Source organism: Chaetodon auriga, chromosome 22 (assembly GCF_051107435.1).
Source record: "Chaetodon auriga isolate fChaAug3 chromosome 22, fChaAug3.hap1, whole genome shotgun sequence".
Taxonomy (NCBI): Eukaryota; Metazoa; Chordata; class Actinopteri; order Chaetodontiformes; family Chaetodontidae; genus Chaetodon; species Chaetodon auriga.
The window spans coordinates 1,165,505-1,292,680 of NC_135095.1; the positions used below are offsets into that span (position 1 = coordinate 1,165,505).

The window sequence follows — 127,176 nt, forward strand, 5'->3', positions numbered from 1 at the left end:
AAGAGCCGTTTCGTTCGCGACCGACACATCACTAGTCCACATGCTGAATATCCTTGGGCAAGATACTGAACCCCAAAACTGTGTGAATTCATATGTACGTCGCTTTGGATAAAAGCATCTGCCAAATGACTAATTGCAATTGTAATTATTAACCATGTCTCACTCACTAAATCCACAGATTAATGATAAAACCCAATCCAAATGTCTCAAACTCACTCAGCAGCTCCACACACTGTTCAAACTCAAACACTCAAACCCCCATCATGCATTGAGGAGGAGGAGCTTAGGCAAGTTATATTTTCAAACTCAGGCCTCCTTCTCTTAAAAGTAGAATCTAGAACAGGGGTGGGCAATTAATTTTTACAAGGGGCCACATGAGAAACCTGAGCTGTGTTGGAGGGCCGAACCAACAATAACTTGAACTTAATTCTGCTCAATATTAATTTTCTCCAATTGCAAAAAGCAGTAAATTATATATTTCGATTAGCTGCTACTGGTAATCAGAAGAAAAAGGATATTCTGTAAATATTTCTATAAATATATGAAATTGTGGTGTCAAATAGGAAAATACTCATATAGAAGTAATTAACAGTAAAAACAAAATCAATAATTACATCAGTGTTTCGTTATATTTTTAACATATTCATCTTCACAAATACTGAAAATGTGTTTTGCAGTATGTTAAAGATCAGCAGTTGGTCAACTTTATACAAAAAGCAATATGTGCTTGAATGTCTGAGAATGTCTGCATTCTCTTCAAAAATAGTTCAGTTTTTTTTTTAGCCATTTTGTGGGATATGACATAACTTGTCTTGACAGCTGCATCTCTGGATGTGCAAAGTTTAGCAAGAAGTCCCTGTCGACTTTGCAGCTTAGCTGGCAAAGCATCCGACTCCCTTGCACGCTCTTAATCAGACAACTCCTCGTAGTTCTCCTTGTGACAGTGACCCGTGTACCGCAAACTAAGCACACGGCTTTACCTTTGAGTTCTGTACATTTAGCAGTCCATGTCTTGTTGAAAACGCGGCATTCAGCTGGCCAGCATCACTTCTAGCTGTTCACCCACGCATGTGCGTCCTTATGTCAATTTAAAAAAAAACGGCAGGCTTTTCAAAATAAAAGCAACACAGTCATATTGCATGCACAGCCTAAATACTTTTTCATTTATGTTCAAATTTACGATTGACCTCACGGGGGCCGGACAGGGATGCCCTAAGGACCGGATGTGGCCCGCGAGCCGTAAAATGCCCAGGTCTGGATCTAGTCAGTCATCTTTATGGCTAAGATGAAGTTTGTTATATGAATGAGGATTTTCAACAGATGAATGCTGAGACGACAAGACAAGAAAATGCCTATGAGCCATAAAATGACAACAATTTTTTAAATATGGAGACATGAAAAAGTTTGGAACAAATCTAAAATAAAATTAGTCACAATTTCTGTCTCTGTGAATAGTCAAGTTAAAAACAACCCATTTCTTTAATGTTTTAAACAAGATGACTTTTTACAGTTTCAAAATAACTACTAGGTGGTACACAACAACTAGTCTTGGAATTTGGTGCAGTGTAAACTTGATTTGTAATTTAAAAGACATGAGACATACTCAGCTTGTTTGCTAAGACCTGCATTATAGATGCAGAACAGAATGCAGTGCTGTTCACTTCTTATTGCTAATGACTGCCACTCTGCTGTTGATGAAAATATTGGCAATCAGCGGGTGTTTTTTGTGAGATGCCGGTCAGTGAGATTTAGAATGAGCTCGGTTTGTTCAACTACTGTGCCCCCATAGAGACAGTAGGTGATTGCATCCGATACTTAAATACCTAATGACACAATGATCTACTATCAAAATTTCTGGATTGCTGCTTACTCCACAGCAATTGCAGGCAGTTCGTTTCAGTGGAAGCTAGAGTTGCTGCACAGAGATCTATGCCTTTTGAAACAAATGTAACTTTACAATTTCCTCCAGTACAACGTCTACTCAGCAGCGGCAAAGACGACATTGGTTGAGCAGCCAAAGGAGAAAAGAAGTTAAGTGCCAAATCAGTGGCAGCATCCTGGGAATCATAGAGGGGGGAGAGAACATTTCATCTTGCCCTTAACTACTGAGGCCTGGGTGGGAGAGCCAGGAGAAGGGTCAACTGTATCAGGGTGTTTTACCTTCGCTGTTAGACTGGTGGATTCAGGATTGCTCCAGTGAGCCTAGCTTGGAACTGAGGTTCATTTGCCACTGGAGAAAGACTGAGTTGATCTGCTCAATGGAAGCTAACTTATACCTTGATCTCGGAGATAAATGAGGAAGTGACCATACTTGGAGATGGGGTGGCTGTGGCTCAGGAGGTAGTGCAGTCATCCACCGATCAGGAGGTCAGTGATTCGAAAGCCTCCACAAAAATAATCAGCTTTGCCATCGGGCTATCAACAAATCTAGCTAAGGCTAGCAGCAGCAGCCCAGTCCGCTAGGCTGTAACAAGCTGACAATTTAAAATCCAGATCTGATTTTACCTTGTTAAAACATAGAGGTAAAATAATCATGATCAAAGTGTAGCATAAAATTGTGGCTTAAAACTGGATAAATATCAAATATCAAAATGTCCACCCAAGCGCCTTTGTTGATAAACAAATAAAATAAACAAAGGAACTCTAAGAAGGAAAAGAAGAAACACTCAACCCATCACATAACCTGCAGGGGTGCCTGCATGCAGAGAGACAGAGAGAAAGAGACGAAAGTGCCAAAAGGCACAACCTGTAAACCAGTAAACCAAACAGTGAGTGAATTAGGCATCAGTAAACTCTAGAACATCACAACTATCAGCTAGATGAGTGCTATATGTGACATGACAAAATGATAATGTGTATGGACAGTTTTCTTTTGTCTTGTAGTTTGTCTGTCATGTTACATTCGTACCAAGGTTTGCACATTGGCCTGAACTCCAGTCAGTGTGTTACTGCAGGATGAAAAGACCTGTGGCTCTGTGCAGTGGCTCTGGATGAGAAGGCAGGTAGACTGCAGATACACAGCTCTCACAGGCGATGGTGCTGCAGACTAACTGTAACAGGCAGAAACATGGATGCTGCAGTTCCAGCTCCACTTGTTTATTAGTAATTATAGGATATAGGATATAATTATAGGAAGTTATTGTATGTCTATTCAGGGCCTGGCATATATTTACCAGAGCACAAAATGTGGATTAATTCACTGAAACTATTTCCAACAAATGCACTTTCCTCCTGTATGAGTAATATTTGCTAAAAACTACAGCCACCAGTTGTTTTAAGGACTTACTGAGGTTTTTTTTTTTTTTTTTTTAAAAAAAACAAACATCTATATATTTATCTGTGAGGTTGTTCTTACAATGATGTCTTCTGTGGGCTCAGAAGTGAGAGCTACAAACATGAAGTCAGGAAGTATAAAAAAAAAAAAAAGTATAAGCCAAAATAGAATAAACATAGATGTATGCTTTAATGTCCTGATTTGATTCAAACATATTGTTAGAAATATATTGCCCTATAAATCCTCACATACAGGTGACTGTCCCTCACAGTAACAAATGTAAGTAAAAGAAACATATTTGCACTATTTATAAAAAAAATAAATAAATTAATTAAAAAATTAAAAAATCTTATTTCTCAGGGCCTTCTTTTTAGTCTTTGCTTATTCCCTGTGACTGACCTGACAATTTTACCTCTTCAGGCCTGAAAATGACTCAAACAAAATGAGGGAAAACCAAACTTAAAAACCCAGAGACAGCATAGAATTAAAGTGTCTACACAGACCTTCATTTTGATTGACTTTTTATTTCAATAAATTCACAGAATGCTGTCCATAATATTTGCATAAATGTATCTAACAGCACAAAATTATTTCATTTAAAATAAAACACAACAAATGTAACCTATGCTTTATTTATGAAATGTTTTGTCATGCATAAAGAGAGCATTTCTGGTTATATGGATGTTGTTGAAGTGTTCTCAGTGTGATGTTTTACAATTTTTTTTTAAACTTAATAACAATTGACCCAAATTTTCTGGTCCCCTTTCAGGACAATTCAATATCCATGAAATCATTCTTTCTTTTTTGTATACCTGATAACAGTTGTTTAGATTGCCATTTAACATTTTTAAACTTAATTGTATTGTCCGATGTTGCATGATGTTTTTATTTGTATTCTCTTTATCTGCTGTTCTTGCTATATAATTAAAAGTTTATTATTTTTCTTTGAAAATTACCCAAATACAGAAATAGGTACAAAACTGTCAGCTGAAACCTTTAGATAGATAGATAGATAAATAAATAAATAAATAAATAAAAACATAACAGATGTAATGTATGTCAAAATATCTATTTTATTTTTACATAATAGCCAACAGAAAAAAAGAGAATATAGTATTTTTCCAAATAATAATTCTTTTTGCAACCATAAAATGAACCAAAATTAAAATAAACAATGTGACAGTTAATTGTCACTGAATTCCCAGAAGGGAAACTTCTTGAATAAACAGAGAGAAACTCATTACAGAAAAACATCAGATAAGGCTCGGCACAAAGTTTTAACTCAAACCCTAACCCTTACATCTGAATTCTACTTTTTGTCTACACTTCAAACCTCTGATGCAATGTGAGGGGTTTAAAGATTTTGCCAACAGTGTATAGTCAATGTAACTGAAGAAATCCACATCCAACCTTAACAATCATTCTTCACAGGTTGATTAAACACACTAACTCTTACAAATCTGGAAATAATAAATAATATACAAAGGCATGTTGTCTTCCTGGCAGCTCTGATGTTGTTCTTCAGCAACTGGCACGTCACAAAATTTGGTATGAGGACCTAATCTACACATGAAAAAGGCCTCAAGGACAGTATACAATCATTCATTTGTGCTTCAGTTTTTTGCAATGTGCAACTGTAATCACAATTACTTGTTCTTTAGTCATCTTTTTATCATCATCGTTTTTAGTCAAAACTAATTTTCAAATCAAAGCGATTCTCAAACTTTTTTTATACCAAAAAAGAAGGAAAAAGGCTTAATGAGGAAATATTAGAAATGTTCCTTTACTCTCTGATCAGGGGTGGGCTGTGTTTAACAGCTGAGCCAGCATGGTCACAACTAGCAAAAAAAACTTTAATTGTACCTTATGAGCCAAGGAAGACTTTTGTTAGCTGTCATATTGTAGAATAAGGAGCACACTATTAGCATCTCAACTGATGGATGCTGGCTAACTTGCCCACAAACTAGTGTTAGCAGTGCATTTTTGGCAGTGGATGTTTGGCAAGTAGCTCTTAGTGACTTAAAGTCACCAAATTTAAAATGAAATAATTTGATTGGGCTGCATAAAAAGAAGTTTGCCATCTAATTTGGCAGAAAACAGCAGCATTTATGGTTGATGTAGGCTGAGATGTCATTATGAAACTATAACATATAGGTTCATTCCTTTTGGGTTCTGATTTCCTCCAACAACAACACAGGACATGTAATTTACAGATCTGTGTGTGGTAGCAGGAAAAAAAAAAAGGCCAATTAATTTTAGTTTCAGACTTTAAATGTACTGGTTTCTCAATAATTGCACTGCATGTATGTGAACTCATCCCAACTCCTTTAAATGGCCAAAATCGATCTAATCAAAATCCTTCCCCTTTTAGACTTTCAATTATTTAGTTTGTCAGTGGATTTTGTTAACAAAGACAACAGAAAAAAGAAGTATCACTTTAAATCTAGGTGCAGAACCTCATATTATAATTATTACGACATTCTTCGAATAACAGCAGCTGAGGTATGAAACACTGAACTTGGCTATCAGCCTATGAAGGGCATTTAAAGCCACTTTGTGTAGACTGTTTTTTTTTTTATTTTCTATCAAATCATAGTTTAAATTATTCTCAAAGCATTTGTTTTTGTCTGTACAAAAATATGACAATCACATGCTGCTTTCAGTCCATTCATCAAAGTTCCCCAGGTCAGATTTGTGGGGTGATAGGCAGCCAGCAGGACATTTTTTAAATCCTACACATATTGGCTTCTTAACTTTGACAGCAGATAAAATATTTGTGATTCCAACAGCAGCTGCAAATGTTTTGTGATAATACATCCTCGAAACACCACATCTAACTGCTGACTGAATTTCTGTGATGTCACCTGTGAACCAGCTTGTTCCGGCCGCTGACTCGTGTCCACAGACTGCGGGCCGTCTGGGCAATGGTTTCCCTGCGGGGCAGACGGAGGCTCCTCAGAGGCTCCCTGATACATGCCAGAACTCCTGGCTCTGTGGGCTGCCCCAGGTATTCATGGGAAACATAGTTTATTCTCTTCAGCTGTTTGCTGTAGTAGTTCCTCAGGTTACACAGTTCTTCGACCGCAGTCTCAGAGATGATTGAGGCGTGGGATGGAGAGCTGGGCACAGTGTTGGTGGAGGTGTGACCACGTGGGGATGGAGATGGAACACCTGCAGCTGCTACATTAGCACAGGGTTTCCTCCTCATTCTGTGAGGGGTGGTGGATTTGTGTTTGGAACAAGGCTTAACTGGATATGATGGTGTTGCATCATCACTGTTATCTATAATGTTAATTTCAACTTCAATTGCATGTTGAGGCCTCCTTTTATCCTCCACTTCCTCTCCTTGTCTGTCTGCCAGCCATTTTCTTTCTCTCTCTTTCTGTTCGTCTGTCTGGCTGGTTGTTCTCACATCTAGTTTCCTGGACAGATTTCTCTGTTCTTTAAATAGTTTCTGTTTGGGTTGTGGTGGATAGCTATTGTCCATGACTGTGGGGTCAAAGGTCACATCCATATCCTCCTCATTGGCTTTAATGGCAGTGGCAGTTGTGTCCTATAACCATGAAAACTAGTGTGAGTGAACAGTAAATCATCATCCTGATGTAACCCAGAGGAAGTGCTTATAAAGAGAAATTGGCTAGTTTAGTCACTATCTATCTTTTTAGAGTAATATGCAGCTAAATTACATACAGTAACAGAATAGATGATGTACAGTTTAGCTTACTTCTCCAGTGAAAATAAATCAACCATATTCGCAGAGTCAATGTGATGAAATGTTGATGACAATAGCAGCATGCTTGTTAGTATGGACACTAGCACCAGTGATAATGAGTACTAAGTTTGGGCAAGGCTCAAATTTTACAAGTGTCAGCATTGTCAGAGTCAGATGGTAGGGCTGCCATTTAAAATTCTACTTTAAAAAAATGTTTTGGAATGTGCGAAAAAAGTATGAAGTAATGTATTTTTATTTTTTGAAACAATGACAGCCTTAATTTCACTGTCAACAATGATTTATATTAAGTCTGTCATTGTTTATTCGAAATCCGAACTACTGTTTGCACATCAAAACAAGTATTTGATTTATGATTTGTTAAAGTTTAAAATTCATTGTGTATAAGTGTTGCCTTGCACTCCTTAACTGAACTGTCCATCTGACCCACTGTTCCTGTTACTCAAGTGAGGCAGCAGAGACCACATGAATGAATGAACAACATTAACTTTACTATGTAGATCAGGATTAGATAACGTGTAAATTCTTCTTCAATGTTGATTGATCTTTTTGAAAGTGACAGCACCAGTTTAAACGGCTTCACTGAAGAATCTAAAGTCCACATAAGGAAAGAGATGCTGCTGAGTCACATTCAAATTTAGCTACGTATATACAGTTCTAATGTGCAGTGGACATTTGCAATCATAATACTGTGAATCCATTTTTGAACAGGCAGCATCTTTGGACAATTGGTGACTAGCATGCTATAAGCGAAGACTTTTGAAGATGTTTTCTAAACAAAACCGGGCATTTGAAGATCAAGATTTCTGGATCTGTTTCCCATGTCCACAGAGCAACACAACATATCTGTTCATTTTAATTTTAAGCAGCCACATACAGCTGCACAACATTTCGTCAAGTCCTGAATCTTAAAAAAGACCACAGCAATAATTATAGCAGCAGCAAGCTAGGTGGCTAGTAAGTATTGACCTCCTTGCATTCATTAGCAGAGTGAAGTAGATTATTTGATCTTATATTTTCTTCCAATCAGTGTCACCATGAAACTAATTAGGCCATACAACAGCAACAGAGGTTGCAGTGCAAATCATTCAAATAATTAAAAAAAAAATCTGAAGAAAAAAAAAAGCCGTCTGATTGAAATGTGAAACATGAAGTAAAAGTCTGGACAGTGCCATGCCAACAGAAGCAGTTATAAACAGAATAAAGAATGATGGACTGTACTTTGTCAGCTTGTCCTCTGGACAGGGTGGGGGTTTAGGGGAGGTCTGTCTTGACTTTCTTGGACACAGGGGCATCTCCACCACTTTGAACTGATCTCTTTCCCTCTTGGCCTTTGCCCTGGCTTCTCACAGCTTTTACCTGTGAGGGTCAAAGACCTACATGGTTTGGACAAGTGAACACTAGAGGGGAGGACATGGGACACTCAAGTCTAGACATGGACATAAACCACAGAATCCTCCATTCATCACCACAACAGCTAAGGCTCGGGATCCCAAGGGCCTCTCTGTATTCAGATCACCAGGTTCCTTGCTCAAACTTAACAAATCTACACAGAACAGTTTTAGGACCTGTGCAGATGATTTTGAGTTTTCCACTTGTAAAACAAAAATGACTCCAATCACCTTTCTGAGGATGTCTGCAGTACCAGCCAGTTGGGTGGGAAATTAACTTTTTAAAGTGTGAACATCTACCAGCTACTGATAGATAAACGTTCAAATTCACCAGCCACTCAATGGTAAAGAATTATTTTGTATCTGATATCCGATATGTCACTTTCATATTTATCAACATTTGGCTGACAGCTGGTGCTCATTTTCCACCCTCCCAGCCAGTATTTAATGCAATGAATACAAGGCCAGGGCTGACAACGTCAACTAACAATGGCATTATTGTTTTTTTTTTTTTTTATTAGTTTCAAATGGAATGATGATTCATTCTATAAAATGATTATTAAAAAAACATTCTTAACAGTTGAGCACTTGTGCTTTTTTTAATCAAATGAATAATTATTTTTTTCAATTAATTCATGACTTCAAGTTTACAATATGTACTTGAACAATTTTAACTTAAGGCCAATTTACAAGCTTTTCCCATGCCATTTCATGATCTTCATCATCATTATGGCACACTTTGATCATATGACGACAACAACTGAGCCAAATTCAAGTTGCTGATGAGGACCATGATAAGTGGTTAAAAGTCTGAAAACAAAGTTAAGAGTGTTGTGTCAAACTACTATTAACAAGAATGAATCTTCCCATTTTCAAAAATGGATCCTTTTAAATATGACTATGATACTATGATATGAGTCATACCTGTCAAATTACTGAACTGATAATTTAGGTCATGTTAAGTAAGGGACATACAGTTGCATTATAACAGCACATTTGTTAACCACAGGTCACACCTGATATTTTTCTTCATAAACGTGCAGCATTCTAATGCCAGTATGGTTGTTCAGCTTCATACGTTTTTAACAGCGGTGCCAATCACAGTGGTAAAAATTAAACGACAAAGCAGAAAGACAAAATGAGCTATTTTATCATGTGTTAATGGAATTTACATCAGCTACAACAATTTAATCTATGTTTTGATCATATTAGGGTACTAATGATCATTATGAGCAGCTGTGTGGTAGTGGTGTAAAGGTTATTTTCTTACAGAGATCAGATAACTGAAAATAAAAACCTAAAAATCCTTGAATCACTACGTGGACGAAAAGACTTTTGTAGAGACCTAATTATTGACCTAATAATTGACCTAATAAGTCCCAAACATTTAGCTTCAATTCAATTATGACTTACCTTTATGAATTTTTCAAAACAATTACAAAGTGTGTGCGAACATTTCAAAAGGACATAGAGGAAAGACACATCAGCCTCACATTGGAAAAAGAGACTGATTAGAGAGACTTAACAAAGAGAACAGAGCAGATTGGAAGAAAAATCACATTAATACACATTAATACACAAACACAGGAGGAAATGTTTATCACTAAAGTTAGAGCACTAAAGAGAAGAGCCCAACATCTACTGCAGGCAAAATATTTTTGTCCATGATTTGCATGTCACAGATAAACTCTTCTTGCAGTATATGGAGGCCAATATGACAGCATGTAAGGTGGCAGAGAAGACCAATGCATTTACTTGTGTGCCATTATCAGACCAATTTTGCACCCAAAAAATAGTGTTTGTTTTACACCTTCAGTATAAGCTGGACTCTTCTAAAGCCATATCACTTCGCTAAATAACTCGTGAACAACCAAGCTGGCTCAAACATTCTACTCAACTATGAGTCCTTGCTTTTCAGCTGCTAAATCATGTCAGTTGTTATGATATAGTGGGTTAAATGCAAAAGATGCAAAAGCTATTTGAACCAGGTCAGATGTTCACTTTATATAATTCGTTGAAGTCAGAACTTTACATACACCTCAGCAAACTACATTTAAACTCAGTTTTTCACAATTCCTCACATTTAATCTCAGTAAACATTCCCCATCCTAGGTCAAGATCACAATTTTATTTTAAGAATGTGAAATGTTAGGATAATGGCAGAAAGAATGATTTATTTCAGTTTTGTCTTTCTGTCATCACATCCCCAGTGGGTCAGAAGTTTACATACAGGTTTAGTGAGTAGTTGGCAGCATTGCCTTTAAATTGTTTAACTTTGTGATGGCCATTATATAAGCTGACTTTGTTGTCTTTAAGCCATTTTTGCCACATGTTTGGAAGCAGGCTTGGGGTCACTGGAAGTCCCGTTTGTTGAGGTCCACAAGGAAGAGGAGGGCGCAAATTTTCAATTGTCAAGCAAAGAAGCACTGAGTTTGAGATGGGCCATAAAGCACCTCAATAAGAACACCTCCAACTGAGTCAAATGGTTAATTAGATCAGAAGCTTCTAAAGCTAAACTTATGTCCCACTGGAATTGTGATATCTTGAATTATCTCTGAAATAACCTGTCTGGGATCAATAGTTGGAAAATGTACTTGTGTCATGCACAAAGTAGATGTCCTAACCAACTTTCCAAAATTATAGTTAGTTAAAATAAAAACTGTGGAGTGGTTAAATCATGAGTTATAATGACTTCAACTTCAAATGCACGCAAACTTCTGATTTCAACTGTATATAGAGTGGGGTTGGGCAATATTATGACATAATACTGACACTATTCAATAGCATTTTCTCAAATCTGGATCCAGTGTTAAATCTGCTTTTTGAATCCAAGTTCTTACAAACTTCTTGTCAAATATGGATTCCATTTTCCACAATTACAAGTAACTGTACATTTTCAAACAACTAAAATTCACTCAGTCACACTAACTTGGACGTTTCATGCCTTGCTGTTTGCTAAAGAGCATGAAGAGAAAAATGGTTCAATAAAAGAGCTGGAGCTTAGACAGTTTTGCCAAGGTGGAAGCAGGGACTCAATTCATCATGTGTTTCAGAATACGAAATCACCGCTCACTGCTGAGTGACACATTTTTGATCCTAGATTTAGGACTAGGAGTAACTAGGAGTAGTGTAAAATTAGTAAATCACTCCTTTTTTGCTCAATATTTCGGAGTTCCAGTGATGTCCTAAGGTGGCGCTACTGTTCAGACAGAGATGATCTGTGAAAGGAAAGATGTTTCAGGGGCAATCATGCTTATGAAATTAGTAATTTGTGAGACTGATTTTGTGTGGGTTGCATGGGAGAGCACTTGAGGTTTCCTCAGAAACCGATGCTCTCACAATGTGACACTTTTTTTTGAAAGGGAAAAATACAGCCGTGCAACAGTGATGATTCAGAGCTTATCATTTCATGGGGTCATAAATTAAATTTGGGATTGCATTCATTTGCCATGAGCACAAAGAGGGTTCCCAGTGAGAACAGACCATGTCACCTGCATAATGAAGGATATCTAAATTTAATTACAATAGATACAATTTAATATAGCTTTTATGACTAGCTGAATATTTTGTAAACACATTTCAAGTAATCGTGGAAATATAATATTCAAGAGATATGTTCATATTGTTATTTTCCCAAGACTATGTGACATGACAGAAACAACCAATTTTGGGGATGGGCCGTCAGAGTGTTAAGAGTTATGTGAGTGGCTTGCCAATGTTTCCTTGTAGTCTGCTGTGTAAACGGCATATCTATAAATGGGGTTGGGTGGCATGATGGTATATATTTTGTGATGTCATCTGCACGGCTAACCTGCTACACACTGAGCATGTTGATAACACTGCACGGAGTGTAGTTGCTTCATACTCTTTTCTGCTTCTCTGTATGTTGCTTTCCACTCTTTCACACTGCGGATATGTCCACATACATGTAGTATTGATATCAACACAGAAACAGTCATCGTTATAGATGAGTCGTCTTCCTCTTTCTGCACGTTCTACCCAGGCATCACCACTCCTCTAAACCAAATGTTGTATTTCCCATAAGTGAGAATGTATGTATGATATATGTATGATTTGGGCACTGCAGTCCTGCTCTGATGGAGTGTTTCCAGTCCTTGATTAACTTTCAATGTTAGGTTGGATCCAGTTACTAGACTCCAACCCTACACCTTAAAAATTCAACTGTTCAGTCAACTGTCAATAACACTATTTGAAGAAAGTCACATGCTCATCTTTTTTCATATTGCCCAACCCTACCTGAGGAGAGGCTTTTTAAAACTCACCTCATACCATGTTGAAATGTAATATTACAATATAGTCTGTTGATTATATTTTGACAAGAAGCAAAGTTGAGTTTTAAAAAAACCTCCTTAATTACAGAAAACAATGCATACATACATATGATGCCATATACTGTGAAACATCTGTTTGAGATATATCACAGTAGGCAGCATTCACTTACCACAGCAGATCCAGTCCCTGTTGTCCTCATTTTCATGCTGAGTGTGTGAGTCTGGTTCTTTAGCAGAGGAGCTTTGCGGCCTAGCTTCATGTAAACATAGGTGGTGTATGGAGTGAAGCTGAAATCCTCTCTGAAGGCAACAGACAGAAGCCAATAGTGCAGATAGGGAAGAATTACATACCTGAGGCAAAACTGTTCTAAAGTGTGTTCAGCATCAATCAACATGTTACTGTCTTTACATACAATGCATCTACTAAGAGTAGCCCAATTACCAGTTAGCTAATAATTTCTGTTCAATATTAACAGATATAACTGTATGGGCAAACTCTTTACAGGCTAGCCACACATAAGTCCTGTATAAATGGCAGCATGGGTCCTGAATGTCTGGAATCCAGAGGAATGCTTTGTTGGCCAAACACCATGCCAAACCCAAACCACCAGCTTCCATGTGATTCAAAGTACAAACTACAAAGCCTGACTGTCTGTCACAGTAAAGACAAACTATGGTTTCCTGACATATGAAAGAGCTAGGAAGAAAAGAGTAAAAAAGTAAGAATATGTCTGACTTTGCTCTGGTTGCCTAGTTCTAGTTATCTATATTGGACACAGCTCAGCATTGTTGACATTCTAACTGAGGTCCAGGGTTTCCCCCAGTGCTTTATAGGCCTGGCGGGCTGCCAGGCTTTTCTTGCCCCCCCCGCCAGGCTAAGCGTCGCTTGTTTATTTATTTGAAAAAGTTTCTTTTATGCACCAGAAACAGTGATACCAAAGATGGTTTATAGAGCTTTTAACCACATCTGGTGATACGGTTGAAAGCGCAATGGCGACATCTTATGGTCGATACATGAACACATAGGGGGTGAGCGGTCAGGTGTATTTTCCATCACCTGAACCCCCAAAACCACTGCCTGTCTCTACCTGTCTACACGCTGACAACTTTTACGCGACATGTCACGGAGAAAGGGTCAAAAAACGTTGGACAGTTTCTTTTTCTGAAGTCGGAGGAGCACTGGAGGAGACGATGAGCCCACTTGTTTACCCCGAGGCCAAGGGGAATGCATCCCAGGCGAGCCAACAGCGCCGCAGCTCGATGATGAGGCAGAGCCAGTGCGAGTTAGCATGGATGTTAGCACGTCGTCAGAGCAGCCTTCTGCGAGTGGCGATGGTAAACATCAAACTAGCGGATTTAATCCAAAATGGTTAGCTGACCCTTAATTTACCGGATGGCTCCACAAGACCGAGTATAGTAAGCATGTTTTGTACTATATTAAAATATTAACAATATTATGCTCACTAATTTCATGTTGGTTTAGCAAATTTTGCTATTAAATTCAGCATTAGATATGCTTCGTTTTATCGCTGTGGCTTTTTTTTGTGATGTTCTAAGGTGTGTTTTGCCAGGTGTGTCGCAACCACCGCCAGCGGGCAATGCAAGGATCCTCAACCAGAGTCTTCATTGAAGCTCCTTGTACAACTTATAGGCAAGATGTGCTAAACGCACATGTTGGGTCTCTATACCATCGCACTAGCATTGAGATGGCAGCAAGCAAAAGGGGAAAAGCCTAACTGCCTGCCTCCGCATCAAAATAAATGGTCCCTCTGTGGCTGAGCTTGAGATTAAGATTCACTAGGATTTAACTTAAGTGAAAACAATTGATATTTTTTATTTTAATTGTATTTTTTTTGTGTTTGTTAAAACCATATTTCAAGATTGTGCCTTTTTGTACGACTCTACGTTTAAGTATTGTTAATAAATGGCTTACAATAACACATAATAGTCATAATTTCAAACTTTTTTTTTTTTTTTTTTTTACAAAAACACGGTGGGCCGCCAGTGGGCTTCTCTAGCGGCCCTACCACCAGGCTTAGCAAGTTTTCTGGGGGACACCCTGGAGGTCATAGTGAATACATTTTTGTTTATGGACCCGAAGATCTGCATTCAACCCCCTCACCACAAAACTATCACACTGACATTAAACAGAGTGGAGGAGTCATCCACTCCCAGGAAAAGATCAGCTTTTCTCACAGCAGAGAGATTTACAGAGGCCTGGTGGAATTAACAGAGACCACAGGGAACAAGGCATGGTAAATTAAAATCCCCACAGACTGAAAATGAGTTTCAGTCTGCAATGACAGAGCAATAATGCCTCACCTCTGATTAATATTCACTGTTTGCTTCCCCAGAGAAGGTAACATTAAAACAACTGGAAGTATCATCAAAGTAACTTTGCCTATAACACACAATTTTTGTTTTCTTTATTTCTAAAAGCCAAGTCACTGTAAGACTGAACTAGAAAAGCCTGTACCTTAGAATATTGTTAGAATGTTTTAATATTTTGTCATTACTGCAGTTTCGCTTGAAGATCTTTGAAAGTTTTGTCATCTGTCCAAACCCCAGTCTTTCCAAAGTGACTTAACAAAGGTCAAGAACAGTACAATTGTAAGTGACTTCAACATCAACCAGGAAGAGATTCATGCAGACTGTATGTCTGCCCACAGCTGCCTATATGAACAACTGTCCATCTCCTAAAAAAGTATGCTGGCAATTTTACTAAGCAAACAGTAGAGAGGTAATAACAACAGGGCATGTTGCTGGGCAACCACACAGTCACTTCAGGGAAAGCAACCCCAGAGTCTGCCATGATTATTTTCCCAGCTGACACATCCACTGCTATTAGCTCCAACCAAGAAAGTATCCAGCGTCATTATTATTACTACACTCAGGTAATCGTGTCCTCTCTTCATCCACAGATATTGCTTGTTTGTAGTGATGTGTCAGTCGCGAATTAAATAACTCTCAGAGCCGGCTCTTTGAAGTGAACGATCGGAGCCGGCTCCTGCCTGGGAGCCAGAGCCGCTTTGTTTTTTTTTGTTTTTTTTCTGTTTAAGCCACACGTGATTGGTCAACTACATGTGTGGTGGCTTCTGTGTGTCTGCACTGAGCAGGAGGGGGAGGGGCAGGGGTCAAAGAGATAGAGAGAGAGAGAGAGAGAAAAAGGTGAGAAAATGAGTGACCTCAGAAAATGCGGAAAAAATTTGATGCATTTCAATTATATCAATAATACAAAAGTGGTGTGATTCTCTAAGCTTTTCTATGTTGTTTCAATGTAAATAGTTAAAAGTTTGTAAATCTTATACATACAATCAGTGATTGAATATTTTTGTCAAATTGAGATGAGTATTTGTTTTTGTACTTTAAAATGTATCTTTTGCAGCACAGTATAATAAGCCATATGAATAATAAACATTTGATATAATGGAGGGCGGCACGGCAAGAAGGTCACCGGGTCAGGCAGGGGCCTTTCTGTGTGAAGTTTGCATGTTCTTCCCGTGCACGCGTGGGTTCTCTCCGTATACTCTGGCTCCCTCCCACAGACCAAAAACATGTTCCCTGCATGTGTCCCTGCAATCGACTGGCGACCGGTGACAGCTAGGATACGCTCCAGCCCCCCGCAACCCCGAAAAGGACAGGCGGGTATAGAAGATGAATGAATGAATGAATGAATGATGAGTGCCTCTTCATCTTGACCTGTCAAAGACAGCTCCTTGTCATCCCAGCCAGTCCCTCTATACAACAACAGATCAGTATCCAGCTTGACTCACTCCCGCAAAATCTGCCAGAAACTTGGGTGTCACGATGGATGACCAACGAGCTTTTGAAGAGCGTGTGGCCTCTGTTGCTCGGTCATGACTATTTGCCCTGTACAACATAAGGATGATCAGACCCTACCTGTCTGAGCATGCAACACAACTCCTAGTTCAAGCACTGGTACTATCACGCCTCGACTACTGTAATTCCTTAATGGCAGGGCTCCTAGCATGCTCCTTAAAACCCTTGCAGATGATCCAGAATGTGGCGGCTCGCCTGGTCTTCAACCAGCCCAAACGAGCACATGTCACTCCGTGTTTATATCCCTCCACTGGCTCCCAGTTGCTGCCCGCATCAGGCATAAGTCCTTGATGCTCACCTACAAAATTGCCACCAAAACCACCTACCTGAACTCCCTCATTCAGGGTTATGCTCCCTCCCGCTCACTACGCTCTGCCCAGGAAAAACATACATTGAACAATACATAAAAAAATTAAAAAAAAAACGAAAACACACGTTCATTTTTTTTCTGCTACTACTCTGCAGCAGGGTTCATGCTAAATCACTTCCTTCATCAGGGTTGATGTGTGTATGAGTGTGTGTCGATGGATGAGCTTGTGAAGGAAAATGTAGGGGAAAAAAATGGGATGAAGTGTACACTGATCAAGCAAAACATTATGACCACCAGCCTAATATTGTGTTGGTCCCTCTTTTGCTGCCAAAACAGCCCTGACCTTTCTTGCCACACTTTTTTTCTGCTGTGAACTTGTCAGTGTTTTACAAAACGGACCGTATTGGACGTACAAAACTACCTGGAAAGGATTAATTCTGTGGCTTTACTGTTAAATCACCCTTCTGAAATGGGGGTAGGGCTGGGCGATATGGCTGAAAACTGTATCACGATATAAGTGTTTTATATTGGTCGATATCGATAATTATTGATATTTTTAAAATATATATTTATTTTTATTTAAAATAAGGACCATGAGAAAAATATATTAAATTTAAACATTTTTATTTTAAATTTAACCCCCTCAGCTATCAAGGCAGAAAGGAAAGGAAATGTCAACACGACCATGGAAAACACTCAAATAATAAATGTAAATAAAAGTGTAAAAATGTAAACATAGAGAAACCTGAGAACTTTTTTTCTGCAGGTTTAGTGCCAGGAAGTTCACAAGCTGATTCACCTTCTGGTGAATAAAATGTTTTCAAATATGTGCATACAAACAAACATACATACAACATACAAAAAAACAAACATGATAGACAGTAACACTGATTGAACTATAAAACCAGCCTAGACATATGAATAACTTTAGTAACTCTTAACGTACGTGAACTATTCAATTATATTTTTATTGCAAGTGTGCTAAAAAAAAAAAACGTGTAAGAGATTTTTATAACCTGTCTTCTCCACAGTGCTCAGGAGCATGTCTTTAGCTATATGACATGTCACTGTCTCCATTATGTCTTTGTGCCTTTTAGATGATTTGTCTTAAGGCACTGAAGCAGAGCACCTCTGCATGGTGGTCTGCTGCTTGTGCGGTGGTGCTGCAGTACGGATGTTGTTGGACGTTGGTGAATATGGCTGCGCTCCAAAGGGTGAACGCGGCTAAGGTGATAAAACAAGTTTGTGGTATTAAACGGTCTTGGTGGGGACGACGGTCTTGCATACTTTTCAGACCACATTGGTCTGACTACGGTCCGACCTACAAAATCCAAAAAACTGCCATACTGACGAGCTGACGTTTCCTGTTTTATCGACAATTTCTTCACTCGCTGCAGTGCTCCCTTTCTCCTTATCTCACTCCTCGCGAAGAATCAAATACGAGATAACGAGATGGCACAACCAAACTTGACACTGTTACATGATTGGTTGTTAGCGTGTCACTCCCAGTTATCAGTGATTACTCCCTACGTTGCTCGGTTACCTGAGAGCGAGTGCCTTTGTTCATGCAACCAACCTTGCTTCGCAACTTCTGGTTTCTTCTGACGAAAAAAAAAAATTATCGAATGTTCTATTGAACGCATTTTTTATTGATATTGATTATGTGTCTATCGCGAGACATATCGTTATCGTTTTATCGCCCAGCCCTGAATGTGGGTGCTGTAACAATTCTCTGAAAGTCAAACTTTTTTGGCACAATATGGGATAAACAGAAACAGATAATGATATAACACAATAGTGCAGTTTGCCTGTTATTGAGGTTTTCCCAGGGTTGAAACGAGCCAGAGAAAAGTCAACTTCTTAGCAAACTTGACTAGTCTTCTCTTCACATTTATTAAGCTATTACACAAATGGTATACCAGTTTTTACTAAATAATATTCAAATATAATCATGACAGTCATGAGTGCCATTTTAGTTATATACCACAGCCACTGGACATTCTCAATTCTGATTGGTTACTAAAAGCTGTGAGGCACTTGCAGTTCTAAATTAGTATCTTGGTAGAAAACTGCAATTATATCATGGACTGGGTGAATTCTGATTGGTTGCAGAGTGTCCATTATTCCTGATAATGAAAACACCTACTAAGTAGTTTCAGTGAAACAGTATGTTCACCATTCTTAATGTGCAGTCTGTATCCATAGAAAAAGGGACACAGTCAAAGCCTCTGTTTCCATTCTATTGCAACACATTAACCAGCAAACATCTAATTAGAACAATGACATCAGATGTCGTGACACTCTGAGGTACAGGATATTCGCAAGATTTTGGAAGCACTGGGGTGTTTCCGTGTTGATAATGTGCCAAAGGCAGTTCAATAAATGCTGCTCAGTGTTCAGAATTTTCCGAGTTGGCTTCGAGGGACTGAGGTCAGTGACAAGATGTCAGTGACAAAAACAAACATTTTTTGTGGACGTATGGTGTGCAAACGCCTGCAGGGATTACATTCCAGCCTGTGATGTGTCCATTAGTAATTTGAATACAAAAACATGCAAAAAAAATACCATCCATTATCAGATAATATAAGGCCAGAATCTCTCCCATTTGTCTAGGAAATTAAAATCTTCCAGGACATGTAGGCTGGCACTAAGAAAATGGGAAATTCTACACACGTCCCTCTCATTGATTGGAAATGAAAAGTGTATTGTGAATTGTAAATTATAAGAACAACAACAATAATAATAAAGCCACCGTGTATTATCCTGCTGCGCTGCAGCTGGCAAGCTTCCAACTCCACCGCAGGGACAGAGACACGGAACTTTCCAGCAAAACTAAAGGTGGAGGAATCAGTTTCTACATCAACAGTGGTTGGTGCAACGACATGACAGTGATCCAGCAGCACTGTTCTCCTGACCTGGAATCTCTCATCATTATCTGTAAGCCTATTTATTCACCCTGTGAGTTTGTTTCATTCATTCTGGTCGGCGTTTACATCCCGCTGCAGGCCAATGCGCAGGACGCACAGTGTATGCTCGCCGACCAGATACACTGTGTGGAGCGGACTAACCCGGACTCTTTAGTTATTGTCCTTGGCGACTTTAACAAAGGTAACCTCACTCACGAACTCCCTAAATACAGACAGTTTATTAAATGCCTGACCAAAGAGATATTCTGGATCACTGTTACACCACAGTCAGGGATGCTTATCACACCATCTCCCGTGCTGCACTGGGCCACTCTGACCACATCATGGTCCACCTGATTCCTGCGTACAGGCAGAAACTAAAGCTCTGCAAATCTGTAGTGAGGACATCAAGGAAATGGACTACCGAGGCTGTGGAGGATCTCTAGGCGTGTTCGGACTCTACTGTCTGGGATGTGTTCAAGACTGCTACCAACAGTCTGGAAGAGTACACGGAGACTGTGACGTCCTACATCACCTTCTGTGAGGACTGCTGTGTTCCATCATGCACCAGGGTGAGTTACAACAATGACAAACCCTGGTTCACAGCCAAACTCAGACAGCTAAGGTTGGCAAAGGAAGAAGCCTTCAGGAGTGGGGACAAAACAGATTCAAAGAGTCAAAGTACAAGTTTAGCAAGGTGGAAGGCTAAAGGCTAAACAACTGTACTCTGAGAAGCTCCAACACCAGTTCTCAGCTGACGACTCTGCTTCTGTATGGAAAGGGCTCAGGCAGATCACCAACTACAAGCCTAAAGCCCCCCACTCCATCAACGACCAACGCCTTGCCAACGACCTGAACAAGTTCTACTGCCGTTTTGAAAGACAAAGGGACAGCCCAGCAACCATCCCCCACGACACCTCCCAACAGCTCCAACTCCAGTCACCTCAACCAATGCCCACCTTAAAAGGTCCCCCCTCCCCCTCCCCACCCACCTCAGTGACGACTCTTTCCATCCATGAGAGAGACGTCAACAAACCCTTCGGGAGACAGAACCCCCGGAAAGCAGCTGGACCGGATTCTGTCTCCCCATCCGCCTTGACGCACTGCGCTGATCAGCTGTCTCAGTGTTCACAGACATTTTTAACACCTCACTGGAAACATGTCATGTGCCAGCCTGCTTCAAGTCTTCAACCATCATCCCTGTTCCCAAGAAGCCAAGGACCACAGGACCTAATGACTTCAGACCCATCACCCTCTCCTCAACCCCCTGCAATTTGCCTACAGAGCTAACAGGTCTGTAGACCATGCAGTCAACTTGGTCCTCCACTTCACCCTCCAGCACCTGGACTCCGCAGGAACCTACACTAGGATCCTGTTTGTGGATTTCAGCTCTGCTTTTAACACCATCATCCCAACTCCATTTCAGGAGAAGCTCTCCCAGCTGAGCGTGCCTGACTCCACCTGCAGGTGGATTACTGACTTCCTGTCTGACAGGAAATAGTTCGTGAAGCTGGGGAAACACATCTCCAACTCAAAGACCATCAGCACTGGAACCCCCCAGGGCTGCGTTCTTTCTCCTCTGCTCTTCTCCCTGTATACGAACAGCTGCACCACAAACTCTTCGAGTCACTCCCCTCTGGCAGGAGGCTGCAGTCCATCAGGACCAAAACCTCACGCCACAAGAACAGTTTTTTCCCCATCTGCTGTCAGCCTTATCAACAAGGCCCGGAACCCCCCTGACACTCTTCACACTCCATCTCTGCCTCTACTTGTCACATTGACCTTGCCATAACTCTGTGTGTTACATTAATGTTCAGCTTGGATTTCTTTCTGAAAAAACAGACTGTGTTTCTGGAAAAACAGATTTGTGTATATATATTTCTATTGTTATATCTTTTACTTTTTCAATAGCTTATTTTCACTGTATGCGTCAAGCACCAACTTCACCAAAGCAAATTCCTCGTATGTGCAGATTCGTACTTGGCAATAAAGCTTTTTCTGATTCTGATTCTGATTCTGATTAAAGAAACAATAATGTACAAATCTAACATAATTAATACAACAACAGAACATGAGATGTGTCACCTGAGATATCCCTGAAGCAGCATCTGCACAATCACAGCTTCAGCCTGCAGCTGAGACAGTGTGGTGGTCTGGATCATTTTCCTGCGCTTGACTGGGCCTTTCCCCATCCACATCGTCACCAACTTCAGAGGAGTCAGCTTTTCATCCACGGCAGCTGCTAGTTCCACAATCTCCACCACCTGCCTGGCATGCTGGGTAATGTCCACAGTAGTGAAGTCTGGGGTGGGAGGGGTAGAAGTCAGATGATCACCAAGAGAAATTTAGCAAAGACAGATTTTCCCATCCCTAAAGAATACTTCATACGTGCAATCATGGATTTTGTTGAAACCCATGACATGCACGTAACACACCTTTCACATGGCGGCAAGTGTCACACATCTGGTTGCATCCTTCATCATCCCACACTTCATCAAAATGAACAGCCATAAGAGAGCGCCGACACCTTCACATGGCAAACATGAGACTCAACAGGCATTCAAGTCATGCAGTGTAAGGCATTCTCTGTTACACTGTGTGAAGTACTGGGAATGTGTGTGTCCAGGATACCTGTCAATATTCTGGCAGTAGGCAACTATCTGCCTCAGTTTCTGCTGACCAACATTCTCCATCACCACCATGGTGCTGATTCTGAAGATGTCAGAGAAGCCAAAATAGACGATGCAGTCTGCTGGACTGTCGTCTCTACCTGGAGACACACAAAAGGGATTGCATGATGCATACTTGCAAAATTACTACAGCAGTGTGAACCTGTATTCTGTCCTGATCGTAGAGAAAAAGTGTCTACCTGCGCGCCCACTCTCTTGATAGTAGTTCTCAATAGACTTGCTGATAGTGTGGTGGATGACAAACCTTACATCAGGTTTGTCGATGCCCATGCCAAATGCCACTGTAGCTACCACCACCTAGGACAACACATTCATGTACTGTAACATGTTCAAACAGGACAGGACATTTTTTTTTTTTTTTTATTGCAAGGCAGCCGCATGTATAGCCCCCATCATCCCTTAGTTTTTAGCTCCATTTTGTAGTTACTTACTGTCATTTACACAGAAATGATACCACTGTTTAGAACTGAACTGATTAGTTAATAGAAAGAAAAATAACCATTTGTTAATGAAAGCATAAAGGGTGAATGGGGTTTGGACTGGTGGTCAGAGAAAACAGAACTTATACGCAGATTTTTCATAGGTTAAATGACAAATCGATTATTTGATTGAAAGGTAATACGTTGCAACCCAATTTCTATGACATTATCATTTTTTATTTGGTTAATCAACTGTCAAAGTCAGATTTTGGTAACAATCCAGTTTGGACCAAACATTTAGTTACTGTGTTTTGACTGCGGAGTGATTCTTACACTTTGTGCTCAACCATTCACTGGCATAAGAGGATGAAGATATAATTTTCCTTTCCTTCCTTTCCTTTCCTTTTTCCTTGCATTGTCCATGGCAAAGAACAAAGCAAACCTTGGTGTGTCACATCCAAATACCTGGATTTTGTTGGAAGTCCATTTACGGTGAACGCGGGACTTATCACCAGGGTCCATGTTAGCATGGTAGGGATAGGCCAGGATGTCTCTTTTCTGGAGTTCAGACGACACAGTCTCTGCATCTTTCTGAGAGAACACGTACACGATTCCTGTGGCACACACATCAGAGTATGACTTCTCAGAATGTGAATATATGCAGCTCAAACCAGTCATCTATCTAGGAATGACTTCTGCGCATAAGGTGATGCATTATATAAAATTTAGTCTTGTCAGTCTTGTTTGTTGCAGTACCTGACTGGTCCTTGTATCTGCTCTTGATCAGAGATGCGATGTCATTTGTTGTCGCATCACTGTCAGAATATTTAACACGAACCTGAGAAACAAGCAGACTCTTGGTGTGTCTTGGCAGTGTCACTGTAGCATTTTCTATCGAGGTGTGAGACTGAGTTGTTAAATCTGACAGGTATCCACAGTGGTAGTATTTACAGATAATAGTATTTTTTAGTAATAGGTTAAACATAAAATAACGGAATGATTTTTCATGTTTTTAAGCAAATGCAAGGGTGATTTTGAAATGTCACATGGGTGCATTAGCAGGTGTGTGCAGAGCAGGTGGGAACATGTGCTTGACTGAGAAGCATTGTGTGTGTTTGCATATGGAGCAGGTGGCTGAAAGGTGTGTAGTTGCCAGGGTTACCACCTCATAGTAGAGGTTGATTCGGTTGAAGGATGCGGTGAGTGTGATCGGCTGTTTCACACACAGGATCTTCTCACAGTCCTTGAGGACACTGCTGGTTGCTGTGGCTGTGAGGCCAAGAAGCGGGACTTTAGGGAACTGCCTTTTCAGGATGCCCAGTAGTTTATAATCTGCACAGGGACACACACAATTATATCAACTTTGAAGATAAACCTAGAATTTGATCAGAGGGGGGTTAGTTAGGTTGTCCTATACGTTCCCACCCCTTCATCCTCATGAGGGGGCCTCTTACCTTGTCTAAAGTCATGTCCCCACTGGCTGCAGCAGTGTACCTCATCCACAGCAATTAGACTCAGCAGGTTTGTGTTGTAGGCTTTCTCCAGACGAGACATGAGCAGTTTGCTCTTGGCGATTTTCTCTGGAGTCACATACACCAGCTTGAAAGGGGCCTTGGGATCCGTCATTCCAGCCATGACTGTCTTGGTGTGCTCCTAGGTCAATTTTCCAGTAACAAGTTACTCGGTGTTAGGAGGGAAAAATTTTTTCCCTTAATATGTGCCTGTGTTTCCTTACAGTTACAACACAAAATGTCACATATGTGAAATGATTCAACTGTGGCAGATATAAGAGACTGTGGACCCTTCTGAGTCACTTTTTGTTGGTCACCACCACTCTGCCATGCTGGTAAAAAGAGACAACCCAGTGATTCACTGACACAGCTTATTGTAAGGTACTTGATCAGTAGCTTACAGTAAATACGACACAGCACCTACATGTGTGAAGGAAGTACACACCTAAAAACAAACACATAAACACATAACAGACATGCATAAACACTTACAACAGCCTGTAATATAAATGCAGTAATGCCTGAGAAATATAGGCTTAGACTCACCTCACAATGCATATTACATATAGCATAGTTACTGGGTGTATATGTAAATGTGGAAAAATATATTTTGAATCCTCTGAGGCATTTTTGCCTTTCACATTTAATACACACTATGTCAGCGTCAGCGTCTCCAAGTCCAAATTGACAGTCGGGTACAAAGTAAAGTGAGTACGAGACCCACAGTCTGACATCAGCACACTAGTGATGAAGGCAAAAACAAAATGCCACAGTGGTCCTAAAACATCAGGATACGTGAGGAATTCATTGCAAACCCTCCTAAAATAACACTGATGTTTGAAAATGACAACTCCATCAACTACAAAGATATTGATAGAAATCCTAAACATCAGCATGACCCACAAGTAACACCACATCACCCGCACATATCAGGTACACACATACACAGAAATGCCTAATTAGGCATTATTAGGTAATTAGGTAAAAAGTTTGCCAGTGAAGCTTTTACATTCCAGCAAATGGCAGAAAAGTTTAGTTCTTAAATGGGTCAATTCACCCAAATTACAAAACATTCTCTCCCTTAATTGTAGTTGTTTATTTAAAAAGACATCAGCTGCAGCATATCTTTCCAGAAAAAGTATCCCTACCTACAAAGGGGAACATAAATATTGAAATATTGAAATGAATTTTTCCATCAGATGTCAGTAACAACTCAAGTAATCCACAAATACAAACAAATCAAAATAAGTCCATAAATTAAGTAATGTGAAATAAAGTGGAAAGACACAGGCAAAAAGTATTGAACACGCTACATGAAAATGATTTAATACTTGGTAGGAAAGCCTACGTTGGTAATGACAGCTTCAAGAGGCCTCCTGTATGAAGAAACTAGTCACATGCATTGTTCAGGTGTTATTTTGGCCCATTCTTCCACACAAACTCTCGCCAAACTTGAAGGTTCCGGTGGCCTCTTCTATGAACTCTGCCGTCAGTTCGTTCCATAGATTTTCAATCGGATTTAAGTCAGGTGATTGACTGGGCCACTCCAGCAGCTTTCTTTCTCTGAAATCAACTGAGAGTTTCCTTGGCTGTTTGTTTGGGATCATTGTCTTTCTAAAATGTCCACTTTCGCTTCAGCTTCAGCATCCTGGTGGATGGTAGTAGATTATCAAGAATGTCTCCATACATTTCTCCATTCTGCAGTGCCATTTCTCCCCCAAACATGGTGTGTGCTGTGACATCCAAAATGTTCAACTTTGGTCTCATCTGACCAGACTATATTCTCCCGGTATTTCATCGGCTTCATCGTCCAAATGTTGTGCAGCAAACTTCAAACAAGCTTCAACATGTCTTTTCTTCAGTAGTGGAGTCTTGCGTGGTGAGCATGCATAGAGGCCATGGCGGTTGAATGCATTACTTATTGTGTTCTTTGAAACAAGTATAGCTGCTGATCCACTCTTCGGATTATTCTTTTGACTCCTCTGTCAGAAATCGCACAAGGAGCACCTGATCGTGGCCGGTTTGAACTGAAATGATGGGCTTTCCACTTCTGGATAATGGCCCCAACGGTGCTCACTGGAACATTCAGAAGTTTAGAAATTCATCTGTAACCAATGGCATCACTACATTTTGCAACAATGAGGTTGCGAAGATCTTGCGAGAGCTCGTTGCTTTTACCCATCATGTTTCTTGTGTGACACCTTGGTAATGAGAAACCTTTTTATAGGCTGTCAATGAGGACTAAACCAGATGATATTCATTTGCACTGATAGAGGGCAGGATTGCATTCTTAATACTGACAGATTTCAGCTGGTTTCTTGGCTTTCCATGCCTTTTTGCACCTCCTCGTCTTCATGTGTTCAATACTTTTTGCCTGTGTCATTCCACTTTATTTCACATAACTTAATTTACGGACTTATTTGTTTTGATTTGTTTGTATTTGCAGATTACTTGGGTTGTTACTGACATCTGGTGAAAAATTCATTTCAATAGCCCTGTTTGAAATATATTTATTGACAAAAATGTTGACACATTTAATATTTATTAGCTGAATTGAAACAAATAAGCACAATATGGCTACCAGTTGTTACCTTGCTATTGGATGCATTCAGCATGGCTGCTGGCACATTGATAGACTTCAGGTACATGATCTGGTCTTCCATCAGAGACACCAGGGGAGTGACTACCAACGTAAAACCTGATAAACATAAACACACACACACACACACACGCGTGCATGCATGCACGCACGTGCATGAGGACATACATGTGATGCGATTACATGTGATGTCATGCCAGTAAGACAAAAACAGAATTATCTTATAAATTGTTAGGTGCTGCGTGAGCATAAGCAGAGTAAGGACAAACTTGGATCCAACACTACCCTTGGAGCAGACTGCAGGAAGCTGGAAGCAGAGGCTTTTTCCTCTTCCTGTGGGCATAACCAAGAATAGATCTCTGCCTGACAGGGTCAGGTTGATGACCCTCAGCTGCAGTGGTCTGAACTTGGACAGATGAAACGAATCCTTCAGGTGCTTCTCCACTTCTTTGGACCATGGAAAATCTACCGAACACAAAAAGATTAACACAGCTCAATACACAATCCCACTGACTAATTGTACAGCCACATGTGTACAGTACCTGTGTTATCATAGCGCTGCATCTCCTGCCTGCTCATTACTGGACAAGCTAAATATGACTTTGAGGAAGATGAGGTTGAGGAGGATGATGGCTGTGCAGCATCAACAGCCTCCTCCAGCTGCAGCAGCAGAGCATTCTTACGAGCAGTCAGCTCGGCCTGCTTCTCCAGGAGCTCTGTGATCTGCAGCTCTAACAAATTCAGCTCTGCCTCCACTGAGTCCAGCTCTGCCTGCACATCTGAACAAGGATAACACACCAGGAATATGGTTAGGAACAATAGCTTCAAGCTGATATGAATGTTGACATGGGTATGTGAATGGAGGTAATACAGACAGAGCATATTTGACTTGACTGTTCTTCACTTCACTGAATATGGCCAGGGTTTAGAAATGAGTGAGGTCCAGGTTTTTCTATTCTGCTGTGGCTGCTTTGACTTATATATTGGTGCTCAAGTTTGCTTATCCTGGTCATTCAAATGAAGGCGAAAGCCATCAGTATCGCCTAACATTTAGTATGAGTTGAGGTTGTTAGACTGACATTCTCTCAGCAACCCCAATCCTGATTAACTTCACACTTCCCTTCAAGCTTGGCAAAATTTGTAAAATGTGGTTAAGAGGAAACACATAAAAAAAGTATTGTTTTGGTACTGTTATTGAAACTCAAGTTTCACACTGGCACTGCAATTTTCAAACTACAATTAACCCTTGTATTAACTGTAAAATTAGGACACAGGGATAGGTGTGATAGTTCATGGAGTAACATGTGTAGCAGTTCTCTCAGAGGAGTTATCCTGATGGTGTGAACAGGGAGGAGACTGTCACACCCACACATGTAATGATCCTCTGAGGATCACACCTCCACAGCTAAGGAGGCAGTGTTATCTGCCATCAGTTCACATGAAATCAACCTCCTCTCATTTAAAAGCAATTGCAGGACAACAACCCTGATTCCAAAAATATTGCAACACTTTGTGAAACATAAATAAAACAGTATGTGATCATTTGCAAATTCTTTTTGACAAATACTCAATTGAAAACAGTACAAAGACAATATATTTAATGTGTGACCTCATCACCTTAATTGTTTTTTGTAAACATATGCTACACATTGCCATTCCAAGTTGAGATAGGAGCAACTAAAGACTGGGAAAGTTGTGGAATGCTACAAAGAAACCTGTTTGGAACATGGGTTGTACAACAGAGGATCCTGTGACTGTGTCTATGGCTCAGTTTTCATGCAAACAAAACTGATATAAAGTAGTCCAGTGATTAAATGTCTCAACAGTATGCTTCACGGTTTGAAGAAAACCGACCTACCGCCATTATCCATATTTCTCAGACTCATTTGCTCAGAAAGGAGACAACCTTCAGACTGTCAGAGATGATGGGTGATTCCCTGGAAGACAGAAAAACATAGTCAATAAATTTGGTTTTGGAGTGCTACTACCTTTTAACCTAAATTCATATTTCACTAAGATATACAGAGATCAGAGGCATAAAATAGAACTACTACGGTTATCTGACTGTACATTTTTAAACTGATGCTCATATAATGTAGCCATTGTTTGTTTGCTTGAGTGGATACCCGCTTTCTCCTTACACCATGTGCTCCAGTGGAACGTGTATACTCAGCCTTCATTTTCAATATTCACCTGCAAAGGACCAGTGTAAAACGAGCAAAGGTGACAAATTATGATAAGTCAGGCTAACACTTACTCTATATTAATTGTGAATACAAAGTTAAGTTAAATACCACATTTTATAAAACAGAAAGGTGAAATCCGGCAATCTGATTGGCTGTTAACTGTGATATCATAAGCGTGTACCACAGCTACTATTCTAAAAAGCCTTATCACAGCATATCACTCCGCTTCAGGGAAGCAACAATGTTTCCATGACAACAACCAACTTTTAATGTACGCAGCAAAAAGTAGCCGGTTTTGATGTCTATTTTTTTAAGGCGTTAACAACATTCAAACATGTTCACGGTCAGTCACAGGATCAGCACCTTGACAGCGACTATGACACTTCGGGCTCTATAGGGTGATCTGTCACTGTCTGATTGAACAGCCTCATGGAAATGATATTTTACAATTCTTCACATTATTTACTAACGAAATTCGTTAAGGCAAGTAATTTGGTGCTTTTAAAGTCATGATATTCAGATGCCGCTGCTGCGTCTCCAGGTGCCTGCCGCGATGTCACATATAGTCGGCATAATAATGTCAGTGATCACTCAAAGCTAAAACTAATATATATATTAAAAAAAAAAAAAAAGAAAAAAAAAAAAAACAAAAAAAAAACACACCTCTCATTCATTGAGGTTTTGGTTGGATTCTTCCGGACCACTCACTCATAGTTAACTGCGGGGGGGCTCGCATGTTTACGTTACGGGGCTGATTGTCAGAGAAGTAACAACGTATCCATGACAACAAACTGTTACTATAGGTAGCAAAAAGTTGCTGCGGTGTTTTGACAACGTTAACAAATAGACTAAATTAGTTGAATTCACATGTTTAAGGTTAACTTTCACCTCCAGATAGGGGTAATAATGGTCGAGTTTACTGAGCAGTGACTTTCTCCCGAAAAAAAGGCGAGGAATAGACGACGCGACTATTTCTCGCGTCGGACCGAAGAACGCCCCTTGGCAGTGGTATAATGAGCGCTTATCACTGCCTGTCGTGATGTATTGCTTAATTGCTCCATTACCATCCAGCCACTTCACTGGCCGTAATCAATGTATCTTAAAGTAAGCTAACTTAGCTTCGATTCGACAGTGTCGCACCTGCTTCATCACAGAGCTCCTTGTTCACTTTAATCAACAGTAGATAACTAGAGACGCTACTTGAAACACTTTGCCTGTCTGCTGTACGTTACATTAGCTTACAAGTCTAGGACGAGGCTTAGAAAAAGCATACAACACAAATAACTAACCATTCGGTCCAGTCCCTTCCTTGTTGCTGGATCTACGTTGCCGCTGCGCCGGTGGAGAGCGTTCTTCTTCTTCTGCAGGTTTAACGGCGGTTGGCATCTAGCTTATTGGTGCATTACCGCCACCTTCTGTTCCGGAGTGTGGACCAGACAGTAGACTTACAGTACACACATAATAAAAATAAAAATCTTACTTTAAACTCTCCACACCCATGTCAGCTATAACCCCCTATTCTTATATCCCCGCTTATCCATCAGATTCTATCATAGACGCCTGTCCCCCTTAAGAATTCTATCAGTGCCCTAACCTGTGCCCTCTCTCCCATACTTAGCAATCCTTTTAATGTAATTTCCTGTATCCCTAAGTCCTTCATCTTATTCATCATCTCCTCTCTCTGCACCTCATACCTCCTACACCTCAGAACTACATGCTCCACTGACTTTTCCTCCTCCTGACATCCCTCACACAGGCCTGTCTGGTGCTTCCCTGTCAGTTTCAATGTTTTATTTAGTGCACTATGCCCCAACCTTAACCTTGTCAACACAATCTCCTCTCTCCTGTTTCCACTGCTCATCCTCCCACTTCTAACATTCTTTTGAATTTGATAAAGATGCCTCCCTTTCTCCTCTCCATCCCACCTTTCTTGCCACATTACATTGGTCTTTTCCCAAACTACACTTTTAACTTCTGCTCTGCTGATACTGAGCTGCATATCTACACTTCCTTTCATTAAAGCTCTCTTAGCCAACTCATCCGCCCTCTCATTCCCCCTCACTCCTACATGCGTTGGAACCCACAGAAACTTTACCTGACTTCCCTGATGAACTATTCTTGTAATTGACTGAATACAGTATGTCTTGTCAGCTGTTTGAATGGAATGACCTTAAGCTTGCTAGCACTGAAGATGAATCTGAACATATCAATGCCTTATCCAGACCAGCTTTCTCCACCCACCGTAGTGCTACCAGCACTGCCACCATTTCCACTGTGTACACTTATCAGATGTTCTTCTATTAATCCCAATTCCTTTTGCTGGAACTGCCATCCCAAATCCTGTCACTCCTGTATCAGGTTGTTTAGCACCATCTGTGTACATATGTGTAAAATCACTATACTCTGTCATTACATGACATCTAAATGCACTCACCAAATCAATCATACCTTTTTCTTTCCTTTTAGCTTCTAACAAATACCAGTCAACCTCAGGCCACACATGCATCCATGGAGCCACCTCTGGATAAACTACCGTTGGACTTACATTCAAATTGAATACTCCAAATTTTTTTGCGATATTCGCTTCTCTAGCAAAGTTTTGTCTCTGGCTCCTCCCATCCTCCCAGCACTTCTGCAAGATTCCCTTCATGTGATGAGAATCATTGTGCCCCTGCAAATTAGCCCAGTAGTTCGCCATCAATTGCCTTCTCCTGATTTCTAGAGGCATTTCACCCAATTCTACCTGTAGGACAGGAACTGGTGAAGTCTTAGTTGCCCCACTACATACTCTCAGAGCCTGTGCCTGGATAACATCCAATTTGTTTAATAGAGACTTAGCTGCTGACCCATAGACCACACTGCCATAATCAACCACAGACCTTATCAATGCAAAACATAGCCTCTTCAGTGCTGAGCAGCTTGCACCCCATTCCCTTCCAGTCATACATCTCATAACATTTATTACCTTTTTGCACTTTTCTTCAATTCTCCTGATATGATCTGCCCATGTTAGCCGTGAATCAAAAAGAACGTTTTAAAGTTTCCCCATACATCTTCAACTTCATCCCTTCCTCAATTCTTTTCCTGGTGAAAAATACTGTTTGTGTTTTTTCCACTGAGAACCTGCACCCCCAATCATACCCCCACTCCACCACTTCATCAATTGCACCTTGAACTTTCCTTATAGCATGCTTCATGTTCCTTCCTCTTTTCCACAAGGCCCCATCATCCGCAAAGACTGATCTGGCACTTTTGAAAATACATCATTGATCATGATGATAAAGAGTAGAAGGCTTATCACACTCCCTTGAGGTGTACCATTTCCAACTGTATACTGACTTGACGTTTCTGACCCAAAGCGTACTTGGATTTTTCTTCCAAATAGAAAATCCTTTATCCAATTGAAAACTCTCCCACCAACACCCATCTTGTGTATTTTTATTAACAATCCCTCCTTCCACATCATGTCATAGGCTTTCTCAATATCAAAAAATACTGCAATAATGGATTCTTTATTTGTCTGAGCCTTCCTTATTTCAGATTCTAACCTTACCACTGAATCCATGGTATTCCTGCCTTTCCTGAAACCACTCTAATAGCCTGCCAAAAGTCCCTTCTTTTCAAGTTCATATGACACCCTTTCCGTTATCATCCTTTCCATTACCTTGCACATATTTGAAGTCAATGCTATTGGCCTGTAACTAGTGGGATTGGATGGATCCTTGCCAGGTTTTCTTATTGGAATCACTACTGCTTCTTTCCAGACTCCTGGTAACCTTCCCTCCTCCCACACTCTGTTATAAAGCTGCAGCACCTTCACTAATGCTCCTTTCCCCAAATGCTTTAACATGCTGTAACACACCTGATCTTTCCCTGGAGAAGTTGGTCGTGATCTCTTCATAGCCCTCGTCATCTCTGCCAAGGTAAATGGCTCATCGATCATGCCAGCTGTGTTTTCCCTCCTGTTTAAAACCCCTGGATACTGAGTCATAGTTCTTTTTCTTCTCTGTTTCCCTTCCTCTGACAAATTTTCTGAGCTATGCACCTTTATAAAAGCCTTAGCCATGATCTCTGCCTTTTCCCTGTTGGAAACTGCTGTCTCCTCGTCAGATATTATGACCGGATAGTCCCATTCCCTTCTGTCCCCTCCCATCTTCTTTATCATTCCCCATACTTCTCCCACTGGTGTAGTTCTTCCTATCTCATCACAGAAATTCCTCCATCTTGCCCTCTTAGCTTGACGTATTGTTCTTCTCACCACTGCCTGTGCCTTTTTGTACTGAATCAAATTCTGCATGTTATGGGTTCTTTTTACTTGTCTGAATGCTCTGTTCCTATTTCTTACAGCCTTATGACATTCTTCTGTCCACCATGGTACCATCTTCCTGTTCCTCTTACCTTTACTCTTGGGTATAGCGCCATCTGCTGCCTTTACAATTGCTGAGGTTGCCTGTTTATTTATTTCATCAATAGCTGTGTCCCAATTCAGGGGCTGCATCCTTCGGAGGATGGATTTGAAGGCCGCTTACGTCATAACGCTGTGCGAAGGCTGTCCCAATTCGTCCAAATTCGAAGGATCCTCCAAATGCAGCCGACAAATGCGTCCTCCTTTTCCCTGTATTTGGAGGATGCGTCGCTACTATCCTTCACGGCCTCTCATATCCCAAGATGCTTTGCGCACAGATTTTTTTTTTTTTTTTAATAATGGCGACCTGTTGGTATGAGGAGCTCAGTTAACAGTTAGCCTTATTAAAACTCTTCACTTACAAATGTTACAAGCTCGCATGTCAACTAATATCTTATTTTGGGTGAATACTCGATTGTGATTGGCTGCAGGGTCTCCGTTAAAAAGTATTGTAGGACAACTATAAAAAAGTTCCGGTCAAATAGCCTGATTGTTCTAAATTATTGCGGTGGCTCAAACGCTAGTTGGTAACCGTGGCAACAGAAACTCAAAACATACATTATTTCACAGTTTATTTATCACAACAGCAAGACAGTAGACAACATGAGTGATTTTATAGTTTCCTTTAACCACATTTAATGATCAGAGTGAATGGTGGATAATATTTCTTGCAATAAAAATGATTTAGGAAGCTATCTGTGGACTTTGAGTCTTTGAAACAAAATTTGGCATCATCCTCTGGACACACACAAGCGGTGAGAGGTGCACTTGCCCTCTGAAACGATATTTTGTATCACGTAACATAACGTTAAGCAATCATGTCACTTCCCTCCACTGATTAGGTCTAATATAACAGTTGCGCCGACCGAGCTGCAGGTTCTGTGGCCAGAGCCGGTTACCTTGGCAACGCGTCACAACGAGCGATATTAAATAGTCCACTCAGCCGCCTCTTGTTAAAAACTCACGATGTTAACGGTAAAAAAAAAACAACATTAACGTATTGATAATTGATTTAATATTTATTTCTTTCGTAAGTGACCACGGTAAAAGCGGGATAATGCCCTTCGAGGTGTCCATTATCAGAAATGAATGGACGACGCGGAGGCGTGAACCGTCCGACGCGAAGCTGTGAAGATATTCACATCAGGTGAATTTGTAAGTTGTATAATAGGCTACATTTCGCGCCTCTTACAAGCGATAGGAGCTGTACGGGCGCATCTCTGCACCCCATACGTGTGTTTTTCCCGGGTTAGGAGGGAAGAAGTTATGACGTCGTGACGCAATCAGGACACGCTCCGAAGGCTAGACCGATCCTCCGCAGGACCCAGCCTCCAGAGACCGCGTAGGCTGGGTCCTCCGAAGGATGCAGCCCCTGAATTAGGACACACCTCTAGTATCCTCTTCTTCTTCTTCTTCTTCTTCCAGTGTATTATCTAGACCAGTGTGACCAAATCTCATTCTGGATATCATATCCTCCTCCTGTGTTGTCCTATATGTACTTCTAGCATTGCCCACATACCTTTGGATGTTATAATAGCCTCTCCCTGTGCTTGCTCTATCTATTTCTTCAGCTTGGACTTAACTATGCTTTTTATTTCTGATTTACTATAGGTAATATTTAGACTGACTTCAGGCAAGGTCATAGCTTCTTTAGCATTCTTGTCTGCCAGTTCATTTCCTGATACTCCTCTATGAGCTGGCACCCACAAAAAGGCAACATTAACCCCAGAGCATTGCAATCTATGCACCAACTGCAAAATATCCACTATAATGTCTTTTCTGGACTTTGAAGACCCATTCTGAATACTTAGCAGTGCAGAGGAGGAATCTGATGCAACTACAACCCTCTTTGGCCAATTATTCTCTACCCATGAAAGTGCAGTGAGAATTGCTACTAACTCTCCTGTATATACAGCTAGATTGTCATTTAACCTTTCCCTTCTGCTTATCAGAGCTATTGATTTCCCCAGTGTTTTTGAGTTCTATAAGGTCTAAATCAACTACAGGGCTTTCCATCATCCACAATGGGACCTCTGGGAAGTTGACTGCAGGACTCACTTCAATGTTATGCAGATGCATTTCTTCAACTTTTTGAGCTATGATCCATCCAAAGCTTCTGGTCAGTTTGTTGTCTCTCTCTTGACATTTAAGAAGGACAGAATGGTATATATGATCTTCCTTATGCCCCTTTAGGTTTGCCCAGTACACTAATGAAAACTGATCCCTTCTCTTATAAAGAGGCATCTCCCCCATCTCAACCTGTAATGCATTTACAGGGGTCGTCCTCCTAGCTCCACAACACAATCTCAATGCTTGATTCTGAATGACATTCAATTTCTTTAAAAGTGTATTGGCTGCAGACCTATACACTAGTCAAACACTGATCTTATAAGTCCTATGTATATAGTCCCCATTCCACTCTTCACAAGCAACGCATAACATTCAATACTTTTTTACATTTGGCTATCATTTTCTGGATATGCACAGACCATGTTAACCTCTTATCAAACCATAAACCTAGGTATTTGACACTGTTAACTCTTTCTAGAGCTTTACCTGCACAAAGGTGAAATTTGTCTTCCGCATTTCACCCATCCTGGTCGTCCTTCCTCCGCAGCAGACCAGGAGCGGTGGGCAGCCAGACTGCTGCCAGAGTGGCAGCCAGACCGGGCGCCGGGTGTGTAACACACCCTCCACCACTTCCCTCTCCCCTGTCCCTTCTAAGGCTTGAATACCCTTTAATAACAAATTCTAAAGACTGCTTTAGCCAAGACTCCTGAACACTAATTACATCTGGCTTGCTTTCCAAGCCTTGTACAAACCCTTTAAATTCTTGCCCATTAGCAATAAGGCTTCTAGCATTCCATTGCACTATCGTTAAGAATGATTTATCGATGGTGAAGGTGATGGTGATACAGGCTCAGCTGACTCTCCCTGCATAAGATCTGTCTGAATCTTTTCTAACCCTCTAACCCTAACTGGGGGTGGAATGTATGTTCGCACATAGAAACTCAAGTACCCTATCTTTACTTTCTCTGGTAGGACCTTCTCTTTAAACTCTAATAGTACTGATGTACTCTCCATCTTTTCCCCTTCTCGTGTTGTCATCAATCTTTTTATGTTCATCACTGTACCTCCTTTTATATTCTTTTTCATGTCCTCCAACTTTTCTTTAATTGGAACACCTGAAATGACTCCTCTCACTCCCTGCTCTCCAAACATTCTCACTTCGCTTATATCCGTCTTGCACACAGATTGAGCCTTCATAACCTTACCCCTTTGCTCTTCATTTTTGCATTTTATCAACAGTCTCCCATCCCGCAGTACCCTAGCCATTTCTACATCCCCAAACGCTTTCTTTAATCCTGTCGTCAATGCCGCCAAACCGACTGTAGCAATGTCTTTACCTTCCTTGAACTTTATGACCACCTTTAAATCTGCCCATTCCTCTACTCTGCTACGCACCTCTCTGTTTGCTACACCCGGTTCCTCTTCAAATTTTCTTTTATTATCCTCATTACTACTTATTCTCCCTCTCCCTCTCCCTAACCCTTGCCTACAGAATCTCTGACTACCTCTAAGATCAGGATTACTGTATTCCATACTACTCCATTCCTCCATTACTGTATTCCATACTACTCCATTCCTCCTCATCCTCATCAGAATCCATTCTAACATCCAGACCCAGTCACAAATCTGATTATGCCAATTTATCGCAAATAGTTATTTAATGAAAATTTAGAATCGCTGGATTTCAAACAAACCGCCTCTCCGTATCCAAACTTCCACGTCTGCACTCAGCATACTCTGCCAGGGTCGAGGGTGCTAGTAAAGGTGATGTTTGCCCTGGGTTTATCCTGACAGGGTACCGACAAATTTTTCCCTCCTGCTGCTGCAGCACTGACACACTGGAGCAACCATGGCAATTTTTTTTTTATGTGTTTCATGAATAGAACATAAGTAATCTATGTTTTATACATTAACCTCTGAGGCCTGGTTAAAAGCAAAAATAAATAAATAAATAAATCCTGTTTTCTCACGTCCACATTACCGATGCCTGACAGTGTATACAGAGGACAACAATATCCCAAAACTTACGTGTGATGCATTCAAGAAGCATGTTCAAGAAACAACAGTGAAAATGTCAAAACCGCTGGAGAGTTAAAATGTTTCTCCTTTTCAATAAATATGCTTGACATATGCAATCCAGTCAGTGTGTAATATAACAGCAGAGCAGATTTACTATATGCGCTCTACCTTAGTTACCTTAAAGAGTATTGAAGTGGGAGCAGTCACTGGTTCCATTTCAATGTTTTCTTTAAACTAGATCCTCAATGTTACGCAACACATACATGCCAGACTCTTATGGATGATTTAACAATCTTATGGATTTATCTTGTGGCCAGTTTTTAAATATTTTATCATTGTTTCTGACAAATAATATTTTGTCCATAATTCTGTTGTGGGGGGATAGGTCTCATTACTACAACACCCAAGATCCTCAGGCCTTTGTTGCCATGGAGAAGATGGGGGGCCTCCACACTGGGATGTATGCCCGGTCTGCCCATGGGGGGCGTTGCCCTGGAGGCCTCCTGGGCCCGGGGGACTGGGGCGGCTCTGCATTAAGTGTGGAGTCTGTCCCTGTCCATCGGCGTCGGGGTGGTCTCTGTGGCAGCGCTCCCTATGGCCGTAGGCTGTGGCGCTTCTCGGTGTGGATGGCCCCCATAGGTGTTTCCTCACATGGTTCCTCAGTGCCCTGCCATGTCTCAGCACCGGGCGTGGGTATGTGTGTGTGTGTGTGTGTGTGTGTGTGTGTGTGTGTGTGTGTGTGTGTGTGTGAACACATATGTATATATATATCTATATTGTCTGTCATAATATGCTTTTATTCTTTCTGTTCTTGTATTCTTTTATTCTGTGAAGCACTTTGGGATGCATTTTAAATGGATGAAAAGTGCTATACAAATAAAGTTTATTATTATTATTATTATTATTAGTTGTAGACGCTATTCAGAGCTGTAAGGAATTCAAAACTTCTGAGAACAAAGCAGCAGAACTAATGACACAACTTCAAAAAAATTGACACTGGGGAATACTAACATTATATGTTGAAGGATTGAGGCAGTGACGCAACATCATTGAAACCAACTACCTTAAAACCGCACTGAAAACCTTAGAAGACGTGGACGAATTTGAGAGCAATACATGGCGCCTTAATGCTGAATTCATCTTGACTTAAAGTGAATGATTAAAGGACCAGTGTCTAAGATTTATGGTGATCTATCAGCAGAATATGGCAGAAATGGTATATAATGTTGATAAGTATATTTTCATTAGTGCATAATCACCTGAAAATATGAATTATTTTCATTACCTTAGAATGAGCTCTTTGTATTGACGGAGGAAGCGGGTCTTCTTCCATGGAGTCTGCGATACTGCACTGCCATGTTTCTGCACTTGGCCAGATCAGATGAAAATCTGCTCGCTCCAAAGAGCACCTGTCACATTTGACATGAATTTTGTGGCCTCTGTAGGTTCTCCTACATGCTTTGAAGGGGAGGGGTGACAGGAGGGGCATTCAGTTTGTTGCAGTCTGCAACCTCACCACTACATGTCACTAAATTTTACATGCCAATTCCTTAAAGTAGACCGTGTTTTCAGCATTCTCAACATCTTCCATCCAGCAGATTAATAAAAGAATGTTAGGATCGAAGATTGGACATCTTGCACCTTTGGAGTCTTAGTAAAACTTCTACCTCGAAGTTTTTATGTACACAATGTTGACTTTATATCAAAAACCAAGATTTTTTTAAATAGAGTTTTTAATCTTATGTGCTGTTGATTTTAATGGGAGAGCATAATCAACTAAGAGAATTAAGTGCTCCAACTGTGGGTCGCATTCAAGATTAGCCATGCCTGCCCAAAATCAATTACCAGCGATCACTTAGATCTGTCAGACTTGATCCAGAGACAGCTCAGAAATTTCCTGTATCTATGTCACATGGGCATGGCCACTGAAAGAGAGCACATACATCACAGAGCATCATAGAAAGAGAACTGTAAATGACCCAAATAACGTTGTTTTTGAAAGGTTTTAATTCATTTCATTGTAAAAGGTCAGTGCTTTTATTTTGAAATCTAAAAAGCCAGAAGTAAAAAAGAAACATAAACGGGAAGGAAACTATACAAAGTACATATGACAAAACAAAGTTAAAAGTAATATTTCTGTCTAATATAGCACCTGGCTGACAAGGGCACAAGGTTTGTCTATGTTTTATTTCACATTGTGTGCATTTTGAGTCACTTTATTATGTGTCTTTTAGTAGTTTTGCAGAGTCTGAGAAATGTGCGAGTTACAGTAGTATATTGCCATATTAGCCCTGTTGTTAGCATGACATGACTTTATAAAGGGTTTTGTCTATATGAATTGCTTCTGTTTAAGAAATATGTAATTTCCAGTGACAGAAATGGATTTCAGAATCAGAAGAATCAGAATCAGAATCAGAATCATTACGAAGAAGTAGTAATTCATGCATAGCAATGCTGTTTCCTACATTTTAAGTTAACGTTTGTTAAAATGTGAATAAATATGTTGAGGTAAAAATGTATAGGATATTAAAGCACTTCATGGTTGAAAGAGTTAAAAAGGGATTTTAAGAAGACATTTCATTGTTATGTGTAATTAAAATATTTTGTTTTATTTTGCTTTCTCACCAGCTCTTACGCTGTGTTCACGTTGTGTTCATGGTATGCAAGGACAAGTTGTGGAACAATCTAATGATTATTAAAGCACCTTTGAACCATCAGTCAGAGAGCCAGACCATTATTCAGCCGGGGATGCTACAGTAAGAGCTTCGCCTCATGCTCGCCACTATGCTCCTGATGAAACCCACCATGACACCAAGGGACTTGATGTGATGGTCTAAGGCTGTGACACTCACTCACAAAATGGAAGCATCTGAGGACCTACTTCTGGACAATATAGTTCAGACCAGGCAATGGATACGTCAGTGAAGAAGAGGAACTTCACCACTCTGGTTGCTTAAGGACTCCTATGGAAAAGATGCTTGCATTTCAGAGAGAGGAGGCTCACAAAAAGGAGAAAAGACTCAACAGCAGCTATGGTCAGCCATTCATTATACAGAGGGCATTCAGAGAAAAACTGGCAAACTGGCCAAAGATCCAGCCCAAAGATGCTGAGGGATTAAGATCATTTGCTGATTTTCTCCATGCATGCCAGGAAGCCATCAGAAATTGACTCAAAGGTAACCAGACTGGGCAGCTGGAACTGCCTTGTCACTCAAGCTACGAAGAACAAGCAAGAATTTCCAGGCTTCAAGGATTTTGTTGACTTCATATTAATGGAAACAGAAATTGCCTGTAATCCCATAACCTCCTTCCAGGCTCTTTGCTCATCAGAGTCACCTACAGATAAACGGCATACTAAAGAAAGGAAAGCCAAATCTAACATACTCCATACACAAGCAGTTGCTGAGACAGAAAACCAGACGCAATCAAAGACTAGTTTGAAGTCACCATGTATGTTCTGTCAAGACAGTAAACATTGCCTTCACATCTGTCCTGAGTTTAAAGGGAAGTCTTTGGATGAAAGACAAAAAAATGTAAAGGAAAAGAAACTTTGTTATGGTTGCTTGAAACCCAGCCATAGTGCAAAAGACTGCCCTGCTTGACACCCAGATTGATACAATCTTTGTTGACCAAGATGTCAGCCAAAGTTTACAAACCAAGGCTCACCCTGTGAGACTGAAGCTAACTACCATGATCGGAAAGGATGACATAGTGCACAGTGAAAGGGTTACAGGTCTCAGGGTAAGTGGTTACACCTGAACAATGCTCATCACTCTCCCTCCAGCCTACACCAAAGATTGCATACCAGTGAATCGAAAGCACATTCCTACCTGTGAAACAGCAAAGCACTGGAATCATCTGAGCATAATAGCAGATGAAATTCCACCACAGCTAGACTGTGAAGTTGGTCTTCTGATAGGATACAGCTGTTCAAAGGCACTGGCACCACAGCAAGTAATCTTGGGAGAAGACAGTGAACCCAGTCCTCACAGACCTAGGGTGGAGTCTTGTTGGTTCTTCACCACCTCATCCTGATCCACCCAGCACCACCAACATCTGCCAGAGAGTTGTTGTCAAAAACTTCCTCCAGTGGCTCCATCAGATGCTATAAAGGTTCTTGAGTCTGACTTTAAGGATACCAGGGAAGATGGAAAGACTGTGTCTCAGGATGACATCCTCTTCCTGAACATGTTAAAGGAGAGTATTCACATGAATACTCATGGCCATTATGAAATGCCACTCACCTTTAAGGAGATACCCCACCTCCCTGACAATAAGCAACTAGCCATTGTCCGGCTCAGTCATCTCAAGAGAAAGTTGCAGAGAGACCTACAAGGAGCACTATGTAAAGTTCATGAATGAAGTCATTGAAAGGGGTGATGCTGAAGAGGTTCATGACAAAGGAAAAGAAGGAGAAAAGTGGTACATCCCTCATCACAGAGTTTATCACTCCAAAAAGCCAGAGAAGCTCCGTGTTGTGTTTGATTGTTCCGCCAAGCACAAGGGAACAAGCCTAAACAACCACTTGCTGTCAGGTCCAGATCTGATTAATAATCTAACTTGTGTACTCATGAGATTCAGGTAGCACACTATTACACTGATGTGTGATATTGAGAAGATGTATCATCAGTTCCACTGGCATGAACCTGACAGAGACTTTCTGCATTTCCTCTGGTGGAAAGATGGTAACTTCAGCACTGAGCCCCGAGAATATTGCATGAAGGTTCATCTTTTCGGCGCTGCATCATCGCCTGGACGTGCCAATTATGGCCTAAACCATCTTGCTAAGGAGAATGAAAGCCTGTTTCCCTTTGGCTCACAGTTCATTATGAAAGATTTCTATGTTGATGATGGTGTTACAAGCACAGCAACGGTGGATGAAGCTATTCAGCTCACAGAGGAAGCTCAGAAAATCTGTGCTACGGGTGGGCTGAGACTACACAAATACATGTGTAACAACAAATCATTGTTAGAGACTATATCTGCATCTGAGCGCACCATTGAGGCAAAGGCTCTTGACCTCACCTTCAGTGATTCTTCATTGGAGAGAGCATTAGGGATTCATTGGCACATTGAGTCTGACACTTTCAGATTTCACATCTCTCTGAAAGATCAGCCAGCAACACGTTGAGGCGTACTGTCCACAGTTGCTTCAGTTTATGACCCACTTGGCTTTATTGCTCCCTTCCTGCTTGTTGGAAAAAGGATTCCACAAGAAATGTGTCGGCAGGGCACAAGTTGGGATGAGCCCCTCTTCAGTGGGCTGCAGCCAGTGTGAGAGAGCTGGAAGAGTGATTTTGCAAATTTGGAGGAAATCAACATACCTCAGTGCTATGTGCCAGCTGACTTTGGACTTGTCTTGAGAAAAGAGCTACACCATTTCTCTGATGCAAGCACATATGGCTATGGTCAGTTCTCCTACTTAAGACATGTAAATGAAGATGAGTGTGTTCACTATACCCTGCTCATAGGAAAGTCCAGAGTTGCTCCTTTTAAAAGTCACAACTATCCCCAGGTTAGTGTTGACAGCTGCTGTTGTCTCAGCTGCAGCTAGCAACACCCTCAAGGAGGAGCTTGGGCTCACGGAAATTGAAGAGTGCTTTTGGACTGACTCTAGTGTAGTTTTGGGGTACATCAACAATGAGACACATCGTTTCCATACGTTTGTGTTAAACAGGATACAGAAGATCTGTAACAGCGCAACTCCTGAGCAGTGGAGATATGTCTCAACTGACAAAAATCCTGCTGACCTTGCCTTAAGAGGCTCAAGTGCAAACAAGCTTCTCACATCAAACTGGTTTACAGTGCCCCAGTTCCTATGGGAGAAAAAGCTATCTCCAGCCACAGATATCATCACAGAAATCCAGATTGGCGACCCTGAAGTCAAAAAGGTCCAGACTCTAAATGTACAAACAAGGAAGCAAGTAAGTCTCTCAGATTGCTTGTCAAAGTTTTCTTCAAGGTATAAGGCCACCCAAGCTGTTGCACGTCTCCTACGTTGTGTCAAAGGTAACAAGTCAACCAGTCACAGCACTGTACAGGAGCGAAAAGATGCTCAGTGCATCATCATGAAAGACTTACAGAGACAAGCCTATCCAGAGGAGATTACATTGATCAACAAAGTGTAGTATAATTTTTCTCAATAAGACATGTGAAGATATGTGAGAATTGAGTCAAACACTGTAACCAATGGTAGTTTGTAGCAGAAGTGTGATAGTAGAGAAGTAGCAGAAGTGTGATAGTAGAGAAGTAGAAAAGGCACACAGAGGAGTCAGGAGGGTGATGCTATGTAAGGCTGACACTGCGCAGCTAACACTGCGCAGCAGAAGTCAGATATCAAGAGATCATATGAGCCCATATCTGCTTCATGAGCCTTTGGTACTTTCCATGGTTCTGCAGGTGTCTCTACAGCCGGTGTTGGTTGGTTTTAACCGGTTTTGACCAGTATTGTCTGTGACCTTGCATAGCCCTGTGTGTCCTCATATAACCTTACTGTATTCAAACTATACTACGTATTTACCATGAGAAACAATAATGATTACCAATCATACTGTGATGATGATTATCAAGCATACTGTGATCAATGAATGCTGATATTTGATGATTATTGTGATTATACATATTTTTAAAAAAGAGAATGCACGACAAGCAAAAGCTAATGGTGTAATTGTAAGAAATAAATACTTTTTAAAAAATAGAACCCAAGACGACCAGAAGCTAATGGTGTAATTTGGAAGAATAGAGAAGAAAAGAAAAGGAAAGCATCCTCAAGATGCACTGTTGATGTATCAATACAAGTTTTGATAAGATAGGGAAAATCCGGGCAGGAAAACTGCCAAATGATAACGTAATGGTGTATAACAAATAGAAGAATCAGAAAAAGAGAAGATACCCCAAGGGCGGGGGTGACCTTGAACAAACTGTATAAAAGACAGACACAGACCCTTGTAAGTTGGAGAGACTTGGAGAGCTTCATTGGAGCTACACCTTGTGTTTCCCCTTTGTTGTCGACAATAAAGTTGCTTCTCGGACTTCGACTCCTGCAGCCTTTTTGAGCATTTTTCTTGGACAGCTGAATCTGATTTACAACAAAAGGAGCTGAACTTTCATCTCAGAGTAAACTGTGTCATCTGGATGTTTTTCTTGACCAAGATGGACTCCTCAAGGTGGGAGGAAGGTTGAAAAATGCATTGCTTCCTACATCACAGAAACATCCAGTGATGATTCCCGAGGATCATTGTCATGAGCAGGTCAGACATCAAGGAAAAGGTATCACCATAAACGAGATAAGATCAAATGGATTTTGGATTCCAGGAATCAACAGAACCATTGCTGCATATGTGCGTCAATGTGTCAAATATCAGAAACTCAGAAGAGTCACTGAAGAGCAGAGAATGGTACAACAGAGCGTGCGGATCCATCACCACCTTTTACCTGTTGCAGATTGGACTGCTTTGGTCCCTTTCACACCAAACAAGGATGCAAGGTGCATAAGCGATATGGCCTCCTTTTTACATGCCTTTGCTGTCAAGCTATCCACATTGAAATGTTGGACGACATGTCAACAGATGCATTTATTAACGGCCTCCTCTGTTTTATTGCTATAAGAGGAGCAGTAAGCCAGATTCGGTGTGACCAGGGAAGTAATTTTGTTGGAGCTAAAAAAAAAATGAATGATGCTCTCATGCAGGAGGTGCATGCGAGTGGCAAATTTGAACAGTAAGAAATGTGCTTCATTCCACCATCTTACTCTCTTCAGGCAGGCTTGATGATGCCTCTCTGCGGACCTTCTTCTACAAGGTTATTCTGAATAGTCGTCCTCTCACAGCTGACAATCTGAGTGATCCAAACAGTCCTGAACCACTAACGCCAAAACCCCTCCACACTATGAAATCTCTTGCTGCATTACCACCTCCTGGGAGATTCATAAGAGGACATGTATGCTCGTAAGAGGTGGCGTCATGTTCAGTATCTTGCAGAGCAATTCTGGAGTCGTTGGAAAAGAGAGTACCTCTCTAATATCGCCATCAGACAACACTGGCATACTCCTAGAAGAAGCCTGAAAGTTGGTGACATTGTCATGGAGAAAGCAGAGGATCTGCCATGGAACGAGTGGAGATTGGCCAAAGTTGTACAGACAGCGACTGATAAAGAGGGCCTTCATTTATCAACTGTGCGTAGAAAAGGTTCTAAATTCGTGCTTAGGACTGAAATTTAGAATGTGCCTAAGTACAAAAAAAACCTGATTTATCAAATGTGTGTACTCAGCTGTACGTACTCTCTGATGATAAATCCCACCTGTTCTAAACTACCGTGCTCGTGCGTATGTAGGATCATTTGCATTCACAAACGCCTCCAATTGACAATATCTGGTAGCAGGAATCCCTTCAAAAATGCATGAATGGACTTTTCTCCTGTTGTAAATCAAATTCAGCTGTCCGAGAAAAAATGCTCAAAAAGAGGCTGCAGGAGTCGAAGTCCGAGAAGCAACTTTATTATCGATAACAAAGGGGAAACACTCAGAGACACACAAGGTGTAACTCCAATAAGTTCTCCAAGTCTCTCCAACTTACAAGAGTCAGTGCCCGTCTTTTATACAGTTTGCTCAAGGTCACCCCCACCCTTGGGGCATCTTCTCTTTTTCTGACCCTTCTATTTTTTATACACCATTACGTTATCTTTTGACCGCTAGTCTGGGCTTGTAGGTACTTTTACTCTTCTTATTCCCTTGAAATTTCACCATTAGCTTCTGATTGTCACAGGCTTTGTTTTTTTTAAAAAGTATTTACCTCTTACAATTACACTATTAACTTCTGATTGTCATAGGCTCTATTTTTTAAAAAGTAAGTATAATCACAATAATCACCAGAAATCAGTATGCATTAAGACATAACAAATCATAGTGTGATTGATAACATTGTTATCCTTTCATAGAGTGATGATAGATACGTACGAACATAGATTGAACACAGTAAGGTTATATAAGGACACACAGGGCTATGCAAGGTTACAGACAATAACACTGGCTGCAGAAACACCTGCAGAGCCATGGAAAGTACCAAGATTCATGCTGCAGACATTTGCTCATATGATCTCTTGATTTTTGATATTTGCTGCACAGTGTCAGCCTTGCACACTTGCTCATATGATCTCTTGCACAGTGTCAGCCTTGCACAGCATCACCAACTCAACTCCTCTATGTGCCTCTTCTCCATTTCTCCATTGCTCTTGTATTATTGAGCACATAAACTATCACACTTCTGCTACAATACTTGCTGCTGAAAACTACCATTGATTACAGTGTTTGACTCAATTCTTCACATATCAGTTGAGAAAAATTATACTACACTCCTCTCCGAAATCATGGCAAAGAGGGCGAAGAAAAGGAATTTTATCGACACCAAGATAGAAGTACTGGTTGGAGAAGTGGAGGCACATCAGAAAATACTATTTGGATCACTCAATGCAGGCGCTACCAAGAAAAGAAAAACTTCATCCTGTCATCTGCGGAAAAGATGACTGTTGCCCCGGCTGAGGCTCCTCATATCACGGCTGACTCTACTCCACCTGTGGCCTGCGCTGGTTGGGAATCTTGCCACTCCTCCTCGAGGAACAACCGCTGCAGGCTGCTGAAGGAAGCCGTCATGAGGCGCTCAGGCGCTGTTCCCCGGGCTGAGGCTCCTCATCGCTGCACACCTGTGCAGACTCTCCAGCATGAATCACTGTCCTCGATGAGTAGGGAGACAGATGATCATCACCAAACCTGCTCTGGTGGCCCTCACACTCCTTCGCCCCGCCCTCTTTTCCCTCCCAACACATTAATTATTGGAGATTCTATAATCAGGAATGTCCGCTTTTTTAATGCCATTACACACTGTCTCCCCGGTGCCACAGTTCCCATTATTCTGGATAAACTCCTCGTCCTTCTGCCCACTCTCCCCACTTCTATTGAGAGAATTGTGGTCCATGTTGGAGTAAATAACACATCACAGCGTGAATCTGAATGCGGCAAAAATCATTTTAACCTTCTTTTTAACGTCCTGAAAGAGTGTGGGAAATCCATTTTTGTTTCTGGCCCGATTCCCTTGATCGGCCTCAGATCAGATCGTTTTAGTCGTGTCCTCTGTCCTCCTGCACACCTGGCTACAGTCTGCGTGCAGAGCCTTAAACCTGGTTTTTACTGACAACTTCAACCTGTTCTGGGATCGTTCCTCACTCTTTAAAAGAGATGGGATTCACCCAAATAAGCATGGTAGCCAAATGCTTTCATCTAACATTCAGTATGTGGTCCGGTATGGATCACAAGCATGACTGTTTCACAAGTACTCTCCCACTCTAGACTTTATGCTATCAAATACAATACAATACAATATGTATAAGACAGTGTGTGTGTGTGTGTGTGGGTGTGTGTGTGTGTGTGTGTGTGCGTGTGTGTGCGTGTGTGTGTGCGTGCGTATGCGTGTGTGTGGGCAGCACGGTGGCGCAGCAGGTAGTGCGCGTGCCTCACAGCAAGAAGGTCACCGGTTTGATCCCCTTTATTTGTTAAGTTTGCATGTTCTTCCTGTGCATGCGTGGGTTCTCTCCAGGAACTCCCACAGACCAAAAACATGCTCGTTAGGTTAATTCGTGACTCTAATAATTGTCCTTAGGTGTGAGTGTGAGCGTGAATGGTTGTCTGACTCTATATGTTGCCCTGCAATCGACTGGCGACCGGTTCAGGGTATACCCCGCCTCTCGCCCGTTGACAGCTGGGATAGGCTCCAGCCCCCCCGCAACCCCGAAAGGGATAGTCAGTATAGACGATGAATGAATGAATGCATATGTATATACAATATGTCCCCGCATTACTAATTCAAAAGCACCACAACATTTTACACACTTGATGATCTTAGATAAAATATTATGGTTTTTATCTACCTCTTCATTGTGCCTTCTTACATCAATGTGGTGCCCATCATCTAGCTGCGTTGCTATGCTAATCTTTCTGAACACAGCTAGCTTTACGTAGTTTTCCATGTGAACTTTGGGTCTCTCATGCTCCTTGTTCGGAGAGGTGCTTTAAGTCAGTTAGTCCAGTCTTTGTCCAAGTCGAATCACATTTGTCACTTCTGAAGAGGATACAGGGGAAACAGAAAAGTGCATAGGCTGCACCACAACCTGCCAGCCACGTCTTACGGTTGAACCAGCTCCGACAAAAACTCAATTTGTACAAATTATCTTTCTCCTTGGTTTGCTGGGAAATGTTGATTTCATGCTTGTTGGGTCCCAGCTCCTTAACAAGAAGTTTTTCCTCCGTCGTCCGTCTCGCAAAAGGGTACGTTAATAATGATTTCACCGAATTTGGTGGAAGCTGCTCTTGAACTCCAGTTGTTACAGCCATTGCCATTGCCATCTCTTCCTCGTCGCTGTATTTTTTTTCCCCCTTAGGACAGAGTCTGGGAGTTGCACTACGAAAAAAAACCTATCGCTGGCTCCTCACGTAGCTCTAGCAATCCTAAACCTTCACACATTTTACGTAGCAGTTGGGGCTACATTTCCAGCGCCCCACAGGCGTTAAATTTGGCGATGCTGATAGGCCAATTATTCATCATTTTTCCCTAGCAACCATAACCGGATTGGCTATTTAGCTGTAAGTCAGGGGCGCTTTGCCAAGCACCCCACGAGACAATGACACACTGTCTGTCAGTGGAAATTCACTGTTTAATGAGTGTCAGTTGGTGGAAATGTTGTTTAAATGATTTAAATTGCATGTAGGCACACACACACACACACACACACACACACAATTAAGTAAAACTGACATTGATTAAAAAAAACGCAAAAAATATTTTTCCCCTCCACAGCTGGTTGGGCAGAGCCCCAGCGCCCCCTATGGGCCAGCCGCTGCTGATCCTGGTGATAATCAATCATACTCTCAATACACAGCAAGCATACAGGGGCAGGTATCGTCAGGGACTGAACACCTGTCACTGGCAACTACTGCCACTGGCTTCTATTGGACCTCCCCCTACTGAGCTTTTTGTAAAAATGGCTCTGTTAAATGCACGCTCCATTAACAACAAAACTTTTCTTCTTCAGGACCTTTTCATTAGGGAAAACTTGAACTCTGCTCCTCAGACTGTAGCTCCATCAGCACACCGAGGCTGTCAGGCCACGGTGGACGTCTTGCTGTGATTTTTTAAAAAGCATTTTGACTGCCAGTCAGTCAGCACTGAGACATTTCCGTCTTTTGAACATACTGTGACTAAAGCCGGCCATCTAAATCCATTTTACTGTATTGTAATCTACTGACCTCCTGGCCCCCCTGGCCCCTTCCTATCTGATTTTAGTGAGTTTTTATCCTCAGTTATAAAGCTGGAAAAGGTTTTAATTGTTGAGGATTTAAATTTTCATGTTGATGACGTTACCTGAGTTGAGTAAATTGTTTAACTTTAGACAACATGTCTCTGGGCCCACACATAAAGCTGGACATACTTGGTTTTTACGCATGGACTAACAATTGACAACTTTTGCCTTGAGGATTTCCTGGTCAGTGATCATAAATGTGTCCTATTTGAGGTCTCCTGTACTCTTGATCTGCTGCCACGTAAGTCCATGTCTCATTCTAGGCGCATCATTAACGAACACACAGCTGAAAAATTTACTGCTTTATTTGACCCACATGGTCTGTCAGACTGTGATGATGTGCAAACCCTGGTGCAGCTTTTTCACAGCAAGTGCTCCTCTGTTTTAGACATAGTTGCTCCTCTCAAATCTAAAAAACATGCTACTATGAAATTTTCACCTTGGATTAACGAGTCAGTTCACTGTTTCAGCCGTAAGTGTAGGAAGAGCGTTTATGTTAATCCACTGAACTACAAGTCCACCGGCTGCATCTTAAAGACTTGTTATTAGAACTCAATGAAAGGATTAGGGTTGCAAGAACAGCATACTTTGCCAAACTCATTTCAGCCAACAAAAGAAATTCAAAATTTCTCTTTGATACCATAAATGCTATAGTCTCCCCTATCACTCCACAAGTGCTTGCTTTCTCTCACACCGACTGTAATAATTTTCTAAAATGTTTTGTTGATAAAGTCAGCGGAATCAGAGCCAAGTTCTCCCCATCATCTCACCATCCTTCTGCTTGTGCTCCTACTGTCACAGTTTTAAACTCCTTTTTCCCTGTCTCCTTACAGGAGTTTACAGCTTTGTTGCACAAAGTTAAGCCCTCACATGGCCCTTTTGATTTTCTCCCTCCATCCTTGGTTTTTAATGTTTTTAAAACAATTGGTCCCTCCATTGTCGACATGATAAATCTCTCCCTTTTAACAGGCTTTGTCCCTACTCTTTTTAAGCATGCTATAATCGAGCCTCTGCTGAAAAAAACAAATCTTGACCCCACCCTTCCAATTAATTATAGGCCTATCTCGAAACTGCCCTTTGTTTGTAAAATTCTGGAAAAGGTAGTTGCCATGCAGCTAACAGCTGCTTAGATGCACATGGCATGTATGATCCGTTCCAATCTGGCTTTCGTAAACTGCATTCAACAGAATCAGCTCGTACTGAAGTCACTAATGACCTTCTGAGTGTGGCAGATGATGGGAAATGCTCAGTATTGGTACTTTTTGACCTCAGCTCTGCTTTTGACACTGTGGATCATGGTATTCTGCTAAATAGGCTAAAGCATTTGGTGGGTATCTCAGGATCTGCCTTGGACTGGTTCTCATCCTACCTCTCTCACAAGAGGTTGTCTGTTTCGTTGGGCCAGTTTATGTCTGACACAGCCCCTCTGTCTTGTGGTGTCCCACAGGGTTCTGTCCTGGGTCCAATACTGTTTTCAATATATTTGTTGCCTCTGGGTCAGATAATTAGCCGTTTTACTGGGATGTCATATCATTTGTATGCTGATGACATTCAATTATATTACTCATTCAAACCTGATGAGAGCAACAAACTATCAATTTTAAATGACTGTTTGCAGGCCATTAACATCTGGATGTCCGAAAACTGCCTTCAATTAAATACGAGCAAAACAGAAGCTCTTGCTCCCCCAAAATGGATACCTTCCATTAAGCAGCATACTGGGCCTTTAAGTGATTGTGTTAAACCCTGCCTTCGAAATCTAGGTATGTCTTTTGACCAGTCTCTATCACTAGACAGCCACATCAGGCAGTTAACGCGCTCTTTTTTTTTCCATTTGTGCAATATTGCTAGACTAAAATGTATGGTATCTAAGGTGGAACTAGTGATGATTTTACATGCTTTTATCTCATCTCGTTTAGATTATTGTAATGCCCTTTTTACTTGTTTAAGCCAATCCTCTCTAAACCATATTCAGATAGTCCAAAATGCAGCTGCTCACCTTTTAACAGGAACCATCCGGAGATCCCACATCACCGCTGTCCTATCCTCTTTCCACTGGCTCCTGATCACTTAGCGTGTTCACTTTAAAATATTGGTGCTGACTTTTAAGGCTTTGCGCGGTCAAACACCCAGGTATATTGCTGATCTCCTTCACCCGTATGCCCCAAGCAGAGCTCTTAGGTCTGGCCAACTAAAACTACTTGTGAACCCCAATCCAAGTAAAAAAAACATGGTGATCATGCTTTTCAAGTTCTCGCACCGAAGCTGTGGAATGCGCTTCCTCTAACACTGAGATCGGTCGACTCTAGTGAAATTCTTATGAGGCAGCTGAAAACACTTTTAGTCAGACAGGCCATCGGTTGACCAGTAGCTGCTCTATTCTATTTTATTTATTGTTTGTTCATGTATTTTTTATTTATTTATTTATTTATTTTTTTGCTGTTCTGTTCTTAGCTGTTACTCCCCTGTTTTATCAGTATTACTACTTATACTTATATTCTTACTGACATCATTTCTGTTTTTATCCTTCTGCTTTTATTGCTGTAAAGCACTTTGTGATTTTTATCTGTGAAAGGTGCTATATAAATAAACTTTACTTACTTACTTACTTACTTACTTACCAATCAGCCAACCATCCTCAACTGCTCCTGCTTGGAGGAGCACACCCACAGAGCTGTTTTGCAGAATGAATGAGTCGTGCGTTCCTCCGGACCACCGGGCAACAACGTTTAACAGAGACATATGTGCATCACAGATTAGTTGTGTATTGATTGAATGAAATCCTTTCCTGTTCACGTAGCTGAATTCATTGTGCGATGGTGCTTTTATTGAGATGTGGGTGCAATCAATGGCTCCAATTATGTTTGGGAATGTTTGTTTAATTTCGGCTTCTTGGTGAGGTCTGTATGGGAACTGGATGGAAGTTGGGGCCAGAGAAATGATTGCTTTCAACACTGCCGGCATAATTCTGCTCCGTGTTGGCTGCAAAATGCCACATATTTCTCCAATCTCCTGCTGAAAAGTTCTGGTGGCCAAAAATCCCAGGGTAAACAGGAGCTGTTTGTGCACCGGGATGGCTTTGGTGCGTTTTGTCTCACACTCCAACATCGGTTGCAAATCACGGCATAGATCCATAAGAACATTTTTTTGGAAGCGGTATCTGCTGACAAGCCACTCTGTGCTCTCACTGAATAGATCAGCACGCTCTTTGAAAATGCATTCCCTACAGTTCTGCAAATCTTCCAATAGTGCAAGATAGGCCGTGGCACTTGCATTTCAAGTTTTCTTTTCAGGTTGTCCTATCACAGTTGTCTTTTATAACCTGTTACTACGGTGGCCCTGAGGTGCAAATCACAACGGCAAATCAGAAAACGCAACGGCAAAAGAGAAAACACAACGGCAAAAGAGAAAACACGACAGCAAAAGAGAAAACACAACGGCAAAAGAGAAAACACGACAGCAAATCAGAAAACACAACGGCAAAAGAGAAAACACAACGGCAAAAGAGAAAACACAACCGCAAATCAGAAAACACAACGGCAAAAGAGAAAACACAACCGCAAATCAGAAAATACAACGGCAAATCAGAAAACACAACGGCAAAAGAGAAAACACAATGGCAAATCACAAAACACAACGGCAAAAGAGAAAACACAACGGCAAATCACAAAACACAACGGCAAAAGAGAAAACACAACGGCAAATCACAAAACACAACGGCAAATCACAAAACACAACGGCAAAAGAGAAAACACAACGGCAAATCACAAAACACACCGGCAAAAGAGAAAACACAACGACATTAACCAAAACGGAAAAGGTAGGTACCCTCAGGGGACAAGAATCGTCGCTGATTGGACGAAACAACTGGTCCGTCCTTTGAACTGGAGAGACAACACCGACAGACAGTTCTTTCGTCCAATCAGCGACGATTCTTGTCCACCGAGGGTGCCTACCTTTTCCGTTTTGGTTAATGTCGTTGTGTTTTCTCTTTTGCCATTGTGTTTTCTCTTTTGCCGTTGTGTTTTCTCTTTTGCCGTTGTGTTTTGTGATTTGCCGTTGTGTTTTGTGATTTGCCGTTGTGTTTTCTCTTTTGCCGTTGTGTTTTGTGATTTGCCGTTGTATTTTCTCTTTTGCCGTTGTGTTTTGCACTTCAGGGCCACCATATGTTACACCAATATTCACAGTGTCTACTAATTACTAATTGAAATATTTTATTGATTAGAGGAAACAGGGAACATGTGTGATGTTTGAGATTGCTGAACACTGTGACTCTTAGTGCGTTCTAGGCTTGTTCGGTATACCGGTACTAAATTGGTACCGGGGTACTGAGGCATTTAAAACGGTACTATACTGCGCTTAGATGGGACCGGTACCTTTTTTTTTTCTTTTTTTATGTTGCCGCGTGACGTCACCGCATTGTAATTTGAGCCGAGGCGAGCGATCCGGCGAGTGAGCGAGCGACCAAGTGAGCAGCGTGAAGCTGCAAACGGAGCAGGAGTCTGAAGACAGAGAGAGATTAAGGAGAGAAAGAGAGAGAGATAGGAGCAGGGAGAGAATGGCAGCTGCTGCAACCTTCACCACGCCGCAGCTCGTTAATAAACCAGGTGCGCGAAGTGCCATATGGACTTACGTCGGGTTCAAAACAAATGAGCACGGCGAAGCAATGAACACCGAAGCACCACTGTGCAAACGGTGTTTGAAAACATGTCTGGCCAAGGGTGGAAACACTTCCAACTTGGCAAAACACCTTAAGGACAAGCACCCAGACCTCCACAAGGAGTTCAGAGAACGACAAGTAATAACTTATATACCCGTGAAAAAAGCCACATCCAGTGCTAAAAGCAAGCAACACCAGCCCCCTTCACTCTCCACAAAAGTAGCTCTGGAAAAAAATTAAAGCTGCATTGCTATTAGCTACCACTTTCTCTGGTTTAAATAGCCTATTTATATTGTTTTATTATATTATATTGATATTCTCACAGTGATTTTTAAACTTTTTGCCATACATGTAGATGCTGATTTATGATAAATTTGAAGTGGTCCCTTCATTTTTTTTTCCACAGCTGTAAATGCACACATGCATGATCTTTATGAAGTAACAAACTTTTACATACACATGTAGCCATTTAATATGTTATAAAGACTACAGCATAGTAACATACAATTTAAAGACATTGGTCCTACTTAAGACAGGCTGTATCTAATGAAAATATTTTTTTAGGTTATCTATCTCAGAGGAAATCACTTCGCACATCTATTGAAACAGGACAGGTGCAGTGACGTTTATTGTGTTTTCTTTTTATTTGGAAAAGTATCGAAAGTATCGAAAAGTATCGAAATACATTTTGGTACCGGTATCGATACCAAAATGTTGGTATCGTGACAACACTAGTGCATTCTATTTGTAGTTTCATTGTTCTACTACCAGGTTTTGTGCATATGCATGGTAAGAATCGTTCTTACATTTATGCATTTTTCTATGCACAAGCACAAGTTGATAAATCCCATACTTTGCGTGGGAATGTTCGTACGCACACATTATGCACACTTCTGTGTGTACGCATTGTGATGTTATGAGTATTCTAAGATAAGAACTGCATTACCCAGCATGCCACAGTAGTGAGGAGCAAACGCAGCCCCGCCGGTTGGGAGTTGTACATGACCATGCAGGTAGCACTGGACTGTTTTATGTGCAAAGCTGATAAGTAAATATCTAAGACCAACTATCATACCTCGTTTGCTTATTATAAATTTAAGCAAGACAACACATGCATAGTTGATAAATGAGGCCCCAGAAGATTGGAAAGGAGGGACAGCATCCTAGTGTAATGGAGTTACTATGTGGTGAGATTCCACTTGCCATAAAAACTCATCACACAACACGGAGAAACTTATTTGTCCCATGGCAATTAAATACAGCACCCCTGTGGATTAGGGTTGTGCATCCTGGGGGGCAGCAGCAGTCGGACCTTGCTGCCTTCCTGGAAAGGTGCACGAGTTATGAGCTCTGGCATGTGTCATATTAATTACTTTAATTTTAAGGGGTGATTTAAGTTGTCTTATATAAACATATAGCTCCTGTAAGGTTGAGCACATCCTTTTTTCATAAAAAGTTGACAGTGTTTTTCTCTTTTTTCGTGTTCACAAATTGGCTAGTGTTACACGTGTAGCTAACCTGCACTTTCTTTTTATTTTACATTTTATAGACGTGTATGTGTGTGAGAGGAAACCCAGGCTGACTGTATGTCGATCTTTCTGCCAGAGGTCCGAAATAAATGGCGAGTTGCCAACAGTGATGGTCTTCGTTCTATAAGTTACACAACGCAACAAGAGAGAGTACAACACCGCTACACTAGCAAGCCATCCATTGTTGAATCTCCAGTTCAGAAGCTGATTCTGCTCCAAGAGACTGGCTAAGAACTCTCAGCATTCTACAGTCATATCCTTTTTGGTTTTAAGAGTCTTACGTTCAGACATTCTGATACAGGTTGATAAATAGACTAATGATATGAAGTAATTCCTTGAGTAAGAGGTAATTTTTTGAGAAATTATTTGTGTCCCATATTGTTCTGTAAAACACTCATAATTTGGTGGGAGTGTAAATGACCCAAATAACATGTTGTTTTTGGAGTGTTTTAATTCATTTCATTTTACAAGGTCGGTGCTTTTATTTCGAAATCTAACTACATATGACAAGACAAAGTTAAAAGTAATATTTCTGTCCAATATAGCACCTGGCTGACAAGGGCACAAGGTTTTTCTATGTTTTATTTCATATTGTGTGCATTTTGAGTCACTTCATTATGCGTCCTTTAGTAGTTTTGCAGAGTCTGAGAAATGTGCGAGTTAAACTAGTATATCGCCATATTAGCCCTGTTGTTAGCATGACATGGCTTTATAAAGGGTTTTGTCTATATGAAATGCTTCTGTTTAAGAAATATGTAATTTCCAGTGACAGAAATGGATTTGATATGAAAGAAGAATTACGAAGAAGTAGTAATTCATGCATAGCAATCCTGTTTCCTGCATTTAAAGTTAGCATTTGTTAAAATGTGAATAAATATGTTGAGGTAAAAATGTATAGGACATTAAAGCATAGAGAGATTGTCAGTAGTGATTTAGGTTAAAACAGATAAAAAGGGATTTTAAGAAGACATTTCATTGTTATTCATTCATTCATTCATCTTCTATACCCGCGTATCCCTTTTGGGGTTGCGGGGGGCTAGAGCCTATCCCAGCTGGCAATGGGCGAGGGGCGGGGTACACCCTGAGCCGGTCGCCAGCCGATTGTAGGGCAATATAGACAGACGAACAACCATTCACACTCACACTCACACCTATGGACAATTTAGAGTCACCAGTTAACCAGTTAAGCATGTTTTTGGTCTGTGGGAGTGCCCGGAGAGAACCCACGCATGCACGGGAAGAACATGCAAACTTCACACAGATCCGGGGATCGAACCAGCGAACTTCTTGCTGTGAGGCACGTGAACTACCTGCTGCGCCACCGTGCCGCCTACATTTCATTGTTATGTGTAATTAAAATATTTTGTTTTATTTTGCTTTCTCACCAGCTCTTACTGTGTGTTCAAGGTGTGTTCATGGTATGCAAGGAAAAGTTGTGGAACAATCAAATGATTATTAAAGCACCTTTGAACCATCAGCCAGAGAGCCAGACCATTATTCACCCGGGGATGCACGAGGCTGAAGTTGGCATCCGATTCACAGCTTCTGATTGGAATTTTCCGGTCCACCTTAAAAGTGTCATAACGCCTGTAGATGGCGGTATTCAGTTGTTTTCCTAATTCATGAACTGAGAGTATGAAACATTGTAGGACGATGAAAGGAGAATCAACCCTAGATTGCAACGGTATTTAATTCATCTAAAAACCAAGATTTTATTTATTTTAATTCTAGATCTACTCTCTAATATGTGTAACTCACAGTAAAATGTAAATGATATATTTCTATGTCTTTTTCTGATCTACATCACATTAGACCTGTTCCTGATATAAAACCACAAGACTCATACTACTCAAATCTGGACTAGATTATTAAACAGAGCCTAAACATTCATAAAAACACAGTCTCTGGTTTGTGAAACCTTTATTCTATTTGTGAAAATGCAAAAAAGGCGCATTTCACCACTTTTTTCTCATCCAGACCACATTAGACCAGGTCCAGGTCTACAACCACTACACTTAGACTCCTCAAATTTGGACTGAATTAATCTACAGGGTCTATACATTCATAAAAACACAGTCTCTGATTTGTGAAACCTTTATTCTATTTGTGAAAATGCAAAAAAGGCGCATTTCACCACTTTTTTCTCATCTAGACCACATTAGACCAGGTCCAGGTCTAGAATATGCCTATAGAGTAAGAGAGATCTGTATATTTCAAAGCCAGGCTCTATTACAGACAGATAAATATTAGGCTACCTATAGGCCTACTAATCAGGGTTTTTTTTTCTTATTCTACTTTATCTTTATTTTATCATTATTATTATTGTTATTATATTAATAATTTTGTTTACACGTTCAAAATGAATATATCAAGCAAAAAAAGTCTATGTAGCCTTGAAGATTGTGCGCATTTATTAATGGTAAAAATATATTGTTTTGATAAATTGCTTTGAAATGCCATGGTGTCGCAGGGTTCATTATAACATTGTTGACACATATTGTGACTATCATTATTATAGATTGTCCAAAAAAGTTTTATTCTTCAAAATATTTAGTACACTGTTAACTTAAAGAAGATAGTAAGTAGTCTGGAAGCCTGTGATCTCATGCAGCCAAAACCAAGGCACCTGTAATCAGATATCAAATGAAGAAGCATGAGCAAACAGAAAAAACACTGTAACACCCCTGAAATCAAAGGCTAGAGTTATTGTCTACTGCTGCTGGATGCTTAAACATGTTCTCATATTATCGTTACATTATCTGTAGAGATGATTTACTCTTGCTAAATTGTACAGATAAGTGATGCAACCCCAACTAAGTGTAGTGGTTGTAGACCTGGACCTGGTCTAATGTGGTCTAGATGAGAAAAAAGTGGTGAAATGCGCCTTTTTTGCATTTTCACAAATAGAATAAAGGTTTCACAAACCAGAGACTGTGTTTTTATGAATGTTTAGGCTCTGTTTAATAATCTAGTCCAGATTTGAGTAGTATGAGTCTTGTGGTTTTATATCAGGAACAGGTCTAATGTGATGTAGATCAGAAAAAGACATATATATCATTTACATTTTACTGTGAGTTACACATATTAGAGAGTAGATCTAGAATTAAAATAAATAAAATCCTTGGTTTTTAGATGAATTAAATACCGTTGCAATCTAGGGTTGATTCTCCTTTCATCGTCTTACACTGTTTCATACTCTCAGTTCATGAATTAGGAAAACGACTGAATACCGCCATCTACAGGCGTTATGACACTTTTAAGGTGGACCGGAAAATTCCAATCAGAAGCTGTGAATCGGATGCCAACTTCAGGCTCGTCGGGGATGCTACAAGAACACTTACACTATTTCTTCAGCCGCAGCTGTCTAACATGGTCTGCAAACTACAAAAGCCAAAAGACGGATCTAATAGGATACAAATATTTCTGTGACATGACTGTAACTTTAACTTTTTTAACCAGGGGCGTCCGAAATAGCTCCTCCCGCTTCGCAACTCTAAGGAACGATGATAAAATTGTCACGTTGAATGCGACACGGCGATGTTCCGGAAGATGACATCGCGAGAAGGTGTGTTTCCGGAAGACGTGGCTGTTGCTGCAGTGGCAGCTGTCATCCAGATTATTCCTAGAGGAGTGCTTGATTAGCTACCTCTGTGTATTTTTTGTTTTATCTTCACCCGTTTATTCGGCATCAAAATGATTTCGCTAACGGACTCCCAAAGTAAGACCCTCCTTCTTCCCTTCTTCTTAGGTTTCTGCTCTCTTTATTACACCGGCTTCATCTGCAGCAGTTGGCTAACTAGCAATTAGCCATTAGTGCTAGTACAGGAAACTATGGCCCAAATAGATAACAACTAAGTTTACCATTATCACAGTTGTGTAGCTGCAAACAAGCGCTTGACTTGAAAGCAATATACATTCATGTTATATCTCCGTGTTTCAAAATCTGTGATTTGCCTTAAAATAGAGAGTGAACAACGGAGCTCTGATAGACGCTCCAGTGAAATGACTCAGTTTCACTGTGGTTCTTCTGAGAGATATTGATGTATTTGTGTACTTAATAATGTATTGATGGGTTACTGATAAGGGTACTTTAAATGGAAAAGACCGAACCCATTACGTGGAATTTGAATATATTCATTAACAAGTATGGCATGCAGGACAAAACTACTGTCCTATATTATCAACAATTTATCCAGATGAAAAACAGAGTGGCCTTGCCCGCGAAACACATGGTAAAACAGTTAAACATCACTTGTCTGCCTCCAAAGCACCTCTCTCTGTCTTGACGTTTTGTTTTACATGACCACTCACAAAACAATGCAAATCTCACTTTGATTTTGATTTCAACGTGTGCTCCAGAGTTCATAGTCAATTACATACAAGAACATTTAAGGTGGCATTAAATTGATGCCAAATTTCAACTCAGGGTATCCAGTTCTAAATATTATCATAAGAGCTAAATGAGGAACTCAGATGGAATAATTTAAGATTTCTGTTCTCTCTCTCTCTCTCTCTGTGTGTGTGTGTGTGTGTGTGTGTGTGTGTCCTGCAGAGATTGGTATGGGATTAACAGGCTTTGGCGTGTTTTTCCTTTTCTTCGGGATGATCCTGTTCTTTGACAAAGCACTCCTGGCTATTGGAAATGTGAGTGTTTCTGTTTCATTGAACTGATGTTATCTGGGATCCTGAGAAACAAAGATGTGAAACTTATTCAGAGAAACTTACTTCCATATTATCTGGTGCTGACACTGACATGCATTTTAGTTCAAATTCAGGTGTGAAAATGTGTTTCAGTCTTACATGTTCTAAAATATATGCAATGTTTTCATGCAATATATTATTAACATATCTAACATAAGAAGTATCATATAACACACAAACTAGAAAATTTGGCATAATTGGGGATCCACCCACTGCTTTTGACAAATGATGAGCAAATCAAGTCAGTTGAAGACAGACTCAGCACACTAGAAACTGCTGTCACAAAATGTTTGTTGTGCATTAAAACCACCAGCATGAGCCCTCTGTAGTGTCGGATAGGGTTGCCCCGATGTTACTATTTTAGTCTGAGTCAGTACCAATACCTGCCTTTGGGTGTCACTTTATACCAAGTACAGATCTTGGTCTGTGAGCAGACATTACTTATTGAAAGGACTCATCTATCTAAGGGTCATTTCCTTGAATCTTTTCTGGAGCCTCCCTGCACCAGCAGCAGAACAAGAGCTGTGGTTCCTCATCTGAAGTTTATCTAAAGGGAAATCGTTTTTCCACTCAGTGTTATTTTGATACATTTTCCCTCTCATTTCGCCCTTATTTTCATTTGGTGATTCATTCATTTATTATCACAATAAGTTATCCTTATTTTAATGCTAATATTAGGAAGTTAAATGACTGTCCTGAAACTAAGTTAAGCTAACTTATGCCTGGTGAGGAAAAAAATGCTTAAAAAAACATTTTTATTGAAGTTCTGTATCAGTAAGATGCTGAACATTGTATCGAGCAATCTTTTTCTACTTTCATAAGAGATTAGAGCTAAACTTTGTATTGGTCATCTCTCTTGTATAAACACCCCTTATTCATTTATTTTCACTTGTACAATACTGTAAGATTATTTTAGCAATACATGTAGCTGTTGCACTGCAACTCTGCACAACCCTGCTGATCCACTGGATATATACCTTTTGTACATAATGTCTGACATAAAATGGAAACTAGCAAAATGTGAATATTTCACTCTAAATATAATGCAAAACACAATAGTGAAACCGAGCAGAAAAGGTATCTGCGATCCTGTAATTTAAAGAAACAATAATTGGACCGCTCCCTTTTTTTTTTCTTTTTTTTTTTTTTTGGCTGTAGATCCTATTTGTTGCTGGACTTGCCTTTGTCATCGGGCTGGAGAGGACATTCCGCTTCTTCTTCCAGAAGCACAAGATGAAGGCCACCAGTTTCTTCCTGGGAGGTGTGCTTGTGGTGCTGATTGGTTGGCCCATCATTGGAGTTGTGCTGGAGATCTACGGCTTTTTCCTCTTGTTCAGGTAAGAGGAAACAGCGGGGGCACGAGGCGAGAAACAGAGAGAGCAGACTGACAATGCTGGTGCACCTAAAGGTCCCTGAAAACAAATGTGACACATTGCCATCTTGTTTCCACATGAATCCACAAGGCTTGTCCCATTTTGAGGTCTAGACAAACCTATTTGACCACCTAAAGCAGCAGCACCTGATTGAAGAGATTTATTTTGTCATGTTGTCAAGATTATCATTATTCCAGAGAAACCCTGTGAAATAATGTCATGTTATCATAGGGCCATATTGCCAACAGCAACTAGGGACAGCTAGCCAGAGTTGGGCAGTAGTGGCACTTTAAATCACGGCATTACTATTTTAACCACATTTCTCAGCTGCGTGGTGGTGCATCACTGTTTCTTGAGTTTACCTGATGGAAATATGGCAGAGGGTGAGGAATGAGAGGAACTGATTCCAATGGACTCAGGATTTTGAATCCTTTTCTATTCTATTTTAAATTAAGTTATTCCATTTTGAGTTAACAGTTTGTCCTGTAAATGTGTCCAAGTCTAAATTCTTCATACTCATGCAAGCACAGGTGCACATGCACACACACACACACACACACACACACACAAACATGACTGATAGTTTTATTGATCACTGAGAGAGTAATGACTTGTTGGTTCAATGTCCAAAAAAAAAAGCAGCTTTGATGTAAACTACGTTTGCCATGTTGCTGCAGATATAGAACAACTGGCAGCTTACCTCATTACACTTTCCAAGTAGCTCGTCCAACACTGCTGCCAGCATGGCTTAAGACTTGAAGTCATGTTTGACATCCAGTTTGACTTGTACGTATGGCTTTTGAGAGGAGAACATCCTGAACATAAGGTTAACAACAAAGAAGGCATTTTTATTTAATGAGACCTTTTTAATGTTAACAGCTAATCACTTGTGATTGTATTTGTTTACAGTTTATTATTTGTCTGTGATATTTCTTCGTTCTTTGCAGTTATCTGTATTAGGACTGACTAGCTTCACTCTCTCTGTGTCTTTGTCTCCTCCCCTCCCTTGCTCTCACTTTCACTCTCATCACATCAAGGGGTTTCTTCCCTGTTGTAGTAGGCTTTATCAGAAGAATACCTGTCCTTGGCTCAATCCTGAACTTGCCCTTCATCAGTGCAGTAAGTCTTACCCTGCCCTGCAGCAACCCTGCAGTTCTACTTTGTTTACATGAGCATGTTGCTTTTTCTTATTGATTAATCACCCTGTTAAAACACCAAAACCACAACAAATTATCCAAACTGCTGGGATCAAATTCCTCCTGCACATCACAGCCGGTTTAATAAAACCATGCTTTCAGGTTTGCCAGGTTTAGCAGTTCACTTGGAGGCTGCCTATAAACATAGATGAGCTCAAATCACTCAAAATCTAGGTGTGCATGGCAAGAATGTTGTAGAATTTTAACAACGAATAGGCAGTTTCAAAGATGAAATGAAGTCAGGGTCATGTGGGCTCCAGCTTTACAGTGTGTTACGTCTCCAGTGGGCACTGTTACTGTTGAATTAAGAACTACAAGTTAGCAGACACATGGTTACCTTTGTGGTTAATGAACATGCTCCTACCATGCTGTTGTCAGGGAAGCTTTGTTTTGAGGTGAATGTCATTCTTTCTTTGTTTTTTATTAAAGCCTTCGTAAGGCTCTGAGGACAGTCAGCAATTGTGGTCAGTCACTGCCGATTTTCCCTTGCATGCTAACATATTTAAAATACAATTAATAATATTCAGAAAAACAAGTATCTCATGATAGAAGGGAAAGTATGTTTTGTATATTTTGTTTAGGGAGCTGGACATTTTTTTATCTTAATTGTAAATTGTTTAATTGGCTTTGAAGGCACACACTACTGGTAAATATGGTGATTTGTCAATTAGTCAGTTTTGAGACATCATAATATTTTTTCAACTATAAAATAACACACTATTCCTTAAACTTCACGTTCAAGGTTATTTATTTATTTATATATTTTGCAAATTTGTACATGGAAAATTGGAATGTTTGTGTAAATAGTAGTGTAGTGTAGTGTAAATAGTGCTAGGTATAGGTAGTGGATTACACAGTGACTACTTGCAGGGCCAGTGATCTACTGTAGCTGGCAAGGTAACTGCTAATATGCTAGTTCGTCATAACATACCACTGATAAACTGTCACAATATCTTATCACACTAATGCTCGCTAACTGCCTGTTAGCGAGCAAGATAGCTTGGTACAGTAGCTAACCAGGCAAACATCTAAAATACTTTTTTCAAGATTCAAGTCATAATAGTTCTAGTCTTACAGTATGAATTCTTGTCTCACAATTGACAGTAAGTCTTGTATATTTGTGAAGCAGTTTATCCTCTGGCATTGCGGAGTTGCTATATATTAAAGTGGATGATGCAACAAAGCTAACATAGAGGAGCAAAGAGGGGTTTGACTTCACTTTGACTTATCTTGTTAAATGAAAAGATATGACAGCTTCCACTGTTATGAGAGGCTCTTAAGAGACCGCTACAACCACTATGTGGATCTATCACACAACACAACACAAAAGACTTATCTCTATTAACTCAGAACTTCAGAATGTATGGCTGAAGGAAGATAATGAAGAAGACACAGCTCAGTCACTGACAAATGTCAACAGCAAATTGACTAAATGGTAAATGGTCTGCATTTTTATAGTGCTTTTTTTATTCTACCAACCACTCGAAGTGCTTTACAACACATTCCACATACACACACACTCACTCACACTCACATCTTGGGGTTCAGTGTCTTGCCCAAGGACACTTGGACATGCAGATTGGAAAAGACAGGGATCAAACTACCAACCTTCTGATAAGTGGACAACGTGCTCTACCTCCTGAGCCCTAGCTGCCACATGTGATCTTCAACCCACAACAGCGGCTGTGGGTTTGAGGAACAGTAGTGCTAGCTTGGCTACCTCTGTCACTGCCATAGCCTTACCTTGAAGGTTATAGCGGTCCCTCCAGAGTCTCCCATTTTTGACTCTTCGGAGTCCCATTCCTTGAAGGTCAGAACTGTCAGGATGGTTTGTAATTGGTCAACAGTGCAGTGTGGTTCACCAAGAAAGCCCTGTGCATCGTCGCTTCACCTCTGCCGGTGAATCCATTGATCACTGCTTTTCCTTTCAAATGAATTGGCTTCACTCTGAAAAAATCAATCATAAGTGTGACCAGGCCCTTAATTTGAAGGCACAGTCATTAAAGGTTTTGTTTGTAGTTCTGTTAGATATGAAAATTGAGATGCCCAGTGTCAAAATGGAAAATTTTAAAACACAAATCTGCACTCTGATACAAGTGACAGAACGATTTCAATGCACCAATTTACCATTTTTCAATGAAGTCCTGTCTTAATTTCTAAATGATAATTACAAAACAACCAAAAGTAAGAGGAAGTAATTCCTCTTGTTTGTTTGTCCTGTTCACCTGTGGTGTGTCGCCTTGAGTCACGCATGCTCTCCATTTTAAAATGCTTCAGCATAGCGGGCAAATGGTGCAGTCCAGGCATCGGTTTAATTTACACTAACACTTCACATCTCATTGACAGCTGACATGTCTGTGTCAATCATGAATGAAAAAAGCTGAAAATCAACCAGATAACACTTAACACAGTTTCTTTCTTTTCTTTCAGTATGTCGACAAAGTGGGCGAGAGCAACACCATGGTATAACAGAGACTTTTTCTACCCAGAGACGGCTGTTTGAGCACAGTGGCTTTTATAAGCAACACAATGTCCTATCGGGCTGATTTTAAAGTTATACATTCAGATTCCTTCCCCCTCCAGCAGACAAAGACTGCTCTCTGACTGTAATTTCACTGGTCAGCACGACCAATCAAAGATTCAGCAGAGCGTTGCACCACCAGTCTGTTAAAGGGTGGAGTTACTAACGTCACTACAATAATTATTTCACATTCTATTAGTCCCCTCACTGTTGAGTGCATCTGGCATGAAAATGGAGGATGGAAGACTCCGTCAAAGCACCATCAGCTCTGTTTACATGACTGTCTCCCTCTGTGGAACAAACAGACAAAACTACCGACCCTCCGCAAGGATGAGAAGCGGACCGACAGCTTGCCATATTGTCACATTTCTGTGCCTGTGCTTTAACTTAATTTGGATGAAAGCTTTGAAGTCCAACATTTTGTCTCTTTGCACTTATTCTGTGACACTTTGTTTCTTTTTGTGTTGAAGCTATTTCAATACCAAGTGTGGCTATTGTAATATTTTCTCTTTGTTCCTTGTAATTTCTGTTTATGGTTGGCGAATGAGTACTTCAATATAAATTATTTTCCAAAAAGATCAGTGCTTCACTTCATGTAAAGTGAGGTGCTATGGGACCATACTTGTATTTGTTACTGTTCTTATTACTACAACTATAAAAGTCTGGTCACACCAGAAAATGGCAACACCTCATTCACAATGACACATGGATGGTGAAGGTGTAGTTTGTACTGACAAGGCTAGCCACTGCTTTATCTGGCTATTTGCTGACACATGAGCCACCCAGGAATATGCTGGTGTTAATCTACCACAAGCTCGCCACTAGCTTGTTTTCTGTCAGTAGCAAGCTAGGTAGCTCAGTCATGAACCAAAAAATACTGTAAGTCCTCACAGTTTATTCAAGAAACTTATTTGTGTCATTGTCTCCTGTCTCATAACTGCCTACACACCATTTCTTTCATAACAGACAATGATAGCTTCTGCTGATTTGGACTGTCCAGCTCTCAGTTGCTTTGAAGTTCAGCATTGTTAAGATGGTTTTCTGCCTTGTAAACTTTGACAACAAAGTTGAACTCTGTGCAAACTTCAGCTGTGTTAAACGCTGGTTTGTCCAGGCCTGTGTGTCTGTTTTCCAAAACATATCAGTGGTTTTTGGACTTCCAAGCAGATATTTGCAACTTTCAGCTAGTCTGTCACAAATAACATTTTGTCATTTTTATTATCAAAGTCGGTTTATTTCATGGTAAGTAGTACCCTATGTGATGCAAGAAGTTTCCCACAAAAGCACTTAAACATAACAAGGACACAATTTCAAAACACAATGTTGATTGTCATGGATTATATCAGTAATGTGGTCTACCTCTCTGCAAGTTGATTTTCATAGCTTACTGAAATGAACTGCAGCCAGTTGCCTGAAAGGAAGAAACCTAATCTGAAAATGTATAGTAAGCTTTGGAAAATGGTCACAGATATAAAGTAAACACCACTGGCTTTTAAAGCATATTTCTGGTTTATTTCAACCTGCGTCCTCAAGCCAAAACTACAAAACTAAGATTACACTTTGTAATCCTGTCAAACTGTAAAATGTGAGGCAGTACATATTTGTGGGCCTACAGACCTTTTCCATCTAAATGACCGTTACTTTTTTCAGACCTATGTTGGGGTGCCCAAGCATTTTACCTTTGAGGGGTAAAACTGAAGTTCAGTGGTGGGCCATGGGACAAAATCAAACATATCATATTATAAAATGGTACTAGTATCCCAAATTCCCTTAAGTGACTGACTTGTAGATCAGATTCAACTTTATTGTCATGATCAGAGTGTAACACAGAGACAAAGAAATGCAATTTAGCATCTCGTCAGAAGTGCAAATAATAATCATCATATATATATATATATATGAGAGAGGTGGTAAAGTCATTGTCAATGGTAGGGTGGTGGGGGTTGGAAGGGGGACTGTTGGTGGACAGAGTTCAGCAGGGTAACCGCTCTGGGGAAGAAGCTGTTCCTGTGCCTGCTGGTACAGGAACAGAGGCTCCTGAACCTCCTACCAAATGGCAGGGGGGCAAACAGTCCATGGTTGGGTTGGGGGCTGTCACTGCTGATGCTGCTTGCGCTGGAGGTCCTCGATCGCAGTTAGCTGGGCACCAGTGATGTACTGGGCGGTTTCTACCACCTGTTGCAGGGCCTTCCGCTCGGAGACTGTGCAGCTGCCATTCCATACTGAGATGCAGTTGGTCAGGATGCTCTCAACGGTTTAGCGGTAGAAGTTGACCAGGATCTGACAAGCCAGGTTAACTTTCCTCACTCCTCAGGAAGTAGAGGTGCTGTTGAGCTTTCTTTATCAAGGTGGAGGAGTTGAGGTACAGGAGAGGTCCTCTGAGATGTGGACGCCCAGGAACTTGAAGCTGGAGACAGGTTCAACCTCAGCCCCGTCAATGTGAATGGGGGTGTGACTGCAGCTTTTGGTTTTCCTGTAGTCCACGATGAGCTCCTTGGTCTTCTTGGTGTTGAGGGTCAGGTTGTTGTCGGCGCACCACATCACCAGCTGCTGAATCTCATCCCTGTAGAACTGACTCGTCGTTGCTGGTGATCAGGCCTATCACTGTGGTGTTGTCTGCGAACTTGATGATGGAGTTGGAGCCACAGGTACACAGTCGTGGGTGAAGAGGGAGTACAGGAGAGGGCTCAGCATGCAGCCCTGTGGGATGCCAGTGTTCAGGGTCAGGGTGGCGGAGGTGTGGTTGTGTAACCTGACAGACTGGGGTCTGTTGGTTAGGAAGTCCAGGTTCCAGTTGCAGAGGGAGGTGCTGATGCCGAGGTCACTAAGTTTGTTGACCAGCTTGGAGGGGATGACTGTGTTGAATGCTGAGCTGAAGTCAATGAACAGCATCCTCGTGTAGGTGTTGTTTTCCAGATGCGTCAGGGTGGCGCTGCGTCGCCAGATCTGAAGGTAGCGTCACGTTCCTTTAGTCCCTTTAGGAAAGTTCTTATCTGTTTGTGGTGGTCAACACATGTGTTAATGTAGTCCAGAACGAAGGAGGCATATGAGTCCAAGTCAATGGATCCTGAGTCCAGTGTGGCCTGGATAGCGAACAAACTCCAATCTCTGTGTTCGAACCGGTGCTGGAGTGTGGCGTCCACTCCCTCTGGCCATACTGTAGCAGTCCTCACTGACGGCTTAACAGGTTTGATGAGTGGTCTGTACTTGGGGAGTGAGAACAATGAGAGGTGATCAGACTGGCCCAGGTGGGGGAGGGGGGTGGCTTTGTAAGCCTCAGGAATGTTTGTATAGACATGGTCCAGGGTTTTGTCTCCTCTGATGGAGCAGGAGACATTCTGGTGAAATTTGGGGAGAACAGTCCCCAGGTTGGAGTGGTTGAAGTCTCCAGCAACAAGAAGAGCTCCATCAGGGTGTGCATTTTGTTGTTTGTGGATAGCAGCATACAGTTCTTTCATTGCTAGTTTAGCATTAGCATCCAGGGGAATAAAAGCTGCAGTTATTACAGTGGATGTGAACTCTCCAGGCAGATAAAAAGGCCTGCGCTTGATCATCAGAGATTCCAGATTAGCAGAACAGTGGCTGCCAATGATAACAGAGTCTGTACACCAAGTTTTGTTCACATAAATACACAGTCCTCCGCCCCTGGTCTTATCTTACTAAGATTTCTTGAAAAATTTTTTAAATTGTTTTCAGTAGAAATATCGGGTGGGCCAAATTGAGCCTTATGGTGGGCTAACTTTGACCTGTGGGAGTAGTAATGGGTTGGATGTTGATTGGATTGGATGTGCATGACTAATGGTTAAAGTGCTGTTTTAAGTCCCTCTCCACATTGCTAGGGATATAATTCTGGTAAGTCTTCAGGTAATAAAACCCATCCAAAGTCCCAAACACAATCATGAGTAGATCCACTCCTGACCAGACCATCACTGACCCAACGCCAAACCAGTCATGCTGGATGATGTTATAGGCAGCATAACGTTCACCACAGCATCTCCAGACTCTTTTTTCTGGAGTTTTAAACCCAAACTTTGGTCTTCCTCTGTGGACGGATTTGGCTCAGTTGTCATTTTGGAATGGAATGAGGTGAGAAGCAAGGGGATATTGGACGCATGACCTCAGTATTTCTCCAAATCCTGGGTGTCTTCTTGCCTCAGTGATCAGTAGCCATCCTGCAATTAATGAGATTAATGTAATCCATTCATTATTGTAAGTGTGGCCTTTTGATTCATAAAATCCAACTCCCATCTCTACAGTTCTGCTCTAGTGAGCAAGGTGTAAACATATTAATATTCCCACAAAGGGGGAAATATTGCTGCTCGTATCGACAGTGAACGTACAGCCAATCCACATTTTACAATAACGGCCTGCAGCTGCAACATAAGTAATTTGGAAAAACTACACTGAACTGAAAGTGCTTATGGCAGCTGTTTTCATTCAGCAATATTTACAGTAGGCTATACTACGACTCTCAATAAAAGGAGCAGAATTGATCGGCGACTCCATTCATTCGCTCTCCAAACCGCCTCCGTTTCATCAAACTGGCGTGACCTATTGCTGCTGGCGTCATGAAGGAGCGCGGAGTACAGATGCTACCCCGCCACAGAGTGCATAAATACAACGAGAAGGATCATCGCCAGAAATTAACTCGGACGCTTCAACTCTCTGATCCTCTTGACTGGACAACAGGCTGACGGAATCTCTGACACCATGAAAGTAAGTACAATGCAGGAAAAGTTTGGGTTTAGTTTGTTGGGGGGCGGGGGATGACTGACGGAGCTTTTCCCATTTTACGGTTTAGTTTCACATTTTCTAGAGACTGTATCCTGACAACTGTGTATGCAGTCTCGGAGTGTCCATCGAGGGGAAGGAGTATATATCGTAGCCACGTTTTTCCACATGGAGCGCTCGAAATGTTATTGCGTGCACAGGAGATAGAATTCGTTCCCACGTTTTCTTTCATTCCTGCGCACGAGATAAGAACACATACTCCGTTCAATGCATAGGTTGGCTATCAACACGCACCAACGGTTCGCCTTATTCCAAGTATTCGCCATGCGTTAAGACGCACACGACTCATTCAGCAAGACCGTTAACTATCCCCTAAATAAAAAGGAACCATATACCAACCGTTTCTAAAATCAAACTAACGTAATAATCTTCAGCAAAATGAAGACACCTTGAACACACAGGCTATCAATATAGCGTGCCCACCGTGCGTAACGAGGCACACCTAACAGTGCACCGACTCAAATTCGATGTTTCGAGCAACCTGGCAAACAATCATATATTTTAGCACCCTTCTGCCCTGAGGGCATATTACTGCTAGATAAAAAACAATACAAATATTACAGTAAGGATCCAAGGTTAACGCATGTACATGATTAACTTAGAACGTAACAGAGCAAACCCAGAGACAAAGGCTAAGAGCCACTGAATGTCTTGGAGAAGTTTTGATAAAATATTTAGCTGTTAATACGTAACTCTTTTTTTAACAAGGGATTTTGCTAACGGTGTTGTTGAATGAGATGTGTGCGTCTTTACACACGGCGAGTGTACTTGGATCAAGTTCCGTGTAGCCTATGTGAACAACGTTGTATTGGCACTTTTCTCGTGCGCACGAATTATTTAAACTTTGGAAACGATTGTTTCTCTTGCGCGCACAAATAACATTTCGAGTGCGTGATGTAGTGAAACGTGGTCGTGATTTATTTTTTTCCTCTCTGTGCCCACCCCGGGGATAGTTAAATTGCAATGTAAAATTGTTTCACTCCAAACTTAACTTCTGGACTGTATTAAAAGAAATACGATTTTTGGAAAGGAAAAAAAAAAAAAAAGAAAAAAAGAAAAAGAAAAGAAAGAAAGAAAAAAATAATAATAAAAGCTCTATTCATAATATGCTGCTGTCAACTTAACTTGCAAAGTTACTCCATGAATTTAAGGCTTAGTGAAATGATTTCTAATGAGCGCACCCGACGCATAATGGGATTATTACACACATATTAGATTAAGTGTTTTTCTAAAAAGTATGTTACTGTGCTAAAAAAAAAAAAAAAAGAGAGAGACAGAGACAGAGAGAGAACTAAGACGTTTGCTACCATTCACTGTTATCCCCACAGGCTGTGAGGACCATCACATTAACTTACGTACTCACCCTTTTACTACTGGTGTCGTTTATCTCACAGACCTGGAGTGCACCGAAGGTAAAGCTGGTTTATATTCCCATCTCGAACTGAACTTGACTTAACTATTTTCGTTGCATAAGTGAGAAAAAAGAGCTATAATTCTGAAACGACTGATTGTTAGCCAACAAAGTGCAGGATTACTAAGCAGAACCATATAATATAAGCAGTTTCTTTGTTTCTTCATTGAAGGGCTCTTTCCAACGGAGAAACTGGACCCCGCAGGCTATGCTGTACCTCAAGGGAACTCGTATGTAGTCTTATTTATCCTTTGATCCTGTATTTAGTCACAAAGTGTTCAGTATTAAATAAATGCATGCAACATTTTGAATTTAGTTGTATTTCATAATGCGAGTCTTTGTCGTGACTGTCGATTAAAGACAAACTAGGACAGTTTATGATTATGTGACTTTGTGATGAAAAATGTCAGTATAGAAACAACGGGCATAGCCATCGTGGAATAACTCTTTTATTATAAAAAGAATGAAGTAGGTTTGAAAAATATATTGGAATGTTTCATAGTGTCATGAGTAAATTACATATTGTGTGTATATTTACTGATATTATTATTTACTTCGTAATGTAATATCCATTTATTAAAGAATTGAACACTTTTGGTCTTCATATGGCTCTTACTTCAAGGAGACAATCTGTCGTACAAACTGTATTGATTTAAAAACATAAGTCCTTTCATATCTGTTTGTAGACATGCATTCTAAAAAAACAAACAAAAAAACAAAACTGAGCGGTGATGCAAGTTTTTCTTTTTTTTCCTAGAGGGGCGCAGATTCATCTCAGAAGACCGAAAAGAAGGCGATGTCTATGACACATTACACTTAGGTACAACTCATTTTACAAACAAAATTGTTAGTGTAGTTCAAAACACATTTAGTTAAGTTTCTTTATTTTATGGGAAAATTTTATTAAAAAAAAAAAAAAAAGTTTCCCTCAAAGCTCCCCAAAACAGTCTTGGAGCTGGAATCACCTTTGCCTCATGAGGCGAACAGATAATGTGTGTTTTCCCCCCTCAGAGACCCGTAGTCAAAACACAGAGAAGCTGAGTGTGGATCAGGCAGCCACCGTCCTCCTCAACTTCCTGCAGCAAGCCAGAGAGGGAGGTGAGAGCAGCATCTGTATCAGCTGGCATATGACAGCTAGACCAGATATGCAGGTCAGGGCTGAAGTTTGGTTGGAGTGGGGGTAAGGCAGTGAAGTGAATACAGTACTAGCAAATAAAACAAAATGATCAGAAGAGGCAGCAGTGTTTGTTTCATTCCTCAGTAGTTCAGTCTCAGCAACTTCCACCAATCAGAAGGTTAAGGCAGCGTGTGTGTAGCCTGTGAGGTGAAACCTGCATGCTCATGGCAATGTAATGTCTTTGCCAGTTTAATGGTTATAGATACAAAAAGAGAACGCTTTTAAGTGGAGTGGAAATTGCACAGGATTCCCAACCCCACTTAGACATCACATTTAAGGATCTTTTCATAGTCTTTTATTGATGAAACTCAAGCCAACTTGCATGGTGTGGTAAAAATAATAATATGATGAAGTTGTAAATTCAAGTCAAAAAGGGACTCAAGTGCTACACTCTATCAGCACAAATTCCTGTACTTATTCTTATTTCTACAGGCCAAAGAGATCGAGAAATAGCTGCTGAAAAATCTCTTGAAATCATCTCTTAATTTCACTTTTAAAGTGACACATTTCTCCTCTAATATACAAACTTGTTAGGACTCAAAGGGATTCTTACAAAAAGATTGTGTCTTTTACTCTGTCTGTGACTCAAGACTTATATTTTAATTCCATAATTTAATGTTCTTTTTCTCTCATGCAGCTGATGAAAATCCAGATGAGGTGTATTTACAGGAGCTGCCGGTGTGGAAGAGAGAATATTTCTGGTAGTCTTTCATGCATTTGTAAATCTGCCAGACGGCGTCATCTTTGTTTTTGAATGCAAATTGTTCAGTTCTGTGTGAGGGAGAAGAGCAGCTGTTTTGTAAATATGAACTCTCTGTCTATGTTCAAAATGTGATGTTTTAATAAAAGAAGGTAGAATTCATAGCACATCTTGTCTGAGAATGTCTGAGTTTTTTAAACTTCCGTAAGGCAGACAAGATCAGTTAGGCTACTAGCATTCTTGGATTGCATCATCAGCTTATATCTGTGTGTCATATGGAGCCTTGGGAAACACCATAGTTAAACTGAGCTTCAGAACAAGAGTCTGGATTGTGTGTTGGGCCACTGGTACCAATCTACCCAGCATCAGTGATATCTGTCAGGTGAGGTTCCTGTGCAGAGTCCTAAGAATTCTAAAAGACAATACCCACATCAGCAACAGCCTGCCCTGCTGCTGCCGTGTGTTCAGCGATACAGAACTATCCACTACTGTAATACCTTACTGTACGGAAGTTTCTTTACTGAGGCTGTGAGGCTCCTCAATTCATCCTCCACACTCCACCATAAATATAATGTTGTTGGTTTTGTGAGTTGCATTTTGTTGGGAAACTCTGTCTTGTAGATGATGAATAAATGAATGTTGAACCTTGATCTCCCTCATTAGTGTATTTCTGGCAGTGCATTTCTGGCAATGCTAATCCTGTTCCTCCACAAATGTGTTGTCAGGAATAATGGAAACCCTATGTGTTTTGGAGACAAAGGAGCCCCAGTTTTCTCACTGCTTAACAGTTTATAAGACCAATGCTCTTGTGGCTGAATGGGAGCAAATCCCTGCAGCCAGGTACCAACAACTGATGGAAAGCCTGAAACCAGAAGAATGTAGGCTGTAACTGCACATTAATGAACGTGGTTTTTTGAATCGTGGGATATTCAGCGGTCAATAAACTTTTAGCCATGCAGTGTATTTTGTCCAGCATATCTCTAACATAATATCTCTCTAGCAACAGAAATTGAATCTCAATAATTCATTTGTAATAAGACTTCTGTGTCTTATGAAAACCTATAAATTCAATTTTGGGGAATTTTTAATTTTGGCTGAAAAATACCCTCATTATGGTTAACAGCCTTACTATAAGTTTACAGAGGTTTAGCTAAACATTCCAAGATGTAAAGCATTTCATCTAACTATAGCCATATGTTAAAAATGTGCCACACAGAGTAATAGCAAATACAGAGGTTGTTGCATGTCAAATTAATTCTTTTGACCTTTGGTGAAAATCAATAGGAAGAACTTCTAGAGACTTCAGGCCATTATTGTCTCGTGTTCAGCAAAACCTCAAAATTCATCTGAGAGTGTTTTTTCTCACAAGATTCACAAGTTTCCAGACTCATATGGACATAAAATTCACTGACTTCCCAAACTAAAGATAAACAGTAGCTTTAATCCAGGAACCCAGACTTGGGGTGACAATGACACAGCACAAAGGGTTAGAACTTGTAAAATTTATTTTTGATTTCACTGGCATTAGGGCAGAGCAGATTAGTAATCCTGCTAGAAATATTGAATTGCATTAGAACATACTGTATAACTGTCTCATCTGCATAGGCATTGACAAAATTCTGTTGCCAAAACTAAAGAAGCATGTACATTGAACACAATAAGAACGGACATCGAGGACCCCACAATTAAACTGAGCTTCTGACCAGGAGCCTGGGATTTGTGGTGGACCGAGATCAGGAGTAGGATATAACATTCAGAACTTTTGGAAATGGTGTCTTTAAGTATGGAGACTTTATTTCAGCAGGAATGTGATCTACTTCACCAGTGTATTTCTGGGAATATGATTACTCTCTACAGATTGAGCAGAAACACTGCGTGGCTATGACTGTAAACCTGTGTACAGGCTGCAGATACTTATGGTAAATTTCAGTTTCCTGACTCTCCTGGTTGCTTCTTTTTGCCCTCCGGCACAGCACCCAGCACAAAGGGAGCCTTGATGTTCAGCCGGTCCCTCTCAGCCTCCTCGTCTTCATCATAGGGCTCGTCATCATCATCGTCCTCCACATCACTGTGGTGGGGGGTGGAGTGGAGGGAGGCAGAAGGAGACGGGGGCACCGAGTAGGGCCGGGGGTAACGGAAACCCTCTGTCTGTGGAGACAAAAGATTTCAGTTTCACTTCTATGAAAACCTCCTAGCAGAGACTTCAGATTTGCCGCAAATAGACTGTCCATCACAATCAGCCACATCAGTGATCTCTGACTTACCCTCCCCTTGTAACAGTGTTTGTCTTTCTTCTCATCTTCCCTTTTTACCTCCTTTTCTCTTTTATTTACTCCTTCCTGCATTCCCACTTTCTTTCTGTCCTCTTTCATTTTTCCCTTTTCCTTCCTTCCCTTTCTTTCCATTTTCTTTTTCCTTTTTTTGCTTAACCCACTTTCTCTCCCTCCTTCGCTTTCTTTCATTTCCCCATTTATTTTCAACTAGATTAGTATAACTCTCCCATACATTAACAATGAAGTAAAAATTAATTTGTATCAATCCATACAATTATATTTAGAATGTTGTCAGTCACAGCCATTGAATCAAATAAGGAAGAACAAAAGGAGAAAGGTGGAATCTTATTTTATGTAAAATGGCAGGGATTGGCATCAGCACACTCCACAATTATGTCGTGTCATTCACCCAAATGTTAGGCTGTCAATTAAATCCTGACAAACGGGTAACATCCAACAATATCCACTGTGTGTCAGTCAGTACATGAGGGGTATTCTCATGTACACGCATGTGCAGTTGAAGACTTTGTTCGAGGTTCTCAGTCAGCATTTCACTGGGAACAAACTAAAGATGATTTTCAGTTTGTAGTACCATTGAATAATTGTGCTTAACAACGCAATGGCATGTAAAGTTGTTGCTTTCTATTTCCAGTAAAAACTCTGTCATACACAAGAAGAATTAGTCTGGAAGATATTATAGCAGAAGTTTAAATGTCATTTCAATTTAAGCTTTGAGTAAAGATTGAAGAAGAAATTGTTTTTTCTTTCTCCTTTTGAATGTCATTATTTGCTAAAATTCTTAGAGGTCATTGGCAATAAAATAGTATATGTGATCACAGGTTGAATGATAAACCTATAGGAATTTCATGAATGATATCAGATTTATCTGGACCCCCTCTTGTGTTTTGGGGGAGAGAATTAGAATTATATGCACTTCTAATTAATTGGAAGCACTGAGGATGGAAGCTCCATGTTTCCAGCACCACATGGAGGACTTTATTTTCTTTTGTTCTTTTCCTTCTTTTTTTTCTCTGACCTATTATGAACAAGGTAGATGAATGGTTGTGGATTATAAGACCCCATTTTGCGTGGGTTGATCTTTTTTATATGTGTGTGTGTTATCTTTTTTCTTTGATTTTATTTGTATGTGCCTTAAAGTCAAGATGAAATGAAAAATGCCCTTTTAACCCTTTTACATCCCATGGTATTGTACTGTATTTGACAATATTTGCCAATAAATAAAAGAAATCAATTTCTTTGATTTCTGTTATCAAAAGTCAATCAATCATATTTTCTTCCACACAGAAAAAAACCACAGAAAAAACAAAAACAAAAACACATGACATGTATTCTTTAACCAACCAAATTCAACCAATAATATGAATGCAAGATGGCGCTTCTTAACTGCGTTTTTGGTAAATGTGTTGTGATGTTTGCGAGCAGTTTACACTCCAACATGCAACACACTGTTTCCAAACAAGGAATCCTCCCTTAGTGGTCTTTTTTAGAGTCTTTGTGGCTGTTTTCCATCTCGTGGTTCTTTTACATCACATTATGGTTGTTTTGCATCTTTTCGTAGTTAGTTTATGTCTGTTTGTAGTGGCTTTTGCATCTCTCTGTGGTTGTTTTGTGCCTCTTTGTTGTCATTTTGAATGTCTTGGTGGGGGTTTTGTGGTCATCTTGTGTCACTTGTCACCAGTGAAAATCTGCTCAAAGATTGGAGGCCAACCCCTTGAGAAACACTATGAATCAGCCTACCACAATGACATATTAAGCCTGGCCAAAAACATTGTCTGTGACCCCAACTATATGCTGAACAGTGAGAACAACCTGTTACCATTTTGTACACCAGTCACTCCAAAAATTAAATATGAAGCTTAATCCAGGATCAAACGTACATAGAAGGACCTTGAATATTGTTGTCTGTAATTAATCACTGTTCAATCACTCATTCAACTCCCTCATTTCCTTGTACATTATTCCAGTGTTCCTCACCTTCAGAGGGGCCATAAGGTCCAACTTGAACTTGTCTGGGAAAGCCCTGCTAAGTGCAAGATGCCGTGCATGTATGTAGAACTGCAAATCAGAGGTCAGGAATGTACATCAAACACCAAACAACATTTAAATGAATGAAATGAACCTTGCTAAGTTTTTCTCCTTGGTTTTGAGATTTGTGGTTTTCAGTTTTGGAAGTTGTCTTGTTATCTTGATACAGCTCAGTTTCAAAACTAATGTGTATCTCAGTTATGGTTTTAAATGAGAATTTCCTTCTAACTGTATTCATGCATGCAAAAAAAATAAAAAATTGTATTGACTATTATGATTCCTGTCATGTGAACTGTGTGTGCAGACATGAATACAGTATTCTGTCTGATAGAGATCATTGTGCAACAGACCCGTCCAAGGTATCTCCAGTCCAGCAGGTCAGAGAGCCTCTCAGTCCTGTTCCGCTGGATGATGCGCTGGCGCCGAGACTGCTGGCAGAAACTAAACATGAACTGGGTCAGCTGGGTACAGGACTCCTCGGCCGACTTAAACCGCCGGTCCACGATGTAAATACCTGAGGGACAAAAGGTGGCGTGGAGGAGAGTAGAGACGGAAAAACATAGACCGTACCCAACGATCAATGTCAGCATGTGGACGTTCATATAATTCCTCAAAATGAAAGTACTGCTTTGACATGAAGCAGCAATAGCATTGATGATATGACAATTGTGTGTGTGTGTGTGTGTGTGTGTGTGTGTCCACACCATAGGCAGCAGGGTCTGAGACATGCTCCTCCATGAAGCAGCCGAAACCTGACAAGTTGGTGGTCACACTGGGAATGCCCATTACAGTACATTCACCTGAGGAAGTAGAGCACAGCTCAGAAAAGGTACAGTATGTTTGTTATCATGTGTATTGATATCAAGTGACAAAATCCACCATCTGGGAGCCATTTTGAAGGTCCTCAGCTCTTCAGGCCACTAGTGGCTGGTAAGAACTGATTGCATTTTTACATAACTTTATTGCAATGATCTGTGGAGAGAGCTACTTAGTTAAGCTGACATAAACTACTCTATTGAAAATGGTGCTTTGGGTATAAGGAATAATGAAGTATCAGTTTAATTAATCTGCCTTAGTGTAAAGGGTGCTTTGAATATAAAGAGCAATAAAGTCTAGGTGAGATTTCACATGCTGCTTTAGTGCAAAGGTACGGTGGCCGGGAGGTGCAAACCAACATTACAAAATCTGAGACAATTTAACATTTTGGAAAACAAATTAACAAGACGTGAAACACATTTACAAGTGCCGAGACAAATTTACAAGTGGCGAAACAAATTTACATTTTGGAAAACAAATTAACAAGACGTGAAATACATTTACAAGTGCCGAGACAAATTTACAAGTGGCGAAACAAATTTACATTTCAGAAAACAAATTAACAAATACAATCTACCGGAAAGGGAACGTCCCAAATACGGGGTTGACCCGGGAGCGGGTCAGTTCGATTTGTTGATGTTTTCAATAGACGGAGATGGACAGAGACCGAGTCATGTTTTGCCTGTTTTGTGGCAAACACATGAGCCAATTAACACGGTTTTGTTTTTCGTGTACTGTATGCACTGCTCTAACATATCTGGTCCGCCGGTCTGGTCCATGCCTCTTAAACACTGTAACGACCGACCACACGAAAAACAAAACCGCGTTAATCGGCTCATATGTTGTCCACAAAACGGGCAAAACATGACTCGGTCTCTGTCCATCTCCGTCCATTGAAAATGTCAACAACTCGAATTGACCCGCTTCCGTTATCACTTCCGGGTCAACCCGGTATTTGGGACGTTCCCTTTCCGGTAGATTGTATTTGTTAATTTGTTTTCTGAAATGTAAATTGGTTTCGTCACTTGTAAATTTGTCTCGGCACTTGTAAAAGTGTTTCGTGTCTTGTTAATTTGTTTTCTGAAATGTAAATTTGTTTTGGGAATCGTAAATGTGCTATGGTAATGTAATGTTGTTTTATGATATGTAAAAATGTTTTCCAAAACGTAATTTTGTCTCACAGTTTGTAATGTTGGTTTGCACTTCCCGGCCACCGTACAAAGGGCTTCCTGTTAAAGCCAATTTCATCTTAGACAGATTGCCTTATTACAAAGGGTGCTTGAAATGTTGAAGTCTAAATCCACTCACACTGGCTGCCTTTTGCAAAGGGTGCACTGAGTATACTGGTTTCTGCAGAAAGTACATGTCTCACATAAGTAATGCAGTACAGTTTGCATTGTAAGCCTGGACCGGCTTGCAGACTTCATTGTTTTACATAGGTTGTCTCATTACAAAGTGTACATTGGGTATACAGGATATTGAAGTCTAGTTCAGCTTATATAGGCTGCCATATTGCAAAGGTGCAAGGTCCAGTATAAGTCAGCTTGCATAGAATTCCTTACGGCAGTGTTGAAGAACTAATCCATCACTATTTCATGCATTAAATGGGAAGCAGTTGTGTGTGTAGATGCATGCACACTTGCATATTATAGGTTACAATATCATGGTAAAATGTTACCAGGTGTGTATCCCCATGGTTCATAGTAGGAGGGGAACACTCCAAGGTTACAGCCACGAACAAAATCCTCATAGTCCATTGGCAGCAGAGGACTGGTGGAGGACAGGAACTCAGGGTGAAAGATAACCTTAGAGGGCAAACAGGGAGACATGTTCAGAGAGAAACTGAGTTGAAAAAGGAGGTTGTAGATATATATCAAAAATATTATTAACTATTAATGCGTCTCCACTGGGAATTGTTTGCTATTTATTAATTGTACAGATTAGACTCATCATTAGCTGCAGTATACAATAAATAAATAAATATCTTATGACTTTAAATTTTCTGTTGTTATTCAGGGTTCCCAGAGGATGAATCTTAATGTTTTGGTGGTCCCTTTACCTTTCAGCTATTACCATTCCGTCAGTCTTATGCCTCTTGTCCACATGAAATAACAAATGATAAAAATAGACATATTCCCCGAGAATTTACCAAGAACATCCATGCTCCCAAGAGAAACATTATTATTCTGGATTTCTAGAAAATTTGTTGTAGATATTTGTAGTCAACAGAGCATGAACCCTCAACTGACATTCTGTCCTTTCCATTATCACCTCTCTTAAGCATTTTCATTTTGAGATACTTTTCAACTGTATCTCAAAATGTAGTGGGCAGATTGTGTTACTACCTGCTGAATGGTAAACAAATCTATAACCCATTATATAAGCTTTCTTGTTTTGCGTACTTTGACGTAATGAATAGCTGGCCTCTGACCTGAAAGAATTCCCAGAATAAAGTGTAGTTGCAGTGCCTGCAGCAACATTTAGTTTGTTTAAATGTAGTAATCTTACTGTACAAACAATTAAAAACACTTTCATTACATTGATAAATGTTGAGTTTGATATTTCATTTTGCACTCGATGACAATCTGATTAATTCTGCCAACAGACTTATCAACAACAACAACAACAACAACAACAACAACAACAACAACAAAACATTACACGTAATGAAGTTATAGTATATAACAGTAAAATGTGTTTGATTCCCTGCTACACTTTCTAGCCATGCTAGTGGCAGCGCTGGTCCCTCAGTCAGATGGTCAGTCCACCACTTTGGTCTAGACTAAAATATCTCAACAGCTCTTGGATGGATAACCATGAAATTTTGAACAGACATTCAGTCTTACTGACTTTGGAGAGCCCTTGATTCTTCCACACAAGAGGTTGATGTTAATTCTCTCTGCAAAGTACTCTTGTTCACATGAAGTCCTTCTGGTTTGACCAAATTATTGTCAAACATTGCACATCATCATCACCAAGCAACTCATAACTAAGAAATTTCAACAAACTGACTCCTGAAGAGAACACAAACTGATAAACACTAAAGGAAGCATAAAGGATATGTTGCCTACCTTGACACGGTCATTCCTGGAGTTGAAGAGGCCGATGCGTCTGATGTTGGAAAGAATGGGATCTGTTGAGTCATCCAGCATGTTGTGAGTGGTCACTGGAGGGAGGCTGTGTCTCTGCATATCATTTTTGGTGAAAAGAGGAGAAAGGTCAGTTGTGTCTCTGTTTTGTGTTTGTGAGGTGGAATTTTCAAACCTTTTCCAAACTATTAGCTAGATTAGACTTCTATCATTATAATGTCACTTTTTGAAAGGATGATATCCTGATAGAGTTTTTAAAGTCACTGGCTACGATTCTAAGTGCTTCCAAAGGCAACTGGACTTGTTTGTGGTTCTAGAAGACATTTCGCCTCTTATCCAAAAGGCTTCTTCAGTTCTAACTGACTGGTTAGGAGTCTCAGGTATTTATCCTCTTACAGGATCATACCTCCACCCAGCATCAACGAGTCGTTAGAGTCACATGAGTCAGGGTGTGGATGACGAAACGTCTTCTAGGAACACAAACAAGTCTAGTTGCCTTTGGAAGCACTTAGAATTACCATGACCTGAATGAATGAGAATCTTCACAGATGTATTACTGATTATGACTGTTTTAAATTGATGTTTAATTTGATATTGCTTTGCAGTAAATCAATTTTTCCTCAGGGATAACAATGTTAATCAGTTAATCAGTCAATAAAGTATCTTAGGCTCATTGCATCAAGTAAAAGACTGAAACATGCTTAAGTCTAGTGTGACCACCACTGGACAGAGAATTAAATACAGTCTAGCTTGTCCTGAATGCTGGTATGTGGGTATCTGTGGAGTGTCAGCTGAATTTCCAGAAATGTAAATATTTACACGGCTGCATTCACATACTGTATCTCGCACACACACGAACACACATACCGAAAGCAGTACAGTGACGAGTAATGACATATTGAGAGTTTGATTCACTGGTCCACAACTTGTAACCTTTCAGACTGTGATTATGAGAAGTATTGATCATTGCAGGCATTATGAGCTGATGATATGTGGTTTCTGTCTCCCACTAGATCATGACAAAACAGAAGCAGCCATGCTTTATTTTACAGGTCTCATAGTTTCTTGTTTTTCTTTCTTTTCTTTTTTCTTTTCTTTTTTTTCTTCTTGAAGGGAACTGTGCTAGGAATGTTCCTGAGAGGGACTAAACCTCCAAAATACTAATAACATCAATCAGTCAGTAAATTACAAATTAGTAGCTATCATTACCCAGGCATTCTTCCATTCAGGTTTATTAAATTTGCAAAAAAAAATTACAATTCAGATGGTTAAACAAGTTGGCTCAGACATACAGACCTCCATGGTCCAGTAAGAGCAATACGTCTGATGGCAGAGGGTGTTAAATGCATGAAATTTGAATGACTACAACCTGAAGTGTGACAATCTTATCAGTTGTTTGAGGTATTAAGCCTTGAGATGTGTTCCTTTTTCGAAGAGAAAACAGCAAGAGAGATTACTATACTGGGCATCCAACTCTGTGAATTTAACAAGCCTGCAACTGAAAAGTGGGGGTGGATGGAAAATGTAAAGGGCTGAACATGAAAACTGACAAAGAGAGAAATAATCACAAGCGCACTTCAACCAATCACCATTCAGGATGGGTCTCCAGTCCATCACTCTCCACACACTTGCAGTCAATACCACTCTCATTCCATTTCCAATCACTGAAATACTGACACTGGCATAAATTCTTTTAATTGAGAAAAAGCTTTTTGTAAGCGCTTGTAACACTGTGCTGTAACATACATCAGCTCAATACAGCAATACAGCAATATTGACCGATGGTCTGGGGTAGAGAAAAGTAATTAACCCACACTCAGCTTTGTTACAGCTCTGATGGTCATTCACGCTTTTCACTCAAGGGAAACCCCCTCATGTCATAATGTAATTCATCTCTAGCAGGGGCCATTGCTCACATTGATCATTCGGGGGAAATGCCTTATCCATTCATAAAAATAGAGCTAAGGATGAGAGTGTGCTGGTTGAGATTTATCTTTTACAGCGTTTGCTTTTTTTTCTCACTGTTGGCTATTTTGGCTACTGTATAATGATGGAGCAGGTTCAAACCTTACTGCCACAGGAAACCTGATGTAGAATTGTTGATTATTTTATATTGTGCAAACCATCTGAAGTCTCACAAAACATCAACTTAATCAGGTTCTGCTTGATTGCTAGAAAGTAGTTCAAATGAAAACTGTTTATACCCCATTGAAAAGAAACACACTAATATATACTGGATATTAGTATACTGAGCATACTAAATTGTCCTTGCATCTACACTATTAAATAATGTACATGCTAAAAAAAAAACTAATTGCGCTAAAACAACATTAGTTTGGAACAACTAATTTTGTTAAGTTTTTAAGTTGTACAAAAGTCCATCTTAAGTTGTATTAAGTATACATGACAGTGCTAACATGGGATTTTTTGAAGTATACTTATTATACTGGAAATATACTATTATATATAATATTTTATATTCACTCATGCTATTGTTCATTTCAAAGCGCAACTGAAATACATTTGTTAGAGCCATATATTCTATTGTGTTCTTCTCTCTGTGTGTTATCAGTGGTATTTATCCCTATTGCCCAGTAGGTGATATGTGGAGTATGGGAATGGTCAAATAGGTGATGCACTAATCACACTCAGGTGTGTTGGTAGCCGGCAGAGACGAACAGTTTTTTGGCCGTCATCTGTGTAAGTGTCGTCTTCATAATAATGTTTGTTTTTATGCAAATTATTACAGATATAAGTGCATGATCACCGTCTGTGAACAGGTCTTTGATGTGTAAATAAATATACTTTAAGTATGGCTGTATGCACGTTTGGACAGTGAATTATTCACTTTACATGCGATAAAAGAAGATGCATCAATCAAGGCAAGTACCGGTATATCAGTCCCTCAGTAATCTGTAGGTTTCTTGTTTTGTCAGTCAAGTCACAACAACATTTATAATGTAAGTTGTATTTTGAGTGTACATAACATCTAATATTAATTGATTCTACATCTGCTTTGGAATACTAATGTATTTTTACGTACTTCTTGAGCATTTTCAATACACTCTAAGTGCACTTTAAAACAAGACAAAAAAAGACAAACAAGATGTACTTTACATATATGTCCTCAGATATATTATGCATTAAATGCACATTAATGCCTGTATGTCCTTGAAATATTTGGCACCTCTTATTGTCTGATCCATGGAAAATGTTGGTCATTTCCTATTTTGCCTGTCACTGACAGCATGATACTGCATGGATGTTTGATCTTAAAATAATAATAAAACAAGTTTTATACCTTGTATTGTTTTATTTATTATCGTGTTTATGATATATTGTGATTTCACTACTGTATAGCACTTTGGTCGACTGAGGTCGTTTTTAAATGTGCTTTATAAATAAATCGTGACTTGACTTAAAAATGTGACACTTACTAGCATCGTCGGTTGTTGTTGTTGTGTTTATGCCAGAGGTAGGCCTTGTATGGACATGCTTTTGTGTATCTGTAGGTGCTACACTGAATGCCAAATGGATATATACAGACTAGCAAGTAAAAATATACTTTTGAGTATGTCATGACAGCATAAAATTACTATACTTTTGATCTGCATAAGTTAATTTTAAGTGCACTGTTACGCAAATACTTCAATGTCTTTGACAGCAAATATGTTAAAAGTGCACTTTAAATATTGAATTAAATTTTACTAAAATAAACATTTATCAAAGCACACTATATATACATTTTAAATCGAACATAATAAAAATATAATTCTGAGTATTTCAAAACAGCATAAAATTATATATTTTTAATCTGTGTAATCTATTTTAAGTGCACTATTATGCTATTAGTGTTTTAACACTCTTACTGAAAATACATAAAAAAAAAAAATTTGGCGGCAATTATCTTAAAAGTGCCCTTTAAAAATGTAACTTGAATTTTACTAAAAATATATTTTACTCTAGTACATTTATCTCTCAATCCACTTAAGTAAGTACACATGTACTAGAAACATACTTTGCAGTATTTAAATATACTTGAAGTACATTTAAGTATATATTTTTTACTTGGGTTGTGGGCTGTATTATCCTGAGTAACTCCAGAGTGGGAAATGCTTTGATCATCACATTCAGTCAGTTAGTTAAGTTCAATTCACAACACAGTGGCTTCTCTGGGATGAATGAGGAGGCTGTGTTTTAACTTTAAGGGAGAAAATGTGGGAGATTAGCACAGCTAATTTGAAATGATAAAACAACTTTCCGTTGTGCAGCCAAACTGTTCTTGTTAGAGTTTTATCGATTGATGAGATGTCATTGGTGAGTTGCCTCAATTTTATAATAATTTATAGTTGTTTGTTGTTGCCGTTGATTGTGCCTGTATTGTGATTATATCTTGAAATGGTTTGCATTAAATCACAACAATCTTAACTTTCCAGTGATGGTATAGTATAAACTTAAATGTAACAGATGTGTAGATAGACAGGGAGAGTACTTAACACTCCGACAACCCACGGACAGGTCATGGAGTCTTAAAGGGAGGAAAAATACATCAGATGGAAGAAAGCAACAAACTCAAATGACACAGGTAGTTGTTCACTGTAAAAAGAAGAATGAGAGAAAGGCTCCAGTACCTGAGTGGCATAGATAGCTCTTTTCATAATGGTGAAGTCATCTTGGTCCAGGATGGAGTTCATATCAGGGATCTGCCCTCTAAGGGCAGAGCAAACAATAAAACACATAAAATATGGGTGGTCTCCATTCATCACAGAGAATCAGTGCTAATGTACACTACAAATTGTAAAGTGTATAAACATTAAGGCTCTGGGTTCAGTTACAGTGTCCATGTAATGTACTTACTTTAACAGTGCATCATACAGCTTTTTGCCAAACTTCTCCTTCACAGTGTGAGCTGTATCCCTGTGAAATTCAAATGGAAATCTGCTTTAGAAATGTACTTATGACCCAAAGTCATGAACTTCACCTGCATTGGTAAACAAAACCCAAGTTGAATTTTCTATTAGGATGACATCAGTGGCATAGAGCTTGACAGACCGTGCAGTAAGTCCAGGTCCTGTTCATGGGTCCTGAGGTTCAACAAACTGGCTTGGGATTGAAAGGTTGCAAGAAGGATCCCCAAACCAGAAGTGATTTATATGACCATTTCCTGATCTGTCACTGCTATGCACAAGCTTTGGTAAGCTTTAGGCTTTAGGCAAAAACTGCTTGGTTAAGGTTGGGGAAAGATCATGAACATGGTTAAACCAATGTTGACTGGAAACATAAAGTGAACGGCAATCTCCAGTGTCACTCACACACTTTGTGAATCCAACAACCCAACCCAACCTCTTCCTTAAGAGGTTTTGCTGTGCTACAACAACACCACACCACTTCTGCATTTGTTTCTTACAAATTTCCATGACAACAAAAGGTAAACCACTTGTTATTGTTTTTCATATGAGGACAGTCTTCCTAGTTGAGCTGCTCAGAGGCCAGTAGCTCAGATTGTGCAACACTTATGAATGCTAACCACCATAAAACTCAAAGAAAAAATATGACAGCAACCGTAATTGGTCATCAATACACATTTCCCCTCGATGCATGTTTCTTGTCAACACATTTCACCCAATCAAGTAACCTACGAGAGTTGTCCAAAAAAAACAACAGACATTAAGCAGCAACTTTGGCATACTGGCACCTAATAAACAAACAAACAAAACCGAAGCAGAAGAAAACACCTTTCAAAGACAAGTGTCTCCAAGATGTGCAGTGGCTTGAAAATAACTGTGAGCAAACCGAAATGTGATGTGATGGGACAAATGTCGTTCACGTCCACATCTAGCAGACAAAACTGCATTTTATACAGGCTGAAAGAATTACCCCAACATTAGAGTAGAGTAAGAAGCAGCAAATGTGGCGATGATAGGCTAACAAGCAAGGTAGTCAAGCTGTCCAGTCACCCAAAAGTCCAGTCACCCACTTGCTAAATGACAAAACAAGTTGAATGAAGAACAATGCCAATGTGTTTCTCCTAGCATTTCATAAAGCTAAACATACACATCCTGTGTCTTATTATGCTGAGGATTTTGTTTTATTGAAGCAGCTAGGAGTGAATTCAGAGGTGCATATTGATGTGAAGGGGGGACACGGATAATGCAGAGCATTGCCCAAACTATTAGTGTGAGGAATTGCTAGATTTGTCTGCTCCTAGTGTTCTCTGTTTCCCTTCTTTCCTAGTGTTATGTGTCTGTCTGTCTGTTCCCCTGTCTGTCTCAGCTGGGTGTTTCCCTGCACCCAGCTGGCTCTGCCTCTCCGGCAGCACACCTGGAGCACATGAGCCTGATTTGGGCTCAGTATTTAAGGAAGACACTGAACTAGCGTGGTTGCCAGATTATCCTGATCTCTCCCATGAGTCTACCAGAGCCGTGCCCATGCCTACCAGCCACGTTCAGCCTTTGCCCAGCCTCAACCTCCCACGTGGGGAATTGTTTATTCCGTTCGTTGAGTGCGCCTTTTGTTTCTCTCTCCACTCGTTGAGTGTGCTTTTAGTTATTGTTCCCACTCCTTACAAGTGCACTTTTTGTTGGGTTCCGTGTTAATAAATTTGTTTTCTTTCTTACTCTTGCCTCCTGGTCTGTACATTGAGTCCAGTTGCTTCTAAATTAAGGCAAAGCCTAACCGAATAATCCAGCCCGTATGGACTCAACAGATCCGGTGAGAAGAGCCTTTGCAAGTCAGGGGGTGCTCCTTGGTAAGCATGAGCAGCTTCTCCAAGCCTTGTGTGAAACCAGTCAGCACATGGCGACTCAGGTCACAGAGCTCACGCAACACATGTCTAACCTAACTGGCTGGCTGCATCACCACCGGCAGCCGCAAGTAATTACCACTAAATCCCAGTTGGTTTCTGAGGCTCACATTAGCAACCCTGGGCCCTTTGACGGTAACTGTGATACTTTTATGGGTTTTTTACTACAGAGCAGTGTAGAATTTAGGGAGCGTCCCCGCTTTTTCTCTTTTGATCAGGCCAGAGTGCATTTCGTCCTAGGGTTGTTGTGTGGCAAAGCGCTGATGTGGGCTGAGACATTTAACGCTAACGTAAGCAAAAGCACACTTTCATACAAGGCTTTTGAGACGCATCTCAGACTGGTTTTTGATCATCCTAATCACTCTGGCAATGCATCCAGTCGTCTTCTGAGTCTCAGGCAGGGCTCTCATCTCGCGGCTGATTATGCTGTGCAGTTCCAAACGCTGGCCGCTGACACAGGCTGGAACAACACTGTGTTACGTGGTGCATTTATCCAGGTGGTCAGCAAGCAGCTAAACTCACCTGAGTATCTGACTAAGAAAGTTTTGTGCACCACTGTGTATAATGTAAAATGAAAATGAAAAATATTTATAGCGGTAGTTGACTGTTACGTAAAACATATCAGGGCATACCAGAGCTGTTTGCGTACCGCCTGCCCCTTCAGTGACTCAACATTGAAGTTGTTAGTTTTAGCTGGCATGATGAAGAAAACTACCACTGTCACATCATTTCTGTGGACCTGTGGATAAAGAGTGCAAGGAAATAGAGAAACAGAGGGGAACAAGATGAATGAGTGATTTGGACATCATGCTGAAGAATTTATTCAGTTTATTTACTTGTCTTTTCTCTTCAAAAGGTTGTAATTCTTCTGAACATGTACTGTTTGCACATTTAATTCAGACGGCAGTGTGTTACTAACTGTAGAAGACTAAAGGACCTCACCCGCAGGAGATAGTTGAGTCTGGACAGTGATTCAAGGAAAATATCAGCTCCCTTGTTGGAAAACTCATAGCGTCCAGCAATGAAGAAGAAGAGTGTCTTTTCCAGGTTGAAGTCAAGGTGACTGCCAGAAGGATAAGAATTATAATCAGGTTTAAAGGAAACAACCCTCCTGGATTACCACTACATGAGATGGATCAGAGCTACATTCAAAAACTCTACCCACCCATAGAAGTGTCCTCTGACAAATTCCTGGATGCGGACTTTGCTGGTGGAGTGCAGGTTCTGAAACTCATGCATGGCAGAGAACTTCTTCACATTCAGACCATTCGGGGTCACCACATCTGTACCATCAACACAACAATTAGAGTGCCTTAATGGAGTCAGATCACCAATAAGTTTGTCATTATAGTGGTGCTGGAGGACAGGCAAGGGGGTCAGCAAAAATCTTTGGCTTCATCCTCTCAGGACCATAAATATTGATACGACCTGTGAAGTTAATCTGGCTGGTAGTTTTGTACATGACTAGACCAACTGACATCGGCACCTTTAAAATAAAACACATGAAATCTGTGGAGCATCAAGCTGTAACAGTGAAAAGCTTCCCCACCTGGCTTCCTGTGGAGCATATGCTTAGCTTCCACAGCAGTGATCTGGGAGACTGTGGTGAAGACATGAGCACAGTGGACCGCTGCTCTCTCCAGGCAGTAACGATGATAGATCTGTCTCTCGCCCGCCTCCTTGTCAATATCGAACTACAACACACACATACACACATGGGGCAGGTCAATACAGTGTGAGGGGCAATCATTTCAAAGATTTCAATTTTTAACCTTCTTGGCTAAATGTAAAATTTGTTCAAGAAACCTATTCAACTGTTGAAAGTAAACAGATAAATGTAACTACAGATTTTACATACTGTGCCTTACTGGAGAAATGGGATGGGATGGGAGGATGGGATCGCACTAAACACACATTCCAATGTTTATTCTTACAGTTTTAGTATTAGTATTAGTTTAGTATTAATTTATTATTTAGTATTAGTTTAAAGTCTTATTACTATGATGTTTTACAACATTAGTAATATCTTTCAATATTTGTAAGCAGATTAGTGTAATCAGTCACATGTAAGGACAAACCTGCCTCTAAGTGCTGTTGTCGTTGTGTAGTGATGCAGAAGAGTTTCGCTTTAACTATATATAAGCTGTGTCCCAACTCCATACTACATACTAATGGATGAAATGGGGCCTTGATTTGACGGGATTCTGGGTCATTCTGTGTAAGTGCCGGTTCCTCCTGTCAAAATTATGTGTACCTACATACAGAGGAGTGTAACTGGCCCTTATCTCTTGGAAAATACAGCTGGACCAAAGCAGGTTAAAGAGAACTGTCTCTGTGCCAACATGGTTTGATATGTTGTGTGGGACATGTTCACATGTATTCACACATTTATTTTTCAACGTGAAAAATGATTGTCAGCCACCAAAAGTAACAGAAAATAATATCATTCTATTCTTAAAGTGCTGCTGAGTTGTCAACAATGTCTACTTGATCCTACATGTCTATGGAGAAATAGTTAATAATATTCTATTAATATTCCAGTAGTTTTACCCTGCTACCTGTACATAATCCACACCACATAATATTTTCGGAACAGTTAGACATTGAATTAATTTTGGTCAATAATCAAATTATTGACATAGTTAAATTGAATTTGCTACATTAAAACCCTTTGATAGTCTGGTTTGAACCTTAATCAGCACTATAGAGACCTAAAATGGGGGATGCAAGATGTTTCTCTTGTAAGTGTCAAACCTGCAGGAGAAACATCCTCCTTAAATCATCATGTGCAGATGAAATTGTTTTGAGAAAGTCTGGCCTATAAAATCTAAAGTCTGTCTACACTTTGTGTCGGTGCTCTCTGCAGTTCAGTCTTTACTGTGGGAAACTTGCAGCATGCCAAAGACAGACACAACAAAGACTCATTCTGTACATCAGTGAAACAGAGTTGTCTCTGGTGCTGTATGTGTTTGTTTTGAAGAAGAAGAATACAAAGATAATAGTCTAATATAATTTAATATAAATTGTTTTTTTTTAATTTCCCTGTAGCTCATCCACAATTAAGATTAATTAAACAGCACACTCAGAAAGTATTATTTGGATTTAGAGTGCTACTGACTGTTCAAAGTATACTTCATTTGTCACTTTTCTATTATGAACATACTACTTACTCAAAACCTGCTTAGTATGTAATATGGAAAGTTCCATTAGCTTACCCTTTTTTTTTTTTTGATAATGTTCATTTCTAGGACTGAAAACAGCTTGTGTTTTCTCTATCCTGGCTGCATAGTGTGTCACAATCAACAAATCTTAAAATGCATATTGATATGATTCCATCGATAGAACAGATGAAGTTCCTCTGGACTGTCTGATGGTTACAAACAACTTGTCTGTCAATGATCCAGTCAGCCAGTGAGTGGCCTTTAGCTCCATGCTGACCTTTAAGATGTGAGCAGCATAGAGCCAATTACAAAAATTACACTGACCCCACCACACACAACTCAACATCACTAATGATGCTCTAAGTGGCTGTAAAAGGCTGCGCTTTTTGGCTTGAACCTTTGAATGTGAAAATGAATCCGATGGAACAGATATGTGTATGCGTGTGATGATGATTTATTTGTGATGGTTAAGGTTAGTGTAAGAGGCAAGGGAATGCATCATGTCAGCGAGTGTCCTAACAAGTATAAAAGTGCATATCTGTGTGTATGCATATGTGTGTGTGTGTGTGTGTGTGTGTGTGTGTGTGTGTGTGTGTATTAGAAACCTGTTTTGGTTGTATTTATAGATAGAAAATTAATGTGGGGATTTGGTAGAGTTACACATGAGAGTTCTAACCTCTTGGACCTATGAAACCTTTCCAAAACCGATGGAATAGTTGTTGTTGCTGAATAATTGTTATCAAGCAATAAAAATTACTACTGCTTCTACTGCTCTAACTATTCTAACTGGACTAAAAGCATCAGTATGTCACTATTCTGTCCATGCTTCCCTGGTTAAGAAGCCCCTTGACATCTGCTCCTGGGCCCAGCAGGCCAGGTTGTAATCCAGCTATTACTTCAATTTACTTAATCATCATTGTTTTACACAAGAAGCTTAGATCTTAGATGCTACTTCCACTCCATCTAATGTTTTCCTTGTCTGTGATTTTTAAAATTATTGTTTTATCATCTTGGAGACTTAAAGAACTAAACACGAACTCCAAATTGAAAAAATGTCCCTCAGAAACACATGGCTGGAAGTGCTTTCTCGTTCTATTAATTGTGGCCACAGCACATATGACAGTTTCCTTGTATGTCCAAAACCCAGAAATTAACTGTACTCATGTACTGGAAATGTTTCACCATTTGATGCTTGTCACTTAGTTTGTGGTAATTCAACTAAATAGGAATCATTTAGGGTTAGGCAATATATAAGCACAATGCCAACTAAAAGAACAGGATTTGACTCAATGTCCCTTTACAAAATATGGCCTCTAGATAAGAAAATAATACCTACTTTGTGTCCCTATTTGATACAGTCTTGTTTTCGTCAGTATTTGCATGTGTCTATATACTGCATGGCCAACACTCCTGACCTCTCACCTTGTCCAGGTTGTTGTAAAAGTCAGCATTCCCAGCGCAGAGGTATCGTCCCAACAGGGTGGCATGTGTAGTGAAGACTGTTGCCATGGGAATCTTGCGGAAGCGGGAGAGAATAAGCCCTTGACCAGCCTGCCACTCATGGAAATGACCAATGACATTCTGCTTGTCTCCCAGCTCATCTGTTAACTGGAAAAAAAAAGTGAAAGTTGAAAAATAGCAGTGCATATATAAGATCAGATTGTAACTAAGGTAAAGCTGTGATATTGAAATTTAGGGAGTGATGAACAGTGTGCTGAACAGCAGGCTGAACACCAGCTGACCTCTTTGAAGAACCAAGCAATCAGGGAGCCCAGGATGAGTGAGTCGTTGGCCTCTCTGTCATGGTAGGGCAGGCCAATGTTGCAGGTCTGCCACAGGTCCCCCTTCCAGCGGTCCAGATTCCAGGCTGCAGAGCCAATGTCAAACAGGATCACATAGGGGCTGCCCTCGATCAGCCAGCGGCCAAAATGAACCTGCAGCAACAATACCAGCAAAGGAAGCCCAACAAAAGATGTATTTTATAAGGGTTTCAAAATCAAATTTCAGTGCCTGGATACATTGAAAATATACTGTGGTCAGAGTGCATATGATGTCTTGCTCATACACAGCTGGTGACAGACATTCACTTTTCTGGCCAGTACAAGTAGAGGAAAAAATTCAGTTTGTCAGTGTCTTTACTTAAGTAGAGGAAGAATTGTCTATATGATAGTTCTTTGGTAAAACTCTATATTCTACACTTAAAAATCTACTGAAGTAAAAGAACAATATCACATAGAGTAACTGTTTCTTCCACATTTCTTATTCTATGTTCCATCTTCTTAAACCTATCTTCTTGGGTTTAAAATTTTAAACCCAAGAAGATGTTTTACATCTCATTTTCTCAACATTTGAAATTTATTGTGTGTAATCATACACACAGTCAATTGCTGAGTCTGACACGTGTTAACTTTGAGAACTTCATGATCTTGAGGAGATTTCACCTTCAGGGTATCTTGTAATGAAGCACAATACATTAGTAAAATTCCTTCAGTAAACCTGTTCTTTAATACCGTTGTTATGACTCAAGTGGTGATTCAAGTGATTTTCATTTTAGCAGAACAATCAGCTGCCCATAGCACATAAAAATGGTCGACAGAATGTTGTTCAGGTGGCATGTTAGAATATGTCTATTCTCCCAGATCATCAGGGTCTCTGGTATGTGACCACCATCTAGTGGCCAGAGAGACGTGGCTGGAGCAACACTGCATCAGACTGCACCTCACTGACAGTGACAGTAAATATTCACAGTACACAGTACTCTCAGGATGGCAGAATGAAAGTCACAAACACTCTCCCACCTGGCAGCCATTGTGTATGAGAGCATCCATGGCCTTCCTGATGGCAGGGTTTGGTGGCTCACAGCCCTCCACCTGGGTCTTGAAGTTGTGTTCAAAGTAGGGTCCCATCATGTAGTAGTTCTCCCCCCATTCATCCACTGTGATCTTGGCTTTGGTCTGAATCACTGTGTAGATTCCTCCAACTGCAGGTTCACATACAGTGAAAGGAAAAAAAACACCTCTGAAATTACCTTTTTTGAATTTTAATATCATCTACAAAGATAGAGGGCTTGCTGCTTGCTGCACTGTTCGATCTCAACATAGCAATAAAGGTCAAAGGTCAGATGACAAGCTAAACTTTAAACACACACACACACACACACACACACACACACACACAAATGTTAGGTTGTCATCACTTGTGGGGACATTGCATAGAATTACATTAATTTCCTGGAGACTTACCCTTACCATAACCACTACTTGCCTAACCTAAACCTAACTTTACCCTAACCTTAACCCCAGTCTTTACCCTAAAATTTAATGATTTACTTACTTGTCACATTCCCTGAGCCAGTTCGTGACATAAATAAAAACACGTGGAAATGTTTTTCCCAGTCTCTCTCTTGGCAACAAAAAGGCAAATATTTCTGACAGACTATCAACAGTCAGTGAGCCCATAATGACGTCTAGACAGTATAACAGAGCAGGCATTTGAGCTGAGGCAGAGAAAACAGCAGAATGACTGATAACCTCTGAACTGTTTGACAACATGACCATGTATTGCATAGAAACTTGTTGATTTGTATTTAGCTTTCTGGTTTCTGTAGAAGTGATTGCACATGTAGTATTAGACGTGCAGATTTGTGTAAGTGTAAGTACTGCTGTCAGGTCAACATTAAAGTTAGTGGGGAAGAAAGACAAATTGCTGTACTACATTAACACAACTAATTATACCTTTGTAATGTAAAAATCTGAGAGGCTCAAATGGAAGCCACTAAACTGACAAACATCTCAAAGTCAAAGCATGTATGTATACATGTGTGTGTGTATGTGTATATATATATATATATATATATATATATATGTATATGTGTGTGTGTGTGTGTGTGTGTGTGTGTGTGTGTGTACCTAAACACTACCAAAAAACATGCATGCATGGAAGTAAAGAAAGCAGGCCCCTTAAATCAAATGAGGTATTTGTAACCATTGTCGGTCAGCCACACTGTTAAATGTTTGCTGTATTAGTTTGCTGTTTTTAAATAGTTTTTACAAAATGGTAGTAATTGTGTCAACAATATAGACAAATAATGTACAATTATTACTATTATAAAAGGTAACACACTCTTGACCACAAAATCTTCATCCAGTTTGTTCACCGTCATATACCTTTGATTTCATTTTCATTTTCAGGAGGCTCAAACAGCCAAAGCAAGTGTTCCACTTTCACCGCTTATCTGCAGTTTAATGTTTAGCTCTTCAGACGGATTTCAGTATTTGCTCTTTAAGGGGCAAAGAGGCACAGTTTTGCACAAATAATACCAATACTGCAAACCAGTCAGACTTTTAAGGTGCTCAATTACAGGCATTAGTGGATTTATATCATTGATTATTTTTAATAAAATGTTCTTTCCTGAATTATTTTGTTGTTGTTGTTATTTAATGAAATTAGAGAGCAGTCAAGCAGTTTCCTGCCAAAGGCAAATCACGTTTTCACTTCAGTATGACTGATTTTGATCTTAAATGCAGACTATTGTCAAATACTTGAAATGATCTGTCTCTGTCATGGAATGTACAAATACAATTTATGCAATTAAAATATTTGCAATTATATAATTGCCAATAAAATATTTGCAATTATATAATTTTGCAATAATTTGAAAGATCCACTGCAGTTGAACTCATGGTTACTACATGGATGCATCAGTTCAAACATCGAATTTCATTCAGATAGTAAAGCATCATCACACTTATGATGAAGATCTTACCTTTATTAGTGACCTCCCAGGCCACCTCAAAGAGCAGCAGGTCCTCCACAGGCAGCTTGTCCTCCTCCCAGGCCGGTAGTAGCCCACTCAGAGATGTCATAGACAGGGAACGTGACAATGGCATCTTAAAACGTCTGGAGGTCCAACAGACACCACCTGGAATCTAGAACTGTGGCAGTCTGAAGAAGAATCCTTCAAACAGGCCTGCAGGTGGAGGTCCTGGGCTCAGCGGGGTACAGTTCTCCAGGAAACAGGACAAGATAAAAGGGACTGATGGGGACAAAGAGCTTCCACCCCGCCTACTGAGACTGACCTCCAGTGAGCAGGAGGGGAATGTTTGCCTTCTGTACACACACACACACACACACGCACACACACACACACACACACACACACACACACACACACATACACACACACACACACACACACACACACACACACACACACACACACACACACACACACACACACACACAGACGTTAGGTTTTCATCACTTTTGGGGACATGACATAGACTAACATTAATATCCTGGAGACTTATCTAACCATAACCACTACTTGCCTAACACTTACCTGTGACTGTGTAAACAGATTTATGTCTCCACAATATTAGTGACACATGGTCGCACACACACTCACACACACACACACACACACTCACACACACTCACACACACACACACACACACACACACACACACACACACACATCTAGGTGACAGGTTTGGTGGTCTTATTGGTGATGAACTGAATGTGATAATGAAATGTAGCTGAATGACAGCAGCTCTGCCCACGAGGACAGTGGGAAGCACCAGGAGGCTGTATAGCTACTGTAACATACTGAGATGGAGTTGGTCAGGATGCTCTCAATGGTGCAGTGGTAGAAGTTAACTAGGATTTGGGGAATCAGATTAACTTTCTTCAGTCTCCTCAGGAAGTAGAGGTGCTGTTGACAATAATAACATGAATATGACTAATAATAATAATAATAATAACAGTTGCAGTCACCATCAAGCAGGACCATGGCAGTAGGCACAACCATGATCCACAATCAATGTACAGCCACGATCCCTGGGAGACAGCAAGACAAAGAACACTGCAGAACTCCGTGAATAACTTTGATGTGCATGGAGGAATCATCATTAACATGTAAAAACTGGAATCAATCTAATGAGTAGAACTTAAACAGATTAGTGCAGCTCCTTTATTGGCAATTAAGTGTTCCAGTGTGTGTAACAGGATGCGTTTGTCGGTGGTGTTCAATGTAGCACTAAGCTCTAACAAGACAAATACAGAGTCAAGTCCTTTGTCTGAGGCAATTACAAGGTCATTTGTAACTTTCACCAGTTTTGTCTCTGTGCTATAATGCACTCTAAATCCTGACTGGGAATCCTCAAATAGACTATTGTTATGTAGAAAGTCAGAACAAATTATAAGAAACTGGTTAAAAGATGATAATTTAAGTAACTCCAAATGGAAGGATCTTGTTAATGAGATATACGTAATGGAGAAAATAACAATGAGAATTAGAAATCAAGTTTGTGTTTTTGAAGAAAGATGGGAGAAATCAGAGGTATATAACAAATGATTTGTAAAGTATGTTTCTCATGGATATTATATATATTTTGTCTTGCTTGTCATGTATACTGTAAACTACACATTGCCTTTGACTTTGAATGTGAGCATACGCAATTGTAACTCATGTATTTGTTGTTATTGTACCTAGTTCGTATATTTATGAAAAAGTATCCTCTGATTGAAACCTTATGTAATTATTAGTTAATTTTTTATTTTTATTTTTATTTTTTTTTACCTTATCACAATGTCTGATTACTCTGTATTATGTTTTTCCTTGTTTGTCTGTTAATTAAAAAAGTGGGGGAAAAAAATTCAGAACTGATTCGTGACTGGTCTCTCAAGGATTTCAGAGAGAGATGGGAAGTGAGATACAGGTCTATAGTTGGCTAAAACCCCTTGATCAAGAGTAAGCTTTTAAGAAGATGTTTAACTACAGCTACTTTAAAAGACTGTGGTACATACCCTGTTGATAAAAACAGTTTTATCACATCTATTAAAGAAGAGCAAATTAAGGGTAAAATGTCTTTAAGCAGCCTAGTTGGAGTATGTAGGACACTGTTAAAAGATTGTATGACTCTGTGGTGATATCTGCAATTGTCTACACAGTGGTCTGCTGGGACTGTGGAAGTTCAGACAGGGACAGAAAAAGACTGATCAAATAATCATTGACAACTTATCGTGCTGTTTGTGAATGAGAAGTGGTATAATCCCTGACAGTACCGTTAAGGAACATTTCTGTAGCCCGGACATTGAGCAGCTAGCTGTGGAGATGTTGGCCTATTATTTGCCTCGGGAGTTCACGTCCACCATCGTGATCACTGTCAACATCCCCCCGAAGGCTGATGGGGAAGCAGCGCATGACGTCATCCACTCCACCATAGCGGAGCTACAAACGCAGCAACCAAATGTGTTTGTAGTTATTACTGGAGACTTTAACCATAATACTTTGGACAAAACTGCCAACTTTCAACCAGTTTATCAACTGTCCCACCAGAGACAACGCCACACTAGACTTACTGTATGCTAATGCACGATGCATTCCCCCCCTAGGCAGAGCTGATCACAGCCTGGTGTTGTTAACACCTCAGTATGTCCCTATTGTCCAGATGCAGTCTGTGTCCACGAGAACAGTGAAGAGGTGGACGCAGGAGGCTAATGAGTCGCTGTAGGACTGCTTTGAGACAACAGACTGGAATGTATTGTGTGAGCCACATGGGGAGGACATCAACAGCCTGACAGAGTGTAGCACAGAGTACATCAAATTCTGTGAACAGACCATACTGCCAAGTCGGACTGTATGCTGCTTTCCCAACAACAAGCTTAAGATTCCCCCACCCCTTCACACCTCCACAACCCCCCTCTGCCCAAGCTTTCTCAATCCAACCCTCAACCCTCCCTGGTGATCTCTCCTCTCCCTCCCTCGGACTCAACTCTCACATCCCCCACCATCCCCCACAGCACCCCCTCCACTAGCACCATCCCCTGCCTGACTGCAGGCCAGGTAAGAAGACAGCTGGAGATGCTGCCCCTGGGCAAGGCAGTTGGCCCTGACGGCATTAGTTCCAGAGTCCTGAGGACTTGTGCCTGCTAGCTGTCCATGATCCTGGGTTACCTCTTCAACCTGAGCCTGAGCCTGCAGAGAGTCCCGGTGCTGTGGAAGACGTCCTGCGTGGTTCCTGTCCCAAAGAAGAAATTCTCATCTGGCCCCAATGACTACCTACCCATCACCCTTACATCGTTCACGATGAAGGTGCTGGAGAGGCTGGTCCTGGCCCACCTCCGACCGCAGGTGAAATCATCACTGGCCCCTCTACAGTTCACCTACCAAACCCATCTGGGTGTGGATGACACCATCATAGACCTGCTGCAGCGTGGTCACTCCCACCTGGACTGTAGCGGCAGCACTGTGGGGATCACTTTCTTTGATTTCTCCAGTGCATTTAATACCATTCAGCCGCTGCTCCTGGGTGAGAAGCTGCAAGTGATGGGAGTCAATGCGCCAACTATCTCCTGGATTACTGACTACCTGCTACCTGGCAGACAGACCGCAGTTTTTCTGGCCGGGCAACGTTCTGTCTGAGACCGTGAAAAGCAGTACAGGAGCGCCACAGGGGACTGTTCTGTCTCCTTTTCTCTTCACCTTGTACACCTCAGACTTTCAGTACAACTCTTCATCGTTAACAAACTGATCAGGAAGGTCGGCTCCATTATTGGCCGCAAACTAGACACTCTTGAGGAGGTGGTGGAGAGGAGGATGCTGGACAGACTGTTATCCATCATGGATAACCCTGAACATCCTCTTCAATAGCAACTTAAATAATTAATCCACAAACCCCAATATTTTACATATTATCTGCACTGCTGCAATATTTCACATACTGCTTATTGTTTACATTCATTTATCATCTAAAACTGCACACATTTTTTGATGTAAATATCTGTTTATATTCTTAGTTGTATCGGATTTTTATTATATTATTATGATATTATATAATGTGTATTATACCTTTAAGTACACATTATATAACTATATATCTTGTTGAGTTAAATTCACTGCTGTTATTCCTGTCTATATTTTTTGCTACTTTTTTGTTACTTTTTAAACAATTCTTGTATACATTTTGTGTTTGTCTGTATGTTTAATTGCTACTGGAACAAAAAAATGTCCCAAATTGGGATCAATAAAGTAACAGTCTAAAGTCTAACCCATCCCACCCCCTACATGAGATAGTGGGGGCCCTAAGCAGCACCTTCAGTAGCAACTGTTACATCCACTCTGTAAGAGGGAACACTACCGCAGGTCCTACATTCCAACTGTGATCAGACTAGTCAACTCTAGTGTTACGGCTGCCACCATTCTTGGGGTGTGTTTGTTTAATGTAGCACTGTATTTAAACACCTACTGTTATACACTACTGTGTGATTGTATGTTTCAACATCTTTCTATTACATCCATGCAATATCTTGTGCAATATAAAATCTTGTTCTTAAATAAAATATTCTTATTTTCTATTTTTTATTCCCTTCTATGTCTCCTTTTCATATTCCTGCTACTTTTGCTGCTGCTTGTAATACCCTAGTTTCCCCTACGAGGGATTAATAAAGTCTTATCTTATCTTATCTTATCTTATCTTATCTTATCTTATCTTATCTTATCTTGTCTTGTCTTATCTCTTAGTTGGGATGGAGTCTAAGAGACAGTTTTATGGTTTAGAAGAGATTGTTGAAATTAGTTGGTGAAGGTCAAAGGGAGAAAAGCAGTCTAAATAAATATCAGGTTTAACAGCTGTTTGTAAGGTTTCTGAGTTTGAAGACAAATCAGAACCAGTTCAGTGCAGGAGGCGATGAATTTTGTCTCTAATAATTAGATTTTTATCAATAAAGATGCTCATTAAATTTTTACTGCTGAGGGCTACAGTAATACATGGCTCAGTAGAGTTATAACTAAAAGAAATACGGGGGTTCTTATATTCCTCTATCAACAATGAGTAATAGGCTGCCCTGAAATTGCAGAGGGCCTTCCTACATATTTTAAGACTATCTTGCCGGGAAAAACAAAATTCTTCCATATTGTTGAAGCTCCATTGCCTTTCAAGTTTTCGCAATGGTTGTTTTCATTTGTGGGTTTGGGTATACCCTGAGACCAACCTCCTTTCTTTTATTATCTTCTTTTTTGGACGGACAAAAGAGTTGTCATTGGCCATGAGCCTACGGCACTATCAACAAGATAATGAATTTGAGAATGACTGAAGTTAGCATCTCCCTCTTTCCATCTTTCTATCCCTCTACTACACCTATAAGCCACCAAGGAAAGGAAGGAAGCTTTTCCTCACCACTGTTGCCAAGTGCTTGCTAAGGGGGGTTTGTCAGGTCTCTGTAGTTTAACAGTATGGTCCTGACTTGCTCTGTATGCAATGTGTCCTGAGACACCTCATGTTAGATACATTAAATGTTCACATAAAATCAGTATTTGCATATTTTAAGTGTTAGATATCAGTATGGAGGCAGCTGATGTAGTGGATAATACAGGTGATGGTGGACTCAGCCCTCTGCTGCTTGAAAATGTGCTGCTGCAAGTTGTAGATATTGCTGTCTGGGATACATTTCAATTCTAAAATGAAGGCAGAAGAATCATCAGCCCTGGTCTCCCAGATCTATCTCCAGGTGTCCTTGTCCTTGGCTCCAAAGTGACTTTTCAAAACAGTATTGTCATCCTCTGATGCCGCTGGTGGTGCAGGCTTCCTGGGGGATAGGTAGTCCTGCAGGTCCTCAATTTCTTGGAAGCTCCATCATAGTCTAGAGATGACAACAGACTGTTGTGTCCCTGAGGGTTGAAGGTCCTGTCTCTCATTCATCTAGGAGCCATCTGAATAAATTCACCTTGTATGTCACAAACTGCAGGACATACTGCACCCTCAACTCCACTCCACACTCCACATCCTCTCCCCTCTGAGTCCATAGTGACCACAGACCAAATCAGCTTCACTGATTTTTGTAAATATAGGATTATACTGAATTTGATGCCAGTAACACATTTCAAACAAGTTAGGACAGGGGCAACAAAAGTTTTGGAATGCTCTAAAAACACCTGTTTGGAACATTCCACAGGTAAACAGGTTCATTGGTAACAGTTGATAGTATCATGATTGGGTATGAAAGGGGCATCCTGGAGAGTTGTTCACAAGCAAGGATGGAGAGAGGTTCACCACTTTGTGAACACATGATTGTATAAATGATGTTGCTACATGGGCTCAGGAACACCTTTTTTGGAATTGGGTGTTGTATATGTAGGCTAGAAAATAGACTTATGTTGTGGTATTTGCTTATTCAAAATGTGCACACTTAGCCCGAATGCAACTGTATCTGCATGTGCATTTCATGAAAAAAATATATGTGAGAGCTGAAAGCTGTTTGCTGCTGGTTATATGAAATGTTACACACTTGTGCAGTGTGGCTGGATGTGCAATATTTCCAGATTTTGTTGCAATCTGAGGTAGCACTGAACAGTTGTGATCCATTAAATTCATCAGGCCACACCTTCAAATGTTTGGTGACCGATTACAGGCAAACAGTCAGTGATACCCAAAAAAGAAAAAATAAACAAAAACAGATGGAGACATGTATTACATGATTTGGCGTGATACCAGGTTTGATGTCATCATCCCTGGTTCAAGTCTGGTCAGCCCCCATCCTTCTCCTCTCATGCCCTGTATTCTGCCTAAGAAAGGCAGAATGTTCAAAAGCTCTCTTTTTCTTTTTTTATTAAAAGCTTGACCAATAGTGATGATGCTCATTTCATTGGTGAGTGCACCTATCTATAGCATCGTATTCAAATTTCAAATACAGCCCAATTTCAGCCACATGGAGTCTGCAAACACACATCAATAAAACGTGCAGCAGCAGCAGCACAGTAAGCCATGAACGCTGTGGTGCTTATTTTGTTGTATGGGCCTTCTTCCCTGCATGGAAACACATTACTCTATTACACACATGGATGTCTTAATTGGAAAAAAGTAAGATTAAACAAGATGACCAAACTGGACTGCGCAACTATGCGTCCTGGCGTTTGTATTGCTGTGTCCATCACTTATTTGATTTTATAATGTTCATCACATCACCATTTTTTAACGTGCAGTAACATCTTACATTGTCGGCTTACTGGATGAATGATCCCAGCAGCAAACTGGGCTGTCAACATTTCCCAGAAGAACTCATGAATGATGCATTTCAGAGCCTCCAGTAGCGGACAGCTCTGCAATTTACAGCGCAGAGACGCTGGCGGCTGTGATTGGCTGTGAGCTGCAGGAGCAAGAGGTCACCTGGTGGAAATATAAAACAGTCCTGATCGGAAAGAAGGCGTAACTATCTACTGAGTTGGTGAACAGTCTCTCTTAAATCTGCACTGTTTGGACACACTGAGAGGGGAATTGTCTCTTCTGTCCGAACATGAGACTCGTGGCTCTGGTTGTGGTGTGCACGCTGATTGTTGGTCAGGATGGAGAGAATGTGGGAGCAGCTCTGCCGGGATTTGACTCTGCGCAGAGGACACTTGCAACAGGTGGGAAACCTGACAGGTAGAGGGTAACTAAGTATAATTTAAAGTCACCCAGGTAGACGTACTTCAGTAGTATTTTGAAGTACTTGCGCTTGTTTTTTCATGCTATTTTCTGCAGTTGTAGTAGTAGTAGAGTGAAATATGATAGATGTACACTACTATATTTACTTGACAGCTATAGTTACTTTGCCGAGTACAATCTGACACACAACATATGATCAACATATGAAATGTGATGTATTGTGTATTTTATAGATTACACTATTATACAGAAGTTGCCCTGGTGCACCCACCTCAAAAAGTTTTGACCACCCACCAAAGTCAATGTTTTACAATGAACACATTTTCTTTAATTGAAGTGCTTGACTGCTGTAGCTTTTTATTTCCAAAGATATTCTGTTTTAACTCCTGCTCCACAAAACAGTAACAACATTTGGGTAGAGTCGGGAAAAATGTAAAACCGTTTTTATTCAGTCTGTGCACGCAGAAGTACTCAAATTCTCTGTTCTCTCTGCTGTTCTCTTCAGGATCAGTCCTCTCTGCGCTCAGGAGAACTGCAGGAGAGTTTCTGGCAGAGGATCCCAACCCGTGCTTTTCTGTGAGAGAGAATGAAGATCAGCGGCAGCTCCTGTGCAACGACCGCAGGAGTAAATTCAACTTCAACCCGTTTGGCCTCCGCTTTGGGAAACGCTACAACGGCTACATTTACAGGAGAGCCGTTAAAAGAGCCAGGACAAATAAGTTTTTACCCCTGTCACTCTTATCGCGAGAACTGGAGGTGCCTACCTGAAATAGATGTGTCTTCCTCTGAGGACTTGTGTCCCATTAGTGAAAAGTCAGCATGTGACAAGTCTTTCCATGTGTTAAAAATCGACATTTTACTTCAGATGAAATTATGTTTCTGTGAATAAAACTTTTGTACCAACCTTTACTGTGACATGATTTTAAGATCGAGACCTACATCGATTTATATTTTGTAATATTTGCTCTTAGTCAGCTCAGTAAGGAGTTCAAATGAAATAGTCCAGCAGGCCTTTATGATGAAGGGAAATGGAAAAGGTGAAACTAAAAGCTAGATTTGAATTTTCTGCAAACATATGGCACTGCATTGTCTTTTGTAATTGCACTGCAGTCAACATGCAGAATTCCATTAGCAGTACAAAGGACAAATAAAAACGAATAATTCAAAAACGAAATTAGAAAACTAAAAATTAACAGTTAAATTAATTAAATAAATTCTATGTATGAACGAGAAATTTAATGTCACATGTGTTCAAGACTTAGAAAATTCTGCTCTGTAAATATGAAATTCACGCACTACGAGTATGATATTTACACTAACAGATAAAGACTTAATGTTACATTTAATATTAGCTATGGCTTCTGCCAACAATTGCAACGTTGTTTTTGTTTTTGTTGTTGTTGTTGTTGTTGTTGACAATGAATTCCTCTTTATCTGTCCACAACCTACTTGATGACAGGAACTCTCCAACTGTGGCTCCACACCATACCATGTACATTTGTCATTAATATCAGGGAATTTTGAAATGGTCAGGGCTGAATGTTACATAAAATCTTTCAACAGATTCTCTTTGATAATTTAAAACACACAGTTTTAAAGGAGACAACCATTATTTAATTAGTGTTCGCCAATTTGTGGATTCCCAGATGATTCTCCTTTAAAGTTTTTTTTTCTTTAAATGTGTTTGTACCTTTTGAAATCATATTCCACTGACTCTTAAACAGGGTTCTGATAATGTCAGCATTTCATTAATCTGTTATATTTGCAGGAATGGCCTTAGTTACAGAAATAAACATGTGTTAATTAGGGGTGGAACGGTTCACAAAATCCGCGGTTCGGTTCGTATCACGGTTTTGTGGTCACGGTTTTCGGTTCGGTTCGGTGTACATTGATTGTTTCAAAAATCAATTATGTCTTGTATAGTAATGTTAAAACTGAAAGAATGAGGCAGTCTGACATTTGATACATCATTGTGACGGTCTTGGGTTAAAGGTAAGTGAGATTCTGGCACTGAAAGAGAGGAGATATTGCTAGTTCCAACATGCTTTTCATTTATTTGGAAAACAATATCTCTATCTAAAATAAAACGCTTCGCCAAAACGGCTCTCACAACTCTGACGCTTGGTGCTTATGAAAGAATTTAACTTTACTGTTTTTACAACTCACATTATATACCATCAACATAAAGTAAAGCATAGGCTCTATCAGACTTAGGTCCCTTTGAAATCAACACAAAAATAACATGTTTCTTCTAACATGTAACATGTTTCAACTCCGTATGGACTATTAGTGGTTCATGAAAAGCTAAGTATTTTCCACTCGAAAATTGAAGTGCAGTGTTTGAAATACAATCAAAGAAATAAGGCTGGAGTCTGTTTGTTTGTTTTTTTTAATCAAACTTAAAGTGTCACTGTGTTATCTAAAGTAACAAAACAAAATACAATAAATAATCCAGTTGCCCTGGATGTCCATCCATCCGTAGTAAGAGCAACATAGGCTGTGTCAGACAACTCTTTCACAATTCCCCGTCGGACCTCTTCATAAAGTGCGGGAATTACCGTGCAGCTTAAGTGTTTGCGGGAGGGGATTTTATATCGTGGCTCGAGTGCCTTATCATGCACTGAAATCCCGCACCCTCAACCACGGCATAAGGTTGCATATCTTTGGCGATGAAACACCCCAGTGCTTTCGTTATGCCCTTCGCCCTGTCTGACTCGTCTGTGTACGTTTGTTTAAAAGCCGCGGGGAGGAGAAGTTGTGCAGCCCTGCCCGGCTCTCTGCCCGGCTCCCCGCCCCTCCTTCTTGCGCTGTCAACGGTCACACTGGGATGATGTCTCCGCAGTTGAGCCAACATGTTAGATGTGTTTCCGTTAGCGTAAGCGATACGCGTTGCACAGTACTTGCACACTGTGGCACTTTTATCCACAACTTTCTTACCGCCTTCATAGGTCACCCTGAATGCAAAATGCTCCCACACACCAGACCTATATAACGCTGCTGGCGCATCCTCTAGCTCCGAGTCTTCTCCGCTCGCCATGTTCGCACCTCCTCTAAAACTGATTTCCCGCAACACACCCAAAGTTGCGCGCGAGTATGATTCGAACGGCACGCACGCGCACCGAACCGGGAAGGTCGACCCGAACGGTTCGGCTCGGTTTCATTAACCGTCCCATCCCTAGTGCATCCTCTATGTCCGGCCTAGGCGGCCCGCCTTCCTCACTTCCACTTGCCATGTTTGTACACGCTGCTCCTCCTTGCTTTGGTTTCGCTTCTTTGGCGCGAATGATAACCACGTGGTAACATACGGGCTACAATGCGCACGTCGAACGTCTGGTCACCAAAAAAACTTAAACCGTGGACACCGTACGGTTTACACATGCCCCGTGCCGTGAGAAGCAAAGCGTACGGTTCGGTTTGTCCACATAAACCGTACCATGCCTAGTGTTAATCTGTATTTTACAGGACAGGATTATGGTTGAAAAAATATTTATAGAGATGAGCATTCTTATCAAAGATCCCAGCAGTAGCAGAAGTGATGACCTTTTCGTTCCTTTTTTTTTTTCATATATGCTTTTATAGTTGAAAGTAATATTACTGCTGTTGTAAACATAACAATTTCAAAGACCATAAAGCTTGCTGTTGGAACTCTGAAACTTTCATGTGCAGTTTAGATACTGAACCACCTAATCAGTTAAGTACAGTATGTGGTATACATTCCAAAGACTCCAAATATTTTCATAACCATTTAAGCTTATAGATGCAATTCCAGTTGATAAATCTAAAATGTTCAATCATCTTCCTGTCTCTAACCTGACTGCTTCATTCTTAAGGTGGTGTTGTCTATTTTCCGTACAAAAATAAATGAACAAACTGATAATTTTCTCACAGGTTGTATCATTAACAAAAGGTGACACTATTTGAGTAAATTGAGAAAAAAAGAAGACACTTACATACACACACTGCCTTCAAGAGGTTGAAATTTATTAAGTTACATATTCCTGATTCCAACAGAGTTTACAAGACAAAGTCAGACAGTCACAACAGTTGCTTGAAAAAAGAAAAAAAAAAACTCGAGCTGGAGAGTTCAAATCTTCCCTGCTGCTCCATCTCCCTTTGCTAATACTGAGGAAACAGGAGGGGAAGAAAAATCCACCTTCACAGTCACAATGTCACAATTAAATTTTTTGACCTAAGTGTGCAGTCATCTGCCTGCTGTAGAGTACCACTGCAAGATGAAGGCAGGAGGAAAACAGTGTCCTTTAGGATATTAAGGGTCCTTCTCTAGACATTTAAGGTCTTTCAGTGATTCCCTGCACAGAACTAAGTGAGCAACTCAGTACGGTAAGTGTTGGAGGAGGACAGTGACATTTCTCTTTTTGAGGGTTGTATTTGATCTGGGTCCAAACACAAGAATCCATTAAGAGTACAGGAACACAGGTCACCTCCTAACACAAACACAGTAACACAGCAACTTTATCCTACAAACTTTTTGGGGAGCAATTGTGCTTGTTTTTTTTTTATTTTTAAAGGAGCATACCAGTGTTTTTTGAAACTTTAAGGTGCCTGGTGACTGAGTGGAAGTAAAATTTGAAACAATGCAGCTCTGATATAAGATCAATCAAATCAGGCCCCTACATGTAAAGCTGAAATTCTCACTGGTAAAATTTTTAAAAAACACTGGTATTGTCCTTCAAAACAAGAGTGAAACAGGCTAAGAGAAAGGGATGTTAGAAAAGGAGTGTGCGTGTCGACAGACTTCTGTGCACCATGGCTACGTATTATGTGTGTGGGTGTGTTCAGATGTCCTTCAGGTCCTTTTGAATGCCCCACAGCGTGTCGGCACTCTTCTTCAGCTGGGCAACCTCGGCGTCCGTCAGGGTCATATTGACCACACTGCTCACGCCAGTGCTATTCAGTATGCAGGGCAGAGACAGGAAGACCTCCTCACCAATACCATACATGTCCTGCAGAAATACACACACATATACACACAAAGTTAGGTGAGGCAGAGGAGAATGAATGCATGTGATCATTTGATAGAAAGTCCAAAAAATAACCACATGACCAAATAGCTACTTTATTTAGGCTTTGGATTGTGTGCAAGGCTAGATTACCAACCAGGCATAGCAGGTAACTGCCCTGGGGTCCTGAAGCCCCCATATTCATTGTTTGTCAGTTGGTGTGCTGTAATAAAATTCATTGCACATGTGTTTGAGCACCAATACAGCACAACATCAGCTGTAATAATAAGGAAATTGAGGCATTATTACGTGTTTTTTGAAGGGGAATTGTGTCAACTAATTTAATTGTGAGTAAAAATAACAATTAAACTTCACTTGGACTATAAAATGCTAAATCAAATTACTACAAACAGGAGGAAGGGTCCACTAACTATTTCAACTGTGGCCAATAGCGATGACACTGAAGTGGATTAACCCATCCATGATTGTGTGCATACATTCACGCACATGCATTTTTATGCATCAGTGTATTTCCTGTGTGTGTGTGTGTGTGTGTGTGTGTGTGTGTGTGTGTGTGTGTGTCAGACCTTAACCATGGTGGAGACCGGATGGACACGGCTCATGTTTTTGATGATGCTCTCAGTCAGGTCTGCCACGCTCAGACCAATGGCCCAGTTGGTATAGCCCTTCAGCTTGATGACTTCGTAGGCACTGAGACACAAAGCAGCAGCCTGTTAATATCTGAAATGTAAAATGTTGCCCTACAAAAAGCATCGCAAGCGCCTAGTAACGTAAAAGTTTATATAAAGTCTGTGATCTTACAATAACCCCGTAAAAATCTGACTCCAATAGACATGAGGGCAATTTCACAGTAATTTCACATTGACACAAATAGAATTTTTCCATTTTTATAGATATCATACAGTACGTGAATCTCAAAATACATAATTAATTCTATTCTATTGTAAGAGATTATATCACATTCGCAATATTTACTTTACCTTGTGTATTTTCAAGTAATGATGTCATAAGAATATTTACCATGAGTAAGTCTTAGAGTAACAAAATGCCATAGCCACTTAAGATGCCACAAACTGCTGATTGGCCTTCAGTGTACAATGAATGACATAAATTAATAGATGTCTTTAATGCACAGTCATTAATACCCAATAGTCTGAGCTCTGACAGGCACTTAGTGAGTGAAGCGTGCATTAATACTGCCAGGGTTACAATCCCACTGGGGCCACTTGAACTAAAACTGTAATCACTCATGGCTCAGATAACAGAAGCACTCACGGCTCTCCCACTGACAGACAATTTTAAGTAATGACAGAGAATCAATGTTCATGTACATGATAGCAGTTATCATCTGATTTAATGCTGGTATCTTAATTCTTCTGTCTCATGTTTTGTCTCCATTAAACAGACAGGATGACAAGATGCAGTGTGTGCTCTGAGAGATAAAACAACTACGGCTGTGTCTCCAGGATTGATGTAATGGACAGCAGGATCACTGTGGATAAACTAAGCTTTATAGAAAGGATGTGTACTTGGTTCTTTTACAGAAGAAATTGGAAACACTCTGTCTCCTCTCAAAGGTATGCAAACAGACAAGAGGTCATATGAGGGTACAAGCTTCTCAGCAATGAACACAAATCTCTCATGTAAGCAGAGTGTTGGCTAATTTGAGCTGGCCGGAGAGTTCAGCTGTGAGAAGGAAGAATTTAGCTGTTGGAGGCTTTAAAACCAGCAACAAAACCAACAGTTGTCCAAAGTTTTTGACTTTGCTTTCTGAAAAAAATAAAACTTTTTTCTGAAGATTTTGTGACACAGAAGCCCCAGAAAAAGAAAGGCAAAAGAAAGGTGGAAGTGACACCTACGGCTCAACATCACAGAGAAGCTGCCACGGATGTCATTCATCTCCAGGTTGGTACAGAAAGCTCAGCAACAACTGTATTTCTTAAGGAGATGTGAGAAGGCAAAACTCCCATGCCAAGTTCTCGTAAACTTTCACAGAGGAGCAATAGAAAGCATCCTGACTGTAATCACCTACTGGCATGGGATGTGCACAATTCACAGCAGCAGCAATAACCTACTCACCCTGCTGCAGGTAATACAGACGTATCTGCCGCCCTACCACCAGACAAAGAGCAGCTCATCAACTCATTCATGACACTCCACCATAAATAATCATTTATTTTTCAAAGATGTTATTTATTCTTCCATTTAGGATTTTTTGTTTTGGAAGAAGAAAAAAGGACTATGACATACAATATGACAACAATGATAAATAAATGAACCTTGCACCTTGAAAATACAACTACTAAAAACTGAGAACGTCTGCTGATGAGGACAGTAAGGAATCTTGACTTATGCTCCCAGAGGACAAAAGAGAGACAGACAAACATCTGAGTTCTGTTCTAACAGTAAGAAATACAAACTCATTTCAAATCACAGTAACATTTGTAATAATGCAAATGACCAAAACTCATTCTCTGCAGACCATAGTCCACAAAATAGACTAGCAAGCTCTGCAGAGCTGAGGGGAAGTGCAGAGTCAGGTCACAATTCTCTGTGGGTTTCTCACGACAAGTGATCACATTACATCTACTTACGTGATCCATTGTTTATATAAAAATATTGATAAGTGCAACTTTAATTTTAGTTTAAATTCTAATGAAACTGCTGTAGTAGATACTTATTTATTTTAGAATATTGATAGTAAATCCAGGAACACCTTTCACCTTTTTAGAATAACCACTCAATGAAACCCTCAAAGACAGATGTTGTTGGGTCACAGATGCTAGTGCAACAGACTTACTCAAAAGATATGACACCTAAATGTTTGTGTGGTGGAAGTGAAAAAGATGCAGATAATAGAGATTTACATAAGACATCCAGTCACACAAACCATACCTGTCCACCACCGCCTTGTGTGTGGCCTTCCACTGTTCCTTATCAGCGTCAGTGCCAATCTCAGGATTCAGCTTCTGTAGGTTGACTCCTGCCACGTTAGCGCCACTCCACACTGGCACTGAAATGAAAACACACATAAACACATACAGTTAATACTACACTATGTATGATTTTCATGTAAACTCAATCAACAGAGAAAAACTATCCTCATAATGTCCTGCACACAACATATGTGTCAAACACTCATATGATTGTTAACTGAGTATTATCTGGTGTACCCACCACTGGTGTCTCCGTGCTCTCCCAACACCCAGCCGTTAAAAGAGCTGGCATGGATGCCGAGGCGTTCAGCCATCAGGTAGCGGAAGCGGGCCGAGTCCAGATTGGTGCCACTGCCAATAACGCGGTGCTTTGGCAGACCACTCAGTTTCCAGGTCACATAGGTCAACACGTCCACTGCGGAGGGAGTGTTTCAAGCAGGGGTTATTGATATGTCATATACACAAGCATATGCATGCAAACAAACACAACGATGGTCATTAGTGTATTCACCAGGGTTGGAGACCACAATGAGTGTGCAGTTGGGACTGTATTTGACGATCTGGGGGATAATGGACTTGAAGACATTGACATTCCTCTGCACCAGGTTGAGGCGGCTCTCTCCCTCCTGCTGGCGAACACCAGCCGTCACTACGACCAGACGAGAGTTGGCTGTCACTGCATAGTCTGGAGGAGGAAGAGAGAAGGTTAAACAAGATCTGTTCAGTGATGTCTGGAGACATTTTTGTCTTTTTTGTGTTCAGTGCAACAGTATCTGAGCAGGAGGTCCTGACCTTTGTCAGCAACGATCTTGGAGGTCTTGAGGAAAAGGCTACCATGCTGCAGGTCCATCATCTCTCCCTTCAGACGATCCTCCATCACATCGACCAGAGCCAGCTCATCACACAGGTCCTATCCAGATAGGAAACAGAAAGACAAGAAGAGAGAGTGATTGTGAAGGAAGGTAAGTTCATTTCACCTTCAATTTGGATTTCAGGGTTTTACTTTGCAATTTGCAATTTCCAATTTCCAATGTCATCCCCTATTTGTCTGTACGGTTTTAATATTTGAATCTTCCTTCTTATGGAAATGCATTGACTTTTTATATTGAAATTTTAATGTTAAATATGGCAAATGGAATTCCAATTTTATCAAATCACTGCAATCTCATATGGTCATTCCTGAGCATCTACAGCTTGTGATTGGGATCCAAATGCAGAGAGACAGCTGGCGATGCAGGCGCCAGAGGCAGACCTAATGCAGCAAAAAGATACAAAAGCTGGTGAATGGTGAAGGATGGTGAAGCAGGCAATGGTCAAATTGGCTCACTAACATTAGAGCCTACATTAAGTACCCTAACCCAAACCATATTTTCCTAAACCTAACCCTCTAGGGGTTCTTTTTGTTTCATTTTGAAATATATGTGTAACAGTTGGATATTTGTAAGAGACATACACTAACACATACTGTACATATTATATAATTTACACATGACATATGGCTATGTATCAGATTTATGGATGGGTTCTTTTCTACTTCTCTCTTGTAAGAAAGCCTATGCTGAGCATGTTGTTGTGTCTTACCCGCAGCAGGATGCTGATGGCACAGGCCATGCCCACCTGGCCCACCCCAACCACTGTCACCTTGCTCCTGGGAGGTTCAACAGGGCTGCTGGCCAGAGGGCTGATCAGTTTCTGCAGCACTGAGGACATTGTCGCAGCTGCAGGGGAACACAGAGAGGACACGTCCTGGTGAGCAAGTCCCACAGCACAGCAGTTTAAACCAGACACAAGAATGAAACTTCTGCTTCAGTCTGTCAGTAACCTCTAAGCCTTGTTTTTCCTACAAGAAGCAGTCTGCAGATGCTACAACAGCACTGGATCGAAATAGATTACTGTATCAACACACATACTCTGCAGCACTAGAGGGTGACATACATATGTCCACTAACATGAACACAAGTATAGAAAATGTGAATGAATAGTACAGTTGCAACTAATTCCGATTGTTATCATACATGAATTTGGGGAACAATTTTACAAGGCAAGGCAAGACAAGGCAAATTTATTTGTATAGCACAATTCATACACCAGGCAATTCAAAGTGCTTTACAGAAGCATAAAAATACATCAAAATCATACATTTCAAAGAAAGAGAGAAAGAAAGAGATTAGAAGAGAATAGAAAACTAAAAATAAAATACAATTAAAGGAAAATTAAAAACAGAAGCCAGTAAAAGACGATAATTTAGCATTTAGAATGATTAAAGTCATTCAGCAAATATATTTACTTTAAGTAAAAACTGTAGCAAATAATAATGTTTTCAACCCTGATTTAAATGAGCTGACAGTTGGTACAAGTGAAAAATGGTTATAAAATTGTCAATAAAATGTAAAAAAGGAAAAAATGTCTATCCTAGTTCTCAGAGTTCAAGATGACATTATAAAATGTCTTGGTCTGCCTGACCAACAGTCCAAAACCCAAAAAGATTCAGTTAAACAGACAAAGGCAGCAAATGTTCTATCTACATACTGGCATTCAATTGGAGGGACGATCAACAAACGATTTTTACTACACTGATATTAAGGCAATGTTAACTAATTTTCAATCAGATAAGATGTTATGAAAACAATTTGTAGAATCTGCACCTTACTGTGCATTTAGGGATATTTCTGGTGCAGTGGCATGTCTGCCTGCTGAGCCCCATTAATCAGCACGAGGGACAAGTGAATTTGAAATCCTTAATTCCAAACCAGCTTGACATCTGTTTTCCACGGATCTGGTATCGTGCATCACTGCTCTCTATATGCCTGTTCACCAAAATTTTGCTCTGCATTCCATAAGACTAGTTAACATCATGGATATGATTTGGATTGTGATATTAAAGATAAGACAATGTTAAACAGAACATGATGTCACATTGTCACACTGAGCATGGATACATGGACTTTTACATAGCTTGCAGATAGGCTGTGTAATACCTTTGTATCTGGGTAAAACCCATAATTACATTATGTTCATAATTACATTACATTCATTACAAGATGTTATGTTTCTCTTTGAGACCAACCCGCAAGCTCTCTTTTGAATCTATGCAGCTGTCTGCACCAGCTCACATCTCAGCTGCATCTCATGGGCGTAACCATGTCCGGAAGCATTTATTTACACTTCAAGTCTATTTTTTCGACAATTAGTGCACAAACATGAGGTTAACGGCCATAAAAAGGCATCAAATAAATATAAACAGCATGCTACTGTCTGGGCAGACGTAACGACAGCCCACACATCACATGCCCAGTGATATGTGAGGAATTTGTTAAGCTTACTGGTTTATGTTTCAAAATACTCATTTTACTTTTTGTGAGTGTTTATAATGCATCTGTTCAGAACATGGTAGCTTATGTTGGTATTTTGAGCTGGTTTACACTTTTAACCATTATTGAGGTGACTGTTAAATTCCTTGACACAAAGCCGTCCATGCCAGCATTATTCTGGTGTGCTAACTCTAATTCACTTTCTGTTTTGTTCTAACATTAGCTTAAAATCCCCTTGATTGTGGAATCGAACAATTATGCTAAATTATCACAGTCAGCTCAACTAATCATGATGAATTGAGGCAAGCCTAGTTGCAGATACACACAGACAGAAGTGCAGGTGGAAGAAGCTTATTTGGTGTATGTGCTGGGTCAGCACTTGCCAACGTTTGGATTCACTATCTGTTGTTTAATATATGATGATAAGACAGTCCAGCAGATCATCCCACTGGATGTCCCATCAGTAACAATAATGACAGACCAAGTGCTGTATATGCACAGATACAGAACAGTCACTCTGTGTTTGTTTGTTTGTTTAAGATTAACTTACCCGTAATTAGTTTCTAAGTATAGATCTTTCCTTCCTGCATGTAAATCTGCTGCCGTGATATAATTTGGAAATAAATAAATGATGACTTGAGTAAAAAAAGGAAATACAAAACACTACCAAAGATGAAGTACGTTTCTGGCAGGCTTCAGATAAAATCATCTGACAGTTGTAAAAGCGAAAGTAAATGAATTAGGAGTGTTTATACATGCTTATACAGGAGAGATGACCAATATAAATTTAGCTTTAATGTCATATAAATATATAAAAAGAGAGATAAATATCATTTTCAAGATGTGACTGATGTCTGCTCCCAGACCCCAGTTGTGGCCAATGACTTGAATCTGTTACATTCTGTTGAAGAACAAAGAAATCTTTTGGATTCTAGTTTTTAGTTGTTACACCTCTTACTATATTTGTTTGTGTAAATCATTAATAAGACTTAACAGATTTATAGTGTTCAATATGAATTTAACATCAGTGATATTGTATGCGTGATGATATGAATTTACTGAGACTTATGCTGCTCATTTGAAGCATTATATGGTTGTTTTGTATAGCAAGAGGTGTATGTCCCTGCAATTTACTTTTACAGGGAAATTTTTAAAAAATGTTTGGAAGCATTTCTTGTTCAGGTTTGGATGGTGCCCTGTATGCAACACTAATGTTCTTTAGTCTTCAGTCACATGCCTGTTGAAGTGATGAACTGCTTTCCTGTGTTTGTTTTTTTAATGATGGTAACAGATGTTTTATACTCATGCTACAATTTTGTGCTCTGTACTACAAAACATTCAACTTCTAGTACCAGTGCTATGTGCAAAAAACAGGCTAATGTACAGGTCTGTAATTGCACAACAAAGGCCATCCTGGAAGAAAGTTTGCCACAGTTCAGCACTACTTTTATGATATAATAATCCAGCCTCGATCTCCACAAACAAAGCTGTTTCCCTACAACTTGTCTTCTCAGGCAGCACTTACCACCAAGCTATATCAATCCAGTCAAGGTCCTTTAAGTAACCATTTTTAAATTCTTAAAGTTACCATAATAATTTCTATAATAAAACGTCAAATGAACAGAAACAGAGACAGCTGGTGTATGGCACTGCTGCAAAGCATGAAGGAAACTTTGAAGTTGCATTCAATTTTCTGGTGAGCTGACTGTACAAGCTACCAGCTATGACATGGCCATGAAAGCCTTGTCCATGAGGTCAGAAGAGATTCCTATACTCATTTACATTTATCTTCTTTTACTTTTTACATATACAAGTTCACAGTTTTAAGAGCTTACTGCAGTAGGGCTGGGCGGTATGCCGGTTCATACCGAATACCTGTGTAAATTTTTGCCAAATGTCACTTCAAGATGCATTTGCTAGAGGGACTCCCTACGGCAGAAAAAGCAAACAAGGGATTGAGATTACAAATTCTATCACTATCCACCTAGCCAAAGACATGGTCCCGCTTAACACTGCAGAAAAAGAAGGCTTCAGGCAAACGATCAAGACAATGGATCCCAGGTATGAAAAACCGAGCAAAAAATACTCCAGTATTTGTACTTGTAGCATACCAGAATTACAGGGAGAAACTCAGCTAAAAGCTAACCCTAACCCTGTAAACCCGTTCAATTTATGTTCATTATAGTTCAAGATAACAATAAAAAAGGGTTGCAAATTAACATTTTTTGCAATTTTGCAATTTTTGAGCAGTCAACATCTCTAACACTGTGCAGCTATAAAAACTGTGGCAAGCATTTTAAAAAAGACATTTCTACACAGCTACGATTAAGAGAATTAACATTTTTCTTAAACTGTTGAAATTTTTACAGGTGCTGAGGCTGTAAAAATGTGGCGAGCGTTTTTTTTTTATCTAATTCACTACAGAACATCAAAACAGTTAAAAATGTAGCTCTTTATGCTGATACAAGTTCAGTTCTATGTTGAATAATGAGAAAAAACTCTGGAGGGACTGATTCATGATGGTCTCCTTCAAAGGAAAATTTGATCTCTATGGCACAGTAAATTTGATGGCTTCGTGCAATTATTGCAAAAGTAAATGTACTGTGGAGTGGGTTGTGTGGTTTCACCATACCCTGGATGTAGGATTGGCCTGAGCTATTCACAGCAAAGTGATTAAGCGCTTGTGTCTTTAATCAGATTCAAGCAGCGAGTCCAAGAGTCCAACATGACTGCCTTAAAAAAATGAAAACAAAAACTTAGAAAAGCTGACGAGGAAAACTTAAACCCCACACACAGTTGTGCTGCTGAACTTTTTCCTCCACTTTGGGGGCCCCCTGAAATATCTGCTGTCAAAAAAAAACGCACACAGATGGCTCTCAATTCCCCACCTCTGTTTACTAACAGTGAAAACACTACCTCCATCTGATGACTCCTTCCTTCTCACAATTTCCCATTTTCTTCCTTTCAGCTCATTTTTCTGTCATTCACTGTTTAGTGGTATATGGTCATTATGCATGATAGTCAGGAACAGGGTTGCAGTGGCACACTGGTGTCATGATATACATTTCCTTATCCATCCAGTTGAATTCTAATCATTTGTTCATCCAAAAACCCTTTCTGGTTTCATTCCTTGAAGGTTTCATTGTAAATGATAATACTAATAATAATACCATATACCATGATATTGTGTAACCATGATACTTCTTGAAACAGTTATCATACCAGGGAAATCTCATAAGGTTGCAACCCTACTCAGGACAATAAATTGTATCGTGATGGCAAAAAATCAATTAAGTTACAAACTGTAAAATCAATAACATACAACCACATTTGTTCCAGTGTATTCCTACTTAACACCAGAAACTTTGGTTTCTGCCTGTGTCTCCCCTCAAACATTTCTAGCAAAGTGTCACAAGTTCATTTCATCCTTTAGTGTTAAACTTCGTCCTGGACAGCACTGACCATGAGGATTTCTTTTCAATATCAACAGAAGATCACCTTCCATACTAGAGGTCAAATGCGCCTACAATTATTCAAAGGAAGCCCAGAGACAAAAAATTACTTGAACAAAACACAAAAATAACAGACCTGAGTGCGCAATACACTGAGTTGATCGTAACACATGGAAGCACAGCACTGTTCAGCTGTCAGTAAAAAAAGCAAGAAATATGCATTTTTCATATCATATCAAGGTCAAATGAACATTTAAAATGGCTGGACATACTGAGGTGTTGTTCCCAAAAAATGGGACACAGTGTACAAGTGAAACGAGGGCTCTCCCAATGTTTTTATGTCACTAAGCACTGGAGACATGATAGACTGTGACGTCTTGTTTAATAAAACTGCTGAGAGGAAAATTATACTAACTGTGAGCTATAATTTATCATGATACAACTGACTGTAGAGGGGAAATGGTTCCCTTAGAGAGAGTGATATATTTTACAATAAAGAAATGACATTAAACCACTTGACACCAAGTCTCTCCCAGCAGAGATCCCTGAATGTCGCAGGGCTTCAGTTCGGTGACCACTGGCCTAAATTTCAGTATGTAGAGAACAAAGCCCTGTGAGCTTAGGGTGCCCTGTGATTTTAGTCTGCTGGCAACGGCTGCCAACAAGTTAAGATATTCGCTCATATCAAGCTTAAATTGGCACTGGAAATAGGAGGTTGTTCGTCTCCATGAAGGGACACACCTAGGCTCTATAAACTGTGCTGTCCAGCTATCTGGCATTTCTGCAGGAGACAATAGAGCTGCTCACCAACACCATGCCCCATTTCCTCAACATGATATATGATGGCTGACCAGCCTTGATGCTTGTAGGACGAACTGCATTAGGTCTATGAACACAGCCTGTTGGATATGTAATGATTTTAGTAAGGTGATATTCTGGGTTTTGGTCCTCTCTTTTACTGGGATTTTAGTGGAATTGAGGTTATGTAACAGCCCAGGCCTGAGCCCTGCCACCGTGCTTGAATTTGGCCATGTTGAGACACAGTAGGGAAAGACTGTGCGCAGTTTTAACGACATGAGCCTTCAAATATGAGAGAAAATGTAAATATAGCACTTCTACCGCTTCATAGGAGAGTCTACGAACTGCCAGAGGGGAAGAGTTCAAGTTCACTGTGAGTACAATGGAAATGTGTTTCCTTTCTATTACAAATTGTCACAACAAATATACAAAGCAGCCTCAAAGTCAAGTGCACAGCGTCAAATCCACTAAAACATACAGATGCGTCGACGTTAAGGAGATGAAATGTAACATCATAACCCGACAATATTTTCATTCCATCACAGAACATCTTAACGCGCCACTGTGACTGTGGCTGAAATGATCCAAATTTCACACGGAATCTCAAAAGAATCCACGATCACAACTGAAATCATATATTTACCATAGTCAGAAACAGTGAAATCATTTTCAGTTTAACTTCTTCTAAATTGAAAATGGTCTCCAGCAGCGGGCATCTCAACTCTGAGCATCCATTGCTGCTAATGCGCTCAGCACGCACCACTGTGCGTCAGCCGTCAAAGAAAAACGCAAATATATTTCTACATATACATAAAACAATTCAGCAGAATACTTACATGTTTCGTGTCTAACGGCTGATTCTCGTGGTCTGGTCCGGTGGAGGAGACGGCGCGGCGTGCAGCGGCTGGCAGAGAGATGGAAAGTCGGCTAGTGTGGCGCTGATCAGTGAGGGGGAGGATGAGGGGGAGGAGGTGGATGGGTGGCTGGAGATTACATGCAAAACAGACATTCCTTTTTCCTCTCTGTCCCTAAGACACCTTTGATAGTTTACACTCCTCCGTGGATGAATTATCAAACATGAATATAGTAGCTATTACAGCTTCACTCCCTGCTCAGGTAGAATTTTCCCAATTCACGTTATCTTCCTGATACCCTCTCTTTCATTTATATCGCAAAACATATTCACAATCCTGAATGCACTATATCCTCATTCAGTAAAGAGAAACTCTAAGCAGCTCTTAATAAATGTGGTAGAGTTGATGTCCAAATGATCTAATGTTAACATCTGCTGGGGTTTCTAATTTACCCACAGAGTTCCTTCTAGTTTTCCCGGCAGAGTAATAAATACAGAAACATCTTTATCTCAAAATATCTTTATTTTTCAACATTTGTGTGTTTTTGTCTGATACTGATGACCAACAGTGGTAGAATTACTTCGAGTGTTTCAGTAGTCAGAGGAAAATATTCTTGTCTTTCTTCCATTACATTTATCTGTCGGGTATTCTCACTGCATTATATATTGACTATGTCTAACTTATTTCTAACCTTTCAGAAAATCTTTGGATTAAGAAGGCTCCAAAGAGGCTCAAGGACTGTGACCATGCACATTTGCACATGTGAACAACACCCTCCTCCTCAGCCACTTCTTCACACAAAACATGAGAAGTTTCAGAAAGCAGCATGTGGACAAAAGTACCATTTATGTGTTTGTCAGTCTAGGACAAAGTTTGGTAGTGGGGCCAGTTCAGCCAGAGGGAACAATTCCGTTGCTAGATAACCAAAGTAACCTTACACAATTGGACCCAGAGTGCGAAGTTAGGCCATATGAGTGACTGGTGCTCACTTAAGTGCAGCAGAAAATGTCAATTCAGTTTCCTCCATGGTCCAAAAAGAATCAAGTATTAGTATATTATCTTTTCATTCTCACTGTCTGTGCAGTATGCACAGCGTTTCTATTGCTGGTATACCACCTGGTCCCAGATTTGCTGCTGCTGCTGCTGCTTAATTAAACACATTAACTTTTAACATCCTTGACATGACAACTGTAATGTCCTAATAGAGGTCTTAGACTACATCAAGAAAGCCCTCAGTTATCCTCAGTTATTTCCTTTACAGGTCATATTTCCTTAACCTTAAGTTTCCTTAAGTTTTATTTACCTCATCAGAGTTGGGTTTAGATGAGTTTTTGCACAACACAATATCCATTAGTCACTTCTTGGCTCTGTGCCTAGCAGCCAGGTCTGTCTCAAGTGATTTATGGGTTCAGCAGTCACTGGGTCACAGAGAAAAAGAGGAAGTACATGAACAGAGACACAATATTGAACTCCTCCATTTCCTTCCACCCTCCCTGCCTCACACCAACACTTAATTATTTTCTTTAATCCTTTAATCATTAGCTACATGCACCTTCATCTATGCACAAATGATCCTCTTGTGCAAACTGTTGTTTTATGTGTTTGAACAAAATATTAAATGTTTAACTTTCACACATTAGAAGCAAATTATTGGACAATTATTCAATTTTATACTGTGACCCATTGCACTTTGCTCCAACAGTGTAAACAACAAGCATTGGTGGCGCACACATTCATGTGAACACGCTGTTCTCTGCAGCCCCCCTGCTGTTGCTGCGCATGTAACACATGATGATGATGATGATGATGATGGCATGGTGATACAAGCTGGTACCCAATAGGATGTTGCAGCCATGCCTCTCTCATCATCCAATGGGATGCTGATCCCTTGAAGGTGCCCACTCAGCCATTGTGTGTGTGTGTGTGTGTGTGTGTGTGTGTGTGTGTGTGTGTGTGTAGAGGCGATTGCGTGTGAAGAATGAGGAGAGTGGCGGAGGCATTAGATTGGCCAGTGAAAGAAGGCGGAGCTAAAAGGGTGTTACATAACACAAAGCCCCCCCCATGAAGCAGCCTCACTCTCTTTGTCTTCCTCCCCCTGTCTTTATCTCTGGCATACAAACCTCAAACATTTCACACATTTGTCACAATATTCAGTACAGTCTCCATGTCTGTTTCAGTGACAAGCAAACAAACTGCTTTATTCTTGAGGCTGCTTGGTATAGAAATTAGATTTTTTTCCCCCCTTTTTTGAATGGTTCTCACAGTCATTTAAAAAAAGGACTAGACCAACATAGAAGTGGGAAGCAGGAAGACAGGAATATTATTTTAAAGAAGAAAGATGGAGAAATCACACAAAAAAGAATAGTAAAAGAAATAAATGCCCAAATAAAAACACAAAAATTGAAATACAATCATATTTAATATGTACAGAGCTGTAGGTATGTATGGTTGTGCTGGGTTATCACTGAGACTGTTTAGTTGTCATGTGACCTATGAATTTCAGCTGGTCAGTTGGTCGCTGTGGTGAAGCAGACCGTGGACTGTTGGTCATCTGCAAATCTAAATGAGAGTTTTAGTATGTGGTTTAGCAGTCATGTATGTGAAGTGACAACAGCTTTTGGCTCAGACAGCAGCTGGGCAGGATCCCTGTGTTAGTGTTATTTTTTTCACACTGAAGTATAAAAAGGTTTTCAGACAACTTTAAAATGAATTAAAACAAAATAGAAAATAGAAGTCAAAGGCTTGTTATTTTCTCAGAATTTTGTTGGTGTGGGTGGAAAGGCCACTGAAGCAACATTTAGGCCATAACTGGACACCAAAAGTCTCTACTAGAAATAAATACAATCCTTACTCCAAAAAAGTTTGGATGTTGTGTAAAACGTGAAACAGAATGTACTAATTTGCTTATCCTTTTTGACAAACTCAATTGAAATAGTACAAAGACAATATCTTTAATGTTCTTACTCATCCATTTCTTTGACTCTTAGTTTATATATATACACTACTCACAAAAAGTTAGGGATATTTGGCTTTCGGGTGAAATTTCAGGATGAACCTAAAATGCACTATAACCTTTACAGGTGAACTTAATTTGACTTAATTTCTCTAAACTTTCAAATGCACATGTCCAACTGTTCAATTCTTCAATACTTCTTGCACAACTTGCTGTTCTTTAACGAGCTGAACGGCAAAATTCACAACAGGTGTTTGATCCATTAATTGACCAATAAATTTCCTGGTTCAAATAGAATTGGTATTTAAACAGTCCTTTTCATCATGCTGTTCACATTTTGACATCATGAGACCAAGAAGACACCTGATAATTGATCATTAGTACCTTGCCATTGCAAGGCTTCAAACAGGGTGTTCTCAGAGAGAAGATGTCACTGAGCTTAGAGTGTCTTATAGTGTCATCAGCAGGTTCCAACAGAGATACAGATATACTGGAAGAGTCACAGAAAGGCATAGAAGTGGATGTCTTTTGGCCACATCCAACACTGATGACCGCTTCATTGTGAACAGTGCCCTGCAGAACCGGATGATAAATGCCATTCAACTCCAGGCACATTTAAGGGAGGCGAGAGGCACCCAAGTGTCACATCAGACCCTTTGAAACGGTTTACATCAGCGTGTTCTGCATGCTAGATGACCTGCAAGAGTACCTGACCACACCACCAGGCATAGGCATCATCATCTTGCATGGGCCAGGGAGCATTTATGCTGGACGAGGGACCAGTGGGCCTCAGTGCTGCTCTCTGATGAAAGTCGATTCATGTTGAGCAGAAATGATTGCCGCCAATGATGTTGGAGATGTCAAGGAGAGCGCTATGCATCAGCCACTGTTGTCACCAGACGAGCCTTTGGTGGTGGTGGTGTTACAGTGCATAATGGTTTGGTCATCACCAGATGTAGAGTCCATCAGACTTTCTCTGTGGTGTGTATGATGGCTGGAGTCTTTGTTCGACTCATAAGAAAACAGTTAGTTTGAATGTCCTCTGACTATTTAGTGTGTCACCATGGAAACAGTAGTTTGGAAAAAAAATACATCTCCTTAAGAAGCTTTTGCTTTCTTTTCAATGGTTAGAGATTCAGATTACTGTCATTCCTGTGACGGACTAACAAGGATTGAACCCAAATACAGACCAAAGGGCAGACCTGGTGCAGTTCAATTGATTGATTTTTTTTTTTTTTTTTTTTTTAAAAAAGGAAAACATGGCAAAAATCCAATGAGGCAAACAAATCCAAACCAAGGGAGCAGTACGATACAAGCAATGCCTAAGGAAACTAAAGCAAAGTCCAAAATCACAGAATCTCAGGGGAAAAACTCACTCTGACAGGGACACTTGACACAAAAGATACCAAGACAAACTGACAAGCACTGAAGGGAACACACAGACTTAAATACACTGGGTAGGGAGAACAAATGAGGCACAGGTGAAAACAAATGAGGGACAAGTGACACAAATCAAACAATAAGGGCGGGAAAACACAGGAAGTAAAGCAAAAGATGACACATGAGGAAAACTTTCAATCTACAATAGGAAATAACAAAATCAAACAAACCAGATCATGACAAGCTTAGCATAAAGACTGGAGGCAGGGGGAAACAGCCAGCCTGGTTCTGTCTGATGCTGATATCTGATATCCATTGTCTCCTGTCACTTGAAAGAAAGAAAGCAAGCAAGTAAGCACATTTCCCAAAATGCTGAATTATTCCTTTAAAGTATTTACTAGATAATACATTGTGTGAGTGTATATGATTCAGTTTGCAGAATGCAGTATTCATATTGCTTTCTGTATTATGTAAAATAATAATTTCACATCAAAGCAGAAGTTATCTATAATAGCTTTGTTTCTTTCTTATTAAGTTTTATCAATCACAAAGCTATGAGAAACACCCATACTCAAATTTTTATTCACTGACACCATGCTGTCTCTCTTTTGTGTCTCAGTTTTTTCATGCAACCAGCCAGGTCAGCATTATAACCACGTCATCTGTGCACCAGCAAGGTCACCAGCAGAGTGACTGTACACAGTGTGACTGCTGGCTACAAACTGAATTACATACAGGTCACGATTACATAATGAGAGGTGAGCTGCTGCACATGTGCATCAAGTTATTTATATATACTGTGTACAAGGACACATATAATATGGAAGTGAAATGGACTGTGTGTGCCAGTGTTTACACTTTATTAACACTGTGCAAGTTCAGCCTGCTGACCGAGAGAGGCAACTTTAAAGCCTCTAACTAATCAGGACGCATGCAGTGCCCCGCCAGCGGCAGCCACCAATCATAGAGCAGCATGTGGACAAAAGTATCATTTACTGCTTATCAACATCTCTGTCAGTTACTGGTGCGTGAAAATTCGTTTTTAGATAAAAAGGACAAAAACTGATGTGCATGGTGAGATTAATCTGCCAGGGGGCCCCATGGCCAAAATCAAGCCCTCCTTCCTCTTGCTGTCTGTGCAGTGTGCACAGTGTTTCTATTGCTGGTATACCACCTGGCCCCAGATTTGCTGCTGTTTAATTAAACACATTAACTTTTAATATCCTTGGCATGACCACTATAATGTCTTGGACTACATTCTGACACAGGGAATGCTTTTCAAGAAAAGGCCCAATTAAGAAAGCCCTCATCATGTGAGTTATCCTGTTACTTCCTTTACAGGTCTTATTTCCTTAACAAACTTTTGGCCATACTTTCCCTTTGTGGCACATATCAAGCAAAAGTTTTATAATTAATTAGAAAGACTTTAAATAAACCAGTTGATATACCTTCCTGGGGGTCTGCAGCCATATTGCCGGTTCATAGTATACCCTTCTTTTAGCTCATTATTTTGGATTTTACACAACATTTACTGTATGGTTCAGTCTGACTGGTTCCATGAACTATCAGGCAGATTTTTTTTAAAGAAAGGCTCTGAAAATCCCACCGTACACTCCCTGCTCAACACCAAACAGCAGACAGACACAGTTCCCTCAAGAGCTAGGAGAACAAAAACAGATTTCACCTGTCAGCTGTAGTGGCTGCTTGTTTTGAAGTTTATGCAACTAATTTTAGGTGTGTCACAGATGGTGTCACATCATATGACCTCCATGCTTCTTCTCAGTACCCAACTATTACTGCTGTTTTTAATATATTTAACCAGGGCTCACTGGAAAGCAGTAGTACTACAGAGTG

At 40.3% G+C, this 127,176-nt stretch overlaps 6 protein-coding genes across 11 annotated transcripts; 3 read left to right on the top strand and 3 right to left on the bottom strand.

Moving 5' to 3' along the window:
- Nucleotides 1–3,811: 3,811 nt before the first annotated feature.
- On the bottom strand, nucleotides 3,812–30,511 carry recql (RecQ helicase-like). 5 transcript variants are annotated; one of them, XM_076722121.1, is made up of 16 exons: nucleotides 30,438–30,511; nucleotides 28,821–28,899; nucleotides 27,505–27,741; nucleotides 27,248–27,427; nucleotides 26,955–27,061; nucleotides 24,307–24,505; nucleotides 24,018–24,184; nucleotides 23,609–23,690; nucleotides 23,318–23,466; nucleotides 22,613–22,730; nucleotides 22,375–22,513; nucleotides 22,179–22,270; nucleotides 21,829–22,045; nucleotides 12,858–12,987; nucleotides 8,226–8,363; nucleotides 3,812–6,827 (listed from the first exon to the last, which is right to left on the bottom strand). In XM_076722121.1, exons 2-15 carry the CDS (start codon nucleotides 28,846–28,848, stop codon nucleotides 8,259–8,261), a joined length of 1,950 nt encoding a protein of 649 aa, XP_076578236.1. In that variant the 5' UTR covers nucleotides 28,849–28,899; nucleotides 30,438–30,511; the 3' UTR covers nucleotides 3,812–6,827; nucleotides 8,226–8,258. The 5 variants fall into 5 exon arrangements, with proteins under 5 accessions (XP_076578236.1, XP_076578234.1, XP_076578235.1 ...); XM_076722119.1 differs by lacking the exon at nucleotides 8,226–8,363; XM_076722120.1 differs by having other exon boundaries at nucleotides 26,955–27,427.
- A 29,216-nt stretch (nucleotides 30,512–59,727) lies between these two features.
- Nucleotides 59,728–67,462, top strand: golt1ba (golgi transport 1Ba). 2 transcript variants are annotated; one of them, XM_076722887.1, is made up of 6 exons: nucleotides 59,756–59,894; nucleotides 60,729–60,820; nucleotides 62,036–62,214; nucleotides 63,288–63,369; nucleotides 63,876–63,910; nucleotides 65,877–66,005. In XM_076722887.1, the coding sequence occupies exons 1-5, from the start codon at nucleotides 59,870–59,872 to the stop codon at nucleotides 63,882–63,884; spliced, it is 387 nt and encodes a 128-aa protein (XP_076579002.1). In that variant the 5' UTR covers nucleotides 59,756–59,869; the 3' UTR covers nucleotides 63,885–63,910; nucleotides 65,877–66,005. The 2 variants fall into 2 exon arrangements, with proteins under 2 accessions (XP_076579003.1, XP_076579002.1); XM_076722888.1 differs by lacking the exon at nucleotides 63,876–63,910 and having other exon boundaries at nucleotides 59,728–59,894; nucleotides 65,877–67,462.
- Nucleotides 67,463–70,607: 3,145 nt separating this feature from the next.
- On the top strand, nucleotides 70,608–74,695 carry spx (spexin hormone). Its single transcript, XM_076722889.1, has 6 exons — nucleotides 70,608–70,683; nucleotides 72,087–72,170; nucleotides 72,342–72,399; nucleotides 72,927–72,989; nucleotides 73,181–73,267; nucleotides 73,984–74,695. The coding sequence occupies exons 1-6, from the start codon at nucleotides 70,678–70,680 to the stop codon at nucleotides 74,049–74,051; spliced, it is 366 nt and encodes a 121-aa protein (XP_076579004.1). The 5' UTR covers nucleotides 70,608–70,677; the 3' UTR covers nucleotides 74,052–74,695.
- Nucleotides 74,696–75,972: 1,277 nt separating this feature from the next.
- gys2 (glycogen synthase 2) lies at nucleotides 75,973–97,137 on the bottom strand. Its single transcript, XM_076722451.1, has 16 exons — nucleotides 96,999–97,137; nucleotides 95,032–95,213; nucleotides 93,976–94,167; nucleotides 93,656–93,841; nucleotides 90,622–90,766; nucleotides 90,238–90,355; nucleotides 90,015–90,135; nucleotides 89,705–89,811; nucleotides 87,128–87,187; nucleotides 86,902–86,980; nucleotides 82,253–82,366; nucleotides 80,860–80,986; nucleotides 79,070–79,165; nucleotides 78,716–78,879; nucleotides 78,315–78,395; nucleotides 75,973–76,194 (listed from the first exon to the last, which is right to left on the bottom strand). Exons 1-16 carry the CDS (start codon nucleotides 97,120–97,122, stop codon nucleotides 75,973–75,975), a joined length of 2,118 nt encoding a protein of 705 aa, XP_076578566.1. The 5' UTR covers nucleotides 97,123–97,137.
- A 7,332-nt stretch (nucleotides 97,138–104,469) lies between these two features.
- On the top strand, nucleotides 104,470–105,531 carry kiss2 (kisspeptin 2). Its single transcript, XM_076722517.1, has 2 exons — nucleotides 104,470–104,637; nucleotides 105,162–105,531. The coding sequence occupies exons 1-2, from the start codon at nucleotides 104,526–104,528 to the stop codon at nucleotides 105,422–105,424; spliced, it is 375 nt and encodes a 124-aa protein (XP_076578632.1). The 5' UTR covers nucleotides 104,470–104,525; the 3' UTR covers nucleotides 105,425–105,531.
- A 3,085-nt stretch (nucleotides 105,532–108,616) lies between these two features.
- On the bottom strand, nucleotides 108,617–121,336 carry ldhba (lactate dehydrogenase Ba). The gene is made up of 8 exons (XM_076722079.1): nucleotides 120,972–121,336; nucleotides 114,156–114,292; nucleotides 113,367–113,484; nucleotides 113,086–113,259; nucleotides 112,816–112,989; nucleotides 112,534–112,651; nucleotides 110,205–110,328; nucleotides 108,617–109,620 (listed from the first exon to the last, which is right to left on the bottom strand). Exons 2-8 carry the CDS (start codon nucleotides 114,282–114,284, stop codon nucleotides 109,453–109,455), a joined length of 1,005 nt encoding a protein of 334 aa, XP_076578194.1. The 5' UTR covers nucleotides 114,285–114,292; nucleotides 120,972–121,336; the 3' UTR covers nucleotides 108,617–109,452.
- Between the last annotated feature and the right edge of the window lie 5,840 nt (nucleotides 121,337–127,176).

Excerpts from the sequence above, each read along its gene's own strand:
- recql (XM_076722117.1), bottom strand. The coding sequence starts at position 28,848 with ATGAGTCTGAGAAATATGGATAATGGCG. Across the intron at positions 24,185-24,306 it reads GGGACATGACTTTAGACAAG|ATTATAAACTACTGGGCATC; the intron begins GTAAGAGGCCCC and ends GTCCCTGTGCAG. Across the intron at positions 22,514-22,612 it reads TCAAGAGAGTGGGCGCGCAG|GTAGAGACGACAGTCCAGCA; the intron begins GTAGACACTTTT and ends GTGTGTCTCCAG.
- golt1ba (XM_076722888.1), top strand. The coding sequence starts at position 59,870 with ATGATTTCGCTAACGGACTCCCAAA. Across the intron at positions 59,895-60,728 it reads TTCGCTAACGGACTCCCAAA|AGATTGGTATGGGATTAACA; the intron begins GTAAGACCCTCC and ends TGTGTCCTGCAG. Across the intron at positions 63,370-65,876 it reads ACTTGCCCTTCATCAGTGCA|TATGTCGACAAAGTGGGCGA; the intron begins GTAAGTCTTACC and ends CTTTTCTTTCAG.
- spx (XM_076722889.1), top strand. Across the intron at positions 72,400-72,926 it reads GCTGTACCTCAAGGGAACTC|AGGGGCGCAGATTCATCTCA; the intron begins GTATGTAGTCTT and ends TTTTTTTCCTAG. Across the intron at positions 72,990-73,180 it reads CTATGACACATTACACTTAG|AGACCCGTAGTCAAAACACA; the intron begins GTACAACTCATT and ends TTCCCCCCTCAG.
- gys2 (XM_076722451.1), bottom strand. The coding sequence starts at position 97,122 with ATGCCATTGTCACGTTCCCTGTCTATGACATCTCTGAGTGGGCTACTA. Across the intron at positions 93,842-93,975 it reads TTGCTTGGTTCTTCAAAGAG|TTAACAGATGAGCTGGGAGA; the intron begins GTCAGCTGGTGT and ends TTTTTTTTCCAG. Across the intron at positions 90,356-90,621 it reads TATGCTCCACAGGAAGCCAG|ATGTGGTGACCCCGAATGGT; the intron begins GTGGGGAAGCTT and ends TTGATGGTACAG.
- kiss2 (XM_076722517.1), top strand. The coding sequence starts at position 104,526 with ATGAGACTCGTGGCTCTGGTTGTGGTGTGCACGCTGATTGTTGGTCAG. Across the intron at positions 104,638-105,161 it reads GCAGAGGACACTTGCAACAG|GATCAGTCCTCTCTGCGCTC; the intron begins GTGGGAAACCTG and ends TGTTCTCTTCAG.
- ldhba (XM_076722079.1), bottom strand. The coding sequence starts at position 114,284 with ATGTCCTCAGTGCTGCAGAAACTGATCAGCCCTCTGGCCAGCAGCCCT. Across the intron at positions 113,485-114,155 it reads CCATCAGCATCCTGCTGCGG|GACCTGTGTGATGAGCTGGC; the intron begins GTAAGACACAAC and ends CTATCTGGATAG. Across the intron at positions 110,329-112,533 it reads CACAAGGCGGTGGTGGACAG|TGCCTACGAAGTCATCAAGC; the intron begins GTATGGTTTGTG and ends TTTGTGTCTCAG.